Genomic DNA, 144,179 nt, shown 5'->3' with positions numbered 1-144,179 from the left:
GAATGCGTGGACTTAAGAGTCAACAGCAAGGCAAAAGAATTACAAAAAATGTGGCTTCAATTTAATTTTTGTTTTAAGGAAGGCTTTAAGATGTGTTTGAATATAAAAAGTTAAAGTTTATACTTAATGATAAGGGCCTCTTTTTTTAAGCAAAGTCCGAAAGGAGTTTTGAATAGCTACACCACTTGGTAGAGAAGTTTTAATATTGCAGGATACCTTACAAATATAGTCCGTAAGTAAGGGGATAACCACCGTTATTAACGCCGGGGTTTGAACCCAGGCGTTCGGTTATGAGCGGACATGCTCTCCCCTGAACCACGGTGGCTCATTCCAGAATAAACCCCCTGTGGGCATGGCGATCGATTCATGTATTCCATTGAATTGAATTCGGAAGTAAAATTCGTTTTTGAAGTAAATTAAAAAGCTAAAAAAGAAGTCTATCAGATTTTCATTTTGCATACCTTTTAGAACAAAAAGTGAAAATTGGATGATATATATAAAGGGTGATTTTTTTGAGGTTAGGATTTTCATGCATTAGTATTTGACAGATCACGTGGGATTTCAGACATGGTGTCAAAGAGAAAGATGCTCAGTATGCTTTGACATTTCATCATGAATAGACTTACTAACGAGCAACGCTTGCAAATCATTGAATTTTATTACCAAAATCAGTGTTCGGTTCGAAATGTGTTCAAATTTTGACAAATTTTGTTCAGCGATGAGGCTCATTTCTGGTTGAATGGCTACGTAAATAAGCAAAATTGCCACATTTGGAGTGAAGAGCAACCAGAAGCCGTTCAAGAACTGCCCATGCATCCCGAAAAATGCACTGTTTGGTGTGGTTTGTACGCTGGTGGAATCATTGGACCGTATTTTTTCAAAGATGCTGTTGGACGCAACGTTACGGTGAATGAACACATTTCGAACCGAACACTGATTTTGGTAATAAAATTCAATGATTTGCAAGCGTTGCTCGTTAGTAAGTCTATTCATGATGAAATGTCAAAGCATACTGAGCATCTTTCTTTTTGACACCATGTCTGAAATCCCACGTGATCTGTCAAATACTAATGCATGAAAATCCTAACCTCAAAAAAATCACCCTTTACAAGAGCTAAATCCAAATCTGTAATCTATCGACTGTCTCGATGTGTTCGCCTCCCACGGCCTTAACTCGGGCTGCGTTGACCCGAAAGGTTTCGGGTTAACCAAGTTTATTGATGGCAGTCCTATGGCCTTCACCGCCATATCTCCTTCATTTCCCCTTACTCCGTTATGGCCCGGCACCCAAATGATGTGGACTTTTTCATCCTCAGAGAAGGCGTTAATCTCCATCTTACTTTACTTTTACTGTCCGCAAAGATGTTCAGGCTCGACGTCTTCGCGTTAGCCCCACACCACTTCACGCATTTCGTAATCGCCCGGATCTCCGCCTGCACGACCGTATTATGGTCAGGCAGTCTAAAACAGATCTCAGTCCCTGGGTTTTCAATGTAAACCCCCAGGCCCACTCTGTCCTCTAGCTTTGATCCATCCGTGTAATATGATCTTCCAGGTGACAATACTAGGGTTCCGTCAATCCAGACGGCAGCAGTGCGTCGCACTCGATTTCAAGGTTCATCTCAGGTAACCGATCGAAAACCTTTAAACTTTTTTCCAGGTTTCCTAGCGTCGCCTCGATTATATCGCGATGGTATGAGCTGCTCCCATCCTCAATCCATTCTCCCATCGCCTTAAGTCTCATAACCGCAGTGACTGCCTCACACTTAATCTGTATGTCAATGGGTTGGATATTTAGAATAGTCTCCAGTACCCTAGTGGGCGTGGTCCTCATCGCTCCGCCTATGCCAAGACAACATTTTCTTTGAACTTGTTGTATGGTCCTTATGTTGAACTTTTTCTCCATAGCAGTCCACCAAACTACTGAGGCGTAAGTAAGTATTGGTCTAATCACACTCCTGTAGAGCCAGAAGACTATCCTAGGATTCTGGCCCCATTTCGAGCCTACGGCCCCTCTACATAATGCCCAACATCTGTGAGTCTTCTCAGTACGCACCTGATTGTGACACTTTTCAGTTTCCTGTCCTTTCAGCTAAGCTTCCCATGATAATGATGAACACCTTACCAGTCGGGGCTCAAAGTTCGAGCCTGTGTGATGCTCACAGTTACTCCCTGTCGTAGCAGAAGTCATCGTTCAAAATTTTAGAGAAATCGGTTTAGAATTGCATCCATTAGATGCTTATCAGCAAAACCGAGAGATCGGTTTATATGGGAGCTGTATCAGATTATGAACCTATTAGGATCATACTTGGTGTAGCTCTTAGAGGTCATAACAGCACTCTTTGTACACAATTTCAGCCAAATCCTATTAAAACTGCGCCCTCTAGAGGCTCAGGATATATAATCGCAAGATCGGGTTGTGTGAGAGCTATATCCGGTTATGGATCGTTGTAGACCAGACTTAATACAGCTAATGACAGTCAAAGAAAATGCCATCGAGATCAATTTGTGTGAAAGCTGCATCTAAAGTGGGACATTTCTGAACCATTTGCAATCCCAACTGTAGGTCAGTTGTCATCGAGATCAATTTATGTGAAAGCGGCATCTATAGTGGGACATTTCTAAACCATTTGCAATACCAACTGTAGGTCAGTTGGGATTGCATTTAAAAGAAGTACATGTGCAAAATTTCGATCGGCTAGCTATGCTCGTTTAGGGATAGACGGGCAGAGGGTCGGATATATCATGATATCAAGATAATATTGGGTTGCCCAAAAAGTAATTGTGGATTTTTTAAAAGAAAGTAAATGCATATTTAATAAAATTTAAAATGAACTATAATCAAATATACTTTTTTACGCTTTTTTTCTAAAGCAATCTAAAAGTAACAGCTGATAGCTGACAGAGAAAGATGCAATTACAGAGTCACAAGCTGTGAAAAAATTTGTCAACGCCGACTATATGAAAAATCCGCAATTACTTTTTGGGCCACCCAATATATATTTGATGTAAGACCCAATCAAATATATATTGTCTTGATATCACGATATGTCCAACCGTCTAACCGACGGGTCAATATTTCATGGCATTACAAAAAGGTTGTTCAATTTCCATTCAAAAGTTATTCCATTTGTGTTTGCAATACGTTTTAAATTTGTATTGAAAATGAATGCCAAGAAAATTATTCTCAAATTTTATGTTCATTTTAGAAAAGCCTATTGCACAAAGCACTTTTAAGTATCGAACAAACAAAAACTCTTGAAATAAGTGCCAAATTTTGTTTAATTAAAAATTTTCCTGAATTTCGCTTAATGTCATTGAGAGCTTTTGCAACGAACAAAGGCATTCCTTAAGCTCCTTAAATATTTTTTAAAATAGACATCTAAGCAAATAGGAATTTTTGAGGGTGGAAATTATCAAAAAAAAAACAAAAACAAGAAAAACCAAATGGCCAAATGGCCAAACGAATGACCATTATCATCACGAGCATACACCATATGTGTTTTATAAAAGAGATTCATCTAAAAATATTTACCAATGTACTCAATGGAATGTGTATTCTTTTTTTGCTTTTCATTCCTTCTTTAAACAGCAGCATTTTCTCATAGCCTGGAAAACCCCCAGCAACAGCAGCAACAATAACACCAAAATAAAACAAATGGAAATTCATTCATTCGAATGCCGTTTTTTTTTTGTTTCGATTCAAATAAGAGCCAAAACAAATAGCAAATATGTTACACCAAGTCGACGCCAATGATAAAGTAGCAGCCCTAATTTTCAATCTTTCCCTCCCTTCCCACTAGACATCCAAAACACTTTGGTCCCTGACTTTTTCATCATCGATTCAATTCAAAATAAAATTCATTTTGGTATCACACCAACAACAGCAACTAGAAGAAGTCGTAACAAAAACTCACATTTGAGTGAAGTGAATCGAAGTGAAGAGGCAGTGGGACAGGTGTGGCCTGAATTGCGTTGTGGAAGTGAGGGGACTGTTGGGACCGAGGGGAGGCCATATGCCCAAAAAGGGTTTTCAACGCAAGTGGAGAAATCAAACGTGAAATCGGAAACAAAATTGGAATCCAATACAAACAAATTTCAGCCTCACACAGTATTAAAAAAAAAACAGTTGTGAGCACCTTTTGATATTGAATTGGAATTGGTCTAAAAATACATCAAACTGACGTTTTTCTCCTTTTGATTTCTCTCTGTGTGTGAGTGTGTGTGTGCAAAGAAAAACACAAACAGAAAATATGATTGGATTTTTATTTCGGTTAGCAAAATAGTATTGTTCGAAAAATCAAAAAAAAAAACAGCAAAAAAAAATGGCAGATGAATGAATGAGAAATATAGTATGTCGGTCAAGATCGTTTAATATGATGTTCAGGTGCCATGTATGGGGGAATATTAAAATTGCAAGAATGAGGTTATCGTCAGATAATGTCTGGCTGCATTGAATGAAATCAAGCGAAAAGCGAATATAAAACTGCCCAGAAAGTAAGAAGAAGTGTTTTTAAATTTCTTCTAATGGTTATTTGTGTGCTTCAAAGGAATTTGTATGTAATTAAATTTCCTTAGTAGATCAAATGTTCGAGATGAAAATGTTTTATCATGTTTCTGTAGAAATTTGTACAATAGACAAGTAAAGTAAATCAAAAATCAGGCAGAGACGACTATAAAAACCCTACAGAACTGCGTCTAGCTAATAGCTTGAAGCAATTACGAGAGAATATAAAATGGACGGATATACAGTGGCACAGATATGTCTTAATAACTTTTTATAAATAGCGATTACGTAAACAGGCAGTAATGCAGTAAGCATAAGATTTTATCTTAAAAATTTTAGCTATTTATATAACTGGGAACCATGGTTAATACTTTAAGCACCAATAGACATTTGGAAGAAAAACATTTTCCCACAAAAAATTTCGTTTTGTAAAACATGTTTTTGAGTAGGGTATGAAGACTTTTCTGTGCCACTGTATATGGGAGCTGTATCTCACTCTGGCCCATTTTTGATAAAATTTTACACAAGTTTTGTGATGGCAAATAAACCAAATTTTTTACAGGTCACACAGTGGGATAACAAAAAAAAAATAATTGGAAATAAATCTTGCATTTTAGAACGGAAAAGTAAAGGGTGATTTTTTTGAGGTTAGGATTTTCATGCATTAGTATTTGACAGATCACGTGGGATTTCAGACATGGTGTCAAAGAGAAAGATGCTCAGTATGCTTTGACATTTCATCATGAATAGACTTACTAACGAGCAACGCTTGCAAATCATTGAATTTTATTACCAAAATCAGTGTTCGGTTCGAAATGTGTTCATTCACCGTAACGTTGCGTCCAACAGCATCTTTGAAAAAATACGGTCCAATGATTCCACCAGCGTACAAACCACACCAAACAGTGCATTTTTCGGGATGCATGGGCAGTTCTTGAACGGCTTCTGGTTGCTCTTCACTCCAAATGCGGCAATTTTGCTTATTTACGTAGCCATTCAACCAGAAATGAGCCTCATCGCTGAACAAAATTTGTCAAAATTTGAACACATTTCGAACCGAACACTGATTTTGCTAATAAAATTCAATGATTTGCAAGCGTTGCTCGTTAGTAAGTCTATTCATGATGAAATGTCAAAGCATACTGAGCATCTTTCTCTTTGACACCATGTCTGAAATCCCACGTGATCTGTCAAATACTAATGCATGAAAATCCTAACCTCAAAAAAATCACCCTTTATATCTTCATAAAAGAACTTGACAAATGCGATCCATGGTGAAGAGTATATAAGATTCGGTCCGGTCCCCTAGAGTGGCTTAAAAAGTAAAGGGTGATTTTTTTTCATGACATTTTAAGTCGATCTAGCCAAGTCCATCCGTCCGCCCGACTGTCTACAAAATTACAGCCATATCGGATTAGAATTGCTCCCTCTAAAAGCCGAAGAAGTCATGACCCAAGATCGGTGTATATGGCAGCTATATCAAGTTATGAACCGATTTGAACCATACTTAGCACAGTTGTTGAAAGTGTTACCAAAACATTACTTGCAAAATTTCAGTCAAATCGGACGAAAATTGCGCCCTCTAGCGGCTCAAGAAGTCAAGATCCAAGATCTTGGAATTCTCGCCCGATTTGACAGAAATTTTGTCCGTAATGTCTTTGGTATCCCTTCCAATAACTTTGCTAAGTGTGGTTCAAATCCGTTAATAACCACATACACCGATCTTGGATCTTGACTTCTTGAGCCGCTAGAGGGCGCAATTCTCCGTCCGATTAGGAAATTTTGCAAGTAATGTTTTGGTAACACTTTCAACAACTGTGCTAAGTATGGTTCAAATCGATTCATAACTTGATATAGCTGCCATATACACCGATCTTGGGTCTTGACTTCTTGAGCCTCTAGAGGGCGCAATTCTGGTCCGATTTGACTGAAATTTTGCCCGTAATGTTTCGGTATAACTTCCAATAATTGTGCTAAGTATGGTTCAAATCGGGCTATAGCCTGATATAGTTGCCATATAAACCGATCTTGGGTCTTGACTTCTTTAGCTTTTAGAGGAGGCACTTCTTATCCGATATGGCTGTAAATTTGCACGTGGTGTTGTGGTATCACTTCCAATAACTGTGCTTAGTATGGTTCAAATCCGTTAATAACCCGGTATATCTACCAGATACACCGATCTTGGATCTTGACTTCTTGAGCCGCTAGAGGAAGCAATTTTCGTCCGATTGGAATGACGTTTTGCACGTAATGTTGTGGTATCACCAATAACTGTGACAAGTATGGTTCAAATTGGTTCATAACTTGATATAGCTGCCATATGACCCGATCTTGGGTCTTGACTTCATGAGCCTCTAGAGGGCGCAATTCTCGTCCGATTTGACCGATTTAACTTCCAACAACTGTGATAAGTATGACGGAAATCGGTACATAACCTGATATAGCTGTCATATAAACCGATCGGGGATCTTGTTTTTTCTCTCATTGATTGCTCAAGGGGTACGTAAATAAGCACAATTGTCGATTTTGGAGTGAAGATCATCCAGAAGAATTGCAAGAGCTGCCAACGCACCCAGAACACGCAAGGACGGGATAAAGTCGGGCAAAGCCGACCTTTAAATACTTTATACGACATTGGATATGCTGGCTAAGTCATCGAATTCAAAATTTGCTTAAATTTAATTTTTGGGAAGATCGATTGATCAATAGCTTAGCAAAGGCCTTTAAAGTGAAAATCGAGAAATGCTTTTTATATGGGAGCTATATCTAAAAATGAACAAATTTCTATGAAATTCATCAGTCATCATAAAAGTTATAAGAGAAATTTTCGTGCCAAATTTTGTGAAGATCGGTTAACAAATTACTAAATTGTTGAATATTATTCAAATTCGGACGAAAATATATAAGGGAGCTATATTTAAATCAGAACCGATTTCTACAATAATAAGGGAATCCTTTGTGCCAATATTCGTGTGAATCGGTTACCAAATGACCAAATTATTGCAATACTAGTCCAAATCGGACGAACATTTGTATGGGAGCTATATCTGAATCTGAACCGATTTCTATCTTATTCACTAGTAATGACGAGACTTATCAGAGAATCCCTCATGCGGAATTTCGTGAGAATCGGGTCAGAAATAACGATATAATTCCAATTTTAGTCCAAATCGGACGAAGCTCTATGTGGGAGCTATATCCTAATCGGAACCGATTACTAGGAAATTCACTTGTAATGTCAAGACTTATAAGAGAATCACCCGCGCAAAAATACGTTAAAATTGGTTTACAAAACACGATATAATTGCAATTTAAGTCCAAATCGGACGAACAAATATATGGGAGCCATATCTAAATCTGGGCCGATTGCTATGAAATTCACCAATAATGCCGAGACTTATAAGAGAATCTCTCTTGCGGAATTTCGTGAGAATCGGTTTACAAGCAATCACATAATTCCAATTTTAGTCAAATCGGACGATCAAATATATGGAATCTGAATCTCGAGACTTTTAAGAGAATCACTCGAGCAAAAATACATGAGATTAGGTTAACAAATAACGATATAATTGCAATTTAAGTCCAAATCGGACGAACATATATATGGGAGCCATATCTAAATCTGGGCCGATTGCTATGAAATTCACCATTAATGCCGAGACTTATAAAAGAGCTATAAAAAGCTATATCCAAATCTGAACCGATTTTTTTCAAATTTCAATAGGCTTCGTTTGTAGACCTCAAAAAATGTTTGTACCACATGTGAAAACGATCAGACGAAAATTGCGGCCTGTACTTTGTAAACAAATTAACGTGGACAGAGGGACAGACAGATGCACATAGCTAAATCGAATCAGAAAGTGATTCTGAGTCGATCGGTATACTCATCAATGGATCTATCTCTCTTCCTTTTGGGCGTACATACCAATTCATAAAGTTATAATATCCTGTACCACGGATGTTGTGTAGGGTATAAAAAGTCACAGTTTGGTGCGGTTTATGGGCTGGTGGTATCATTGGTTCGTACTTCTTCAAAGATTATGCGTATCGTAATGTAACTGCGAAGTGATACCAAAACACCACGTGCAAAATTTCAGTCAAATCAGACGAGAATTGCGCCCTCTAGAGGCTCAAGAAGTCAATAACCAAGATCAGTTCATATGGCAGCTCTATCAAAACATGGACCGATTTGGCCCATTTTCATTCCCAACTTACACTAATAAAAAGTATTTGTGCAAAATTTCAAGCGCCTAGCTTTACTTTTTCGAAAGTTAACGTGCTTTTGACAGACAGACAGACGGACGGACAGTCGGACGGACATGACTAGATCGACTTAAAATGTCATGACTATCAGGAAAATATATACTTTATGGGGTCTTAGATGAATATTTCGAGGTGTGATGAAATTAGTATACGCCCATCCTATGGTGGAGAATGTAAAAATGGCCTGGAACTCAGAGTTTCATCGAAATCGGGCAATAAATCGGCTTTTTATGGGACTACATTAGACCCCACATTGGAGGATCGGTCTATCTGGCAACTATATATAAATATAGTCTGATCTGCACCATATGCTGGTTTGAGGACGGGAAGCTAAATACAAGTCAATGTCTCAAATTCCAGTGAAATCGCATAAAAATCGGCTTTTTATGGGACTACATTAGACCCCACATTGGAGGATCGGTCTATCTGGCAACTATATATAAATATAGTCTGATCTGCACCATATGCTGGTTTGAGGACGGGAAGCTAAATACAAGTCAATGTCTCAAATTCCAGTGAAATCGCATAATAAATGCGACTTTTGCAGGCTTTATACCCTATATCGACAGATTGTTCTATTGGTTGCCCAAAAAGTAATTGCGGATTTTTCATATAGTCGGCGTTGACAAATTTTTTCACAGCTTGTGACTCTGTAATTGCATTCTTACTTCTGTCAGTTATCAGCTGTTACTTTTAGCTTGCTTTAGAAAAAAAGTGTAAAAATAGTATATTTGATTAAAGTTCATTCTAAGTTTTATTAAAAATGCATTTACCTTCTTTTAAAAAATCCGCAATTACTTTTTGGGCAACCCAATATATGACAGCTCTATACAAATATAGTCCGATTGGCCTATTGAAGAACTTAACCCGCGTGCAGAAAAAAAAGAAGTATCAGTGCCATAATTCACCTCAATATCTCAATTTTTTAGGCTGTAGCGTAATAACAACAGACAGACGGACAGACGGACGGACGCACCTATATCGTTAAACGTCTAAGAATTTTACAACGATCAAGAATATATTCGTATGCAAGTTTTTGGGGTCGGAAATGAATATTTCGAGATGTTGCAAACGAAAAGACTAAATGAATATACCCCTTTCGTATGGTGGATGCCATAAAAAGTTATAAAATGTTCACATATCCCCGCCTCTGCAGATGTTTTAAACTGTTGTTACTTATTTTATAGCATGTCCTTGCTTTTAATATAATAACAAATAACAAAAAAAGGCCAAATCACTTCTCCATGATTATTAACAAACAAATGACGACAACAAAAATGGTTTCTCTAATCATCTTAGTTGTCACGTGGATTTATTACCCAACACCCCCCTTCACACCAGCTCTATACAGGCAGACAATAAAAGAGAGTGGCGTGTAGTGGATTCAAACAAGACTATCAACTAATTTATCGCTTTTGTGTTACTTCTTCACCATGTGTGTTTTGTATTGAATTTTACGACATTTGTGGGCAAATATTTAGTCCTCTTCGCCTCACGATCATCACCATCGTCATCAGAAAAACTATTTTGGTTCATATCAACAGCCAAGTAATTAATGTCAAAATGTTTGTCATGTAAAATTTATAATATGTCCATTTTAGAAATGGATTAATGTGGTACAACGACACTGTATAGGTAACTCGACTCCTCATTCATTGTTTGATGACAATTTTATGTCCGGACGGTAATAAATTTCCCGCCCCGAAAAACTATTTAAATTCTCATATGTAGAATTATATATTTGCTACATGTTTGACCCTTTTCTCGAGTGACTATGAAACCGAATATACTTAAATGTTATGGGGTGTTAGTTTTAAGAGTGATAGAACTTAATATGTAATTGACGGAGCGGTTCACAGGGTTGATAAATGGAAAAATATTAGAAATAATTCTGGAACTTTTAACCGGATTGAGATATGTATATGAAACTTTACAATCGGTTTATAAATAGTCTCAAATATTCATTGAAGTAAATATTTTTTTAATACCCTCCACCATAGGATGGGGGTATACTTATTACGTCATTCCGTTTGCAACATGTTGATGTATTGATCTGAAACCCAATAAAGTATATATGTTCTTGAGCGTCTTGAGGTTCTTAGTCGATTTAGCCATGTTCGCCCGTCCGTCTGTCTGCCTGTCGAAAGCACGGAAAATTTCGAAGAAGCAAATGTAGGCGCTTGAAATTTTGCATACCCACCTACATAGGATGAGGGTATACTAATCTAGTCATTGCGTTTGTAACACTTCGATATTGTCGTCTAAGTCCTCATAAAGTACATATATTCTTGATAGTCTCGACGTTCTGAGTAGATCTAGCCATGTCCGTCCGTCTGTCGAAATCACGGTATCGGTCGAACGCGTAGAGCTAGCCACTTGAAATTTTGCACAGATACTTAATGTTGATGTATATCGTTGGGGATTGCAAATGGGCCATATCGGTTCAGATTAAGATATAGCTCTCATACAATCCGATCTCCCGATTTGACATCTTGAGTCCCTGGAAGCCACAATTTTTGTCCGATTTGCCTGAAATAGTGTTCTGTTAAGAGTTTTCACACCTGTGCCAAGTACGATCTAAATCGATCTATAACCTGATATAGCTCCCATACAAACCGATCTCCCGACTTGACTTCTTGAGCCCTTACAAGCCGGAATTTTTGTACAATTTGGCTGAAATTTTGCATGTAGTAACCTGTTATGACATCCAACCACTGTTCCAAGTACAGTCCGAATCGGTGTATAACCTGATATATCTCCCATATAAACCGATCTCCCGATTTGACTTCGTGAGCCCTTAGAGGCCTCAATTTTTGTCCGATTTAGCTGAAATTTTTCAAATAGTCTTCTGTTAAGGGTTTTCACACCTGTACGATCCAAACTTGATAATGATTTCTTGATTAGATTTCTTAAGCCCTTACAATCCGCAATTTTTGCCCTATTTGGCTGAAATTTCGCATGCAGTGTTCTGTTACGGCCAAAAACTTGCTAAATACAGTCCAAATCAGTCTATAACCTGTAAATTGCGGAGGGCTGCAAAAATTGCGATTTCGACCTTTGACAGGGGTCACATCAGCTTGTAATCTTTTGGTGACATCACAAGCTGATGAGGCCCCTGGTATAGGCCGAAATCGCAATCCTTGCAGCCCACCCCCAATTCATTTAACACACCACAATTGCTGGGACTCAAGCAACAAAAACATATTGGTCTAAGCTGGTTAATCCAACAAACAAAATGAAAAATTTTTGTGACAAAACTAAAGAGCGCAAAAACGAATAAAAAATTAGCTATAAATAAAACATTTCTGGGCCAAAAATTAAAGTTCAAAAAATCAATTAAAATTTTAAAGATCTTTTAAAGTTGTGGACTGTCCAGACCACATCCGTTCAAAAAATGTTTGACCGTCTTAGGGTTAAGGAAACTATCAAGCCGATCGGCCCATAAATAAATGTCTGACAAGCAGTTCAAAATTTGACATGCACGAGGTGACCAATTTCCAAGCCCCAAGGATCAGACTTTGGACCAACTATAGTCCCCAAATTTTGCATACCTATTGATATTGTCCGACCGTCAGTCGTCATGACCCCAGTGTCCACCCTTTGTTCATTAACTATGTCCGTGAGAATGTTAATATGTCTGTCGTTTCATCTTGTATGTCCTTCAGTTAATATGTCCTTTCGGCAATAAGTGAGACCAGTAGTCAGTGTGTCCGTCAGTCTTGTACTCTTTTCGTCGTTATGTCTGGCAGTTTTTATATCCGTCCGTCGGTCAGTATGACCTGTCCAACTCTCAGTCAGATTGTTAGTGTTTTCATTAATCTGTTCATCATTTGTCTGTCTGTACCTCCGTCAGTGTTTCAGTCGGTCCTTTAATATGTCCATCCCTTATTATATCCGTCCTTTTATATTCCGTCCTTTTTAATGTCCGCCCTTTTATGCGTCCGACCGTCCTTCAGTATGACCGTCTTTAGTACGATTTTTTTGTCGTCAGTATTTCCATCTTTTCGTACGTACGTCCGTCCCTCAGAATATCCATCTGTCTATCGTCCATCGGTTTAAACGTCCATTAAGTATGTCCGTCCATCATTACCTCCATCAGTCCATCAGTATGTCCATCCGTTAGAATTTCCGCCCTTCAGTATGGACATCTATCAGCATTTTCGTCCGTCCGTCAATATATCCCCAATCCGTCAGTATATCCGCCCGTCCATCAGTATGTCCATCCTTTGGCCAGTACGTCTGTCCGTAAGAAAGTTCATGTGTCTGTCATTCCGTCTTGCATTTCCTACTGTTATTATGTCCGTTCGACAATAAATACGAGCTGTAGTCGGTTCATCCGTCCGTATTTTAGCTCATTTCATGATTATGTCCGCCAGTCGTAACATCCGTCCCTCAGTGTGTACCTCCATCAGTTTGTCCATCTTTTGTATGTCCATTCGTCGGTTTTCCCGTCCGTCTCTATGTCCGTTCATCTGTCAATTTGTCTTTTTTATTAATATTCCTCAATATGTCCGCCCGTCAGAGTTTCCACCTGACGGTCTTCCTGTCTGTTGTCAGATTTTCCGACGTCTTTTATCTCCTTTCATCATTACGTTCGCCAGTCTTTACATCCTTCCCTCAGTGTGTACGACCCGCAGTTTGTCCGTCTTTTTTACGTCCACCCGTCGGTTTGCCCGTCCGTCTCTATGTCTATTCATCTGTAAATTTCTTTTTTAATTCATCAATATATCCACCCCTCAGAGTTTCCACCTGTCTGTCCATCAGTATATCGTCCATCTTTAATGGCCGTCCATTTCAATTCAAATTTACGTCATTCTAAAAACAACCTCCCTTTACTTTTACTACGTGATGGGTGTAAGGAATTTGTATCATTAATCTATAAAACGTGTATGTGGTAAGTGAAGAATTTAGGAAATGGCTAAGATGAGATAGTAGTTCTGCCACATTGAAACAAAAAACAACAATGAATGACCTTGACAACAATGAACACAACCATAAAATATCTCATGTTTGAGACAAATGTTAATGATAAGAAAAACCACAGGGAAGGAAACATCTAGGATTAAGTGCTTTTAACATATTTCATCATCATCGTTTTGGTTAAGTGCAATATTCACGTATAAATCACGATTATCATGTTTCCATTTGTTAAACATTCCGGGGGGGATTTAAAACAAAATTTCCATTAAAACTAAAATAGCCAAAAGCTTTCAAATGCTATACCCATAAAAATTGCATTGTCTTGCAAATTAATGGAGGTAATAATTTCCAAACCATTTATAGCCATTCATCAATAAATCAGAAATATTTTATCAAGCAAACAACTTGTTAAGCTCTTACGGTGCTATAAACATTCATTTTAACATAAACAAATAAAAATGTCGGGTTGCATTTATTACATAACGCGGACTATTGGAATTTTTAAAAATTCAGTGAGAATAATGTGAAAGGTTGTAAACATTTCGTTAAATTTTGCATTATTTTATTAAAAATTAGTTTATAAAATTTTTGTTTTAGAAAATCATGGTTAATTTTAGCATCTACTCCAAAAGATGTTTTTTTAAGCAGAAAAATTGCTAAACTGATCTTAGCTTATATGTTTATATATAAAACTCATGTCAACTTATATGTTTATATATAAAAAATTAAAAAAATATATATGAGCATCACGATTGATAGAAACATCAGGGCCAAAGTCAGCAGTTATCTGAAATTTAAGACAGAGAGTTGTTTTAAGCCTCCCGTCGTAAAACCCAAATATGGCAGATAGGACAATATTTAGATATAGCTGTCATATATACTGATCTGCCGATTTAGTGACATCCGGCTCAAATATGGTTAATATACTATTGGGTTGCCCAAAAGTAATTGCGGATTTTTTAAAAGAAAGTAAATGCATTTTTAATAAAACTTAGAATGAACTTTAATCAAATATACTTTTTTACACTTTTTTTCTAAAGCAAGCTAAAAGTAACAGCTGATAACTGACAGAAGAAAGAATGAAATTACAGAGTCACAAGCTGTGAAAAAATTTGTCAACGCCGACTATATGAAAAATCCGCAATTACTTTTTGGGCAACACAATATATACTACTAAAACCGCACTTATTATCCGTTTTCGATAAAATTTTAAATAGTGAGTTGTTTTAAGCCTCCCGACATCCGACTTAAATTTGCTTCAAATCGGACTATATTTAGCTATAGCTGCCATGTAGACCCATCTGCCGATTTGGGTCTTAAGCCCATAAAAACAGCATTTATTGTCCGATTTTACTGGAATTTTACACCGTAACTTGTATTAAGCTTCCCGTCATCCGACCAGTATATGGCCAAGATCAGACTATATTTATTTGTTGCCCGATTTCGCTAAAACTGTGACATTTAAAAGAGATCTCGGGACATGAATCAAAAAAATTCTGACCACCCCTCATTTGCATATTACTATTGATATGGTAATGGAGTTGTTATAAAAGAGGATGGTTAACTTATCTATGGTGTTGGGTATCCAAAGTCCGGCACGGCCAAACTTAACACGTTTGTACTAGTTCTGCTTTTAAGGTTACTTTTTATTATTTAGAGCGCACAACAAGCCGATTACTGACTTAGGTATATTTCCATAGTGGCATGGGGCGAATTAATATCCGCACGCTCTATTTAACCTAACCTAGTCAAGTGAAACGTAGCTTCTAAAAATCACCTCAAGTAGCCATATTCCATACGGTCCTGTCTTCTGCACCATAGCAGGCAACATACTTACCGTTCTTGAAGGATTGAAACGAACCTATCGTCCATCGTCGACGACAATAACTCGGTCTCGTGTTGTATTAATAAGACATCGATGAGCCTAGAGTATATCGACCCACTGGCTATGTTTCAGGGAATTGCGCCCACGGAATTGCATCGCAAACAGTAGCACAAAAGTCGCAGATTTAGACTCCATTCAAGTTTCATCATCTCACAGCATGCTTCCAAGGACTTTCGGGTATTTAGAGAGCAACTTTCAGACCGCGGAGCACTCGTTCACCTCCATCAGTTTACAAAAACGGACGCATGACAGCGTATCGGTTCCATTTGGCTCCGACTAAGATTTTTTTGAAAAAAAAGGACACAGTATATCACAAACCAACCATAGTGCGCCAACGTTCGACCTTGACAAGGGCTCATGGGACCCTTAAACCCATCGATAACTCTTTTTTTCAATTTCTATAATTAACGCATAATTTTTATGCGCACCACCGAAGGATGGGGGTATATTCATTTTGTCATTCCGTTTGCAATACATCGAAATATCCATTTCCGACCCTATAAAGTATATATTCTTGATCAGTGTAAAAATCTAAGACGATCTAGCTATGTCCGTCCGTCTGTCTGTTGAAATCACGTTACAGTCTTTAAAAGTAGAGATATTGAGCTGAAACTTTCTGCAGATTCATTTTTTGTGAATGAACAGGTTAAGCTCGAAGATGAGCTATATTGGACTATATTTTGATATAGCCCCCATATAGACAGATCCGCCGATTTAGGGTCTTAGGCCCATACAAGCCACATTTTTTATTCGATTTTGTTGAAATTTGGGACAGTGAGTGCTGTAAGGCCAGTCGACACCCCACTTCAATTTGGCTCAGATCGGTCCAGATTTGGATATAGCTGCCATATAGACCGATCTCTCGATTTAAGGTTTTGGACCCATAAAAGGTGCATTTATTGCTCGATGTGGCCAAAATTTGGGACAGTGAGTTAAGTTAAGCCCCTCGACATCTTTCTGCCATATGACACAGATCGGTTCAGATTTGGATATAGCTGGCATATAGATCGATCTCTCGATTTAAGGTTTTAGACCCTTAAAAGGCGCATTTATTGTCCGATTACGTCGAAATTTGGGACAGGGAGTTGTGTTAGGCCCTTCGACAGCCCCCTTTAATTTGGCCCAGATCGATTCAGATTTGCATATAGCTGTCATATAGACCGATCGCTCGATTTAAAGTCTTGGCCCCACAAAAAACACATTTATAATCCGATTTTGCTGAAATTTGAAACAGTCACTTATGTTAGGCTTTTCGACATTCGTGTCGTATCTGGTTCAGATCGGTCCATATATCGATATATGGCTACCAAAAAGATAAATATTTTGATCCACAAAATTGAACAATGACTTGTACTTATTAGACCTCTCAATATTCGTCTCGAATTTGGTCCAAATCGGACCATATTTCGATAAAGCTACTATGGGGACATAAATGATGCCTTTTTCACCGAATTATGACGACAGGTGATTAACATATATACCCGAGATGGTGGGTATCCAAACTTAACGCCTTTTTACATGTTTTAATTGGATTAATTACAAAATTAATTGAAAATTTTAAATATTTTTTTTTAATTGGATCAATTAAACAATTAATTGGAAATTTCAAAAAATTTCAATCATTTTTTTTAATTGATTTAAAAAAAAAATTTTAGCTTTTTTTTCAAAAACTATGATTGATATTATCGTTTTTGATTGAAGCCGATTTTTATTTTTTTTTTTCTGTGTAATGAGGCCCCAAACCCTTAATACCGAATTTTTTATGAATTTATTCATTTACTAAATTGCAATAATAAATCAATAATTATTGGATTGATACTTTTGGTTCCCTTTAACCAATATTTTAGCAAAATTTTTTCAAGGAAAATTTTACCAAAAGCTAAAAACATTTATTTTAATTTTGAACATTTATTTCAATTTAAATTTTATAAAAAAATGTTGGGAAATTTTTGAAAGACAACTTTATTTACTGGGGACTTTTTATGACAATATTTTATTAATGTAGAAAGTTGTGAGAAAATTTTATTTATATAGAAAATGTTGTCTACATCTAGAACTTTTCTCTTTTATTTGCGGTAAATTGTGAAGCTATGATTATTTTTAGACCTTGTGTTGTTCGCCAAAACGATAACACCAAATAAGCGGAACTTAATGGCAGAAGACAAATTTGAGCTCTTTTTCCACGGTATATCATACCCCCACCAATGGCCTATGGCAGAAATGCCTTTAAACCATAGTGTAATAAATGTCGTCTAGTTCATTTCATAAAAAAACACACACAATACTGTGCAACGTCTGCAACTCTTCACTTCCACATCCGCTACCACTTAAACACAAACTTTTGTCAACGGCACTACTTCCCCATTTGCACACTCACACTCACACACACATGCACACACCCACTTATATACTTACTTACACATCCTAGCCCTGGGACAACAAAATGCAGACACTTTGCTCGATTAAGAGGAAACTGCTGCAAGTGGATGAATAGATACATGCATGCTTCCATGCATGGAGGCTGAATGATTGTTGGGTAAGGGTAAGTGCGGTTGTTAGTTTGGTGGAATGTTGAACGAGTGTTTCCCAATTTGTTTGTTTGTTGTTTATTTTCTTTGTGCGAGATACATGTGCCCCATACGTACATATGTGTGGTGGGGCATGGCATGATGCGGCACCACTAATGTCGTGCCCCACCAGTGCCAGCGGTGCTGTTAGTGAGTGGCATGTGGAACAACAACAATACTCAAGTTATTTTTAGAAAACTAAACTCGTGTTTTTCAATGTTGCAGTTTTCCGAGTGTTTTGTTTTTATTAATAAAAGGAAAGGCGGGATGTGGCAGGGGTAATAACATATCCCGCCATATACGATATGTATAATTGATGGCTGCTGATTGTTTGTCTGCTAGCCTCTTTGTCTATTCATTTGTACCAAATACGAGGTAAAGTCGGTTCGTTTGTCTGCAAATATCCGATGTGTTGTTAGATCGAAATAACAGTGGCAATGCCACAGTTACCCATACCATTCCCCTTGCTGTCAACATTTAGTGCATCATGACGCCTTCATAGCATCATCGTCATCATTCAGATGTTTTCAAGTTTATTGCTTTGTAGGAATTTTGATTTGTTTTTCTTTGAAAATTGTTTATAGTCCCTGAATGGCAGTCACGGTGTTTTTGTCAACAGTACTCCGATGGGTAGGAACCCACACCCAGACTTAACGCGCTGCATGTTCTTCCCATTGTTATTCAATGGATCGCAAAAAAAAAACCCAATGTTGTCTTGTTTTAGCTTTCCTTAGGGAATTTCCTTTATGGTTGCCATTGCTGTTGTCATTGTTGGCGCTTGAAGGATCTAAAATTACTCCTTGATGACAACCAATGTTGTCATTATGGTATTTTGTTATACAATTTTGTAGAGTATGATGCAAACTGCCACCATCTATCCTAACCCTAACCAAATTTTCCAAGAAAACAATATATCAGCCAAATATTCTAGGGGAATAAAATTCTACGAACTATGAAGTGAAAAATTATTCTTTGAATATAAAGTTTGGAAGACATAGAATTTTCTCAGAAATTTCTATGAAAACCTCAAAACGTATAACAAAAAAACTTCAATCTGACAAAAATAATTGGCAGCGAATGTTTGGGGGTTTCCACCCCCAAATAGAATGATCATAATAATATGAAATTCAAATAAAATTTATTTGGAAGTAGATACGAATCTGACATGTTTTAAAGTAACTGAGGAGGCCCACAAGCCCCTTGAAATGGATATTTCAGGTATACCGACCATGGCAATAAGAGTCTCAAATGAATAGTATTTCCGAATAGAAAGCTAACATCAACAAACATAGGCAATCACCGGGTTCAAAGATCGTTAAAGCCTCCATACCTGAAGTGCCCCATGAGCCCTTGCCAAGGTCGAACCTTGTGGCATTATGGTTGGTGTGTGCTATTCTGTGGCCTTTTTTTCAAAAAAATCTTAGTCGGAACTAAATAGAACCGCTACGCTGTGAAGTGAATAGACCATAAGATTGTCATGGTTCTGATTCTAAAAGCTCTTGGTAGGGGCTAATTCTGGTACTAGTTTGTGTCACCTATCTATAACCAGTCCAGCACAGTGGGCCATTATGTTAAATTCAAATATAACTTTTGGGGCGAAATTTCTCCGATCTGAAATACAATTTGAATATGGGGACTTCTGATTCTAAAAGCTCTTGGTAGGGGCTAATTCTGGCATTAGTTTGTATCACCTATCTATGACGAGTTCACTGCATTGCCGTTTTAAAAATGGGTCATATAGGTATTCAAAAAATATTTTTGGCATAGAGGTTTGAGGGTTTAGTTATTATTAAGCATTTCATAGTTATAGATAAATTCTTTAGCAATACATTTTAGAAAATATTAGGTGAGAAAATGCTAAAAATGATTTTTTTTTATTTAAAATACAAAAGATAATTAGTTAACAGTGCTCTGTTAATCACTTAACATACCTCTGTTAAAATGTCAGGTTTGTGTCTTGGCTAAGTTATATTCAAATTTATCTTCACGGACATTATGAACCGATTTGAATCATACTTAACAACATCTCTAGAGGCTCAAGAAGTCAATACCCAAGATCGGTTTATATGGCAGCTATACGAAACATGGACCGATTTGAACCATACTTAGCGCAGCTGTTGGAAGTGAATACCAAAACGCCACGTGCCAACTTTCAGTCAAATCGGACGAGAATTGCGCCCTCTAGATGCTGTAGATGCTCAAGAAGTAAAGACCCAAGATCGTTTTATATGGCAGTTATATCAAAACATAGACAAATTTGGCCCATTTACAATCCCAACCGATCTACACTAATAAAATGTATTTGTGCAAAATTTCAAGCGGCGAAATTTAGCGTGCTTTAGACAGTCAGACGGACGGACGGACAGACGGACGGACAGACAGATAGACGGACGGACGGACTAGATAAACTTAAAATGATATGACGATCAAGAATAAAATATACCTTATGGAGTCTCAGAGGCGAATTCCGCAGTGTTACAAACAGAATGACGAAATTAGTATACCCCCATCCTAGTGGAGGGTATAAAAAATAACCTCGAGAAAGAACAAATAAAAATGTGTTAAGTTCGGCCGTGCCGAACTCTGGATACACACTACCATCCTCTTTTATAACCACTGCACTACCATATCCATAGTAATATGCAAATGGGAGCTGTTCTAGATCATATTTCATTCAGGTCGCGTGAAATCTTATACAAGTCACAGTTTCAGCGAAATTGGGCAATACATCCACTTTTTATGAAATTAAGACCCTAAATTGCAAGATAGGTCTATACGGCAGCTATATTTAATTATAGTCTGATGTGGATCGTATGCTAGTCGAATGACGGGAGGCTTAATACAAGTCACCGTGTCATATTCCAGCGAAATCGGGTAATAAATTCAGATATTTTAGCCTTAAGGCCTTGAATCAGCAGATCGGCCTATATGGCAGCTATATTTGAATAAATACCGATCTGAACCATATTTGAGTAGGATATCGGGAGGCTTTAATCAACTCAATATTTCAAATTATAGCGAAATTGGATTATAAATGCGGCTTTTACGGACTTAAGACCCCAAATCAGCAGATCGGATTATATGACAGCTATATCTAAATATGGTCCGATCTGAACCATATTTGAGTCGGATGACGGAAGACTTACAATAACACACTGTTTCAAGTTTCCGTAAAATCTGGTAATAAATGCGGCTTTATGGGCTCAAGACAATAAATCGGCAGATCGCTCTGTACGACAGCTATATCGGAATATAGATCGATCTGAACCATATTTAAATAGGATATCGGGAGCCTTTAATCAAGTCAATATTTCAAATTAAAGCGAAATCGGATAATAAGTGCGGCTTTTACGGGCTTAAGACCACAAATCAGCAGATCGGTCTATAAGACAGCTATATCTAAATGAGGTCGAATCTGAAACATTTTTGTGTCGGATAACGGAAGTCTTAAGACAACTCACTGATTCAAATTTTGGGGCTTTTATGGGCTTAAGACCCTCAACTGTCAGATCGGTCTATATAGTAGCTCCGATCTAGACCATATTTAGGTGTTTCAGCGAAATTGGGTAATAAATGCAGCTATTGGCATATTTGAGTAGGATATCGGGAGGCTTTAATCAACTCAATATTTCAAATTACAGCGAAATCGGATAATAGTTGCGGTTTTTATGGGCTTAAGACCCTCAATCGGCAAATCGTCCTCTATAGAAGCTATATCCAAATATTGTCCGATCTAGACCATATTTAGGTGTGATGACGAAAGGCTTACACCAGCTCACTGTTTTAAGTTTCAGCGGGTTCTAAAGGCAGTTTTTATGAACTCAAGACCTTAAATCGGTAGATCGCTCTATATGGCAGCTATATTTGAATATAGATTTCGGATATCGGGAGTCTTATATCAAATCACTATATCACATTTCACCAAAATCTGGTAATAAATGAGCCCAAGATCTTAAATCGGGAGATCGGTGTATATGACAGCTATAAACCGACATCTGTTCCCTACATGGTTCAAATCGCTCTATATATGAACCGTATAGGGAACTGATGTCGAAAAAGGCTAACATAGGTCCGTGTGTACATATTTCAGCGAAATCGGGTTATAAATGCGCATTTTATGGGCACAAGCCCTTAAATCGGGAGAACAGTCTATGACACAGCTTTATCCAAATATAGCTCGATCTTAACCATACTCAGTACGAATGTCGAGGACATTGTACCCAATCTCGCGAAATCGGATAATAAATTCGGCTTTAATGGGCCTTAAAGCTAAAATCGGAAGATTGGTCTATATGAGAGCTATATTATGATATAGTCCGATATAACTCACATCCGATCTTAACCTACCAAATATTTAGCTAATTGTCTTCATTTTTAAAGCCATTAGCGTGATTTCAACATTCAGACTAAGTGCCGGTGTCTGTTAGCCACGAAAGCCGATCAATGACATAGGAAATGATCCAACATCTCATCATCTTCCCCACATGGCCTACAAATGCCTACAATAACCGAGGAAATTCCAGCACAACCTTACGGACAAATTAGTCAATCTTCCTTTGCTCTGCAGATCCTGGAGAGATTAATCGACGTTTATATTGGAACCTTTTCGGTCTTTTATTCGGAAGCAGCAACCAGCATACATATACCAGGTTAAGTTAGGTTATGTTGAAAAGAGGGTGCGGATATTAATCCGCTCCCATGCAACTAAGGGTATACAACTAAACCAGTAATCGGCTTGTCGTGCGTTCTAAATACTAAAAATTAACCTCGAACAAGTAAAAGCGAGATAAGTTAAGCCGGGCTGAATCTTGGGTATAATTTAGTAGTTGAAGGGCAAAATTTTATTCTACATACCAAACTTCTATCAAACCAGCAAAAATTAAAGCTTCTAGGAAGGACGATTGAGAGATCGGTTTATATGGAAGCTATATCACGTTATAGACCGATTTGGACCGTACTTAGTTTTTGGAAGTCATGACAGAATACTAGTTACAAAATTTCAGCCAAATCAGACAAAAATTGCGGCCTCCTCGGTTTATATGGAAGCTATATCTAAATCTTCACCGATATAGCCAATTTGCAATCCCCAACGACTTACATCAATAAAAATGATCTGTGCAAAATTTCAGGCGGCTAGCTTCACGGATTCCACCGCTATCGTGATTTCGGCAGAGGACGATCAAGAACATATACTTTATGTGATCTTAGACGTATATTTAGAGGTGTTACATACGGAACGACTAGATTAGTATACCCCTATCTATATGGTGGTGGGTACTAAAAGAACATCTTAGGCATTTCGTGCTACCGCTAAGTTGGCTCCTAAATGCTGGTGTCTGCTAGAAGCGAAAGCCGGGCAACGACATAGGAAATGCTCCAACGTCTCATCATGCCCTACAAAGTCCCCGCATGCCCTACACCTGCCGGTGTCTGGTAGCCGAGAAAGCCGGACAATGAAAAAGATGAACTACTTCAACGTCTCATCATCCTTCTCCACATTCCCTGCCGCAATGAGAAAGTCGAAGGTGTGCCAACGTGACGCACCACGTTTCCCCAAAAGCACCATTTCGATGTCTGACAAGGTCAAATACTTAGGAGTGATCATGGATAGGAAACTGAAGTGGAAGTGCCAAATTTAAGAGCGTGCTGAGAAAGCTCACAGATGTTGGGCACTATGTAGACGTGCTGTAGGCTCGAAGTGGGGCTTGAATCAGAGGATAGTTCACTAGCTCTATTGGAGTGTGATTTACCACTACTTGTTTACGCCTCAGTAATTTGGTGGACTGCGAGTAAGAAAAGGTGTAGCGTAAGGATAATAGAACGGGTTCAGAGAACATGTTGTCTTGTCATAGGTGGATGCGATGAGGACCACATCCACTAGGGCACTGAAGACTATTCTAGATATCCGACCCATAGACATATAGATTTAGTGCGATGCAGCTATTGCGGGTTGGGACTTAAGGCGATGGAAGAATGGATAGAGGATAGAAGCAGGTCATACCATCGCAGTATAACTGAAGCGACGATAGGAAACCTGGAAGGAAAGGAATAGGTCTCCGATTGGATACCTGAGACAACACTTGAAGTCGAGAGTGTGATGCATTGCGGCCAGCGGCCTACTGTTGGATTGACGGAACCCTACCATTGCCATCTGGGAGATCATGTTACATGGATGGATCAAAGCTAGAGGACAGAGCGGGCTTGGGGTTCTGCATTGAGAAACCAGGCACTGAGATATTTTTAAGACTGCCTGACCATAAGACGATCCAGCAGGCAGAGATCTGGGCGATCACGGAATTCGTAAGGTGGTGTGGTTTTCACGCGAGGACATTGAGTGTGAACATCTTTACGGATAGTAAATTTTCTATCGGGGCAATAAGAACTTGACGGTAAGGTCACAAACAGTCTTGGAGTGTAAGAAAAAAATTAACGCCTTCTCTGGGAATGGCACGATCAGCATCGTTTGGGGGCCGGGCCATAGCGGAGTAAGGCGAATGTAAAAGCAGACGATTATGCAGTGAAGGCCAGAGGACTGCCGTCAATAAACTTGATCAACCTGAAGCCTTTCGGGTCGACGCAATCCGAGTTAATGGGGTGGGCTACGAACGAGCATGTAATACTGCGGAATAGCGAAACGGTCGGTAACGGCGAAAATCCTGTGGGGAGACTCCCATCGTGAGAAGACGAGGCTATTACTGAAAGGAAGTACAAAGGAGGTCAGTGTAGCTTTCGGCATCATAACAGGACCCATAGGAATGCGAGCTCACTTTTGCAACATCGGTACGGCAAGTGATAGCATGTGTAGGGCATATGGGGAAGATGCTGAGATGTTAAAGCATTTCCCATGTCATTGCCCGGCTTTCGCAGCCAACAGACACCGGTACCAGACATGAATTTAGGGGCGTAGTATGGAAAACCATTGGAGATTTCGTAAGTAGCATGGAATTCCAGACATATATTTTCTTTTTCGCGTATTTGACCTTGTCAGATATCGAAATCGTTTTATTGAGGAAATGTGGTGCATCAAATTGGCACATATTTCAGTCTTCTCTGGGTTAACATTGAGACCCCTAGGTCTAGTCCAGTCAATTGCCGGTTGCTACACCCTTTCGGCCCTTCGGCATAACTTGTTTGGATCCTTACCCCTAAGAAGTATTATAACATCGCCTGCATAGCAGACGGGTTCAAATCCCTCCTCAGTCAGCATCCGTAATAGGTTATTTATGGTGGTCACTCATAGGAGTGGGATAAAATATAGTGGCCAGATGAGGCGCCACATAGTCGGCCTCCTTTTGTAGTAACGCCGGAAATATTCCACCAGTTCCGGGTGATTTCTCTTCATAAATTTATCGAGTTTTTGACTTATCGAAAATGTAAGACCCAAACTCAGATAATAATCACTAGATGTCACTTTTCACTTATAATATTTCTAATAAATATTTTGCTAGTGGCAACACTGCTGCCAACATACATACATATATTGTTAGTTGGTGGCATTGTGTTGTTGTAACACAACAATGGTAGTGGCAGACGGTTGTAGCAAATATTTTATGTCAACATATGTTTAAAGAAGAATTCATTTAATTAAATTGTCATAAATTATACAATTCGGATACCCTTATAGAGAGCCTTTTGGTGTTTGAGAGCCCCTTAGAGCAATAATATGTAAGTGTGTGTGTGTGTGAGTGAATGCGCCATTGGCCTGTCTTAAAATGGGTTAACCATGAAATGGTACGGATCGCCGCATTCATGTTAAATGAAAAGCAATAAAATGAAATTTATGTAAAAATTCTTTGTGGACGAAAACTTCTTTTCTCTCAACGCTCCATAAAATGTAATTGAGTTATATCGTAAAGGACCCTTCTTACAAAAAATACTAAACCCACAAAAAAAAAGATGAAACACTTAAACTTCCGATGTGGATATGTCATTCGTGCTAAGAAGGTCTAACATTTTATACAATTTTTATTAATTTAAACATTATAAAATATAAAAATAAGGGTGGGGGAATGGAAAAGGAAATGATTCTTCACCCACAACTGCGTATTCTAAAATTGGTGGATTTCTAATTATTATGACTTACTTATAATGACCCTCCTCAGCAGTAATAAAATGAAAAGTATAAGACGAAGATGATGCGAGAAATTATTTGAAAATCCATGGGGTAAACATCTACAAGTACGTAGTGTGTAATAGATCCGCCGCTTTTCACTTTTGATCTTTTCACAGTCTCTAACAATAACACTTTTTGCATAAAATTCGTTTATTTATTGACTTTGAAACAAATCTCTTTGTAATGATGGAAACTTAAACACCGCAGGAAAAGACAAATCGATATGGAGAACACAACGAATTCAATTCACACCTTTGGTAGCAAAATTTCTATTCCTCAGTCCGACAAGCATAGCAGACTAAAATTAAGCAATAATATAAATAAATATTGTTGTCAGGAGCTTTTCTTTCTATTTCGTGTTTTTTCTTCTTATTTTATTAATGTTTATATTGCCATAATTCATAAAATATGAAAAAGTTTGAAACAAATCCCCAATATTGTACAGCAGAATTCATATGGGAAAATTTTATTTAAATTTCAACAAGTCAATGACCGTTGAGCATATGTTGAACAGTGGCAAAATTAGCGATTGATAGAGATAATTCATATTTTATTTCACCAATGGTGGATCATGATAGCTACCACGTGCCCTTCGCCAGTTCAATCAATTCGAAGAAAGATCATTTGACTGACTTGATTGAAGTAAGCCATTAATCTACCGAAGGAAACCATTAGTCTACAGACGGAAACCATTAATCTACCATCGATCCGAGATGCCAAAGTCGATGGGAAATGTATATGGAAAGTGATTGTTGAGGTTTGTTGAAAGTTCGAAAATGTTACAACATTTTGAGTTAGCAGTCTGGGGAGCTTAGGTAAACGTATAAAAAAATAAAATTTCCCATGAACACTGCATTAAGGAACAGGGTATATATCAATCGTAAAAACGAAATCCAATGGCAAAATGAAGATAATGTGATGAGAATATGAAAGGGAGAAGTGTTTGAAAGAGAATTTGTTTAAATTTTAAAGTTTTTGTTTTTGTAAGGTGACAAATTTAGAAGAAATTTGGAAACTACAAGGAACAATAGAACTTTCGAGGATGTGTAAACGAGTTGGTATCGTACACGAATTCCCAGAGCGTGGGGTCGCGAAAGAGAAAATCGCAAAAAAAATTCGGCCGGGCCGAACTTTGGATACCCACCAACACGGATAAACACAGTCCGACATAACAAAGTGCGGTTGTGTACCCTTCTTCATTAATTCTCAATATTTTGTGACCAAAATAAAGAAGCGGAAAAGGATGAATAGAAGCACGATCAGGTCGTCGAGAAATATGGGCTTAATATGCACATATTGAAAAGTTATTCTATGGCAAGCGAAGTTTGTCTGGATAACAAGTCTTTAACTTTGTGTGTGTTGTTGATTTTAGATGGCTGTTAGAATTTAACTTTCTCTTACTGCGCTATAACAAGAGGTTGAATAACAAGACCCAACATTTCATTCGGTGGGCATGCTTCTACCATTGCACTGCTCACTAATTAGTGGGTAGGTGGAAGCGTGTAATCTTTTGGTGGCATAACAGTCTGATGAGGCCCTTGGCAAAGGCCGAAATCGCGATCATTGCAGCCCGCCTCTTCATACATTTAACACACCACAAATGTTGAGACTCTTTAAAGTGTTTTTGATGTTTGTTTGGAAATAGAAGCAAGAAATAAAAACACATTGGTCTAAGCTGGTTCAACCAACAACAAAATAAAATTTTGTGACCAAACTAAAGAAGCGCAAAAGAATGAATTCTCAATTTTTTTTATCTACGTGTATTATTTACTGGCTTTTTATTGTCCGGTTATCTGTTGAAGTGCCTCAATTATTTCCATAAACATTTTAAATTTTTAAACTCGATCGTTCAGGTTTCTAATGTAAAAGCAATGTAGTGTAAAAAAAGTCTTCGAGGCATAACAAAGTGGGTTTTTTATAAATCGTGAAATATATAATAAACTAGTTGAACCGGGCCCGCTCCGATACGCCTTCTTCTACTTTATATGGAACAAAATTATTCTTTAAATATTTATTTTCGACAATTAAAGAGCTTTTAGTGAAATACCACGCTTGGTTAAAAGTTAAACAATTTAAATGCCTTCATCTGAATCCCTTTATTGATTTATGAATTTGATCAACGGGTTTAGGGTTATTTGAGTTTGGATGTTAGACGTACTCCATTCTTAAGAGACTTTATTTGAGCCCGAAATTCTCATGGGGATTATGGGAGTAAGAAGCTTTAAGGGGGTGGTGTGAATCCCCAGAAACGTGGTCCCGTAAGTGGGTATGAATTTCATGATCTACTCCCAAATACCATTCATTTGAGTCTCATATTGCCTTGATCCGTAAATATGTATGTCCGATTTATGGGTGTTTTCGAGGTGAGTTGGTCCCCAGACTCTTGGCCCTGAAAAAAATATCCGCATCGTGCTATTCTCTCAAATATCAATACCATTTATTTTAACCCCATATTGCTATTGGTTAAAGGGAAGTTTATGGGATGAGGCGTACCCCAATCACTTGGCTCCAAAATTGGTTATCATATTTGTTGTCTAATCTGAAATACCTTTCATTTGGTGGGTAAAATTGTACTTTTGAGGAAGGGGTGGTGCCCAAATACATTGTCCTACATTTGGATATCAGACTCGTATTCTACTCCCAAATACTTTTACTTGAGCCCCATATTACGATGGTCAATAAATAATTGCTGTTTGTGGGGTGTTTTTGGGAAGGGGTAGACCCCCAGAAATTTTGTCCCGAAAATGGGTATCAATTTCGTGTTCTACTCCCCAATACTTTTCATTGGAGCCGCACATTGACCTGATCGGTAAATATGTCAGATTTAGGTGTGTTTTGGGGAGTGGGGTTGTCACCCAAACACTTAGCGCTGAAAATAAATCATGATCGTGCTCTACTCTCAATATCGTTGGGTATCAAATTCGTTTTCTAATCTCAAATTATTATTGCAAAAGTCATCAAATATATCTGCTTTGTGGACAACTCCACTCTCTTTAAGACCCAAATTGCCATGATGAGCAAATACGTCCTATTTAGGGGTTGTTATGGGGGTGGGACGTCCCCTAGACAAATGGTCACGAATGTTGATATCAGGTTCGTGGTCTACTCCAAAATACCTTTCATTTGCGCCCCATATATGCATAATCGGCAAACATGTCCGGTTAAGGGGGTGTTCTGGGGGATGGGGCGGCCATTCAGTGACTTTCGCTCAGCTTTGTATTCTACTCTAAAGTACCTCTTATTGGAGCCCCATATTGCAATAGTCAGCAAATATTTCCTATTTGGGTGGTGTTTTCCCGAAAATTTATATCAGATTCGTGGGGTCCTTCCAAAGACCTTTCATTTGAGCCCATCATTGCTTTGCTCGTAAATTTGTGCTCTTTGGGGGGCGTTTTTGGGGAGGGGCGGCCCCCTTGGTTCCACATTTGGATATCAGATTCGTATTCTACACTAAAATACCTTCTCTTTGAGCCCCATATTGCGATGGTCAGTGAATAAGTCCTGTCTGGGGTTGCTTTTAGGGAATAATTTACTCCGATATCCATCGGTATATATATCAGCTATATCCAATTCTGGATCGATTTGAGCCGTATTGAACAGGAATGTGGAAGAGCATTACACAACTTGCTATACCAAATTTCAATGAAATCGGACAATAAATATGTCAGCTATTGGCCCAAGACCCTAAATTGAGAGATCGGTATATATGGCATTTATACCGAAATATAGACGGACCTTAACCGCACTCGGTGCGAATGTCGAGGGGTCTAACGTAAATTGGGAGATCAGTTTATATGGCAGCTATATCACTAAGATACTAAGGACATCATGGAGGCCACCGTAGCGCAGAGGTTAGCATGTCCGCCTATGACCCAGAACACCTGGGATCGAATCCTGGCGAGACCATCAGAAAAAAATTGTCAGCTGTGGTTTTCCCCTCCTAATGCTGGCAACATTCGTGAGGTACTATACCATGTAAAATGTCTCTCCAAAGAGGTGTCGCATTGCGGCACGCCGTTCGGACTCGGCTATAAGGTTTATATGGCAGCTATAGCAGATTATGAACAGATTTGAATTATACTTGACACAGTTGTTGCAAGTCATTCCTCAACGATATGAGCACAATGTCAGCCAAATCGGATAAGAATTGCACCGTCCAGAGGCTCATGAAGTCAAATCGGGAGATCGGTTTATATGAGAGTTATATCACGTTCTTAACCGATTTGGACCGTACTTGGCACAGTTGTTGGGAGTCATAACAGAATACTACGTGCAAAATTTCAGCCAAATCGGATGAAAATTGAGGTTTCCATGGGCTAAGAAATCAAATCAGGAGATTGGTTTATATGGGAGCTATATCAGGTTCTTCACCGATTTAGACCGTACTTGGCACAGCTATTGGAAGTCATAACGGAACACTATGTGCATAATTTCAGCCAAATTGGGTGAAAATTGAGGTTTCCAGGGGCTCAAGAAGTCAAATCGGGATACCGGTTTATGTGGGAGCTATATCAGGTTCATGAACGATTTAGACCGTACTTGGCGCAGTTGTTGGAAGTCATAACAGAACACTATGTGCAAAATTTCAGCCAAATCGGATGAAAATTGAGGCTTCCAGGAGCTTAAGAAGTTAAATCAGGAGATCGGTTTGTGTGGGAGCTATATCAGGTTCTTGACCGATTTGGACCGTACTTAGCACAGTTGTTGGAAGACATAACAGAATACTATGCGCAAAATTTCAGCCAAATCGGATGAAAATTGAGGCTTCCAGGGGCTCAAGAAGTCAAATTGGCAGATCGGTTTATATGGGAGCCATATCAGGTTCTTGACCGATTTGGACCGTACTTGGCACAGTTGTTGGGAGTCATAACAGAATACTACGAGCAAATTTTCAGCCAAATCGGATGAAAATTGAGGTTTACAGGGGCTCAAGAAGTCAAATTGGGAGATCGGTTTATATCAGGTTCTTGACCGATTTGGACCGTACTTGGCATAGTTGTTGGAAGTCATAACAGAACACTATATGCAAAATTTCAGCCACATCGGATCGGTTTATATAGGAGCTATATCCAAATCTGAACCGATATGGCCCATTTGCAATCCTCAACGACCTTCATCAAAATTAAGTATCTGTTCAAAATTTCAAGCGGCTATTTCTACGCGTTCGACAGCTACCGTAATTTTGACAGACGGACATGGCTAGTTCGAATCAGATTTTCAAGAATATATATACTTTGTGGGGTCCTAGATCAACATTCCCAAAATCGGATTAAAATTAAGGCTTCCAGGGGCTCAAGAAGTCAAATCAGGAGATCGGTTATGTGGGAGCTATATCAGGTTCTTGACCGATTTGGACCGTACTTGGCACAGTTTTTGGAAGTCGTAACAGAACACTATGTGTAAAATTTCAGCCACATCGGATTGGTTTATATAGGAGCTATATACAAATCTGAACCGACATGGCCCATTTGCAATGCCCAACGACCTATGTCAATATTAAGTATCTGTGCAAAATTTCAAGCGGCTAGTTCTATGCGTTCGACAGCTATCGTGATTTTGACAGACGGACGGACGGACATGACTTGTTCGAATCATATTTTCGAGACGATCATGAATGTATATACTTTGTGGGATCCTTGATCAACATTTCGAGGTGTTACAAACGGAATAACTAGATTAGTATACATCCTTCCAATGGTGGTGGGTATAAAAAGGAGGGTATGCGTTTCAGAAAAAAAAACATTTTTTGTGTATTGGGCTAGATAGGCCCAAGGTAAAGAAATTCCTAGTAAATTTCATTAATAAAATGTAGTATTATATTAATATTTAAGTTTTTTTCATTCAACTTACCTTATTTAAATTTGTTGATGACTCTCGGCGCTGATGATTTGAAGAACATTTTGAGTGTGGTTATGATGAAATTGTGTTGAAAGTTTGTTGGTTTTTCTTCTTCTTAGTTTCTTAGTTTTCACTTTGTCTGTGTCACTATAAGTTTTCTACTTTTCGTCTTTTTTCGTTCTCGCACTTTTGTCTATTTTTGTTTATTTCCGTTTTTCCATGGCTTAATTTTATTAATGGTTATTACACTTTGAAATATGCGCATTAGTATGAAATTTATTATTTGCTCGGTATCAAAAAACAAAACAAAAAACAACGCGAATAAATATTTTGTTGGTGATGAGTTCGCTGTGGTAAGTAGCACACACTTCAAAACACTTGAATATGATCGGAATGTTTTGCTTTTTTGGCTATAAAGAGTTTTGATTGTATCTGTAGTGGTAGGTGATGTGGGTATACTATGTGTTTGTATGTATATATATATGTATGTGTGTGTGTGAGAGTTTTATGAATTGTTTATTCAATGTCTATTCATGTTGTTCACTTTGGTAAATGTGTTTTGATAACTGTTTTTGCTGAAGTTTAGTTGTATTAATTAACTGTGTTCGTTGTTGCGACGAATAAATACGCTTGAAAATTACTGTTGGCGATTTTTCATTGTTTTTTTACAACTCTCTGTATGGCTCTTTTGTTCTGCTTTCAAGAAGAAGAAAAAACAACTCAAGAGTGGCAATGTTGTTGGTTTTTTTTTTTTTTGTTTAAAAAAAAATCTTCTTTCTATCTTTCTTAAAAAAGGGCAGTATTGAATTTTTGTATTGTTGTTGTTGTTGTTGTTGTTGTATAAAGTGTATTTCTGATACTAAGAATTGAGAATTGTGGTAATATTGCTTGTTTTCTTCTTTCTTAGGGTTTTGATTTTTCAATATTTTCTTTGAATAAATATTTAAATGCAATTCTTTTATTTATATTTTTGTTGTTGTATTGGTTGTTGTTGTTGTTGTTGTTAAATTAATATAAATTGTAATTAGATTATGATATGTTTAAATTAATTGCATTTATTTGACGTTGTTGTTGTTGTTGAGTGGTTAGCAGCAATTTTTCAAGTTGCTGTTGCCGTTACTGAATATTTTGACTACAATATGGAATTGAATGTATGGCTTAAATTTCTTTTGTTTAGTTTGTCTATATATTACTATTAAAGTAATTGATGTTGTTGTTGTAATGGTTGTTGTTTTATTGTAATGCTGCGTTGATGATGCGTTTTACATTTAAAAATATTTGGACTCTAATTCAGTCTATTGTTGTAGTTGTTGTTATTCGTTTTTATTTCCATAATATATTTTTTTTTTTTGGTTATTTTCTATTTTATTTCTTCTTCTCTTTCGTTTTTGTTCTTTGTTTGTCTTCGTTTTATTCTCTGTCTTGCATTTGAACCATTCAAATGTTCTTTAGTTGGCTTTTGGTTTATTGTTTTTAGTTTTCTCTATTCCTTGCCTTTTATTGTTGTGGTTTCAAATCCCTCTTCTGGTGTGCATGAAGTCTTTGGTTTTTTTTTTTTATTGACGCTTCCAATTCCCTTCTCATGTTTTTGGTTTTTTGTTTTATTTATTTTGAAAAACTTTTTCTGGGTTATGTTTTTTATTTATATTCTCTTTTCATTCAATTCCAGTTTTAGTTCATGCTCCAAAAACCTGCCAGCATAGAGTTGGACAAAAAAAAAAGGGGGAAGAGAAGAAAAAAAAAGAAAACAACAATTCACAATAAGTAATTTGTTACATTTATTTAGAATGCATTCAAATAAAAAGAACTGAGAAATAAGAAGGAACACACAAATATTTTTTGTGGTTTCCTTTAACACTGTGCCATTGAAATGACATTAGGAGTTGCTGTGGCTAATGCACTTCAAGTTTGTGGATTTCTTTTTTTGTTTTTTGTTCTTAATATCATGAAAAACTGAAGTATACTTCAAATGTCGAGTACAATTGTTTCCGAGGGGGTTTCCAAGGACTTGGCAAATATATATATTTCTACTATTTACTTAGATTGAAATTTACTATTTAATCAAATGAAAATACAACTATTGAAACAACAGCATTGGACTGCGGCCTTATGATTTATTATTACTAACCCAACCCAGGCATGCTTCGTTCTGGCTCTTTAACAATACACAAAACAAAAATTTTCTTATATTAGTAAACTAAACTTCTAGGATTCATGGTTGCATCTTGGCTATAAAGTTTTGTGTACAATATTGTAAAAAACTAACACTCAGAGAAATTTTTTAGTAAAATTTTTTATGGCTAATCGTAAACCACTCCAGGAATTCGCACTCTACTGATACCTGATCTAAAATGTTTACGTCCTCACTTCTAAATGACTTAAAATAAATAAAATATGAAATAAAAATGTTGGGTGCTGAAATACTTGGCTTTGTATAGTCAATGTCATTTCGTACTCTACTCCTAAAATCCTTTTATATGATATCAAAATTGACGACCTTTGAGATACTTGGCCCAAAAAAGATGGCATCCCAATAAGGTTTACGACATGGAGATCTTTTGTTCAGAGTATAAAATTTACAGATGTGATCGGGGCAACAATACTAAGAAAACTGGCAGCGGTGTGCTCATTGCAGTATCCGCCAAATTACCTTCCGAGCAGATAACAATTCCATGAATGTATGGTATTGAAATTATGGTTGTTAGAATCCTTTTAAATAATGTATCATTATTTGTCTCTTGTTCTTACATTCCACCTTCATCCGACATTGAGATTTACTCGAAACACATTGAAGCAATTATATCTGCTTTTCAAAAATCCTCTACCGTCTATTTCTTAGTTACCCTTGTCATATTCTTATAGTTTAATACCAGTTGTTATTAGTGGTCGGCCGATACGGGATAATTACGAGCACCACACGGGCTGGAACTTTGAGCTCCGACTTGTGTGGGGTCCATCGTTATCACGGGAAGTTTAGCTGAAAGCGCGCTTAGCCGGGTTGCGGATGGTGGAAAGTTCCGTTTCTATGCGGAGTAGTTGCGAATGTGACCGCGGGCAGTCAGCGATTCTCGAGAGGAGAGTCTCAGTGAGGAGTCATCTGGCACTGGCTCTTAATAAAGTACTGAGTGCCAATGATACTCGAGATGACAAGGTGAGTTTTTGGCGCCTTCAAATAACCAATGGCCAACATCAGCGTCTGTTCCCAGTTTAGGGGCGGCTGGAAGGCGAGCGTCGGATCTTGATATTATGAGAAACAAAGGAATAGTAAAAATGGGACCCCCCAATTTTTACGACCCACGCAAACGAAAAAACGGATCTGCATCTGGAATGTCCCCACTCTTTATAGAGAAGGTGCATATAACCGTCCTACAGGAAGTGCGATGTACTGGGAATGACTTCACTACAACACCAAATGGTGACGAAACATACTACAGCTGCCATAACACGAGGCATAAATTTGGCTGTGGATTTGTGGTTAGTCGGAGACTGAAACACCTTGTATCCAGTTTTACTCCGGTGGATGAGAGGCTAGACACAATCCGCATAAAAGCCAAATTCTTCAACCTTATTCAGCCTTATTTGTGTCCATGCCCAGACGGAAGATAAAGACGAGCAGACAAAGGATATTTTCTACGAGCGCATAAAGAGAGAATATGACCGCTGCCCCGCTCATGATATTAAAATCGTTCTGGGAGATTTTAATGCGAAGATAGGGAAGGAAGACATTTTTGGTCCAACAGTCGGAAAGTTTAGCCTCCACGAGATAACGTCCAGTAATGGGTTGAAGCTGATAGATTTCGCCGCGGCAAAAAACATGGTAGTTAGTAGCACCAGATTTCAACATAAAAATATTCACACGGCTGTCTCCCGATCAAAACACGAGAAACCAAATAGATCACGTTGTGATAGATGGAAGGCATTCATCCAGCGTGTTAGATGTACAATCGATCCGTGGAGCGAATATAGATTCGGATCATTACCTCGTTGCAGCAAAGGTTCGCACGCGTTTGAACATGGCGAGGAAAGTACGATCTGACACTGCACGGAAGCTGGACATTGAAAAGCTGCAAATACAAAAAAATGGCAGCGGCATACTCCACTCGACTGACCCAACTGCTTCATGGAAGCACTTCTTGTTCCGATGATATAATGGCGCAGTGGCAAACTATTGCCCACTCCATGGAAAATGCGGCGAAATCCGTACTTGGGTACCGGAAGCCTCGCCCAAGAAACCCATGGTACGACCAAGAGTGTCGATATGCTACTGAAACCAAGAATGCGGCATATAGAGCAACTCTGCAATCAGTAGCAACGCCAAATGAAGGAGAGGTATCGGGAGAAGAGGAGAAACAGCTATTCCGCAGAGAGAAAATGATAAAACGTGAGTGTGAGCGAATTGAGATGTACAGGAGTTAGAATGAAGTCAAAAATTAAACCGATAGCTTTGGTGCAGGCACATCCTCCTGCAGAGACCCAAAAGGAAATCAGATAACTGGCACAGATAGCATGCTAAGGATATGGAAAGAACATTTTACCCAAATGCTAGTGTCCGACGATGGCGTCGAAGAGGATATCGCAGAACCAATCCCTGATGATAGTATAGAATGTTTACGTCCTATTCAGAATGAGATCCAAGTAGCAGTGACCCGACTAAAGAACAACAAGGCTGCAGGAGCCGACGGATTGCATCAGCTTGTCTGCGAAATCTGGCTAGAAGAACGCATAGCCGATGATTGGAACATCAGCATACTATGACCCGTACACAAGAAAGAAAACAAGACGAAATCTGTAAACTACAGAGGAATAAGTCTCCTCCCCATCGCATACAAAATACTATCGAGAGTACTGTGTGAAAGATTAACACCTTAATTCAATGAGATAATTGGGCCCTATCAATGCGGCTTTAGACCTGGTAAATCCACCCTAGACCAACTATTCACACTGCGCCAAATCGTGGAAAAGACCCGAGAAGGACAAATCAGCACCCACCATCTCTTTGTTGACTACAAAACCGCTTTTCATACCCCTTTTGTTCAAAACCATTTCAAGCCATGCCTGAGTTTGGTATCCCTGCAAGGTTACGAAGACTCTGCAGGATGAACCTTGCTGATACGAGTTCATCAGTAAGAATAGGAAAGAATATCTCCGAACCATTTAATACCATACAGGGTATAGACAAGGAGACCTCTTATCGTGTGATCTCTTTAATGTCCTGCTGGAGAAGATTATACGAGATGCAGATGTGAATAGACATGGCGCACTAATCACAAGAGAACACATGCTACTCGCCTATGCAGATGACATCGACATCATAAGAATCAAAAGAGGGTCATTGTAAATGGGGAGATAAGACGAAATGGATGGTTTCAACTTCCAAAACGCTTTGTAACATCAATCATATTATGAAAATGGAGAAAGTTGGGAACCACAACTTTGAGTTAGTCAGCAACTTTATGTACCCGGCACCGCGGTAACCGAAACGAATGATACCAGTTTTGAAATAAAGCGAAGAATACTCGTAATACTGCTACTTTGGATTAAATAAGCAGTTTAGAAACAAGGCTACTTCTCAACAGGCGAAGATTATACTATACAAGACACTGAGACTACCCGTGCTGTTATATGGTTCTGAGGCATGGGTACTTATGAAACTAGACAAGACAGTGCTTGGAGTGTTTAAGAGAAAGATCCTTCGTAAAATGTATGGGACAGTTTGTGTTAATGAAGATTATAGGCATGAACCACGTATGAACCACGAGCTGTATGACAACGATAGCATAGTTACACGTATCAAAATACAACGGCTGCGTTGACTAGAATGGACGAAGAAGCTCCAGCATAGAAGTCTTTTGACGGCAAACGCAAAAACAAACAAAAAAAACCGGGACGACCAAAAGCCCGATGGAAAGATCAAGTGGTGGACACTTCGAAACTTGGTGTCAGAGATTATAAAATGAGTGCAGAAGATCAAGGCGTTAGGAATTCTATTCTAGCCAATTCAATAATTGATAAAAATAAAAACTTAAACCACTCCTTGAATTTGCACTCTACTAATACTTGATCTAAAATGTTAATGTCCTCACTTCTAAATGACTTTAATTTAAACCAAAATGTTATGATTGGGTTTAAGGTTCGATTGTCAGTACTTTCAGAAGAGGTGGGTGCTACTCCTAAAACCCATTTATTTGATACCAAGATTGACAGCCTTTGAGATACTTGACCCAAAAAGTTCGATATCAAATTCGTACACTGCTCTAAAATATCTTGAATTTGAACCCCATATTGTCATAATTAGGTTACATGTCCGTTAAGCCCTTTTTGGGTTAAGGCCCTCTGAAAGATGAATTAATTTTTTAATGTTTGGTTGATAACATACTTCATAATGCCATATTTCTATGTCAGATCCACTATACTTTCCATTTGAGACACCATATTGCTGTGATTACGCCTTTTGTCGCATACTTCTATAACCCCAAAGCGGATATGTACCTTTTGGGCATGTTCGTTGAAAGGCGAACTGCCACACAACTGCCCGTTTTTTCATTATAGAATCATTATTCACTGCAAATATTTCAAGAAAAGAGATTACCTCGTTTATATGGACATACAAATAAAATAAATATTTTTTTTTTTTTACATAATAGAGATATGAGCCCATCACATATCACTGTCCACCAACTATTTATTTCGTTCATTGTGTGCATAGTGGAGCCACACAATTAGTTACTTTGACCTGTACCTTCATTTCATAAATGTTGTTCGAGATGATAAACATGTTCTCGATGTTCTCGAAGGGAATCAAATCTAGAAGATCATAGGGGCCATGGTAACCTCTGACTCACGATGCCCCCTGCCTTTTCTTTCAAACCACCAATAATTTCTTATTATTTTTCCTTCAGAAAAATTTTACTCCATATCTAATCAGTATATGAAATAAATAACCTTTCGCCAAAACAATTTGAACCTTTTTCATTTCGAAATTCATGAAGCACAACGGTGTATCGGCAAATAAATCACGCACTATTATAAAGTACTCGATCTACTTTTGCCGTCAGGTTTATACAAATATACGAAAAAACAAATTTTGAGTACGAAAAAAAAAATCGAACTAAAATAGGGCAGCGCAGTAGTGCTAGATTGCCAATGACTCCAGCCCGATTTGTTATGGACCCCCCTCGCATCATGCAGTTAACTGGTGTTGGCGGAGAAGGATGGACGGACATTTGGTTTGTATTTATTTCTGCAAAATGTTATTGCATTTTTCGTTGTGTTCATTGCTATTTTGCAACTGATGCCAAGCAAATAGGTTTACATACCAGTAAGCTAGCTCGTTGGCCGGCTAGTTGGCTGGATGACTGACTACCAGACAGACAGGCTGTTTGGTTAGCTACCTACCGGACTTTCTTTGCAGCTCCTCTGTTATACACAATTATTTAAATTTGTTATATGCATACTACATATGCAGGAACTTATGTACACACAGCGGTGGTCTTCACCATCACAATTCATGTGGAGAGCAGGAAGGGGAGCTTTATCAAGAGGATACTTTGGCCTAGTGTTCCACTGGTGTTAGTGGCAGAAGCTCTATATACATATGTATATGTATATAAATTCATATACATATAGTGGAATGTGATATATACTTGTATAGCCTGACATGTAGAACTGTGGCAATGTGTTGTATATGTAACAGGGGCGTAGCAATGAAATTGGGTGAGGGTTAGTAATTAAAACCTAACCTTTGAGCCCTATATTGTTATGGTCGATATAAAAGTTCTATTTTGGTATAGTTTTAAAATGGGGACATACCGTTCCGAATGTGGATATCGAATTTGTATCATTGAAGCGCAGAGGTAAGCAAGTCCGCCAATGTTGCTAAACGCGTGGGTTCAAATCCTGGCGAGAACATTGGAAAATTTTTAAGTAATGGTTATCCCCTCCAAATGTTAGCGACACTTGTGAGGGTCTTTGTCATGTATAAAAGTCTTGAAAAAAACTTCTCCCCATAGATGTATCGCAATGCGGGACGCCGTTTGGCCTCGGCTATAAAAAGGAGGTGCTTTATCATTGAACTTAAACTTGAATCGGACAGTACTTATTGATATGTGAGAAGTTTGTTCTTTAATGAATTTTCATGGGCAAATATTTTTGCTCTACTCACTTATACCTTTCTACTCCTTTATTGTAGTAGGTAAATAAGTCTGGTTTGGGGTGTATTTTGGGAGTGAGGTGGCCACCCTGACACTTGGCCCTTAAAGTAAATATAAGCTTCGTGCTATACTCTCAAATACTTTTATATGAGCCCCATAATACCATAGTCGATAAATAAGTCCTGTTTCATTTGAGCCCTATATTGTGGTGATTGGTCTATATATCCATTTGATGGGGAGTGCTCTTTGGGTGTGGGATTGTACCTCCGACATTTCGCATTTGTCAAAATCATGCTCTACTCCCAAATAACTTTCATTCAAGCCCAAAATTGCCATAGTCGATAAATATGTACGGGTTGGAGGGTGTTCTGGCTGTGATTTTTTGGAATTGGATTTTTTTTTGGCTGGGACTAGGACTGGCACTCTGTCACTTTGCCATAAAAATAGGTATCAAATTCATTCCTCACACCCTGAAAACCTATCATTTCAGCCCCAAATTTATATGTTCGGGAATTAAGTTCAGATTAAGGGATGTTTTAGGGCTTACCCACAAACACTTGGCCCCAAAATGGTATTACTTTTCTACTCTCAAATACTTTTCATTTGAGTCCCATATTGTTATGATGGATCAAATAACCTATTTGAGGTGTTTTAAAGAGGTTAAGCGATACCTTAATACCTTAACATAAGTTTTGAACTCATTTTCCTAATCTACACCCAAACTGCTTTCATTTGTGTCCCATATAGCCATGGTCGGCTAATATGCCTATGACCTCCCATTACATGGATTTTTTTCACCTTATTCGTAATCTTCTCCCGAATACCCCTTTGACTTGAGTCCCATATTGACATGGAGGCCACCATAGCGCAGAGGTTAGCATGTCCGCCAAAGACGCTGAACACCTTTGTTCGAATCCTGGCAAGACCATCATAAAATTTTCAGCGGTGGTTATCCCCTACAAATGATGGCGACATTTGTGAGGTACTATGCCATGTAAAAACCTCTCCTCAAAATAGGTGTCGCGCTGCGGGACGCCGTTCGGATTCGTCTATAAAAAGGAGGCCCCTGGAACCGCAGTGCATTCATTGATATGTGAGAAGTTTTTCCCAGTTCCTTAATGGAATGTTCATGGGCAAATTTGCATTGACACGATCATCCAATATGTCTGTATGGGGGAGGTTTGGGGTTGGGGAGGCCCGCTGGGTACTTAGACTCAATTTTGTAATACCATACTCGTGTTCTACTCTTCATACCTATCATCTGATGCCCATATTGTTCCGATCAGTCCAATTTTGATTTCGGGTGGTGTTTTTGGGGTAAGGGGAGAGTGCGCCCCTCTTCCGATATCGAAAAATTATATGGCCTATGTTTCCTTCCAGAGCAACCTACACAAACTGTGAAAATTCGAAGAAAAACGATTCCGCTGTTTTTGAGTCTATACGGAAAAAATAAACAAACCGAGTCCCATATAGTCGTGATTGGGTAATATGCCCATTTGGGGGCTTTTGGAAGGTAGGGTGATCCCCTATAGTTCACCCTGATTTTGTATGCCAGATACGTTATCTGCTCCCGAATACCTTTCACTTGAGCCCCATATTGATAATAACTTTCAATTTGTCTGCTTGGAGGAATTTCGGGGTTAGGGCGACTTCCTTGGTACTTGGAACTAATTTTAAGGGGAGGGAGGGAGGGTAAAACGTTTATTTTTATTTAAAAACTTGTACAAAATTTAATTTTTATACAAAATCTAATTTATATAGAAACTTTTGCCAAAATTATATTTTATAAAAATTTGGTCAAGAATTTATGTTATTTTGTCTGTTTGAGCTCATATATTGGGTTGCCCAAAAAGTAATTGCAGATTTTTGAAAAGAAAGTAAATGCATTTTTAATAAAACTTGGAATGAACTATAATCAAATATACTTTTTTTACATTTTTTTCCTAAAGCAAGCTAAAAGTAACAGCTGATAACTGACAGAAGAAAGAATGCAATTACAGAGTCACAAACTGTGAAAAAATTTGTCAACGCCGACTATATGAAAAATCCGCAATTACTTTTTGGGCAACCCAATATATTTTGATGTGTAAAATCTTTTCGAGTTTTTTTCGAATATATTCTAGCTCGAGATCATATTCAATGCATTCTATTCAAAAAACAGCCACGAACTTAAAAAGTTAGGCAAGCGTGTGTTGTCATCCGAAACACTTTGACTGGCATGGTGGAACGCGATTTATGATATGCCATTTATTTTACTCAAAATTTTATTTTTAAACATTTTTGAGTTTTTTTTTAATATTGCCAATATTATTTTAAAAAAAATTGTCAAAATTTAATTCGTATCGAAAATTTTGCTAAAAATGTTCTTTTATAAAACACTAGCGTCTCGTTGGACCGCTTCGCTACCCTCGTCTTTGGTACTCTCTTTTTAGTGTAGGACTTCCAACAACCTAAGTAGTCACTCGGTTTATAAGATTATGAATTTTGAGCGCTTTAGCTCAATTCATAAAGAGAGTACCATTATATATGTTTTAGTACCTAAATGTAAGATGATGAAAAAATCTTATGGTCGCCCAAAATTTAGCGAAGATAAGCTATTTCGTACTATTTTGCACTTTTGGTACTAAAATGTATGTATTTTGAAAAGATCATTTAGTCACCCATTATATATTTGTTAGTTGTACCTACATGCCAAATTTCAGACCTCTAGCTCCATCTATAAAGAAAGTACCAAATAAAACTAATTTTGGTACCAAAATGTACGAATTTTGAATAGATCATTTAGTCAGCCATCATTTATTTCTTATCTAACCAAATTTCGGCCCTTTAGCTCAATCTATAAAGAATGTACCAAATAGTACCAATTTTGGTACAAAAATGTTCGACTTGTGAAAAAACCATTCAATCGCAAACCATATATTTCTAAGTTTTACCTGCATGCCAAATTTCAGACCACTAGCTCCATCTGCACAGAAAGTACCAAATGGTACCAACATTGGTACCAAAATGTACGAATTGTAAAAGGATCATAGTCACTCGTGATACCTTTCCCGGTTGTACCTGCATGCCAAATTTCAGACCTTAAGCTCCATCTGTATAGATAGTACCAAATGGTACCAACTTTGGTGCCGAAATGTACGAATTTTGAAAAGATCATTGAATTACCCATCATATATTTCCTAGTTGCACTTGCATGGCAAATTTCAGACCTCTAGCTCCATCTGTAAAGAAAGTACCAAACGGCGCCAATTGCTGTCCTAAACGTACGTTTTCTCCCGTTACCAGTACTATTTTTGCATTTTTCCTTTTCACCCCCATCTTTTCGCACCAGTTGTCTTTTGAGTAAAACTTCAAAATTCTACCTGTATACATTCGCCCTGCACAAAGTTTACCCATTTCGTACCTTTTTTAGTACCTAAATTTCCAAAAGCTCTTATAGCCACCCAACCCAAAGGTTGCCATATAGTACCTAAGTTCCAAAATACAAAGCCTTGCTGCCAAGCCAAGTAAGGCAAGTTATACCGCACCAAAAGCCTACAGACCTATAATCCTTACGTCCTTTCCACTCAAAATCATGGAACGTATTGCGCAACTCCTGAAGCACAATAAGCGTGCCTTTGTCAGGAGAAGGTCGGTGGAGACTGTCCAGCACGAAATTGTGAACAAAGTAGAAGAATCTTCGATGTCAAAACGATCACATGGGCGGTGTACATTGGCATCGAAGGGGCTTGGTGAGGATCGACATACTGAACCAATGCTTAAACTAAACCAATGCTTAAACTAAAGGCCTGGATCTCCAGAGGCGGTATTACCCGTTCCTTAGCGTATCTAAGGAACAGGTCGATAATTTTGTGGGTCCCCTATCATAAAGATAGGGAAGAAAGTGGCACAGGGCACTCCATATGGGGAATTTGGAAATGAATTGCTAATAACTGATGCTGGCTGAAAAGGGATCTAAGGGTTTGGGCGCCGATTCGGCAGAAATGCCTAAAGGGTCGTTGAAATGGCATAGGACTAGGCTAGACCATAGAACGATTTCAATAACTGATAAGTTGAAATATTTAGGAGTGAACTTGGACAGGAAACTGAAATGGAAGTGCCAAATTCAGGAGCGTACCGCGAAGGCTTGGAGATGTTGGATACTATGTAGACGTACCATAGACTCGAAACGGGGCCTAATTCCGAGAATAGCCCACAGGCTTTGCAGGAGCCTGATAAGACCGATACTTTCATACGCCTCTGTTGTTTGGTGGAATGCGATGGAGACCCATAAAAATACGAATTAAGTATGAGGCAGCCAATGCGACTACGAGACTAACAACGTTGGGAGAATGGATAGAGGATAGGTGTAGGGCACACCATCGGGATATAGGCGAGGCGACGATAGGAAACCTGGAAGCAATGAAAGAGGTGTCTGATCGGATATTGGAGACGAAAATTAAGGTCAAACGCAAGGCACTGCTGCCAGCGCTCCACAGTCTTGAATTGACGGAACTTTGGTATTGCCATATGGAAGTTCATGCTACACGGATAGATCAAAGCTAGAGGACAGAGTGGACCTGGGGTCTACATTTAAAACCCATGGACTGAGATCTGTTTCCGACTCCCTGACCATAATACGGTCCTGCAGGTGGATATCCGGGCGATCGCGGAATAGGTGATGTAGTGTGATGTTAACGCGAGGACGTCGAGTGTGAGCAAGGAAATTAAGGCCTCCTCTGAGGACGGCACGATCCTCATCGGTATAAGTGGGAATGACATAGCTACGATTTGGCAGTGAAGGCTAGGGGTCTGCCGTCCATTGACTTGGTTAACTCAAAGCCTTTCGGATAGACGCAGTCAAGACTGTGCCAGCGCGCCACAGTCTTGAATTGACGTAAATCTGGTATTGACATATGGAAGTTCATGCTACACGGATAGATGAAAGCTAGAGGACAGAGTGGACCTGGGGGTCTACATTGAAAACCCATGGACTGAGATCTGTTTTAGACTCCCTGACCATAATACGGTGCTGCAGGGGGATATCCGGGCGATTACGGAATACGTGAGGTGGAGTGATGTTAACACGAGGACGTTGAGTGTGAGCAAGGAAATTAAGGCCTCCTCTGAGGACGGCACGATCCTCATTGTTTGGTTGTCGGGCCACAGCGATATAAGTGGGAATGAAAGAGTTACGATTTGGCACTGAAGGCCAGGGGTCTGCCGTCCATTGACTTGGTTAACCCAAAGCCTTTCGGGTAGACGCAGTCTGAGTTAAGGCCGTGAGCGACGAATGTGCATGTCACATTCGGGAACAGCGAAAAGGTAGGTAAGACGACGAAAATCCTATGAGGAGACCCGGGTACTACTAAAAGAGAATAAGGAGGAGTTCAGTATAGCTTTCGGTATCATAACGGGATACAAATGACTACGAGCTCACTTGGACGAAATAAGAGTGGGATATATGGGAAAGGTAATGAGGAGCAGTTGCATTCATATACCATTCCCTCTCTTTCGAGGTTAACAGATACGAGCATTTAGGTGGGGGACACAATTCCAGACATGAACTGACTTAGAGGCATGATATGGAAAACAATTACGGATTTCGTTGCTAGCACAGAATTGCAGACTTGGATTTTCCTTTCGAGGTTACTTTTAGGCCACCATAGCGAAGAGGTTAGCATGACACTAAACGCCTGGGTTCGAATCCTGGCGAGACCATCAGAAAAAATTTTCAGCGGTGGTTTTCTCCTCCCAATGCTGGCACATTTGTGAGGTACTATGCCATCTAAAAATTCCCTCCAAAGAGGTGTCGCACTGCCGCACACGGTTCGGACTCGGCTATAAAATGGAGGCCCCTTATCATTGAACTTAAACTTGAATCGGACTGCACTCATTGATATGTGAGAAGTTTGCCCCTGTTCCTTAGTGGAATGTTCATGGGCAAAATTAGCAATTTGGTTACTTTTAAGTATTTCGAGCTCACATCAAGCCGATTACAGACTTAAATGTATAGTGGCATGGGGAGGATTTTATACGCAGCTTATTTTCAACCTAAAATTTGCTACATTTTATAATTTTCGAAAATATTTGCCATTTTCCCAATTTTTCCCAGAAAATTTACTTTTCCTGCGCCCATGAGTCTGTATGTGTATATATAACAGTGGCAGTTATAATGTTATAATGACGTTACTCTACTGCACATAATACCAAAAGTAGCTGCGATAGCCAAACACACACTTGTATATCAGTCAATATGTTTGTACATAGTTAAGTGCTTGTTTATCTGTGTAGTGGGGAGCTCATGCATAGTAAGCAAGCAAGCGAGCGAGAGCGAAACTATGTGCATGTGCATAAGCTGACTGATGGATGTAAGCCTATGTATGTATGTTGGTGTGTATGTGGAAAGCTACTCAATAGTGTCTATAATACCAATGCAAAATATCTTCTTTGGGCGAGCGATATTGCCAAACCCCAATCAGCCAACGAACCAAACCAACCAACAGTCAACAATCCGACCGAACGACCACTCAGCCAACCAACCAACCAACCCAGCTATACCAGCCAACTGACTAAGCAGGGGCTACAGCAGTATCAGCAGCAGGCTGTAAGGCTGGCAAACGGGCAAACCGTCAGTCAGTCACATCGCCAAATAGTCACTTAAAGTAGGACATAAGTTCTTTTTTTTCGGTTTATACAAACACACGTAGTTTTTTTTTTTTATTAAAACAAAAAATGTATAGTGACGCTTTTGCTATTAAATAAAAAGAAGACGACGTAAACAAACAAACAACACCGCAGATAGTTTGATTACGATAGAGGTATGCAAAATATTGCGAAAAGTAAAAAAATGAAACGCCTTAATGACAAATGGCGTTGGTGTTGAAGTCAACGCTTTAGCGTAGGAATATGAAAATTTATTTGAAAAAATTGGGCTGGTGGGAATTTCATTACGAGAGTGATTTCAATTGAGTTTACAACACGATTTGTGACGTAGACAATATATAGATGCCAATATGCGGCAAAAACATTTTAAAATGTTTTATTTTACGATGTGTTTGGCTTCTGGATGCCTGCAAGCATTAAAATGTGGTCAAATTGTTTTTGCGAAAAAAAATGTCGAGCCGCTGTCTTCACTTGTTAGGAAAAAAACGTGATTTCGCCAGGCGGACGGTTATAGCTAGATAGACTTAAAATTTCCAAGACGAAAATTGTGGTATGTGTGTGTGCGCAAAGAGATAGTGAAACCGATTATGGCAATATAGCGGTTTTATGACAAAAAGGCGCTCAAATGAAAGAAATTGTGGAGAAGGATACGAATATGACATCCACATTTAGGTCTTAGTATCCAACCGGCAGAACAATCCGCCAAATACGCCCATGCGACCAATTAGGAAGGAAGTACATCCAATAAGAAATCAACAACTTCTGAAAGAGGAGCAGGTCAGGCCGAACTTTGGGTATCCACGGGTATCACGGATATATTTTAGCATATGAAAATCGAAACAGCATGGAATTTTTTCTCATATCAATGAGTGCACTCTGGTTTCAAGGTTAAGCTCTAGATTTGGTCCGCCCCATGCCTCTATGGTCATAAACATAAGCCAGTAATCAGTTTGTTGTGCGCTCCAAATACTTAAAATACTTAAAAAACCTGTCATGAATACCGTGCTTCTAACAAAATCCTTAATTATTCTTGAAATTTGGTATTGTGTCGCCACCTAAGTGCCCGTGTCTGCCCTACATTGCTATAGCAAATGCTCCAACGTCTCATCATCTTCCCCACAAGCCCTACACTTGAGATCAATCGGCACACCTATTTTGCATAAGTGAGCTCGCAGTCCTGTGCCCCGTTGTGATACCGTAAGATACACTCATCTCCTTCTTAATTCCTTTAAGCTAGGTCAATAAGCGATAGAAATTCAGACAAAGGATAGTTCTGGCAAGAATATCCAAATAAGATCCGATTAGAACCCCATTCTGCACGTGTGTGATCTGTCCAATGTAACTAACTGCTTGGAATTTCATTAAACTAGGGCCAAAAAGGCGGCTTTTATGAAAAAATCACTAGACGACCGATCTACGACATATGGCGACTTTATACAAAAATTTCACGATTTGCACACCATTTGACAAAGTTGTTGGATGAAACAAAAAAACACTGTCATCGTCCCTAAGCATAAGAAAACAGAGATGAGCAAACATATACACTCTTCACATCATTGTGAACACCATTAGGTTAGGTTTGGTTTATGCTGCAGTCTGCCATCAGACTCATTTTGACCTTCTTTTTCTCAAAGTTGAACCATGCAGATCGTTTTTACAAGCCCAACAACGAAATAAAACAAGTTCTCAAGGAAGTGAGAACCGAAAGCGGAACTCCTTTTAAATACCATTGCGGGACACACACACAGATGTTCTACAGTCTCTTCTTCCTCGACACCTCACACATTTTCTGGAAAAATCGTTACTTTTCAACCATCAGCTTGTCTGGGTGTTTTCCTGTTAGACTGTGACCTGCCATGACGAATGCAATGACTGAGACGTCAATTCTAGCCAATGACAGCAAAGCGGTAGACTTCTTCAAGTCTAGATTGCAAATGATTGCAATGTGGCAATCTTCTTACAAATCAATGAGTGCCGTCCGATTGAATTTTAAGCTCAATGTTATATTAAGCCACATAATTTTGGAAAGCTCACAACCCCCCTATGTGACCACCTACCATTCGTTGCCCTTCTGGCCTGCTCCTGAGAACCTAGCGTAAATTTTATTTTTATAGCCAATTACGAACGGCGTACCGCAGAGCGAAGTACCTCACAAATATCGCCAACATTAGGAAAGGATAACCACCGCTGAAAAATTTTCTGATGTTCCTGCCAGGATTTGAACCCAGGGGTTCAGCATCATAAGCGAACTTGCAAAACTCTGCGCTACGGTGGCCTCAAGCCTATATTAAGCCACATAGTTTTGGAAAGCTCATATGTGACCACCTACTATTTGTTGCCCTTCTGGCCTGCTCCTGAGAACCTAGCTTAAATGTCGCTAGAGGCAAACCCAAAGATTCCAGTTCTCTAGAATGTGTCAGGTGGTTCCTAGTCTCGCAAGCTCGTCTGCTCTAAAATTCCCTGAAAAAGCTCTGTGGCCCGGCACCCAAAACCGGTGAATTTTGAACTTTTCAGCCATCTCTTTAAGAGAACTGCTACAGTCAAGAGCGGTTATTGAAATCAGAAATATGTTAATCAAAGGCCACCGTGGCGCAGAGGTTAACACTTCCATTTTTGATGCGGAACGCCTGGGCTCAAATCCCGGCGTGAACATCAGAAAAATTTTCAGCGATGATTATCACCTTACTAATGCTGGCTACATTTGTGAAGTATCCTGCCATGTTAAAACTTCTCTATCAATTGGTGTCGCCATGCGACACGCCATTCAGACACCTTAATGGAATGTTCATGGGAAATTAAGTAGTATTAGTTCCCCATAGATTTAATAGCTACATGGCTGTCTGAGAAGATATTTATGCCAGTCGTCACTATGAAATTATATATCTTATACATTCCACCACTTCTTTTACTGCAAGGATCTGCGTTTGATACACGCTAAAGTGGCCGGGTAACCTTTGCAACGATTTGACCAGTTCAAGTTTTTCAGCGTACACCCCAAAGCTCATCTGCTAGACTATTTTCGAACCATCCATTTTTTATCTATTATCTTTTTGTCAACACTGGTTTAAACAGCTCAGGCACGTTTCGTGTTTATTTTCTCTGTCAAACATCTTGAGTTTGGTTTATAACCATGAATCGTCTTACAAATGAACAATGCTTGCAAATTACTGAATTTTATTATCAAAATGCGTGCTCTGCTAAGAAAGTTATTCCATTCAGCGACGAAGCTCACTTTTGGCTCAATGGGTACGTAAATAAGCAGGATTGTCGATTTTGAAGTGAAGATCAGCCAGAAGCATTGCAAGAGCTACCAATGCATCCAGCAAACATCACAGTGTGGTGCGGTTTATGGGCTGGTGGCATCATAAGACCATGCTTCTTCAAAGATGATGCGAATCGTAACGTAACTGTGAATGGTGGGCGCTACCGTGAGATGATATCCAACTTTATTTTGTCCAAAAGCTCTTGCATTTTGACTTGCATGATATGTGAAGTCACATGTCAGTCACAAGACGACTACACACCACGTGTAGCAATGGACTTATGGAGGCGAGTTCAATGAACATTTTATTTCACGTTCGGGACCGATCGATTGGCCCCCTAGATCGTGCGATTTAACGCCTTTAGACTATTTTTTGTGGGGCTATGTTAAGACTCATGTCTATACAGACATGCCCGCTTCAATCTACGCATTGGAAGACAATATTGAAGCATTTATTCGTGAGATACCGGCCGAAATGTTGGAAAGAATATGCCAAAATTGGACTAAGCGGATGGACCATTTGACGCACAGTCATGGCAAACATTTAAATGAAATGATGTTCAAACATTAAATAATATGGATCGTACTATCCATTCATATAAATATTTCATGAATTTTTCTGAATTTTATGTATTCTGTTTAACTTTTCTATAGCTCTTAAAAATCACCCTTTAGAAGTCAGTGCAACTTCTCATGCCAGGGATATGGTAGTTCCAATGGTTTCTATCAGGAATAGTGGTACAGAACTTTTTATCAAAATGCAACTCAGGCATGGTGTAATTCACGCTGCCTGGAACATCGGACATTGTATCAAGGATAACACAGTGTCCATAGCCGCCACGTGCCCAAAGAGAAATCTACCTTAGCCTCACGGCAGTGGTCGAAGCATTTGTCTCGCCACAATGTCCACAGGCATTAGATGTAGCATTACATTCAGTGCATCAGATAGTGTCGTCTTCAGAGCGGTGGTGATGCACAAACAAGCCATTCTTTTGGATCCGTTTGAGTTTTGAACAGAAGTTGGAGTTTTGAAGCGCCATCCACCACACCACAAAGCCATGTAGCATTGCAGGTCTGACAACTGCAGCATATACTCAGTGAATAACACCCACTTTAAACCCCCCAACTTTTAGCATTGGCTCTCTTGCAGGTGCATAGGGCAAGAGTGGTCTTTCATGCCCATTCCAAAATGTTAGATTTGAAGTTCAGTTTCCTGTCCAGCAAAACACCCAGGTATTTTGCGCTTTCTGTAAATGGAACATTCTCTCCTACCACGAAGACAGATGCCACTGTAGGAAACTTGTATTTCCTGCTGAATAGAACTACTTCTGTCTTGCACGGATTTACGCCTAAACCACTGTCGGTAGCCCACTTCGCTATTCCAAGCAGAGCTTCCTGAAGTATATCTCTTAGAGTGCCGAGAAACTTTCCTCTAACCGCAATTGCCACGTCATCAGCATACGACCACTTTCACACCTTTTTCTTCCAGAGACAATAATATATTGTTAATGGCTATATTCCAAAGTAGAGGAGATAGTAAACTTCCTTAAGGGTGTTCCTCTGCTGATCTATCTTTTTTGATCCACAGATCCCAATACCGCTGTAATGCATCTTTTAGTAGGTAAGTTATTAATAAACTTTGTTATGGTAGAGAAACTCCTTCATGATTGACGTCGGTGTTACATTAGTTAAAGCACCATCAATGTCAAGAAATGCTACCATTGTATATTCCATGACAGCGAGAGAACCCTCTATGTAACCGACTAAGTTGTGAAGGGCTGTTTCAGAGGACTTGCTTTTGTTATATGCATGCCGCTGCCGAGATAGGTGATCTCCAGGGATCTTTGCCCTAAGATATGTTTCTGCCAACCTCTCAAGAGTCTTCAGCATAAAGGATGGCAGAGTAATTGGACGGAAATCTTTCGCCTGCGTGTGGTAAGTTTTTCCTGCTTTCGGAATGTAGCTTGCTTTATATTTTCTTAGCTCATAAGACTGATGTCGCTCTGTTGAAGAGTTTTCTGCAGACCTTCCTTAGACCAACCAGCTCTGGGGACCACCATGGCGGTCGCTGTTTGCCCCTTGCGAAATAAAAATTGCGAAATGTAGTTTGTCCACAAATTAACATGGACAGACGGACAGACTGACAAACGGATATAGCTAATTCGAATCAAAAACTGATTCTGATCGGTATACTTATCAATGGGTCTATCTCTCTTCCTTCTGGGTGTTACAAACAAAAGCAATAAGTTATAATACCCTGTACCACAGTGGTGTTGCAGGGTATAAACATGTTTCGAAAATTTTATTTCAACTATTTCTCTTACAATTGAAAGGCGATTGTGTTCTATGGAAAGCATTTTATATGAAAATCAAAGTTTAGCAACATTTCTATGGTGAAGAAAAACCTTCATCTTTAGCAAGCAAAATGTCAAAATGTCAACATTACGATATATCTCAACTAACAAAACCTAAAGGCAAGCTGACCCCTTCATTATCACACTGCACCACCCTAAATGATATGCTTGTTATTCCGCGAATGTGATATGGTGTCGTGTTTTATTTTGTACTTTATTGTATTGGTTATTTTACTTTCTTCTATGGCATAATGGTCTATTCTCCTCTATCTGTTTTTTTTTTTCTTGCCTTTGTTCTTCTGGTGTTGGCCCCACGTGTTTGCATGTGTAAATGTGAGTGAGTGCAGTTTTCCTTTTACGCTTGTGTGTTTTTTGTGCACATGCTTTGCAAACGGTTTTGTTTTCTTGGCCGTCGCCGTTGTCGACAACAATGATTTTCTTTTTATGTCGTTTTATTCAATTTCTTTTTTTCTGGGCATATTTTTTTTTTTTTTATTTGATTCTATGGCATTATATAAAAAAGTAACAATGAGCCAATTTGATGGCAACAACAGCAATAACAACATGCATAAATTTATGCATGCTGTTAAAATATTTTATATTTACATACCAACACATGCATACACACACACACACACCGAGATACTAACATGTATATACATGTGAGGGAATGTATATTTTTTTTTTTATATGTTATTCACTTATTCCGCAAGGAGCCGCTCACGCGTTCTTATGACTATGTGTTGCAGAGCTTGTATGCATGTATAGGTCCACAGCATTATTTTCCCTTCAAACCTCCTAAATTTCTTTTTTTGTTCAGATGTTTTTTTGCCCACAGCAAGCGAAACACGAAGATGGCTATAGTGTGGATTTTTTTATACTCGTAAGTAGTTTGTACTATTTAGGTTATTATAGTCATTATTATATACTTGAAAGTGATTTCTTTTGGTCGATGTCGCGCTGCCAATGACGATGACGCTGACGTTGACGCCAACGTCGACGGTGTTATCAAAAACGCCATTGTTTATGTGTGTTTGTAATGGTGTAAGCCAAGCCATGCCATACTAGGCTATGACATTCCTTCGTCTCCCTCGACGAGCCCACTTTTCCACTTGTCATACCATTTTGCTACGGAAGTGTTAGTTTTATTATCATTATTATTGTACAATGTGTTAGTGTAGCGTAAAATAAAATTATTTAATTTTATTTCGCACACACACACACACACACACACCCATACACTTCACTATGTTTGTCTATTATTAAGAGAAAATTCTGCCATTCATAGCTACAATTAGTAAGCAAAAATGCAAGAAGCCTGGACCCATAAAAATTTCATTGAATCCTAAAATTAGGCAATTATGCCCATTCTCAGATGATGTTCCATATTTAGAATGAAAATTTTGCCCATTAGGCCATAGACTAAGGAATTTAATTAAAGCTGGCGAATTAAATTTTAATAAATTTAGATGAAATTCTCTACAAAGTCCTGGTGTGTATGGAAAGAATAAAATTGGCAAGGTAGGGTAAAGTAAGTAAGTAAGTAAGTAAGTAAGTAAGGCAGTAAGAATAGGCAAAAGTCGGGCGCAGTCGACTATATAATACCCTACACAGCCACCTACTACTGCTAATACATAGAAGCTATGTCTACATCTAGTCAGACTTTAATTGTGTATACCTATTGAAATAACGAGTAGAACTTTGTAAGATTTGCTTACGATAGGTAGTAAATTTTGGCTACTACAGTCTAAAAGAGAATATTGACTAAAATATATACATACTAGCTGAACCTGGAACGCTCCACTGCGCCTTCATTAACACCACGCGAAAAATATGTTTTTTTATACACTCCATCATAGGATGGGGGGTATACTAATTTCGTCATTCTGTTTGTAACTACTCGAAATATTCGTCTGAGACCCCGTAAAGTATATATATTCTTGATCGTCGCGATATTTTATGTCGATCTAGCCATGTCCGGCCGTCTGTCTGTCGAAAGCACGCTAACTTCCGAAGGAGTAAAGCTAGCCGCTTGAAATTTTGAAATTTAAAATTCTTTCTTATTAGTTTAGGTCGGTTGGTATTGTAAATGGCCTATATCGGTCCATGTTTTGATATAGCTGCCATATAAACCGATCTTGGGTTTTGACTTCTTGAGCCTCTAGAGTGCGCAATTCTTATCCGATTGAAATGAAATTTTGCACGACGTGTTTTGTTATGATATCCAATAATTGTGCGAAGTATGATTCAAATCGGTCAATAACCTAATATAGCCGCCATATAAACCGATCTTGGGTCTTGACTTCTTGAGCCTCTAGAGGGCGCAATTATTATCCGATTTGAATGAATTTTTGCACAAAGTTTTGTTATGATATCAAACAACTGTGCCAAGTATGGTTCAAATCGGTTCATAACCTGATATAGCTGTCATATAAACAGATCTGGGCACTTGACTTCTTGAGCTTCAAGAGGGCGCAATTCCTATCCGATTTGGCTGAAATATTGCATTTTATTCTTACTTTCAACAACTGTGTCAAATAAGGTTCAAATCGGTTCATAAGCCGATATAGCTGCCAGAGGTCGCAATTAGTAACCGATTTGCCTGAACTTTTGTACGACGGATCCTCTCATGTCGATCAACATACGTATTTATTATGGTCTTAATCGGTCTACAGCCCGATACAATTCCCATATAAATCGATCTCTCTATTTTACTTCTTAAGCCCCCAAAGGGCGAAATTCTTATTCGAATTGGCTGACATTTTAGACAGGTCTCCAACATATAATTTAATTGTGGTCCAAACCGGACCATATCTTGATATCGCTCTAATAGCAGAGCAAATCTTTTCTTATATCTTTTTTTGCCTAAGAAGAGAAGCCGGGACAAGAACTCGACAAATGCGATCCATGGTGGAGGGTATATAAGATTCGGCCCGGCCGAACTTAATACGCTTTTACTTGTTTTTCTCTACCATACTAGCCGAACCGGCCCGCTCTTCTGCGCCTTCTTTTACTCCCTAATGTCTTTTTAGAGTGGGGCCACTTTGCCCGGAATGTGGATATCGAATTCGTGACACAGTAGCGCATTTCCGCCTATGACGCTAAACACCTGCGTTCGAATCCTGGCGAGAACATCGAAAAAAATTTTAAGCGGCGGTTATCCCCTCTTAATGCCGCCGAAATTTGCGAGGTACCAAGTCATGCATAATCATGACCATGTTAGTCATCTACTTGTCCCGATCGGTGCACTGTTTGGGTGGTGCTTTTGGTGTATGGGGGGGGGGGGGGCCCCATTCGATATCAACAAATTTTATTGCCTATTGCTCCTTCCAGATCATATTCGTTATCTACTCCCAAAAACCTTTCATTTGAGTCCGATATTGTCCCGATCGATTCAAATCATATTAAATCGAGGGCCTAACACAACTCACTGTCCCAAATTTCAGCGAAATCGGTTAATAAATGCGCCTTTTATGGGCCCAAAACCTTAAATCTAGAGATCGGTCTATATGGCAGCTATATACAAATCTGGACCGATCTAGGCCAAATTGAAGAAGGATGTTGAAGGACCTAACCCAACTCACTGTTTCAAATTTTGTCAAAATCGGACAATAAAAGCGCCTTTTACGGGCCTAAGATCTTAAATCGAGAGATCGGTCTATATGGCAGCTATATCCAAACCTAGACCGATCGGAGCCAAATTGAAGAAGCATATCGAGTGGCCTAACAAAACTCACTGTCCCCCATTTCAGAAAAATCCTATAATAAATGTGGCTTTTTTTTGGGACTATGACCCTAAATCAGCTGATCAGTCTATATAAGGCCTATATCAAAATATAGTCCGATATAGCCCATCTTCGAACTTTACCTGCCTATGGACAAAAAAAGAATCTGTGCAAAGTTTCAGCACAGTATCTCTATTTTTAAAGACTGTAACGTGATTTCAACAGACAGACGGACAGACGGACGGAAATGGCTAGTTCGTCTTAGATTTTTACAACGGTCAAGAATTTATATAATTTATAGGGTCGGAAATGGATATTTCAAAATGTTGCAAACGGAATGACATAATGAATATACCCCCATTCTTCGCTGGTGGGTATAAAAATAAAAACCGACCAACAAATTGCAAAATACAAAGCACATCTCGGTCAAGATTGCACAAAAAAAATTAAAGGCGAATATCTCTGAAACTAGTAGGGATATTGTAGACTTCAAGCGGACTCTATTGTTGGGATTTTCGAGCACAATCCAGTAAAAAAAGTTTAAATCAGACCATAAATGAAGATTTGGCAGCCGGAACAATTTTTCGAGCACTATCCAGTAAAAAAAAATCAAAATCAGACCATAAATGAAGATTTGGCAGCCCGAACAATTCTTCGAAATACCGAGGTGACCAACTTTAGGGGCCTACCAAAAGGCGCCCGGACAACCTAGAGTCTTGAAATTTTGCACACGATCTCGTTAACTTAGCTCTAACTATTCCATATTTCAAAGAGATATCTCTACCCGTTTTCACAACATACTTTTTTACAATTTTTTTTTCGATTTTCTACCACTGTGCGACAACTCTCCGTTGGAGAGTTTCCCGGCAAATGTGTAGCAACGAGTAGTTCTAAAGTTTCCTGACTAGGCGTTGTCCTACCATTCTTTGACTTCTTAATAAATGCCACCGTAATATGTTTCGAGGATGGGATCTTTCTTCGCCTAGAGGCCTCAGATGTTTTCTCCACAAATCTGCAGAATTCCACCCAGGATATGCTTTGATACAGCTCATATAAACCGATTATACTTCTTGGGTCTCTGGAGAGCTCAACTATTTGAATGAAATTTGCGCAATGACTTCTAGTGTGATTTTAAACATCCTAGTGAACCCAATTCCTATCCGATTTGGCTGAAATTTTGCACAATGACTTCAACTATGACTTTCAACATCCAAACTAAGTATGGCTCCAGTCGGTTGGTACAGCTTGGTATAGCTCCAATTGCAAAGCAATTCTTATCAATTATCCTATGTAATAAGGCTAATCAAAGGATTATCATAGCGGAATTTATGGTCAAAGGAGCCATGAGGAGCTTTAAACCATTTAAGTCACCCGGACCTGATGGAATATTTCCGGCGTTACTACAAAAAGAAGCCGACTACCTGGCGCTTCACCTGGCCACTATTTTCACAGCGTGCCTAGGACTTGCATGCACTCCGAAAGCCTGGCAGGAGGCTAGGGTGGTGTTTATTCCCACGACCGGCAAGGCAAGTTATGCGACACCAAGGTCCTACCGCCTTACGTGCTTTTTACTCAAAACCATGGAACGAATTGCGAACACCATGATAAAGAGTAGGACATCCAGCGAACTGCTTAAATATAAACAGCATGCCTATGTCAAGGGAGGTCGGTGGAGACTGCCCTGTACGAGGTTGTGCATAAAAAGAAGAGTCGTTCGATGCCAAAACATACACCCTGGAGGTATGCATTGACATCGATGGGGCTTTTAAAAATGTGCGGAGCGATACACTAATCCAATCCTTAGACCAGTACCGGGTGGACCCGGTCCTTAGAGACTGAATAAAAAATATGGTAAGGAACAGGTGGATAAACTGTATGTCCCATGACATAAATATAAGGGAGAAAATGGCACAAGGCACGCCACAGGGGGGCGTTTTATCGACCACCATAAATGACCAATTATAGATGCTGACTGAGAAGAGATTTGAACCCGTCTGCTATGCAGACGATGTTATAATACTTCTTAGGGGTAAAGATCCGAACCAGCTATGCAGCAGGACCGCAAGGGGCTTGCATGAGGCATATGACTGAGCTACACCCAGGGGGCTCAATCTTAACCCAGAAAAGACTCAAATATGCCAGTTCACGAGGAAGAAGAAGGTGGGCCAATTTGACGCTCCACGTTTCCTCAATAAGACGATTTCGATATCTGACAAGGTCAAATGCTTAGGAGTGATCTTGGATAGGAAACTGAATAAGAAGTGTCACATTCAGGAGCGTACTGAGAAGGCTCACAGATGTTAGAAACTATGTAGACGGGCCAAGGGCTCGAAACGGGGCCTGAATCCTAGGATACTCCACTGGCTGTACATAAGCGTGATTAGACCACGCCTCAGTAATTCGCTGGACTGCAATGGAGAAAAAGCGCCATACAACAAGTTCAGAGAGTCTTGGCAAAGGCGGAGCAATGAAGACCTTGCCCACTAGGGCACTGGAGACTGTTCTAGATATCCGACCCATAGATATACAGATGAAGTGTGAGGCGGCAATGAGACTTAAGGCAGCTCAGCTCATAGCATCGCGGTATAATCGAGACGACGATAGGAATCCTGGAAGGAAGGAAAAGGTTTCCGATCGGATACCCAAGACTACACTTGAGGTCGAATGTGAGGCACTGCTGCTGGTGGCATAGTCTTGAACTAACGGAACCCTAGTATTGCCGTTTGGAAGATCATCTTACACGGATGGCTGAAAGCGAGGAGACAGAGTGGGCCTGGGGTTTGACATTGAAAACCCAGGGACTGAGATCTGTTTTAGACTGCCTGACCATAATACGACCCTGCAGGCGGATATATGGGCGATCACGTGATGCGTGTGGTGGTGTGGTACTAACGCGAGGACGTCGAGTGTGAACATTTTTACGGGCAGTAAAATTGCCATAAGGTCACGAAAAGTCTTGCAGTGTAAAAAGATTACCGCCTTCTCTGATAATGACACAATCCGCATGATTTGGGTGCCGGGCCATAACGTAGTAAGGGGGAATGAAAGGGCATACGATTTGGCAGTGGAGGCCAGAAAAATGCCGTCGATAAACTTGGTTAACCCGAAGCGTTTCGGGTCGATACAGTCCGATTTAAGGGAGTGGGCGGCGAACCCGCTGAAACAGCGAAACAGTTGGTATGACGGCGAAAATCCTATACGGATCGAGAGTGGACGAGGCTATTACTGAAAGGAAGTTAGAAGGAGGTCAGTATAGCTTTTGGTGTTACAATGGGACACATAGGACTACGAGCTCACTTATGCAAAATCGATGCGGCAAGTTATACCATGTGTAGGGCATGTGGGGAAGATGATGAGGCGTTGAAGCATTTCCCTAGGTCTTTGCATGGATGTCGCGGCTAACAGACACCCACCGGTACTTAGGTGGGGACACAATACCAGACATGAACCAACTTAGGGTAGTGGTATGGAAAAAATTGTGGATTTTGTAAGTAGCACAGAATTCCTAACTTAAAATTTTTTAGTGCGCACAATAAGCCGACTACTGGTTAAGGTGTATGTCTATAGTGACATGGGGCGGATTAATATCAGCACCCTCTTTTCAATCTAACCTAACCTGTCCTTTAAACTTTATTTGCCTTTAAAGAAAAATCAGGTAAAAAACTAAATTACGGCCAGGCTCCCATATACTAACATCACCTAACTTTTGCTTATAGAGAGCCGAAAAATTAAAAGTTTTTTTCTCATCTGAAAACCCCTATGCCGGAGTCTATCCAAAACCTCTCAGATCATAAGCGCGCATCATAGGCGAACATACTTACTTCTGCACCGAAATACTTTTTTTAATTGTTCTATTTTATGAACTACACTTTGCTGCGTGCTAGACAGCCATTTCAATCTATGCACCACAGGGGTCACTTAGCCTTAAGCTTATCAAGAGATAACTCCAAAAATCGCAATGACACGCAAGGAAATATACGATGGCAATTACTTCAGCAAAAATTCAACTTCATTAGAAATTCTTGAGGAAAAAAATGTCATTCATTTATTGTTCATTTGAGATAACAAATTTAAATCCATATCACACAATCATAATATACATTTGAGAAATCTGTAGTGCATATTAGGCTAAAGCTTCATAAGTCTCTTAGCATATATTCCCATGTGGCATATAAGGATGAAATTAAACTGTCTTCCCATACGTGAAAGACAGTTTAATTCACAGTAATATGGCAATAGCGCGAATTGTAGCAATTAAATTTTGTGTGTGTTGTGTTGCGACAACGATGACGATGACGACGTAATATTCCCATAGTTACTAAGTTTAACAGCTACAACAACAACTTCAACAGCTAGAGAAAAAAAAAGAGTCCTATTTAAATATGCAAACACACTGAAACACATGCACGTACATAGATGCCTATATAACTAGATAGCGACATATTTTCCAATCCCTCCTGGCCCACTTGTCCCATATATTGTATATATATAGAGGTATGCATGCACAAGGCACAAGACTAACTAACTGACTGGCACACGGGTGGAGAGACGGACGGACGGACGGACTGACGAACTAATTCAAGTAGGTAACAAACAGCAAACTAGCAAAAGATTATGGTAAAGAGAACGTCGTTTTGCATGTTAAAAATAGAAAATATGTCAGAATGGTAGACATGCCGAAGCCTCAAAGTGTCTGTGTTTCATGAAGATAAGTGCGACTTAACAATCTGGATGATGAGTGAAAAGGGCCTGCCATACGACACACTGGGGATTTTGTTTTCTATTTCCCCCAAGTTGGTTGATTAATTAAAGCAAAAGCTATGTATGAAATTAAAAATGGGAGAAATAGAATTTTTTTTGTCCCACTGTGACCATTTTCATGGCTTGAAACAAAGGATTTATGCTGTACTAAGTTTTTTTTTTATTAGCTAACATTATAAACTTCTGGCTAATGGATTTTAATACTGGACCACTGTGCATCGTTGATGCTTCTCATTCCACAAAAAGCGTATCATTGAGCTACGTTTCAATCGAGCCATATATTGCGCTCTCACATGAGAGAAATTCCTCTCAGTTCCATAAGAGACATTCGTAGATAAGACAACATGGCATCAGAACACCGCAAATGCAAATTTTGCCCATGAACATTCCTCTAAGGAACCGATGCAAACTTCTCACATATCAATGAGTGCAGTCCGATTCAAATTTAAGCTCAATGATATGGGGCATCCTTTTTATAGCGGAGTCCCAACGGCATGCCGCAGAGCGCCACCTCTTTGCAGAGAAGTTTTTACATGGCATAGTACCTCACAAATGTTGCCAGCACTAGGAGGGGAAAACCACCGATGACAATTTTTGTATACCCTACACCACTACTGTGGTACAGGGTATTATAACTTAGTGAATTTGTTTGTAACATCCGGAGAGAAAGACCCGTTGATAAGTATACGATCGACTAAGAATCACTTTCTGATTCGATTAAGCTATGTCCGTCTGTCCGTCCGTCTGTCTGTCCGTCTGTCCGTCCGTCTGTCCGTCCGTCTGTCTGTCCGTCTGTCTGTCCGTCCGTCCGTCTGTCCGTCCGTCTGTCCGTCCGTCTGTCCGTCCGTCTGTCCGTCCGTCTGTCTGTCCATTTTAATTGTATACAAAGTACAGGTCTTAGTTTTCATCCGATCGTCTTCAAATTTGGTACAGGCATGTGTAACGGCCTAGAGGCAAAACCTTTTGAAATTAAAAAAAATCGGTTCAGATTTGGATATAGCTCCCACACACATGTTCGTCCGATTTTCAGTAATAAAGCAATAAAATGGTCATTTGCCAACCGATATTCTCGAAATTTGGCAGAAAGGATTTTTTTATGACTCTCGACATTATTATTGAATTTCATGGGAATCGGTTCAGATTTAGATATAGCTCTCATATATATATCGCCAGATTTTTACTCAAAAATCCACGTAAGCGCATTTATTGACTCACCGTGCCAAAATTTTGCAAAACGCTTTCCTCAACGAATGCCACATTATCTGAGGAGTTTGCTCGAAATCGGTTCAGATTTAGATATAGCTCTCATATATATGGGTTGCCCAAAAAGTAATTGCGGATTTTTTAAAAGAAAGTAAATGCATTTTTAATAAAACTTGGAATGAACTTCAATTGAATATACTTTTTTTACAATTTTTTTCTAAAGCAAGCTAAAAGTAGCAGCTGATAACTGACAGAAGAAAGAATGCCATTACAGAGTCACAAGCTGTGAAAAAATTTGTCAACGCCCACTATATGAAAAATCCGCAATTACTTTTTGGGCAACCCAATATATATCGCCGATTTTCACTCCTAGACCCACTGCAAGCGCATTTATTGACCAATCTTCCCAAAACTTCGAAATCGGCTCAGATTAAGATATAGCTCCCACCTATATATGTTCGTCCGATTTGCAGTAACATTGCAATAAAATGGTCTTTTGTTAACGGATTCTCCCGATATTTGGCTGGAAGCGTTTTGTTTTGATTCTCGACATTACTAGTAAATTTCGTGGAAATCGGTTCAGATTTATGTATAGCTCCAATATATATGTTCGTCTGATTTTGAGAAATTTTGCAGGAAGGATTTTCTTATGACTTTCGATGTTACTGGTGAATTTCATAGAAATGATTCAGATTTAGATATAGCTGTCATATATGTATATCGCCCGATTTTCACCCCTAGAGCCACTACAAACGCATTTATTGACCCACCGTGCCAAAATTTTGCAAAACGCTTTTCTCGACGATTGCCACAGTATCTGAGAAGTTTGCTCGAAATCGGTTCAGATTTATGTATAGCTCCCATATATATGTTCTTCCAATTTTGAGAAATTTTGCAAGAAAGCGCTCATTTTTTAACCGATTCTCTCGAAATCTTGCAGGAAGGGTTTTCTTATGACTCTCGATGTTACTGGTGAATTTCATAGAAATCGGTTCAGATTTAGATATAGCTGTTATGTATGTATATCGCCAGATTTTCACCCCTAGAGCCACTGCAAGCGCATTGTTTGACCAATCTTGCCAAAATTTTGCAAAATGCTTTCCTCAACGACTGCCATAGAATCTGAGGAGTTTGCTCGAAATTTATTTATTTGTCAACCGTAATTATTACAGTTTGAATATATTTGCTCGCCGAGGTCCATCAAAATTGGTTCAGAATTGGATATAGCTCTCACATTGTACTTATAGGGTAGGAGTAGGGTATTGTACAGTCGGCACCGCCCGACTTTTGCCCTTCCTTAATGGTTTCTAATGGTTCTGCCAGTATTCGAACACTTGCATTCAGCGTCATAGGCGAACATACCAACCTCTGTGATATGGTGGCCTTAGAACACTACTTTGGCGTGCATTTTACTTTTAGACTTAATCTCAACTTTTTTGCATAAAATTCCCCATTGTGCTTCATTCGCAGTTCTGCATATAAGAGTCTTAGCAAGTGTGTGTGTATGTGTGCGTGCGGTGAGTCCCCTTAGTATCGCCCCTAAGTATGCAGAAATCATATCTCAACTTTTTCTTGCAGCAGAGAAGTTTTCGTTTCCAGAATGTTGTGTCAATGTGTCGTCCAGCAACAACAATGTTTAATAATACAAAACCCCATGCCCAAAGACGGCTACATACCGTCATAGGAAAATGAAGACAAATTTCTATCAGCACCATGACAAAGAAAAAAAAATTAGAGGCGTTTTATTGATTTGTTGAGTTTTTTTTGTTTTTTTTTTTTTTTTTGGTATCTTCACTCATTTTGACCAATTTTCCATGGAGGATCCCATGAGTTATATCCCCAAAACTTCAAACCTAAAAAAGCCAAGCGAAAATGGCAAAAGCTTGATAAATTGTTGTAGTCAAGAACAGCAAAACAAAAACAAAAGTAAACACTAAAGAAACGTGTTTTGTAAACACATTCCTCTTTAGTGGATGAATCGGTTGACGAAAAACAAAAAAAAAATCCTTCATAGCAGACCAAACTTTCATTTGCTTATCTTTGGTTAACCATTTTGTTTGCTCATATTGGGTGAGGGAAATGGAGATGGCTCCCTAGAAGATCGCAGTCATCTTACAAATGTGAAAGAGGAATTTTTTTGTTTGGGGGAAATTTCTTTTTATTATACCCAAGGAATGAGGTTAGAAAAAACCGGTAAACCAATCAGCTATCCAACACATTACACCGAACAACAAATTAACATAAGAAAGCATACTTTCGTGCCTATGTATATGAGCGATTTAAATAAAAAAGATTTCTTCAGAAAAATAGAAAAAAGATTGATTTAAAAACCATATCTCTTTCGGATTTCTATTTCGAAACTACGATTTTCATTCGATGTAAGATTTGGAGGGGTGAGAAAATGTACAATGACTGCCGCAAAAAGATTTTTTCAAAAGTTTTTTTTTATTTCATCCCACTGTGCGACGATTGAGGTTGAGTATGAAACACTATAACGAAGAACCATTCCTGTTGACGTAAAGAATGTCCAGTCAAAATAAGTCTGACATAACAGCAAGGCAGCAGAAGTCGATGGGTAACCAACTGAACTATTTAAACCCGGTGGCAAGACGATGAGGAGGTCTTGGCAACACATAGCCTGGGGACTCTGGCTAAAACGAACGTGTACTCGATGATAATAAACTCTGTATGTTCTTTCCGGTATACAGACTGCATAAAACAGTACGTGCCAATTTCAGAGGAATAAGTCGCCTTGTTTACATACAAAGTACTTAGACATACTAAGTTTGAGATAACAAGAAAAAGCGTGCTAGGTACGGCAGCGGCGAATCTTATATACCCTGCATCGTGGAGAGCATTTTTTATGTTCTTGGTCCAGTATCTCCTAATTGGTTCGAGACCATATTTGTCACACACGTTGAAGGTTATAGGAGAAGTCGTTGCACAAAATTTCAGTTAAATCTGATAAGCAATGCGCCCTCTATAGGCTCAAGATGTATAATTTTGAGATCATTTTACATGGAAGCTATATCACGTTATGAACCGATTTCGACCATACATGGCGTAATTGTTGGAAGTCAAAACAAAAGACTTCATGCCAAATTTTAAACCAAACTGATATTAATTGCGCTCTCTAGTGGCAACAGCCGAGATCGGTTTATATGGCAGCTATATAAAGTAATGAACCGATGTTTACCATACTTAGGACAGTTGTCGTGAGTCAAAACGAAGCACTTTGTTAAAAATGTCAGCCCAACCTGATAAGAATTACGCTACCTAGAGGCTCGAGACGTCATGATCCAAGATCGGTTTATATGGCAGTTATATCAAAACATGGACCGATATGACTATTTACAATCTCCACCGACCTACACTGGAAAAATCTGTGCAAAATTTCAGACACCTAGCTTTCCTCCTTCGAAAGTTAGCGTGCTTTCCACAATCAGACTGACGGACATGGCTATATCGACTTAAAATGTCATGGCGATTAAAAATATATATATTTAATGGGGTCTTAAACCAATATTTCGATGTGTTACAAACGAAATGGGGTAGTTAGTATACCAGTTATAGAATGGTCCGACACAAAAGAGACGCCACTATGGTATGGTATAGTATGGTGTAGTGCGTACCGCCCCGTTAAGCATACTATGACCATCCCATAACTTATGCCTCCATCCTATGGTGAAAGGTATAAAAATCTTATCACCGTGGCTCTTGATCTTATAAATGTTCTTTAAAACTGTTCACACTACATCAAATAATGATGTAGAGGCATAAGTCCGGCCGGGCCGAATTTTGGATACCCACCACCTCAGATGTATTGGAGTTTATAAACCACCCATCGTCATAATACGGTGAAAAATTACTAATTTAAAACCCCATAGCAGCTATATCGAAATATGATCTTATGGTTGCCCAAAAAGTAATTGCGGATTTTTCATATAGTCGGCGTTGACAAATTTTTTCTTGTGACTCTGTAATTGCATTCTTTCTTCTGTCAGTTATCCGCTCTAACTTTTAGCTTGCTTTAGAAAAAAAAATTTAAAAAAAGTATATTTGATTAAAGTTCATTCTAAGTTTTATTAAAAATGCATTTACTTTCTTTTAAAAAATCCGCAATTACTTTTTGGGCAACCCAATATTTGGGCCAAACTCGGCTCGGGCGTCGAAGGGTTTAAATCAATTCAATGTTTAAGACAGTAAAACTAAATTTTAATCTATATGGCAGATATATCTATGAATAGTATAGGCAAAATCTCTAACATATGCGCCTTTTATGGATCCAAGACCTTGAATGAATATATATGGTAGCTTTATGCAAATAAAGAGGCCACCGCAGTGCAGAGGTTAACATGTCCGCCTATGATGCTGAACGCCTAGGTTCGAATCCTGCCGAGATCATCGGAAAAAATTTCATCGGCGATTTTCCGCTCCTAATGCTGGCAACATTTTGGAGGTACTATGCCATGTAAAAAGTTCTCTCCAAAGAGGTGTCGCACTACGGTACGCTGTTCGGACTCGGAGGCTCCTTATCATTGAGCTAAAATTTAAAACGGACTGCACTCATTGATATTCGAGATGTTTACCCCTGTTCCTCTGCGAAATGTTCATGGGCAAAATTCGCATCTATATCCAAGTATAGGTCTTGGCTGTACTCGATACGAACTTCAAGGGGTATAACACAACTCATTGTGCTTAACATCAGCGAGATCGAGATCACCTTTAATTGGCCCAAAACCTAAAATCGAGAAATGGACTGACACAACTCATTGTACATTGTATTGAAATCGGATAATAAATGCGCCTATTATGGGCCCAAGAACCTAAATCGAGAGAACGGAATATATATCCAAATCTGAACCTGGTATTGAACAGGAATGTCAAGGGGGCCTAAAACAAATTTCAGCGGAATCGTATAATAAATGTGGCTTTCATGGGTCTGAGGCTATATCGGACTATATCAAGCCCGATATAGCCCTTCGAACTTAACCTGCCTATGGACAAACAAATCTTTGCCTCTTTTAAAAGAGTCCGCCTATGAGTCTGTACTCACAGGCGGACTCTTTGAAAAGAGGCAAAGATTTTTTTTCCTGAAAACTAAGCTAACATGTCGCTAGAGGCATATCCAAAGATTCCAGTTTCCCTGCAATATGTATTGTAGTTCCTAATCTCGCAAGCTCGTCCGCTTTACAATTCCCTGGGATATCTCTGTGCCCCAGCACCCAGAACAGGTGATTTTTGAACTGATCAGCGTTGAGAGATCTGCGATAGTCGAGGACGGTTTTTGTGTTCACAAACACGTTCTCCAGGGATTTAATGGCTACCTGGCTATCTAAGAAGATATTTATGCCAATCGTTGTTAAGCCATTATATCATCGCCATTCCACCGCTTCCTTATTTGCTAGGATCTCCGCTTGATACACACTGCAGTGGTTGGATAACCTTTTCGATATAACCAGTTCTAAATCTTTAGAATAAAGCCCACCTGGTCGTATAGTCTGAAACCATCCGTATAGAAGTCAATGTAACTTCTATTAGCAGGGACATTGTGGTTCCAATCGGTTCTATCATGAATAGTGATACTGTACCTATTGTCAAAATGCGGCTCAAGTGGATGTAATCCACACTGCCTGGAACATCGGACATTGTATCAAGGATAACACAGTATCCGTATTCGCCACATGACCAAAAAGAAAGCTCCCTTAGCCTCACAGCAGTAGTCGTAGCATTATGTCTAGCCAAAATGTCCAGAGGCATAAGATGAAGCATTAAATTCAGCCATCCTTTGGATCCGGTTGATTATTGAACAGTAGGTGGACTTTTAACACACGGTCCTCCATACCACAACACCATATAGCATTATAGGTCTGACAACTGCAGTATATACCCAATGCATGACGCGCGGTCTAAACCCCAAACTTTTCCCAATGGCTCTCTTGCAGGTGCATAGGGCAAGAGCTGCCTTTCTTACCCTTTCCAAAATGTGGATCCATTATTTTGGATCCACACATCACAAGCCTGCCTTAATGCATCTTTTAGTAAGTAAGTTATTAATAAATTTTCTTACGGTAGAGATGATGCCTTAAAGGTAAGGTTAGGTTAGGTAAGAGTGGCAGTCCTTTACAGACTCACGTGGACAATTCTTAGTCCATTGTGATACCACAGTAGCGACAGACCAAGGCTTATGGCGTGAATCGAGCCCACGACCCCTGCATTGGTAATCCAAGTACCGCGGCGCCCCCTTGATACCTACAAACTTCAACTCCTTCATTATTGGCATCGGTTTCACATTATTGAAAGCACCTTTAATGTCAAGAAATGTTACCATTGTATAGTCCTCTATGTAGCCGGCTAGGTTGTGAAGGGCTGTTTCAGTGGACTTTCCTTTACTACTTACTATCAACTTCTCTAGAGAAATCAACCTCTCTAGAGAAATCAACCTCTCTAGAGAAATCAACCTCTCTAGAGAAATCAACCTCTCTAGAGAAATCAGAGGATGACAGGCTAATAGGACGAAAATCTTTCGCCTCCTTATGGTAAGTTTCCAGCTTTCGGAATCCTTTCCATCCCACAGGTATATATGACATGATGATGCAGCAGAGTATATCTCCCTGAACTAAGGAACCAATATAACAGACACAGCTTGTAATTCAACCGGTGACACATCATCAGGACCTGACGACTTAAAGGGATCGAACTATCGCCCAAAGGATTTTTGATTCAGACACAATTTCCCCAATAACCTCCGACGAATTCATACCAGTGACAACCTCTTCGGTGTTGATACACATATCCGGGAAAATTTCCAACGAACAATGTGGCAATCCGTTGGAGAATTTCCCGGGAAATGTGTATCAACGAGTAGTTCTAGTGTTTCCTCACTAGACATTGACCATACAATCTCTGACTTCTGAATATATCCCCCAGTAATAGACTGGAGGACAGAATCTTCCTTAGCCTAGAGGCCTCAGATGTATCCTCCACGGAGCTAAAGAATTCCACCCAGGATTTGTTCTGAGCCTTACTCAGCTCGGCCTTATACTTTCTTAGCTCAGCCGTATAGATGTCCCACACACCCGTGATTCCTTATCTAGGACGAGAGCACGTCAAATCCAAATCCAGCCATCAAAAAGACCTTCACTGCCGCGGAAGCTGGCTTACAATTGTGGAGATTTATTTGCAGAAGTCGGATTATAGTCAGGAAATTCTCCAAGGAATAATGTGGCAATCCGTTTCCGGGGAAATTCTCCAACGGACAACGTGGCAATCCGTTTCCGGGGAAATTCTCCAACAGACTGCCACGTTGTCCGTCTCGGGAAATGTGTATCAAGGTGTAGTTCTAGTGTTTTCTCGCTAGACATTGCCTATACATTCTTTGACTTCCGAATATATCCCCACAGTAATAGATGTCGAGAACAGAATCTTCCTTAGCCTAGAGGCCTTAGATGTATCCTCCACAGAGTTGCAGAATTCAACTCAGGATTTGTTCTGAGCCTTTCTCAGCTCGGCCTTATATTTTCTTAGCTCAACCTTATAGATGTCCCACACACTTATGGTTCCTTATCCAAGACGGAAGCACGTAAAATCCTCCTGCCATCAGAAGGACCTTTAGCGCCGCCGAAGCGGCCTTACATGGTTGGATATTTATTTGCAGAAGCCGGACCATAGTTAGGATTCAGAACTTCCAGAACTGTTGCATTAGCCTAGTCTTCTGATTCCGCCAGTAGTTCATCCTCACAAGATTCGTTGGATCTTGCCATGATTAGCTTCATGCGGCAGGTGAGAAAGCAGTGGAACCACTCTTCCTCAGGACACTGGACACTTGCGGTGAGGTAGACTCCCTCTTAATCAAAGTTACTTGAGAGTTAAATACGAAGGGATCCGCAAACACGTATGGGTGTAGCGAAGCACAGCGGGCCACCTAGTTTTTTTTTTTATTATAACTATCCTTCTCACGATCGAGTGAATGACTACCGAATCCTTTTAAGAGAAACTAAACAAAAAACCAAAACAAAATCAATATCTCGCAATAACACTAAAAGTAATAAAGTATCTCTAAGCTTAAGATGTAGTAACTGGCACAGTGTCCTCCACACAAGGGATACTTGAAAAATCTGAAACACTTTTACTGCAGAAAATTTCCAAACTGTCTACTAAGTAAGCAAGTAATGTGTTATTGACATATTTGGCCGGAAATTATTCATATCCCCATTGAGAATAGATATAAGTAAAAAAACCAAAAAAAAAAAGAAAAGAAAAGCCTGGCAATTTCATTTTTGCGCGGCCGGAAAATCTCCTAGTATTTGTCTTTGCCTCCATAGGCTCTTTTAAGCTTCGTAGGAAATTTTGTCAGTAGGTCAGTTGGAAAATAATTTGCTTCTTTATATTAAATGTAGTACGTTAATTTAAGATAATATTATATGAAATGGTCAAATTGGGAGCAAAGCTGCCGCCACCAAGGGAAAAAACACAGCACCACACATCCTTAACGAACACGTAATGTTTGCTTATTTCGGATATATTTATTCATTCCCCAGTCCCATGGTTCGTTGGATGGTTCGTTTGTTTCTTCGTTGGTTAGTAGGCATATCAACACCAGCTAGTTGACTTCGCATGCCTCAGCTCTTAAAGTAGGTCTAGCAACTAATAAAGGGGGGAGTGGAGGGGTGAGACACAGTGCTGAAGCAAAACAAACGACTACTGTCTATTTAAACAAACAAAGCACTTATCACTTGCTTAAACGGGCATTCCGGCAAAGGAGCCCCATAGAGAGACAACCCAGCTCGCCCATCCGGCCGCCCTGTCCCTACACCGACAGTTATGCTCCCCATTCAAATAAAAATTGAATAAAAAAGGCGCCGGAGGATAGCCATAAATTATGAAAAATCTCAAATTGGCTTTAATAAATAACAGTTGTTAAAAAATATTATGTTGTGATTGCCCCTACTTAATGCAGAGTTCATATATAAATTATAACTGCGAGGGAAAATACAGTCACACAAAAATTGCCCTGGAGTCTCAAGTCAAAAACACCCGAACACAGACACACTCGCCGAGAGATACGAACATCCATATTAATATTGTGCGAAAGTAAGACTCTTATGGCCTTAGTTTGAGCAGTATGGCAATCCTTTAGATAAAGTGCTTGTTAGTTTAGAAGCTCTTTGGGGGAATGTGGCAAGTTAATGTATTTTATTGCCGCGAAGTATGCCTTAAGAATATGTTCACACGGCTCCTAAATGTAGGCAACAAAACAAAAATATATATTTATTGGCTGTTTCAAGTAAATCTGTCTTCAGAGAGGGGGGAATGCAGATTGTTTTTGACTTCAACACGAATTATTGGTACAACATATTTCGGGTGATACTGGAGAAGGCATCTATGTGTTACAATATGAGTTAAGTTGAAATTTTGAAGAAAAAAAAAACAAGTAAAGCATAAAGTTCGCCAGGGTAAGAACTTTGTATTGCCACCACTTCGGATGTTTATTAATCACTATTGGCAAATATCCAGTGTAAAAAGCACCATTTATGAACACAAAGCAGCTACATAGAAATATGATTCGCTTGGATCAAACCCGGCACGGATCTTGAGAGGTCTAACACGAATCACTGTGCCATATCAAACCAGTAAGAAAGAACAAAAGTCGGGCGGTGTCTACTGTATAATACCCTACACCTACACTATAATTACAATGTGGGAGCTATATCCAATTTTGAACCAACTTTGATGAACCTCGGCGAGCAAATATGTTCAAACTGTTACAACTACGGTTGTCAAATGACAACATTATGGCAAATTATCCAAAATCTGACGAACATATATTGTATATAGGAGCTATATCTAATTCTGAACCGATTTCGAGCAAACTTCTCAGATAATGTAGTAGTTGTCGAGGAAAGCGTTGTGCAAAATTTTGGCAAGATTGGTCAAACAACGCGCTTACAGTAGCTCTTGGGGTGAATCTCTGTCGATATACATATATGACAGCTATATCTAAATCTGGGCCGATTTCTATGAAATTCACCAATAATACCGAGAGTCATAAGAAAATCCTTCGTACAAAATTTCGAAAAAATCCATTTAAAACTGAGCACTTTCTTGCAAATATTTCACAAAATCGGACGAACATATGTATGGGAGCTATACCTAAATCTGAACCGATTTCGAGCAAACTCCTCAGATACTGTGGCAGTCGTCGAGGAAAGCGTTTTGCAAAATTTTTACAAGATGGGTCAATAAATGCGCTTGCTGTAACTCCAGAAGTTAAAATCGGGCGATATATATATATGAGAGAAATATATAAATCTGAACCGATTTTCACGAAATTCACCAGTAATTTCGAGAGTCAAAAGAAATTTGAGAGAATCGGTTAACAAATGACCATTTTATTGCAATATTACTGCAAATCGGACGAACATATATATGGAGGCTATATTTAAATCTGAACTGATTTCGAGCAAACTTCTCACATACTGTGACAGTCATCGAGGAAAGCGTTGTACGAAGTTTTGGGAAGATTGGTCAATAAATTCGCTTGCAGTGGCTCTAGGAGTTAAAATTGAGCGATATATATATATGAGAGCTATATCTAAATCTGAACCGATTTCCATGAATTTCAACAGTAATGCCGAGAGTTAAAAGAAAATCCTTCCTGCCAAATTGTGAGAGAATCGGTTTACAAAAGACCATTTTATTGCAATATTACTGCAAATCGGACGAGCATATATATGAGAGCTATAACTAAATCTGCACCGATCTCCATGAAATTCACCAGTAATGTCGAGAGATATAAAAAAATCCTTCCTGCCAAATTTTGAGAGAATCGGTTAACAAATAACCATTTTATTGCGTTGTTACTGCAAATCGGACGAACATATATATGGGAGCTATATCCAAATCTGAACCGATTTTTTCCAATTTCAGTAGGCTCCGTCTCTAGGCCGAAAAACATGCCTATACCAAATTTTAGGACGGTCGGATGAAAACTGCGACCTGTACTTTGTACACAAATTAACATGGACAGACCGACACAGCTAAATCGAATCAAAAAGTGATTCTGAGTCGATCGGTATACTTATAAATGGGTCTATCTCTCTTCCTTTTGGGTGTTACAAACAAATTCACTAAGTTATAATACCCTGTAGTGGTGTAGGGCATAAAAAGGATCGCATACGTAGTGGAAGCAGGGGATTGGCCTTCGTGATACACCATTCCATGCAGTATAGACCAATCTCGCTGCGTTTGGTGGTGATCGCAACATGGACTGTATGGGGACAGCACTCACCCCCGGTACTGCCGATATAGATTTACAAAACGTATATATACCGCCAGTTATAATTGTTTCCCAGTACATGGCCAAGCTTGCAGACCCGCCATTAGTGTCCTACTGTCTGGTCATAATCGTTTGATTGTAGGAGACTTTAATGCGCATCTCGTTTCATAGCGCTGCACCCCATGTAACAACCAGCGGGGCATAGCTTTGAAAAAGCATATTGGAGTTTACACGTTATGAGGAGGTGAATGAGGATGACACCTCTAAGATAACGAGGAGGTGCAGCAGCTTGCCAGACATTTCCATTGTATCTCCTGATCCCCTGAACAACGTATTCTGGTAATCCGTCATTTCTTTCGGATCAGACCACCTCCCCGATACGACTCACCATCGATCGACCACCCGGCTTCATAACCTCTGAGCGTCAGAAGTTTATCAAGCAGCAGGTCGATTGTGTAGTCTTCAAAGAGTACACGAATCGCCGCTTCAGTGAACTGTTTGTTTAGCCAGAAGATTTTTATGCGCACGTTTCGTGTTTTGTAGCAATGCCAAACATCTTCAGTTTGGTCTATAATTTAACCATGAGTCATCTTAAAAACGAACAACGCTTGCAAATTAATGAATTTTGTTCTGAAAATGAGTGCTCTGTTAAGAAAGTTCATCGCGCATTTCTTCCATTGAGCGACGAAGCTCGTCTTTGACTCAAAGGGTACATAAATAAGCAGAATTGTCGATTTTAGAGTGGAGATCAGCCAGTAGCTTTGCAAGAGCTACCAATGCATCCAAAAAAAGGCACAGGTTAGACCGGTTTATGGGCTGGTGGCACCATTGAACCGTACTTCTTCAAAGAAGATGCGAATTGTAACGTAATTTTGAATGGATGGTGCTACCGTGAGATGATATCCAACTTTTTGCCCAAAATGCAAGAGCTTGACTTGCATGGCATGTGGTTTCAACAAGACGGAGCCACACAGCACACGTAATAATGGACTTATAGACAAGCGAGTTCAGTGAACATTTTATTTCATCGGGAACGGTCGATTTGCCGCCTAAATCGTGCGAATTAAAACCTTTAGACTATTTTTTGTGGGGCTATGTTAAACCTCATACAGACAATACCGCTTCAATTGACGCATTGGAAGACAACATTGAAGCGTTGATTCGTGAGATACTGGCCGAAATGTCGTCTCGAAAGAGAAACAAACGAAAAAGTGTAATATCAAATGATCTTCGCCTTAACATCAAAAAAAAAAAAAAAACTTGAAAAAAGTTCAATTCATCCTAATTCTGATAGGTAGTACCATGGTATACTTAAATTTATTCCTACATTTCCTAATTTTCTTTCAATTTTTTTTTCAGGCTTGAACAAATGTTGTGGTATGTTTAAGCCACGTTTTACTATTTTCCAACACCAAAAAGCAATATCCCATACATCTTTCTAGTTGGAAAATAATGCAACATTTTATCAATTTTATTGCAAAAATTCATTATTAATAGTCTGCCACCAGGATTCAGGCATAGGGTGAAAAGGATCTTTGCTATCACAAACTTTTCATTTTGAATTTATTTATTTTGTAGGGCACAACTGAATCTTGTGTTTCATTTAATGATTTGGTTGGAAATCTCTCGTTGGCCACTCAAACTCAAAAGCACAACGAACCCAAACTACGATGAACAACTGCCACAACACATCGAAAACAATGGGGGGGGGGCGGGGGAGGAGATGCTATTCTTGGTCAAGTTCTTACATTTGAATGGCTTCCATTCAACCCAAATCAATAAATTACATTTTACTGTAAAGTGCCGGCTATAAAGTATTCTTTTTTATGGAGGAAAATTTCAACCACTGTTTTTGTTGGTTGTCGTATTGGTGGTGGGTCATCGTCGCAGTTGTTGTCGTAGTCGCAGCCCTAGCCGTTTCTCTTGAAAGTTAACAAATTTACACTTTTTCCCATAAACAACAACAAAACGTCGAAGGCGACAAGATGTGGGTCATTAAACTTTTAAGAGAAGGAAATGTTTTTCACTTCCAGCTACATTTGAAGTCGATTTTGTTTTCTTTTGCATAAATAGTTTGATTTCGGCAAAATCTATCCTTTGTGTTGTTCCAGCATAAACTTTTGTAAAATGACTCATTTTTATTTCACAACTTTAAATTAGACTCATAAAATTGAGACTTTCTTTTATTGTTAGGCATATAAAAAAATAGTGAAAAATAAGGAACATAGTGTAAAACATGAAAAATAGAAGATTTGATTAGACAACATAAAGAACGAATCAAGATGCCTTGTTATCAAAAAGAATCTAAGTTTGAAGAAAACTGATTTTGGAATTATTGAACCTCACCAAATTGCGATAAGCGATTGCAGGAGTGAAGAATTCGTTTTATAAAAAAAAATCAGTCATATCTAAAATTTGCTTCTCTTACATTGATGAGTGCTGCGCGATTTAAATTTTAAACTCAGTGATTGCAGGAGTGAAGAATTCGTTTTATAAAAAAACAAATCAGCCATATCTAAAACTTAATATTCTCAGATCGATGAGAGCTGCGCGATTTAATTTCTAAACTCAGTGATAGAGGTTCTACAATACTTTTCTTAGCCGATTCGAAGAGCGACACCACCTTGCTGAGAAGATTTACACGGCTGAATACCTCACAAATGTAGCTAGCCATAAGCGAGAATATAAACACCACTGAAAAATTGTTTTCGGTGGTCTCACCTGGATACCAAGTAAGTGAAGTAAATTCATCCATTCATTCATGTAAAATTTGCCCATGAAAGAACCGGGTCAAAATTTTCACATATCAAAGAGTGCTGTTCGATTCAAATTTTATGATCAAGGATGGGGGACCTCTTTTTTGTAGTCCAGTCCGATCTGCTTGGCCCAGTGCGACCCCTATTTGGGGAGAAGTTTTTACATGGCACAGTACATCACAAATTTCGCCAACTTTAGGAGGTAATAACCACTTCTGAACCTTTTCGGATAGACATGCTAAGAACATCAGCATCAAGCTGGTCTTTTATAAAATTTGAGGAAATGGTTTGACTCAAGACAATAATTCAAGATATGAATCTGTATAGAACTGAATCGTGTTATTGTCCGATTTTGACCGTATTCCCCTTTCTTGGAGATTATCATAGCGCGAAGGTTAACATGTCTGCCTATGACGCTGAATGCCTGGGATCGAATCCTGGCGAATGGCTCTCCTACTGCTGGCCACATTTATGAGGTACTATGTCATATTAAAACTTCTTGACGGTATGGGGCATGGGATAACTATGACCATCGCATAGGCTGAAACTTTGAGCTCCAATCTGTGTGTTGTTCGCAAGTCCACAGGTTGCGGATAGTGGAATGCTTCATACAGAGTAGCAGCAACTGCAGTACCGAAAAATCAGTGGTATCGAGTGGAGGGGCTCAGTGAGAGGCAGGGTGGCACCGGCTCTTGCTTAAATACTGAGAGCCTATGATGCTCGATACAACAAGGCGAGGCATTGGCGCCTTTTAATAACTAATGGTCATCATGTTCCCAAGGTGTTTGGTTCTATAGACCGAAACGACCTATTAGAGGATAGCCACCTCCACATGCAAATGTGGTTACAACAACAACAAAACTTCTTTCGAAATAGGTATCACACTACTGCACATCGTTCAGCACCGGCTATCCTTGTCATTTGTGGAACATCCAAAAATATTTGAAATTAAGATTGAAATTTTTCTTTAAAGAAAATCTCATTAAATTTTGTGGTTAAGAAAAAAATCGTAAAAAGATTTTTTTTATGACCTCCACCATAGAATGGGGGTATACTAATTTCGTCATTCTGTTTTTGTAACTCCTCGAAATATTAGTTTTAGACCCCACAATGTAGATATATTCTTGATCGTCATGACATTTTAAGTCGATCTAGCCATGTCCGTCTGCCTGTCGAAGGAGTAAAGCTATCCGCTGGAAATTTAACAAATACTTCTTATTAGTGTAGGTCGGTTGGGATTGTAAATGAACCTTATCGGTCCATGTTTTGATACAGCTGCCATTGAGCCACCAGAGGACGCAATTATTAACCGATTTGGCTGAATTTTGTATGAGGTGTTTTGTTATGATTTGCAACAACTGTGCCAATTGTGGTTTAAATCGGTCCATAACCTGATATAGCTGTCATATAAACCGATGTGGGCTCTTGACTTCTTCTAGAGGGCGCAAATTCTATCCGATTTGGCTTAAAATTCGAATGACGAATTTCGTTACGACTCCCAAGTATGGTTTAAATCGGTCCATAACCTGATATAGCTGCCATATAAACCGATCTTGAATCTTGACTTCTTGACCGACTAGAGGGCGCAATTCCTATCCAATTTGGCTGAAATTTAGCATGAGCCTCTAGAGGGCGCAATTTCTATCCGATTTGGCTGAAATTTTGCATGACGTATTTCGTTATGGCTTTCAATAACTGTGCCAAGTATGATTTAAATCGGTCCAAGCTTTGATATATCTGCCATATAAATCGATCTTGAATCTTGACTTTTTGACGGACAAGAGGGCGGAATTCCTATCCAATTTGGCTGAAATTTTGCATGAGGTGTTTTTTTATGATTTCTAACAAATGTGCCAAATATGGTTCAAATCGGTCCATAACCAGATATATCTGCCATATAAACCGATCTGGGATCTCAAATTCTTGAGCCTCAAGATGGCGTAATTATTGTGCGATTTGGCTGAAATTTTGTACAACGGCTCCTCCCACGGCTCACCTCCAACATACGTTTCAAATATGGTCTGAATCGGTCTTTAGCCTGATACAGCTCCCATTTAAACCGATCTTTCTATTTTACTTCTTGAGCCCCTACTAAAAGTCAAAATTCTTATTCGATTTGGCTGAAATTTTACACAATATTCAATTCAATTAGCACAATTCTTTTCTTTTATCCTTTGTTTGTCTAAAAAGAGATACCGGGAAAGAACTCGACAAATGCGATCTATGGTGGAGGGTATATAAGATTCAGTCCGGTCGAACTTAGCACGCTTTTACTTTTTTTTTGGAATAAAAATTTTACTAAATTGAGGATATATGTTTTTATCAAAAATTGCTTTAAAAATTAGTCTTAACAATCATTTAACTTAAAACTTCACCAAAATTTAGAATTTAAGAAATATTTCAAAGAAATTTTTTCAATCAGGTCCCGAGAACTCTTATACTTGCTACAGTTTAAGTGAAATCAGACAATAAATCCGCTTTTTATGGGACTAAGTTCCTACATCGAAAAATTGGTCTTTATGGCAGCTACATATTAATAACGTTTGATCTGCGTCATATATTGTCCGGATAATAGGAGGCTTTATGCAAATCACTGTTTCAGTAAATTTGAACCCCCTATGATGGTTGGTATGAAAATTGGCAACAATTTTTCCGAAAATTTCTCTGTAAAAAAAATTTAACTAAAATTTAAACTTAAGCTAAAATTTCACTAAAACCTTGTTCTTGGAGGTAATTTGACCAAAAATTATACTTTCGAAAAAAATTAATTTAAATTCACAAAATTTTTCAAGTAAGACACAATTTTACTGAAAATTTGGCTTTCAAGAACTTTGCATTAAATTTTGCCTTTAAAGAAATTTCAATGAAATTCGGGTTTTCAAATTAAAAATCTTGGCTTTTAAAAATATCATTGCAAGTACATATTAAAAAAAATGTGTTAAGAAAAAATTTCAGTCAATTTAACTACCAGGACAATTGCATTGGCTTTTCGAGAACATTTTACTAAAAATTAAGATATATTTACAATAAAAGAGAGAAATTCAGAGAAATTATTTTACTAAATTTTCGTGTTTGAGAAACGTAAATTTCAAATTTGTTTTTAGAGAACATTTCATAGAAATCTTGTCTTTGAAAAATATTTCATTTTTTTGACTTATAGAAAATTTCTGAGAAAATGTCATTGCAATTTTGTCATTAGAAAAAATTTATTTTGTATTTTAAGATAATTTTACCGAAATTTTCTTCGGAGAAAATTTCATTGAAATTTTGTCTTGAGGCTTTTTTTTTTTTAAATATTGTCTTTAGAGAAAATTTCATTAAAATTTTATATTTAGAGAAAATTTCATTGGAATTTTGTCTTTAGAGAAAATTTCATTGAAGTTTTGCCTTTAGAGAAAATGTCATTGAAGTTTTGCCTTTAGAGAAAATTTTATGGAAATTTTGTCTTTAGAGAAAATTTTATAGAAATTTAGTCTTTAGAGAAAATTTTATGGAAATTTTGTCTTTAGAGAAAATTTCATAGAAATTTAGTCTTTAGAGAAAATTTCATGGAAATTTTGTCTTTAGAGAAAATCTCATGGAAATTTGTCTTTAGAGAAAATTTCATGGAAATTTTGTCTTTAGAGAAAATCTCATGGAAATTTTGTCTTTAGAGAAAATTTCATGGAAATTTTGTCTTTAGAGAACATTTCATAGAAATTTTGTCTTTAGAGAAAATTTCATGGAAATTTTGTCTTTAGAGAAAATTTCATGGAAATTTTGTCTTTAGAGAAAATTTCATAGAAATTTAGTCTTTAGAGAAAATTTCATGGAAATTTAGTCTTTAGAGAAAATTTCATGGAAATTTAGTCTTTAGAGAAAATTTCATGGAAATTTAGTCTTTAGAGAAAATTTCATGGAAATTTTGTCTTTAGAGAAAATTTCATGGAAATTTTGTCTTTAGAGAAAATTTCATGGAAATTTTGTCTTTAGAGAAAATTTCATGGAAATTTTGTCTTTAGAGAAAATTTCATGGAAATTTTGTCTTTAGAGAAAATTTCATGGAAATTTTGTCTTTAGAGAAAATTTCATGGAAATTTTGTCTTTAGAGAAAATTTCAAGGAAATTTTGTCTTTAGAGAAAATTTCATGGAAATTTTGTCTTTAGAGAAAATTTCATGGAAATTTTGTCTTTAGAGAAAATTTCATGGAAATTTTGTCTCTAGAGAAAAATTCATGGAAATTTGGTCTTTAGAGAAAATTTCATGGAAATTTTGTCTTTAGAAAAAAATTTCATTGATATTTTGTCTTTAGAGAAACTTTCATTGAAATTTTGAATTAAGAAAGAATTTCATTGAAATTTTGTCTTTAGGGAAAATTTCATTGAAATTTTTCTTTAGAGAAAATTTCATTGAAATTTTTCTTTAGAGAAAATTTCATTGAAATTTTTCTTTAGAGAAAATTTCATTGAAATTTTTCTTTAGAGAAAATTTCATTGAAATTTTTCTTTAGAGAAAATTTCATTGAAATTTTTCTTTAGAGAAAATTTCATTGAAATTTTTCTTTAGAGTAAATTTCATTGAAATTTTGTCTTTAGAGAAAATTTCATTGAAATTTTGTCTTAAGAGAAAATTTCATTGAAATTTTGTCTTTAGAGAAAATTTCATTGAAATTTTGTCTTAAGAGAAAATTTCATTGAAATTTTGTCTTTAGAGAAAATGTCATTAAAATTTTGCATTTAGAGAAAATGTCATTGAAATTTTGTCTTCAGAGCAAATTTCATTTAAATTTTGTCTTTAGAGAAAATTGCATTGAAAATTTGTCGCTAGAGAAAATTTTATTAAAATTTTGTCTTTAGAGAAAATTTCATTGAAATTTTGTCGCTAGAGAAAATTTCATTAAAATTTTGTCTTTAGAGAAAATTTCATTGAAATTTTGTCTTTAGAGAAAATTTCATTGAAATTTTGTCGCTAGAGAAAATTTCATTGAAATTTTGTCGCTAGAGAAAATTTCGTTGACATTGGCACTAAAAGAGAAAATCGGCTGATACATATATGTATACTAGTTGGCCCGATGTGCTTCCCTACACCCCTAAGCATTTGCGGCCCCCTTTTCACATGGTCCAATTTGGAAATAATTAATATTTATATTCAACTCTCACATAACTTTCATTAGAATCCCATATTGTCCCGCTTTACATAAGTGTCCATTTGGGGCACAATTTTGGTGAGCGGCTACCCCACGGGGAATTGACCCAAATTTTTATACAAGTTTCGTATTATGCCCTCAACTGCCTATCATTTGAGTTCCATATTGTCCCGTTCGGTGTACATGTATGTTTTGGGATGGTGTTTCGAGCGTGATGGCCCCCCTTAGACTTGTCACCAAATTTTTATATAAATTTCGCATTAGACTTCCAATAACCTTTCATTTGATACCCATGTAATTTTTATCGTTTTTTGGTGGTAGGGCCGGCCCACGAAACTTGAAGTCAAATTGTTACATCAAGTTCTTACCTACTGGTGTAGGGCGTCCTACACCGTAATTTGACCACAATATTGTATACCCATTTTCCGTTTTTCGTTACCATAAGGTAAACAAAATCTGTTACGACTTCCAACAACTGTGCCAAGTGCGGTTCAAATCAGTCTCTAACCTGATATAGCTCCCATATATACCGATGTCCCGATTTGGCTTCTTGAGCCCCTGGAAGCCGCAATTATTGTCCGATTTGGCTGAAATTTAGCACATAGTGTTCTGTTATGACTTCTAATAACTGTGCCTAGTACGGTCTATAACCTGATATAGCTCCCATATAAACCGATCTGTTGATTAGACTATTTGAGCCCCTGGAAGCCGCAATTTTTGTCCGATTTGGCTGAAATTTTACGCATAGTGTTCCGTTATAACTTTCAACAACTATGTCAAAAACGGTTTCAACCCATCTCTAACTTCATATAGCTCCCATATAAACCGATCTCCCGATTTGATTTCTTGAGTCCCTGGAAGCCGTAATTTTCGTCCGATTTTTTTATTTTATTTTATTTTATTTTATATTATTTTATTTTATTTTATTTTATTTTATTTTATTTTATTTTATTTTATTTTATTTTATTTTATTTTATTTTATTTTATTTTATTTTATTTTATTTTATTTTATTTTATTTTATTTTATTTTATTTTATTTTGTTTTGTTTTATTTTATTTTATTTTATTTATTTAATTTATTATTTTCATACCCTACACCCCTACTGTGGTATTATAATTTAGTTCATTTGTTTGTAGCACCCAAAAGGAAGTGAGATTGGCCCATTAATAAGTATACCGATCGACACAGAATCACTTTCTGATTCGATTTAGCTATGTCCGTCTGTCTGTCTGTCCATGGTAAATTGTGTACAAAGTACAGGTCGCAATTTCCATCCGGTCGACAGCAAATTTGGTACAGGCATGTTTTTCGGACTAGAGACGAAGCCTATTGAAATTAAAAATATCGGTTCAGTTTTGGATATAGCTCCCATATATATGTTCGTCGTTGTTTGCAGTAATAATGCAATAAAATAGTAATTTTTTAACCGATTCTCTTGAAATTTGGTAGGAAGAATTCCATAGAAATCGGTTCAGATTAAGATATAGCTGCCAAATATATATATATATATATCGCCCGATTTTCACTCCTAGAGCCAATACAAGCGCATTTATTGACTAAATCTCTTAAAATTTTGTACAACGGTTTCCTCAATGACTTCCACAGTATCTATAAAGTTTGGTCGAAATCGGTTCAGATTAAGATATAGCTCCCATATATATGTTCGTCCGATGTTCATAAATACTTGGAATAAAGTGCTCATTTGTTATCCAATTCTCTCGTAATTTGGCAGTAGGGACTTTCTTATGGCTCCCGGCATTACAGGTGAATTTCATAGAAATCGGTTCAGATTTAGATATAGCTTCATATATATATATATATATATATATATATATCGCCCGATTTTCACTCCTGGAGCCACTGCAAGCGCATTTATTAAACAATTTTCCCAAAATTTTGTATAAAGCTTTCTCGTCCACGACTTCCACAATATCTAAAAAGTTTAGCCGAAATCGGTTCAGATTTTAATATAGCCCCCATGTATATGTTCGTCCGATTTTGAGAAATTTTGCAAAAGAGTGCTCATTTGTTTTCCAATTCTATCGTAATTTGGCAGAAGAGACTTTCTTATGGCTCTCGGCATTACAGGTGAATTTCATGGAAATCGGATCAGATTTAGATATGGCTGCCATATATATATCGTCCGATTTTCACTCCTGGAGCCACTGCAAGCGCATTTATTGACCAATTACCCTCAAATGTTGTGCAACGGTTTCCTCAACGTCTTCCACAATATCTATAAAGTTTAGCCGAAATCGGTTCAGATTTAAATATAGCTGCTATATATCGCCCGATTTTCACTCCCAGAGCTACTGCAAGGGCTTTTATTGACCAATCTTCCCAAAACTTTGTACAACACTTTCCTCGACGACTTCCACAATATCTAAGAAGTTTTGTCGAAATCGGTTCAGATTTAAATATAGCTCCCATGTATATGTTCTTCCAAATAGGAGAAATATTGCAATAAAGTGCTCATTTGTTAACTGATTCTCTCGAAATTCGGAAGGAAGGATTGTCTTATGACTCTTAATATCACTGGTGAATTTCATAGAAATTGGCTGTCATACATGTATATCGCCCGATTTTCACTTTTGACCTATCTAGCCAAAATTGTGGACAACGCTTTCCTCGATTCAGATTTAGATGTAGCTCCCATATATAACTACGTCAGATTTTGAGTTATTTATAATAATTTTGTCATTTGTCAACCGTATTTGTTAAAGTTTGAATATATTTGCTCGAAATTTGATACGGTTTGTTTAATAACCGATCGGAAAACATCCGCCGAGTTCCATCAAAATTGTTTCAGAATTATTGGGTAGCCCAAAAAGTAATTGCGGATTTTTTAAAAGAAAGTAAATGCATTTTTAATAGAACTTAAAATAAACTTTAATCAAATATACTTTTTTACACTTTTTTTCTAAAGCAAGTTAAAATTAACAGCTGATAACTGACAGAAGAAAGAATGCAATTACAGAGTCACAAGATGTGAAAAAATTTCTCAACGCCGACTATATGAAAAATCCGCAATTACTTTTTGGGCAACCCATTAGATATAGCTCCCACATTGTACCTATAGGGTAGGTGTAGGGTATTATAAAGTCAGTACCCCCCGACTTTTGTCATTCCTTACTGGTTTGTATTTCTTCCGTTTTGTTTATTAAATATCTTTAAATTTTTTATAATTTTCTTATTTACTTTATTTTTTTATTTCTTTCTAACGTATTCTGTTACTTTAATTATGAAAAAAGTGGTTTTTGAACCAATTAACAGAAGAATATTTTCAAAAGGAAGAGATTACTTTTATGAATTTGTTACTTTTGAGCAATGGAAAGTTCAGCAGAACTTCATAGTGATTTATAGACTTCTTTTTGCTAATTTTGTATATTCATCTTCTTTTACTTACATTTTCACAGTCCATTTGATTGATTTGTTATATTTTATAACAAATATCAATTCAGTTCAATACTTTTTGAATAATAATTCAAAATAAATTCTTCTTTAGAAGATATGTTCTAAGAAGTTTGATAACTTTAAAAATAATCTCCTCCATCAACTATCAATTCAAACCTTGAGTAGTTACTGCTGTTGTCGCTTGTGTATTTCCTAGCTTAGCAAGTTACAAAATTATGCATCTCTTAAATCGGCAATTTGAGTATACTCTCCGGAAAACTCTATTATATATTGTGTGGCATACTTTTAGGGATATAATGAGGGTTCTTATATAATATCTTTGAAACATACTTTTTTTTGTGTTCAAACTCTCGCAAGGGGAATACACACCAGTTTTTTAGTTGCATTGCATTTTCATGATGGCTTTGATGATGGTTTTAATGGTTTCGGTTGTCTGTTGAATTAGTTTTGCAAACTCATTAAAATTTTGGATTTTTTGTCATGCACACTCACACAAAATCACAAACACAAATTTTCTGTTTAGAGTTAAAGAGAAAGGCGATGAAAATCAAAAACAAAAAATGAAAATCAAAACTTAAATGACAAACTAAGGCAGGAAATAAAAACCAAGCAACAATAAAAGAAGGAGAAAAAATCACAATCACTTCTATAACTTGTTCATTTCGCGTCTTTTCAATTTTCTCCACCCCTGGCAAATTTCCATTTCGTGAATAAGGTTAAGAGTGAATTTGCGCAAAAACACAAAAAGAAAACAAACTAAACTAAACAGCACACAAAACAACAGCAGACAATTTCCGTTTATTGCTCTTCTCGTTTTTTTTTGTTTTTGGTGTCTTCACAAACTTTGTTTTACTTTTGCAATTTTTTTCTGTGTGTGGTACTTAATGGTAGTGGTAGCAGTAGAGCTGTTGTTTTGCATTTTCCGTTCATTATCCGCCATTCAGTTGTAAAAGTATTAAACTTTATTATTGGCCTTTTTCGCATAGAAATGAGAAATAGAGAATGGCGACTAAAAGACCAAATTAAATACTTCTCAATTGTGAAGGAATTTCCTTCTCTCGTTTCCCCATTATCTTTTTTTGTGGTTTACACTGTTTTTTATTCGATTTTATTTCTTTTGTTTTTTTTTCTCGCTGTTTAAATTAGCCGCATGCACTCAATTGCATTGGTGGTCGATGCACGCAGCCTTACACAGACACAAGAAACGCAGCACATGTATCGCTTGAACGCACATAACGCCTAAACGAAATTTTCAACTCAATTCGTTGACACTTTGACCAAAGTAATGGTCAGTCGAGAATTTTGTCATTGTTATATAGTCCGATTGGTGGTTTAATGCATCATTGAAAAAGGCAAACTTTTTTTAAAATTTTTGCAAACACTCACTCACAATTTTTTGTCGCGAACCCTTTTGCCATTCTATGGTGTTAGGGTAATAGGCTTAAATGATGATGATGGTAGAATCGAAGGAGACCCAACCTGGATGATGTTCGGGAATGACACACATTTTGTGGCCACTACTTTAGGACTTCCGGTTAGCGAAACTTAGAAAACAAAATTTTATTTTCCAATCCCGAAACATGAATTTGAAACTCGAATTTCTATTGTTTTAAACTGTTGGATGGAAAATCAACAAAAATGTTGTTTGTTTTGAGAATTGTATTGTATGTAAGCAAGAGTATTGTTGTATTGCATATGTATATGTTTTTTGTTTTTTTTTTTATATATATTTAGTTGATAGTGGTTATTTCCGTATTCCGTTTATAAACGCGTGTGCGAGCACGCGGAAAAACAAAAGTAAACTGTTCCAATGCTGCACATCGAACTATTTCTTACTGGTGTTCTTCGTTGTTGTCGTTGCTGCTGCTGCTGCTGCCACTGGTGCTGTCGATGATGTTGCTGCGTTTGCCATTCTCATCGTGGTAGTCGTCGTCATTGCCGTCATTCTCATCGTCATCATGGTTGCATTCGTCATAATCAACATCTTCAAATTCAACATCATCATCGCCATCGCCATCACCTAAAGGCAGCACAAACGAAACTTCGTTGTGATAGTCGCAAGCGTCTTCGTTTTTACCATCATCATCATCATCACCGCCATCATGATCATAATAGTCTTAGAGCTCTGTTTGTATTTTAGACATTTCTGGCAACTGTTATTTCAGTTCAAATGCCTTTGCCTTTGCCACACCAACCAAAGCCGCCACCATAATGGTCGTCACACTAACAGCCCTAATGACGTTTTCATAATCACCTTTCTTCTCATCATTACCATCTTTTTACACTGCAACGGGCTCACATACACATGCTGATAACCACACTTATACACGCTCTCGCATATATCAGCGTGTGATACCGCCGCAATACACAGCACTATTTTGTTTTCTCTAAGATGTGTGAGTGCAAATGTGTTTTTGAATATTCCGTTGCTTTCGAATCATTTTTTCGGACTTTGTTCAAATCCACGCACAAGGCTTACTTACACACACACACACGCACTCTTAAAGGCCTCACTCGCGCTCAATACAAGCTCTCGCCATCTGCACTACACATTCACAAGAAAAAAACAATTTTTTTTTTTGGGCAGCAATGAAAGAAAAACACACACTTTACTATTTCATGCTTTGCCTTTCTTCTGGTGTTCTTCTTGTGAAAAATTATTACCACGGAGCTGTATTCTATACGACGACAAGTAGCAGTGAAACGCCGCACACGAATGCTGTACGTTATACCGACAATGCTGACACCAAGTGCTGTGCTGGTGGCTTTTTTTCGTCTACCGGAATTGCACACATTCGCACTCTCACACTCATGCAGGAGCAGTGACAGTGACAGCAATGCCGGAGCAGGAGACAGAGTTATACTCACAGCACAGAGCTCACACACACAAATTACGCTGCATTGAGCGAGGCAACGAGCTCTGGACTACGAAACTTTTCCCACACACACACACCAGAGAGTGTTTTGCTGTCTCAAAGCCAGACACACGGCGTACCAAATCAAATCATTGTTCGGCTTCGTTCTCACCATTATTCGTCAGACACATCGTGTTGTCCACCAATAACAATAACAACAAAGCTTGTGTGTATTTAGAACATTAGGAGAGGAAAAATTCGTAACTCGTCTGCGATGTGGTGTGGTGTGTTGTGTGTCGGCATGTGCCGCATTTGGCAGACAAAAACGTGCTACCACAATTTGCCGAGCTATTGAGGCAGGCAGGGATGACTGAGAAAATGCGAAAAAAGCTTTTTTCCGTTTGTTTGTGTATTTGCTTGAGGCTTCTACGGGGCCAATGGGTATGAAATGGGAAATGAAACATCAAAGCAATTGCACCATGTTATTAAAGCACCATGCCCCAAGACCAATGTGTTAATGTTATTGACAGACAATGTTATTAGTTAACATTCGTAAGTAATGCGAATTGTAAGGTAAACTTAATGCAGCTAAGAATGTTAACCGAAGGTGAATATCAGCATCAATAGCAAATAATGATGCTTATACATATTTCCACAAACGATAAAAGTATAGCATCATTGCAATGACTACACAGTCAATAGATTTCTTATGGACATTGATGCGGATTTTAATGTAAATTTTTCATACGCCCCAAGGCACTAACTGTAAATGGGCCTATCATGGCTCTTACGAATTATACAGGGTAGCTGCTAAGTAACAACAACCAAACAACTGCACACTTCTCCAAAAAAAAACACAAATCATAGCTTATGATATTAAAAGAATGAATAAAATGAATAGAAGCACGATCAGCTCGTCGAGAAATATGTGGTTAATATGCACATATTGAAAAGATATTCTATGGCAAGCGAAGTTTGTCTGGATAACAAGTCTTTAGCTTTGTGTGTGTTGTTGATGTTAGATGTCTCTTTGAAGAGATGTTGGCTGTTAGGATTTAACTTTCTCTTACTGCGCTATTACAAGAGGTTGAATAACAAGACCCAACATTTCATTCGGAGGGTATGCTTCTACCATTGCACTGCTCACTAATTAGTGGGTAGGTGGAAGCATGTAATCTTTTGGTGGCATAGCAGTCTGATGAGGCCCTTGGCAAAGGCCGAAATCGCGATCATTGCAGCCTGCCTCTTGATACATTTAACACACCACAAATGTTGAGAAGAAGAAGCAAGAAATAAAAACACATTGATCTAAGCTGGTTAAACCAACAACAAAATGAAACTTTGTGACCAAACTAGAGAAGCGCAAAGGAAAATTTTTTATAAAAATTCGGTTCGTATACGAATTGTAGCGGGAGAAAATTGCATGAAAAACTTTTCATGCGCGAAAATTTGTGCTTGGGAACTATGTCATTTATAGTTGTTCTTTACGGAAATTGCATGAATATTTTGACTCTGAAGAAAACTTTATTGAAAATCATAATAGAATCTAGAAAAACCAAAGAAAGGGAGAAATCTAAAAAAAAAATATTGAAAATCATAATAGAACCCAGCTGGTCCGATTTACTTCGCTATACCCACCTTTTGACATGGTCATAATTTGAAAATTATTTATATTCCTATTTAACTCTCAAATCGCTTTCATTAAAATCCCATACTGTCCCGTTTGGAATACATGTCCATTTGGGGCATAATTTTGAGGTGGGGCGGCTCACCGGGAACTGACCCAAATTTTGATGTAATTATCATATTCTATTCTCAAATACCTTTATGTTTGGTCTCTTTCGGTTAATATGTCCATTGGGTGCATGTCCATTTTGGGGTGGTGCTGCTCCCTGGGAATAGATCCAAAAGTTGTATGTTAGTTTCGTATTCTACTCTTCAGTACCTTTCGTTTGAATCCCATATTGTCTCAATCAGCCTACATGTCGATATGGAGTAATTTTTGGGTGGGGCAGCCCTTCTGGGACTTGACCCCAAACTTTTTATAGAAATTCACTTTTCTACTTCCATTTACCTTCCATTTGATATCCAAATTGCCTCAATCGGTAAACATGTTATTTTTGTTTGGCCTTTGGCTATTTTGAAATATCTTATATTTGATACCACTATTGTCCCAATCCGTAAACATGTCCATTTGGATGGGTTCTGGGGCAGGTCCCCCACGGTTATTTGATCCCAAAGATTTATACCAATTTTGTGTTTTTGGGTTACCGTTAGTTCGCATACAAAATTTCGCATAAATCGATGCACCCATTTCCAAGATTTGGCGTTTTTGAAAATTGCGGTTAGGGGGAGGATCTGCCCCCCTCGCGGATATCACAAAATTAAGTACTCGTTTTTTCACCGGGGAGCATAACTCTCCTAAATCACTATCTGCGAAAACTTCACGACAAACGGTTTAGCCGTTTTTGAGTCCTTTCGGAACAAACAAACATACAAAGGCCAACACTTTTATTTTTATATAATAGAGTAGCTGTACCTGGCTGCTATGATGCGCATTCATAAGCATATGTATTTCCCCAGTGCTATTTGTTTATCCACTACCGAATACCTTTCGTAGAACCCCATATAGCCCTAATTGGCAAATATTCACATTTTGGAAGGTGTTTTGAGGGGTAGGCAACCTCCTATCACTTGAACCTCATTTTTATACCATATTCGAAATCTACTTCCGAATACCTTTTATTTGAGTCCCATATTATCATGATCTTCTAATATTACAACTTGAGACGGTTTTGGGGCGGCCCCCTTGGTAAGTACACCTAATTTTTATACCCACCACCATAGGGGGTATATTAATGTAGTCATTCCGGTTGAAACACATCGAAATACCCATCTGCTTTGTAGGTACTATGTACATATATTTCTATTCGTCATAAAATTCTAAGAGGATTGAATGATGTACGTGTATCTGCCCGTCCGTGTATCCGTCAGTTGTAATCACGGATGGTATGGCAGCCATGTAAAAATTTCTCCACAAAGAGTTATCACACTACGGCATGCCGGTCGGACTCGGCTATAAAAAGGAGGCCCGTTATCATTGAGCTTAAACTTGAATCGGACAGCACTCATTGATATGTGAAAAGTTTGCCCCTGTTCCTTAATGGAATGTTAATGGAAAAATTTGCATTTTTTTGGCAATAAAGACCGATACACTGACATAGGGTCTTAAGACCCCGTATCCGATTTCGATAAAATTAGAAGCAGTGAGTTCTTTTAAGCCTAACTATACCCGACTCAAATATAGTTTCAATCGGACTATATTCCAATATAGCTGCCATATAGTGTAATCTGCCGATTTAGGGTCTTAGGGCCCATAAAAGCCGTAACTATTGGGTTGCCCAAAAAGTAATTGCGGATTTTCGAAAAGAAAGTAAATGCATTTTTAATAAAACTAAGAATGAACTTTAACACCTGATAACTGACAGAAGAAAGAATGCAATTACAGAGTCACAAGCCGTTGAAAAAATTTGTCAACGCCGACTATATGAAAAATCCGCAATTACTTTTTGGGCAACCCAATATTATACAATTTCGCTGAAATTTGAAATAGTGACTCGCATTAAGCCTCCCGTCATCCTACACGCATATTGTCCAGATCAGACTATATTCAGATATACATAGCTGCTATATGGATCGGCCTTCCAATTTAGAGTCTAAATGCCATAGAAAGCTAATTTGTTGCCCGATTTCCCCAGGTTTTGGGCCTGGGGCGACCTCCTAAGTACTTCGACGCATTTTTAATACCAAGGACTAAATTTTTATGTCAGACTTGTACTCTACTTTGAAATGCCATTTATTTGAAACCCAAAGTGGTAAATGTCCTGTAGGATGGTGTATTTGGGGCTGTGGGGGGTTCCCCCATCTTGGTTGAAATTTTTATGCCAAGTTCTTACTCTAGTCTTAAATACCATTCATTTGATAGCCATATTGAACCAATTGGTAAACATGACCGTTCGGTTGGGTTTTGGGATGGGGCGTCCCGCCAGGTTATTTCACCCCAAAATTTTATAACAATTTCGTATTTTTATGGTACCTTAAATCGGTGCACCCTTCGAGATCTGGCGTTTTTGAAAATGGTGGTAAGGGGGGGAGTCCGTTTAAAATTTGTCTTTTGGAAAATGTATAGAAATTTTGCCTTTTAAAAAACGTTATGAAAAGTTAGTCTTTAAAGAACATTTAATGAAAAAGTCGTCGAGAGGAATAAAACAAGCTCTGTCTTCATAGAAATCTTTAGCAAAATTTTGTGTACCACCTAGTCAGAACGAGGTACACGTAGCAGTTACCCGATTGAAAAAACAATAAGGCAGCAGGAGCCAATGGATTGCCGGCTGAAATGTTACAGACCGTAGGCAATACATTGACAAGCCGTAAGCATGAGCTCGTCTGCGTGATCCGGCTAGAAGAACGCGTAACTGATTATTGGGGGACAGGGGACAAGAAAAAATGTGTCAACTGCAGAAGAATGAATAGGTCTCCTCCCCACCGCATACAAGATACTATCGATCGAACTGTGTTGAAAGTTTAAGATTAAAGTCAACGAGATATTTGCGACCTATCAATTTGGCTATACAACTGGTAAATTCACTATAGACCACATATTCACACTGCACCAAACCCTGGAAAAATCTCTTCTCATCATCTCTTAGTTGACTAGAAAGCCTTTTTTGACAGCCTTGTCGTTCCACGGTATTTCTAGCCATGTCTGAGTTTCTGTCTGAGCTGAAAATCCTTTAAGCGATAAGAAGTTTCGGCTTCTTTAAATCGTCAGGCCCTGATGATGTATCACCGGTTGAATTACCGGTTGAATTACACGAAGGTAATTTTCATTCCGAAAGCAGGAATACCCTACCACACGAAGGGGAAATATTTTCGTCTTATTAGTCTGTCACCCTTTATGTTGAAGACTCTTGTGATGTTGATAGAAACACATCTAAGGGCAAAGATCCCTAGTGATCGCCTGTCGCGGCAGCAGCAATGGCAGCATTTCTTGACATTAAAGATGCATTCAATAACGTAAAAAAGACGTCAATCATGAAGAAGCTGGAGTTTCCAGACATCAACTCTACCGTAAGAAAGTTTATTAATAACTTACTCACTAAAAGTTACATTACGGCAGGCTTGGAATCTGGGGATCTATAGTGTACTGGTGTACTGTCTCCTCTACTTTGGAATATAGCCACTAACAATATATTATTGTATCTAGAAGAAAAAAAAAAAGGTGCAAAGTGGTCGCGTATGCTGATGACATGGCAATTGCGGTTAGCGGAAAGTTTCCCAGCACTCTAAAGGAGGTAAACTTCAGGAAACACTACGTGCAACAGCGAAGTGGGCTACTGAAAGTGGTCTAGGTGTAAATCCGAGCAAGACAGAAGTAGTTCTTTTCAGCAGGAGATACAAGTTGCCTACAGTGGCACATATCTACTTGGGAGAAGAGAATGTTTCATTTACAGAAAGCGCAAAATAACTGGGTGTTTTGCCGGACTGGAGATTGAACTTCAAATCCAAAATTTTGGAAAGTGCAAGAAATGCCACTCTTCAAGCTACACCTTCAAGAGAGCCATTGGCATAAGTTGGGGGGCTTAGACGGCGCATCATGCACTGGCTATATACTGCAGTTGTCGGACCTACAGTGCTATATGGTGTTGCGATCAGGTGGACGGCAATGCAAAAGCCCACGTACAGTTCAATACTCCACCGGATCCAAAGGATGGATTGTTTGTGCATCACAGCCGCACTGAGGACAAAACCATCTTAGGCACTGACGTTAATGCTAAATTTAATGCCTCTGGACATTTTGGCTACCCAATTTGCTGCGACCATTGCCGTAAGGCTAAGGAAGCTTTCTCTTTCTCAGCGAGACTAGGAACTACCTTACACATTCCAGGGAAACTGGAATCTGTGGGCATGCCACATGTAAGCTAAGTTTTCAGGACCAGACCCGAAGGACAACCAATGATAAATGGTCACCAAGTCTGGGCTGTGAGTATTCCAAAACTATGTGGCCTTAATCTAGACTTGAAGAGGTCTGCCGCTTTGCTGTCATTGGCTAGAGCAGACGTCTCAGTCATTATGTCCGTCATGAAAGGTCACAGTCTACATGGAAAACATGCTAACAGACTGAAGGTTGCTAGCAACAACTTTGGCAGAAGTTGTGAGGACATCGAAGAAGAAGAGACTATAGAACACCTTCTGTGTGTGTGTGTCCCGCACTGTCAGTCAGAAGGAGTTCCACTTTAGGTTCTCATTTATTTGAGAACCTGTCTGATGTAGCGGATGTGAACATTCGCAAGTTGTTAAGCTTTTTAAAGAGATCTGGTTGGTTTAATGGTTGGAACTAGAAGGCATTTTCCTACTTGTGTTCCTGTGGTATCGCAATGGACAAAAACGTCCAAGTGAGTCTGATGGCAGACTGCCACTTAAACCTAACCTAACCATCCTCTTCTAATGCTGCCTTCATTTATGAGATACTATGCCACGTAAAATTTTTTCCCAAGGAGGTGTCGCACCTGGGCACGCCGTTCGGACTCAGCTGTAAAAAAGAGGCCCCTTATCACTGAGTTTAAACTTAAGTCGGACAGCACTCATTGATATGAGAGAAGTTTGCCCCTTTGCCTCTTTTTTTGAGAAGTTTGTCCCCATTCCTTATTGGAACGTTCATGGGCAAATTTGCATTTGTAACAGGTATGCTCCATATCATAGACTTTGGGACTTTATAAGTAAGGTTTTATTGGAAATATCGATCGCCTCAAAATTACTTTCTGATTCGATTTAGCCATGTCCATCTTTCCGCCTGTGAGTCCATGTATTCTTGTTATCGAGGTACAGGTCGTATTTGTTGTTCAATCGTCACAAAATTTTGCACGAATCCCTTTTTCGTCTCAATTAAACGCTATTGATTTTGGTAAAAATCGGTTCAGATTTAGATATAGCTCCCATATATATGTAACGCCCGATTTGCACTTTAATGGCTGTAGTAACAACAATTTTCAACCGATCTGCACAAAATTTGGCATGGATTGTTTTGTTACTTCTCTTAACATATCTGCGAGATTTCATCAAAATCGGTTCAGATTTAGATATAGCTCCCATATATATGTATCGCCCGATTTGCACTCTAATGGTTGTAGTAACAACAATTTTCAACCGATCTGCACAAAATTTGGCATGGATTGTTTTGTTACTTCTCTTAACATATCTGCGAGATTTCATCAAAATCGGTTCAGATTTAGATATAGCTCCCATATATATGTATCGCCCGATTTGCACTCTAATGGTTGTAGTAACAACAATTTTCAACCGATCTGCACAAAATTTGGCATGGATTGTTTTGTCACTGCTCTTAACATATTTGCAGGATTTCATCAAAATCGGTTCAGATTTAGATATAGCTTTCATATATATGTATTGCCTGATTTGTACTTAAAGGACCGTAGAACCCACAATTTTTAACCGATCTGCACAAAATTTGGCATGGATTGTTTTGTCACTGCTCTTAACATATCTGCAAGATTTCATCAAAATCGGTTGAGATTTAGATATAGCTTTCATATATATGTATCGCCCGATTTGCACTTTAATGGCTGTAGTAACAATAATTTTCAACCGATCTGCACAAAATATGGCAAGGATCATTTCGTTACTGGTCTTGACATATCTGGAAGATTTCATCAAAATCGGTTTAGATTTAGATATAGCTCGTAAATATGTATCGCCCGATTTGCACTTATGTGGCTGTAGTAACAACAATTTTCAACCGTTCTGTTCGAAAAAAGTTGGTTCAAATTTTGATAAAGCTCTCATATACATGTATCTATTGCCTGAATTTATAATTGTAGGGTAAGTGTGGGGTAATATATAGTCGGCTCCGCCCTACTTTTACCTTTCCTTACTGTTACGAAAAAGTTTTATTGAATTTTTGTCTTTAGAGAAATTTTCGTTAATATATATCCAGCCGAAAATATTAAAATTTTATTCATCTCAAAGATTTTCGCCATTTCAGCTTAATACTAAATGGTTGTTATTGAAATATTTTAAAGGTTAATAACCTTGCAATGCAATATCCTCATCGAAACTCATGGCTCAACATTGGTATTTCAAATTCACTAGTTCAATGTCATAAATGACCATTCATTCGATGTTATCAACATACAACTTCATTGGATAACAGTGGAAAAATATGTTAGGCGACATTCCATCATGACATAGCAATGAAGTTAAACATGTTACAGTGCTAATGGGATAAGAACGAGCATAATGTGCTAAATAAATACAACATAGAATTTTCTAGTACTCTTTCTCTGGCTCAGAGTTTTGCCAAGTCAATAAACTAACTTGCTCTCTTCAACACTTTCTTACTCTCTCTCGCTCTCGCTCTCACTCTCTGTTTTTAACTCTCTAAAGATGGTGTTAGTTCTCTGTGGTGATATAATTGTTTCCTATTGCGGCGCTGTTCATACAAAGCTCTTCTTGCATAATATATTTTCCGGTAACTATTATTTCTGCTACATGCTGCTGCTGCACATTAAGTTCATACAACCAACACACTCACACACAACATTCACACGTATAATACACCCAACACAAAATTGGCAATAGTGCAACGTGTTTTCTGTTTTCTGCCCTCAAACGATGGCTACAACAACAATGGATGGATGGCAGAGACAACGTTTTGCAGAAGGCATTCACATCATAAACTATGACGATGAAATGAAAAACCTGTACAAATTCTAGATGTGTTTACACACACACACACACCCACACACCCATACACACTATAGCAATTTGATAAAGAGAAATGTGTTGTATGTGTGCGTGTTTGAGCAGGAGGCAATGCATTTAAACACAACTACACAACATTGGGTTCTTTTCAATGGTTTAAAAAATGTTTAAAATAAAAAATAAATAGAAGACACCCAACCTACAACTTAGGTGTTTTAAGGCCTTTCATTGCATTTCGCCAAATGTTAGGGAGGTCAATACGCTTTCAATTTGCGTCAAGAGAAATGTGTTTGTTTTTGTTATAGGCTGCACACGCTAATGTGTCGAGCAAATAGTTTAACCCGGTTGTAACCCAAAAAAAAAACTTTTAAAAACAGACAAGAAAACACCAAGGAAAAGCGCAGGCAGGCAAGCGGAAGGCATTTTTCGCTGAGCAGCATAGAGAGCAGTTTGACCGGGAGCACAAGTTTACGTTACGTTAAGTTACGTTAGAAAATACGTTTTCTCTGCAGACTTTGTCATAATGAAGTCTCTAAACGATGCTCGCTTTGGCCGGCTGGTGCTTCAAGCTAATCATGAAGATGGTGTATGGCAAGCAGAAAGGTGAGTGGGGGGGCTTTGATGTTTCTTTTTTATCATTGCCATTATTATGGATGTTGATAATTTCTGGTACTCTGACGTGTTATCCGCATCTAGTATTTCAACAAATTTGAGGTTACTCTGTGATGCAATCGTGATGACGTTAAATGATGATTGCACATGGCAAACTGAATCCAGCAGAACACTTTCGTCATATTATTATTATTTTTGCTATAGTTCTAAAAAAAAAATTTAATTTATTTTGAACTTAAATTTCAAGTGGTACACATTTTTTCCCTTAAAAAAAAACTTCAAAAACTTTAAAATTTTCCCTTTACACACACTCCAACACACATAGGTATATTCCTTATTTTCAGCCTCCTGGTTTTATTTGCCTGTATTGGTATGCCAACTGCATGTGTATTTGTGAAGTTGCTGTAGTAGTGCTGCTGCTGCTGCTTCGCGTGGTGCCTGCGTTTGTTTGTGTTAATTGACACAATTTTGAAAGATGCGCCTGGAAGTTTTTCGGGGTTTTTTGAGTATGCTATCCTGTCCTGTGTTATTCTGCTCAATTTTCAGCTTGGCATAATTTTAGGCCGGTAAATTGTTGTTGCTGTCGTCATTGCCGCAGCTGCTGTTTTCTCAAAGTGGAAAATGTTGATGTAGGTCTGGATTTTCAGGGCATGCAATGCAGTCATAGAGTAAATGAGAGTGGCTTTGGTTGTGAGAGCAAAACAAAGAGAGCATGGGAGAGCAAGGTAACTGAGAGTTTGAATAAAAGCATATAACATATAAAGGGGCAAGGGAAAATACTATAGCTTTATATTGAAAAAAAAGATGAAAAGACAAATTTAGCTAATTATAAATAAACAAGTCACAATAAAACTTGTTTTCTCTCTCACCACTCTTCTCTTTTCATAACAACTCCTAAGCTCTCCTCTCTTTCTTGGAAGTACGTTTCCTAAACTTGTTATTCTCGGTCAAAAGCTTTGTCACACTTTCAAAAACTTAAACAGAATTCCTTCACATTCCCAAGCCATACTTGTCTCTCTACATCACACCAGAGTATGGGAACTGTTTACTCTCCAGGAACAAAAATCCATGCTTTGTCATTAGGCTTGCCAAAGGTAAAAATGTACAACAGTCGTTATGAGCTGGGGTAAAGATTATGCATTGTTGGAGGAATGTATAAAACCCCAATCTCTATTTCAGAGATATCGCAGGAAAAAAAAACTTCAGAACGCTAAATAATGAAACTAAGATGGTCGTTCATTGGTTAGTAGAGGGATTGCATTGAATTGTAAATCGTTCAGCAATTTGATTAATACAAAACAATAAACAAGTCTGGCTGGCCCGAAACTCTATGTGTGTTACAGAACACAGAGAGAATTTTCCTTCATAAATGTAATGATCGGGTTTCATAACCTTTTGTTCATAGATATTATGAAAAGTTTTTTTGTATTAATGAAAAAATCATAAATATTATGAAAATTCTTAATGAATAAAAATGTATGAATATGATCGTTTATGAAAAAAAGTTCTTTTATTTATGAAACTTTGTTTCATACATGTAAAGAAAATTTTCATAATATTAACAATTTTTTCATAAATACAAAAATTATGTTATTACGTAGATATACAATGAAAATTGCCTCATTTATTAAAATTTGATGGGGAAATTTTCCAAGTCAAGTCCAAGTAAACTACTCAATGTATACTTGGAAGAGATTCGACACTTTGCATTTTGTGGTTATTTCTCCTTTGTTCTCTATTTTTGCTCACATGCTTTCATGTATGTGAAAATATATTTTATAATATAAAAATTCACGAAAGAGCGCCACCTATATGTGAAATTTAAAATTATATTACAGAAAACCTAATACAAAAAATTCTAATACAGAAAACCCTAATGCAAAAGTAATAACAACCAAATACAAATACGGAAAAATTATAATATAAAAAAAAGAAATTCAAACACAAATATGACCAAAAATGCAATTATTATGAAAATCAAAATAAAATACAAGTCGTAAAAGAAATATGAATGTTCATCACTCAATAGAAGATATAGGCACACTGTGGTCAACTGAGAAAAAGTGGGATACACACTCTTTTCGAATCTATTCAATTTGGAGCCCTTAGTAGTAAAGAAACCAAAATATTGGCCATTTTTGGAAAAAATTAGTAATTTTTTCATATGATGCTCCATTTTTCGAAATAAATGGTCCACTATGGCCAACTGGGAAAAAATGGATTGAAACCGTTTGCAGGAAATATAATATGGACCACACTCTTTCCAAATCTATTAAAGAAACCATGATATTGGCCATTTTTGGCTAAATTTGATAATTTTTTCATATGATGCCCAATTTTTTAAAGATAATGTGGGAAACTGGGAAATAGTGGGCTAAAACCGTTTACAGGAAATATAATATGGACCACGCTCTTTTCGAATCTATCCAACTTGGAGCCCTAAGTATTAAGGAAACGAAGATATAGGTGATTTTTGGCTAAATTTGGCAATTTTTCATATAATGCCTTATTTTTCACAGTAAATGGCCCACTGTGGCCAACTGGGAAATATTGGGCTAAAACAGTTTACAGAAAATATAATATGGAATACGCTTTTTCCGAATCTATTCAATTTGGACCCCTAAATATTAAAGAAACCAATATATTACCCATTTTTGGCTAAATTTGGTAATTTTTTTATATGATACCCGAGTTTTCGAAATAAATGGCCCACTTTGGCCAACTGGAAAATAGTGGTCTGATACCGTTTACAGAAAATATAATATGGACCACGCTCTTTCCGAATCTATTAAATTTGGAGCCCTAAATATTAAAGAAACCATGATATTAGCCATTTTTGGCTAAATTTAGTAATTTTTCATATGATGCCCCATTTTTCAGAGTAAATGGCCCACTGTGGCCAACTGTGAAATAGTGGGCTGTAACCGTTTGCAGGAAATATAATATGGACTACCCTCTTTCCGAATCTATTCAACTTGGAGCCCTAAGTATTAAAGAAACCAAGATATTGGCCATTTTTGACAAAATTTGGTAATTTTTCATATGATTTCATAAGTTCTGATTTATGAAACGTTTTCATAAATGTTATGAAAAGTTTCATTGGGACGTATTTAAACATTATTTTCATAAATGGCATGACAAAATCATTAATATCATGAACATTTATGTCACGTTTCATTTATGGTACCAATCGGTACCATATTTGGTGGTTTTGAAGGTGAACATGACACTTGGCCTTTATTTTTTATATCACTACTCCCGAATAGCCGTCATTTCCTCCGAACCTGTTGTATGGTCCTTATGTTGCACTTTTTCTCCATAGCAGTCCATCAAACTACTGAGGCGGATATAAATATTGGTCTAAACACGCTCCTGTAGAGGCAGATGACTATCCTCAGATTCACGCCTCATTTGGAGGCCTTAGTCCGTCTGTATAGTGTCCAACAACTGTGAGCCTCCTCATTACGCTCCTGAATGTGACACTTCCAATTAAGTTTTCTATCCAATATCACTCCTAAGTATTTGACTTTGTCAGATATGGAAACATTTTTGTTGAGGAAACGTGGTGCGTGAAACTGGCCCATCTTAGTCTTTCTCGTGAACGGGCATATTTCAGTCTTCTCTGAGTTTACACTGAGACCTCTGGGTCTAGCCCAGGCATATGCCATATGCAAGACCCTTTCGGCCCTTCTGCATAGCTCGTTCGGATCCTTACCTATTAGAAGTATTACAGCATCGTTGTAGCGTATCAGACGGTCTTGAATCCCTCCTCACCACCCATAGGAGTGACGATAAAATTCCCCCTGTGGCTTGCCTTGTGCTACTTTCTCCCTTATATTTATGTCATGGGACACACAATTTTTCCACCTGTTCCTTAGCATATGGATTATCCAGTCTCTAAGCACTGGGTCCACTTTTTACAATACATGCCGATTACAGACTTAGGATTATTATCCGCACCCTCTTTTCAACCTAACCTAGCCTTAGCTAGTCCTTAGAACAAAAGTTCATTACAATTTAGCTTTAAAAAGGGCATTTTATAGAAATTTTATCTTTGGAAAAAAATGTTGTTCTTAGAAAACCTTTAATAAGAATTCTTTATTTTAGAAATTTTTTATGAAATTTTGTCTTTTAAAACATAATTTTGAGGGGGATTCGGCCCTGGCTAAAGTTTTGTCGCTTAAGAATATTTTGTCTTTGGAAAAAATTTCATAAAATGGTTGTTTTTAGTAAGAACTAGCAGGACAGGGCCCGCTCCTCTGCGCCTTCTTCCCCTCTCTTATTTTATCTGAGCTTTATACTGCCACGGTCATGAAAAAAGTACTGTTTGGGGATGATGCTAAGGCCCCAATGTGAATATTATATTGATGCTCTACTCCCAAAATTCTTTTATTTAAGACTTATATTGTCATGGTCGGAAAATATGTCCCGTATGGGGGTGTTTCTGGTGATTAAGTAGACCTCAAAATACTTTTCATTTGAGCATAATATTGCCATTATTAGTTCAAATTTCCATTTGGCGGACTTTGGAGGGGCGGGCATTTGAAATAAGCATTCCAAATTTCTATATATCAGTTATTATAAACAAAATAAATTTCGCTTATACGCCTCACCCAACTCCGAGATCTGGCGATTTTGAAAATAGGGTAGGGGAAGAGTCCACCCATTAAAGTTTGGATTTTAAATCTTCTTCATTCTCTTGGATTTGGTTTTGGATGCGAGTACCCAAATCCTTTTCCCCGAAGGTGGATAGCAGATGCATACTCTAGTCTCAAATATTTTTAATTTGAACCCCATATTGTCATTATTTGTTAATATTTCCATATAGGGGGCTTTGGAGGTGGCGCGGTTCCCCTAGGTATCCCACCCTAAATATGGATACCAATTTTCTGTTTTTGAGTTATTATAAACAAACTTAATTTTAAATTGCCCCACACATCTCCAAGATCTGGAGTTTTTGAAAAAAAGATATGGGGGGAGTCCGCTCATTATAGTTTGGATGTTAGGTTTTCTGCATTCTGTTGGTTTTGGTGGTGGATTGGAGTAGCCAAACCCGTTGGATGTCAGATTCATACTCTACTCCCAAAAATCACTTTTGACCTACATATAGATAAAGTCGGTATATATGTGTGGTTTGGGGGGAGTTTAGGTGGGGAGTTTAGGTGATGCGTTTCTGAAACACTTGGCCATAAAACAGATATCAGTTTTGTGCCTCCTTATTGTCATAATCCACAAAAAAGTTCACTTGGGGCGCCAAACCACGCCCTGAAAAAATAACAGCATCGTGCTCTACTCTCAAATTTCTTTTATTTGAGCCCCAATAACCATTGGTTTAGGGGAAATTTATGGGGGAGACGACCCCAAACACTTGGCCTCAAAATTGGATATCAAATACGATTTTTACTATCAAATACCTATTATTTGAGCTCCTTATTGCCATAGTAGGCAAATATGGCTGGCGTTTAGAATAGATTTAATTTCATTGTTTTTTTTTGTGACAAAATAATTTTGGTCGTGGGGCTCGGGCCTGGTTGCCCCCCTGGCTCCAATATAAACTTTTTCTCAGCTTAATTTCTTGAACACCTACTGAAGCCAATTTCTATCTTTTTATTGTATTTCTGCCTATAAAGATAAACCTTGAAAACAAATGCCATCCATGGTGGAGAGTATATAAGTTGCAAACTTAGCACGCTCTTACTTCTTTCAAATACTTCGTACCAAATACACATAGTCAGATCTGGACTATAGCCGGTATATTTCTTCTATCGGCTCAAGAAACTTAATCGGGAGATCGATGTTTAAAAAAACTGGGCATCCTAAAAGAATATGGATCTGTCCCAAAATACTTTCCTATATCTCAGTAAATATTTGAAGGCTGAGGCTTGATAACAACTCATATGGTGGCGAATTTACTAAAATTTAAAACTAAGACTTTATATATCCATCCGAATAATGGTTCAATCGATGTGTTGTACTTAGATTGACAAAGCTTACAGTGCCATTTTGTGGTGGTAGGTATAAAACACAGAACTGTCTTACTTCAATAAACTAATTTCAAGCTGATTTTTATGATTATATACAAAATGAATCCAATCAATATAGTGTCTTACCTTATGGCTGCATTTATTTCATTTATACACATCTGTGGGCATTCCTGGAAAAAAAGAAAAGGATGTTTATATTTAAATATGTAAATAAATACAGAAATAAAAAAACCAAAAAAAAATTTGTTTCTCTTTCGAGACGAGCTGAATGATAGGCGATTTTTTCTTTGCAAATGGAAAAGGAAAATCCACAGATCGCAACACACACCAACCACTATTGGACGAATTTCGTAATTTGGTTCAGAATTACTCATCGGCCATATTAGGTGCGAAGGCCTCAAGAACTTTAATATGTTGTACTTATACCGAATTTATTGTGAAAAACGCCTTTATGATATAAGGTTAGTGCAGAGGTTATCGTGTCCGCCTATGACGCTGAAAGCCTGGGTTCGAATCCTGGCGAGACCAACAGAAAAAATTTTCCCTTCCTAATGCTGGCAACGTTTCTGAGGTACTATGCCATGTAAAACTTCTCTCCAAAGAGGTTTCGCGCTGCGGCACGCCGTTTGAACCTCGTTATAAAAAGGAGACCCCTTATCATTGAGCTTAAACTTGAATCGGACTGCACTCATTGATATGTGAGAAGTTTGCCCTGTTTCTTAGTGGAATGTTCATTGGCAAAGTTTGCAAAAATTTGCATTTTCGATATAAATGCCACATTAACCACGCTCGCCAACCCTGCCTTTTAGCTGTACTTTTCCCAATGCATGTGTTATCGTGTAATAACTGATTTTTTGTCCACACAATTTACACTACTCCCATGGTATGCACATGTGCACCTGTCGGAAGTTGTATTGATGGCTTCGAACGCTAAGCAACGGTTGCTCCGTGTGTACAGGTTTGAATCCCGGCCGGACTCTGCCGCATTTTTAATTTAAAATTTTTTTGCCTGTAAGGGCGAAGATCTTTAAATTTTTAAATTTTTGTTTGTTTCTCTTTCGAGGCTATCTGAATGATCGGAGATTTTTTCTTTGCAAGTGGACAAGGAAAGCCAGAGATCGCAACACACACCAACCACTATGGAACGCGTTTCTCATCACCCATATTAGGTGTTAAGGCTTCATTTTCTAGATTCGAAGTTTTAGACTAGATTTTCTGGCAAAAGTTTTCGTTTAAGACAAAATGTCAATAATATCCATTAATGACACCATAGTTGGAGATTACTATTTTATTATTCTTTCCGATAATCGATGACAAATGATAGCAGGCATGGTTCCAAAGATGATCTCTATACTTTGATTCGAATTCACGCTAAGCAAAAAGATGGATTGCGAATTGTACATATTAATGCGTATGAGTATTAGATATAAAATCGAGGAATTGAAGTATTTATTTTCAGGATCTGGTGTTGACATAGTTTGCATATCTGAGACGTGTCTATGGACTGATTTTGGAGATTCCTTGTTTGATATACTCGACTACCAACTTTTTAGATCTAACAGGGAAACTTTAGGTGGCGATTTTACAATGTACATTAAGAGGGGTATAACTTGTAAGACAGTTGCAAGGTCGAATTAAGGCGACCCAATAGAGCAACTCTTTGTTGAGATTTCTGCAGGCAGCAGTAAGGTATCGCTTGGTGTTATTTACCGTCCGAATGGCAGGAAAGTGTATGACTTACTGCTTGAACATATTGTAAACTTGATAATAGGGTATGCAAATGTAACCTGACTTACGTTTGGCTGATGAGATGAGCTGTTTTGGTCTGGATTTAGTTAATTACACGATACCGACACATAGAAATGACTAGAAAATGGTCTCATCAACACACCAAGGTGTATGCTTTTTTATACCCTCCACCATAAGATGGGGGGTATACTAATTTCGTCATTCTGTTTGTAACCGCTCGAAATATTCATCTGAGACCCCATAAAGTACATATATTCTTGATCGTCGCGACATTTTATGTCGATCTAGCCATGTTCTTCCGTCTGTCCGTCCGTCCGTCTGTCTGTCGAAAGCACGCTAACTTCCGAAGGAGTAAAGCTAGCCGCTTGAAATTTTGCACAAATACTTCTTATTAGTGTAGCTCGGTTGGTATTATAAATGAGCCATATCGGTCCATGTTTTGATATAGCTGCCATATAAGCCGATCTTGGGTCTTGACTTCTTGAGCCTCTAGAGTGCGCAATTCTTATCCAATTGGAATGAAATTTTGCACGACGTGTTTTGTTATGATATCCAACAACTGTGCCAAGTATGGTTCACATCGGTCTATAACCTGATATAGCTGCCACATAAACCGATCTTGGGTCTTGACTTCTTAAGCGTTTAGAGTGAGCAATTCTTATCCGATTGGAATGAAATTTTGCACGACGTGTTTTGTTATGATATCCAACAACTGTGTCAAGTATGGTTTAAATCGGTCCATAACCTGATATAGCTGCCATATAAACCGATCTTGGGTCTTGACTTCTTGAGCCTCTAGAGTGTGAAATTCTTGTCCGATTGGAATGAAATTTTGCACGACGTGTTTTGTTATGATATCCAACAACTGTGCCAAGAATGGTTCCAATCGGTCTATAACCCGATATAGCTGTCATATAAACCGATCTTGGGTCTTGACTTCTTGAGCCTCCAGAGGGTGCAATTCTTATCCGATTTGAATGAATTTTGGCACGACGTGTTTTGTTATGATATCCAACAACTGTGCCAAGTATGGTTAAAATCCGACAATAACCTGATATAGCTGTCATATAAACCGATCTTGGGTCTTGACTTCTTGAGCCTCTAGGGTGTGCAATTCTTGTCCGATTGGAATGAAATTATGTACGACGTGTTTATTATGGTCTGAATCGGTCTATAGCCCGATACAGCTCCCATATAAATCGATCTCTCTATTTTACTTCTAGAGCCCCCAAAGGGCGCAATTCTTATTCGAATTGGCTGACATTTTACACAGGTCTTCAACATGTAATAACATAATAATAGCAGAGCAAATCTTTTCTTATATCCTTTTTTGCCTAAGAAGAGATGCCGGGAGAAGAACTCGGCAAATGCGATCCATGGTGGAGGGTATGTAAGATTCGGCCCATCCGCACTTAGCACGCTTTCCTAAGAGGAGATGCCGGGAAAAGAACTCGACAAATGCGATCCATGGTGGAGGGTTTATAAGATTCGGCCGGCCGAACTTAGCCCGCTTTTACTTGTTTCATATGGTATCTGTTGATGATCAGACCGCGTTCCTTCAAAGCAACAATAGTGAACTATAAGAAAGGGTGGTGCCATTGAAAGGTAGAGTCGCTCTTAATCCAAGAAATCCATGGTTCGAAGAGGAGGTCAGACAAACTATTATTTTGAAATATTCATCGTGCTCCCGATGGAAAAGGTTTAGTATTCTACAGTTCATTAAGGATTATAGAATGCTTCAAAACAAGGTTGCCTATTTAATCAATTGTGAGAAATCCGAATACTTTGGTAGAAAGGCTCGAGAAAAGATTGGAAGAATTTGAGGTCCCCAAGAATTGGCCAGACTTGGACAAGAGTCGTTTACTGTGGTGATTCGGATGAGTTAAATGGGAATTTTATTAATAAACCTAGGGAACTTCCCCTTCTAAAGCTGGCAACATTTGTGAGTTACTATGTCATGTAAAGCTTTCAAAGAGGTGTCGCACTGCGGCACGCTGTTCGGATTCGGCTATAAAAAGGAGGCCCCTTGATTCAAGGAACTGAATCGGACTGCACTCATTGATATGAGATAAGTTTGCCCCTGTCCCTTAGTAAAATGTTCATGGGCAAAATTTGCATTTTTACCTAGGGAATTTGGACATTAGTGTCATAAACCCAACTATATTTGGCTTCCGTCATTTTTTGGATGGGGAAGTTTTTCATTGCCCAAAGGAGATAAAGTCAAATGCGGTTGGTTCAGAGGGAATCGATCCAAAGTTTTTAAGTATAATTTTTTCGTATGTCTTACACATTTTAAACTCGATTGTCACTAAGTCGACTTTTCCGGAATCTTTGAGACATGCGAAGGTAGTTCCGATTCCTAAGAATAAGGACGAATATCAGCCTATATCTATACTACCGGTTCTTTCAAAATTGTTTGAGAAACTGTTGAGCCGGCAAATGAAGGAAAATATTGCCGATAATCGGCTGTTAAGTGAGTTTCAGTCTAGATTCAGATCACAGTTGACTAAAGGCCTTGCAGAAGGCCTTCATTTTGTGGGATTTCAAGCAAGATATTTGCCTAGCTGTTTGTGTATCCAGCTCAGATGTGTGTTTCAAACCGTACTCACTTGTTGTGGGTATGTTAAGCACCATAATCAGTGTCATGTATTTTTTTGAAAAAAAAAATCTTTACTAGAAATTGCGATCCTAGCAGCCAGAAAATGCTTTAACAACATCACACTTTTGCCTAACTTTAACAAATAACTTTAAGCTATTCTTCGTTGACTGATTTTTGAAAAGTTATTCGCTATGCTACTTATATTTGCATGTTGTCAGAATTAGTGCAGAAGCTACAGCGAAGAAGACTTTTGAAGACTATCACTGTAGTACACCCAAACCGGTACGTCCAAAAGTTCGATGGAAAGATCAAGTGGTGAAACAAACCGCGAAACTTGGTGTCAGAGATTTTAGAAGGAGCGCAAAAGATCGAGGCGCTTGAAAAGTTATTCTACATTCGCCTGGAACAAATGTTCTGTCATAGCCAATTAAAGTATTCTTCGAATAGAAGCATTTAAGGTAATAGTGGTAACCCTGTCAAGAGAACAGTAAATTGGAGAGCATTCATGGAAAATCTGAAACACGAGTAAGTCACGCGACTTTTAATGCCTAGTATAGAAAAAACGGCAGACATTATACGCTCACACCGACCATTAACCTGGCAGCCTAACAGAAGAGGCACACATGGCACTCAGCTAAAGTGTTGTGTTGCAATTTGAAGTTACCGGTCACTATGTTTCCAAAACAACAAAAACAAGGAAAGCTAAAGCTGTGTTATGGTCTACATTTTCGCCGAAAGCATAGGAATCCAAAAAAATCGCACACACACACACACACACAATAAAATTGTGAAGCGCTTGCGCTGCACCGGTCGCTTCGTACAAGGAAGATTTTTGTTTATTAAAAATTTCCGCATCATTTGTACACATGAGATGGCAGAGCAGCAAAGGCATGATAATGAGCAACGATACTTATGATAATCATCATTGTCATCACGCAGCAAATATTGTTGCCCATGCAGCCAGCCGATAATGATGGCGATGATGAGAAAAACAACAAAGACAGATTGCAGACGAAAATTGTTGTTCTTCTTCGTCGTTCATTTTGGAAATTCGAATCCTTTAACCTTTCTTTTCCAGGCCGAGCTCTGCTCCGCTCTGCCTGCTAGAACTTCCCCTTGGCCACCTTGGCAAGGCAACATCGTCGAGTCAAAGTCAGAACGACCTCCTGTATGGCCGTAAAAACTAACGTGTGATAATCTCTGCGCCATCACCACGATAAAGTTGCGAGGCAAGTGAGAAAAAAAGAAATCTTCTCACCAGGGTTAATAAACCTTACACGGTAATTTTTAATTTAAACTCTGTAATGTTCAAAGAAAACAAAGTAGAAAAAAGAAAGAAATAAGCATCACCACTTTCAGAAGTGGCAGAAGCAGCAGCCAAAATGGGGTAAAAAAAAACGTCGCACATTTTTTGGCCAACAAAAATGAGGTTTTTGTAAAAGTCATAAATTTTTGCTGTTTTACGCACGTTTAACTTCAACTCCTGCCGCTGCTGCTGCTTCTTTTCCATGCCCTTCCTAATTTCTTAACTTAGTTTCGCCTTGGCCCAGAGCAGAGGCTAAGGCGAGAAGAAAGGACATACAGTTGTGGGGTTTTTTGTGTTCGAATTTGAGAGTATGCGTGTGTTTACATTTAAGGCATTTTTAACGGCTATGGTTATTCTAGCTTAGTGTTTTTTCTTTCGTTGCTACAACTGATTTTAGTTGGCCTTTGGGAGGACTAATGCGGTGTTTTGTGCATTATGCAATGCAATGATGCAGCAATGCCATTGAGACAATCAACAATGCAAGTTAATTGTTTGTGTGGTATTCTTTTTTATACCTTTCACCAAAAGATGAGGGAATACTAAATTTGTCATTCTGTTTGCAAAACATCGAAATATAGATTTGAGACCCAACAAAATACATATATTATTGATCGTCTTACTTTACACAGTGGGGTGGAAAAAATTAATGGAAATAAGTCTGGCATTTTGAATGGATAAAGATATCACCATGATGGTTATGTTTATAGCTAAGGTGTTAATTTCGTCATTCTGTTTGTAACACCTCGAAATACCGTCTGAGAACCCATAAAGTATATATATTCTTGATCGTCATGTCATTTTAAGTCGATCTAGCCATTTCTGTCCGTCTGTCGGTCCCTCGTTCCATCCGTCTGTCTGTCGAAAGCACGCTAACTTTCGAAGGAGTAATGCTAGCCACTTGAAATTTTCCACAAATACTTTTTATTAGTGTAGGTCGGTTGGGATTGTAAATGGGCCAATTCGGTCCATGTTTTGATATAGCTGCCATATAAATCGATCTTGGGTCTTGACTTCTTGAGCCTCTGGAGGGCGCAATTCTCAACCGATTTGGCTAAAATTTTTCATAAGGTGTTTTGTTATCACTTTCAATAACTGTGCTAAGTTAGCGCAAATCGGTTCATAACCTAATATAGCTGCCATATAAACCGATCTGGGATTTTGACTTCTTGAGCCTCTAGAGGGCGCAATTCTCATCCGATTTGAAAGAAATTTTGTACAACGGGTTCCCTCATGACCTTCAACATACGTGTCAAATATGGCCTGAATCGGTCAATAGCTGATACAGCTCCCATATAAACATATCTCCTGATTTTGCTTCTTGAGACCCTACAAGGCGCAATTCTTATCTGAATGAACTGAACAATGACTTGATGACTTAATGACTGGTATATAAGTTTCGGCCCGGCCGAACATACTTGGAAAAAAGGACTGGCCTGGCCAGATCATCTCAGATTTTCGTCCAGAATTTATAAGCTTTATAGTGTGGAAAATTGATATGTGAATCTTATATATATAAATCAATTTGTGTTTGTGTGTTCCTTATAGACTCAGAAACGGCTGGACCGTTTTTCTTGAAATTTTCACAGATGGTGCATGACCCGGTGGTGAAAATAAGGTACTAAATTTTTTGAAATTTGAAGGGGGGGCGGACCCTTCCCCTTACCCTAATTTTCAGAAACGCCAGATCTCGGAGATGGGTGGGGCGATATAAGTGAAATTTTGTGTGCTCTCATATTGTACCCTAAAAATATAAATTTGGTATCCAAATTTCGGATGGGGTACCTAGGGGGGCTGCCCCACCCCAAAACCTACCAAACATATATTTAGACCAATAACGACAATATGGGACTCAAATGAAAGGTATTTAGGATAAGAAAACGTATATGATATCGAATTGCCGGATCAAGTGCTAGAGGGACCACCCCAAGCCCCAAAACGCCCCTAAATCGGACATATTTACCGACCATGGCAATATGGGACTCAAATGAAAGGTATTTGCGAGTAGAATACGAACTTGATATCCAAATGTGGGACCACCCCTTCCCCAAAACACTCCTCAAACAGGACTTATTTACTGACCATGGGAATATGGGGTTTAAATAAAAGGTATTTGAATGCAAAATACGAATCTGATATCCAAATATGGGACCAAGTGTTTTGGGCCGCCTCTCTCCAAAAACATCCACACACAAATTTATGACCATACCAATATGGGGCTCAAATGAAAGGCCTTTGGGAGTAAAGCGCCAATTTGATATCAATATTCGGGAAAAGTGGCTATGGGACCACCCCACCCCCACAACACCACCCAAATAGAAAGTATTTTCTGACTATTGCAATATGAGGCTCAAATAAGAGGGTTTTTAAAGTGGAACACGAATCCGATATATACTTTCAAGGCCAACTCACTGAGTGGCCGCCCATCCCCCAAAACACCCCCAAGCCGGTCATGTTTGCCGACTATGGAAATATGGGGCTCAAATTAAAGGTATGTGGGAGTAGACCACGTATCTTATATCAACATTAGGAGCCAACTGTCTAGCGGACGTCCCACCACCATAACAACCCCCAAATAGGACATATTTGCTCACCAAGGCAATTTTGATCTTAAAGAGAGTGGAACTAAATATTTAAGTTTTTAGGGCCAATGCCCCAAACCGGACATATTTGCTAACTTTTGCAATAAGGAGTTTAAATGAGATTAGAAAACGAATTTGAAATCCAATTTTGAAGGCAATGGCAATATGGGGGTCAAAAGTAATTGCGGATTTTTCATATAGTCGGCGTTGACAAATTTTTTCACAGCTTGTGACTCTGTAATTGCATTCTTTCTTCTGTCAGTTATTAGCTGTTACTTTTAGCTTGCTTTAGAAAAAAGGTGTAAAAAAAGTATATTTGATTAAAGTTCATTCTAAGTTTTATTAAAAATGCATTTTTTTTATTTTCTTTTAAAAAATCCGCAATTACTTTTTGGGCAACCCAATAGATATATGAGAATAGAGCACGTTGTTGATATATTTTCCGACCTTAGAATTTGGGGGACCACCCCACTCCCAAAAACACCCCTAAATCGGGCATATTTACCGACCATGACAATGTGGGGCTTAAATGAAAGGTATTGATACCCATCTTTGGGACCAATTTTCTGGGGGCCTACCCCTTTCCCAAAATACCCCACAAACAGCAATTCTTTAGTGACCATCGAAATATGGGGCTCAAATAAAGGTATTTGGGAGTAGAATACGAATTTGATATCCAAATGTTGGACCATGTTTTAAGACATCATCCCTTTCCCAAAACACCCCCAAAGGGAAACAATTTTTCGACCATGCCAATATGTGGCTCAAATGAAAGGTATTTGAGATTATAAAACGAATTCGATAACCTATTTTGGGGCCATATGTTTGGGGGACGCCTCATCCTGTAAACTCCTCTTAAGCCAATGGCAATATGGGGTTTAAATAAATGGTATTTGAGAGAAGAGCACGATGCTGATATTTTTTCAAGGCCAATTATCTGGGGGACAACCTCTCCCCCGAAAACACCACTAAATCAGACATCATGAGAATATCGGGCTGAAATTAAGGATTTCAAAAATGGAGTACACCTTACATCCAAACTTAAATTCGTAGACCAATTAAGATCATATGGGATTCAAATAAAGGCATTTATATTGTTAAACTGTTAGTCAAGTTAGCATGGTATTTCACTAAAAGATCTTTAACTGTCGAAAATAAATATTGAAAGGAAACTTTTGTTCCATATAAAATAAAAGAAGGCGCAGCGGAGCGGGCCCGGGTCAGCTAGTATGGATATATGGATGTGTTACAAACGGAATGACAAAACGATTACAGACCCCAACGTATGGCGATGCTTACACAAATTTCCCTAATGTGTACAAGGTTTGCCATTACTGTCATGAAATCCGATGCGTTCGCAATGTTTTTACCTGAATGTATGCAAGAAACAGTATGTTCGTCTAAATATGTTTAAAAGTTAACAACACCTCTAATGGCAGTGCAAATTCATTAACTTTTCTGTTTTGTTTCTTACTTTGTTTTCTCGCTTTATGAGTATATGCGCTGGTTTATTGCTATTGTTGTAGTAGTTCCATTGTTCTTGGTGCTCCCCAGTATATATGCCGGTTGAAAAAAATACAATATGTAACGAAATTTTTATGTAACCTAGTGGTGGTGGCAGCGAGCAACACACACAAACATCGGCAACCAAGGAAGCGCTCACACTTACATACGCAACAAAAACAATTTCTGCGTGCTAAAATTTATTTTACTATTGGTGTATATATTTTAATATATTAATGTGTGTACGTGGGTCTTTCGTTTGTTCGTTTAATGCTGTTGTATTAACCGCAAAAATGAACATTAAAAAATTTTGTTTTATTCTGCAAACACGAATTTTAATTATATCAAATACCTTAAAGTTGGAGATGAAGCAAATAAAATTTATACGATTCTCCTGGCCATGGCGGTGGTCACATGGGATCTTAGCAATGTTAACAAATTGCTTGGATTGTGGGGAGCAATTTGTACGAAGGGAATAATAAAAAAATACAAATTTTCAATATGGATATAAAAGTTGAAACTAATTTTGCGGGAGATAACAAACAGATTGGAAGGAAGCTGTTATTTGAAATCTGCATTTAAAATATTTTAGGGAAAACAAAACTTCATAATCAGTTTGCTTAAAATAATATTCTTATATCATCTAAATTGAACTTTAATAGGAAATCTTATGAAATCGTATAAGACAAAAAATAACAAAAAAAAAAAGTCATAAAGCTCGAAGATAACCAAATCACGTTAAAATCCAGTAAAAATTGCACCATTCATGAAACCAAAATTTAAATCGGGTCCAAAAACTTAAATCGTTAGTTGGGTTAATAGGGCAACTATGTTGAAACATTTTCCGTTACAGTCCAACTTCGAGATGTATACAGACCGAGATATTGGATTATAAACTAAGCGCCTTTTTCAAAACCCAGTTTTCGAACAATTTGCATTTTTAAACAAGTAAAAGCGTGCTAAGTTCGGCCGGGCCGAATCTTGTGTACCATCCACCATGGATCGCATTTGTCAAATTCTTTGCCCGGCATCTCATTATAGGCAAACAGAGACTAATGGACAAAATTGCATTTTACATGGGCTCAAGAAGTCAAATCAGGAGATTGATTTATATGGTAGCTATATCAGCAAATGGACTGATTTGATATGCATGTTAAAAGTCATAGAGAAGTCGTTGTACAAATTTTGCCCATGAACATTCCACTCAGGGACAGGGGCAAACTTATCACATATCAATGAGTGCAGTCCGATTTAAGTTTAAGCTCAATGATAAGGGATCTTCTTTTTATAGCCGAGTCCGAATGGCGTGCCGCAGTGGGACACCTCTTTGGACAGAAGTTTTAACATGGCATAGAACCTCGTCAATGTCGCCAGCACTAGGAGGGGAAAACAATCACTGAACATTTTTTTCTGATGATCTCGCCAGGATTCGAACCCAGGCGTTCAGCGTCATAGGCGGACATACTAACCTTTGCGCTACGGTGGCCTCTTAAATTGGATAAGAATTTTAACTATAAGAAGTATAATCGGGAGACACGCTTTTATGGCAGCTATATCAGGTCATGAACCGATTTGGACCATACTGAGCGCTTTTGTTGGAAGTCATAACAAGACACCTCAATACGGAAACGAATTGCGCCGTCTAGAGGTTCAAGATGTCAAAATCCCAGATGGATTTATATGGTAGTTATATCAGGATACGAACCGATTTTGACCATACTAAGTACCAACACCTCATACTAAATTTTAGCCAAATCGAATAAGAATTACGCCCTCTAGAGGCTCAAGAAGTCAAGATCCGAGATCGGTTCATTTGGCACCTATAAATAAAAACATGGAGCGATATAGCCCATTTACAATCCCAGCCGACAGACATGGCTAGATCGATGTCGATGCTGGCGATCAAGAAAATATAAACTTTGTAGGGTCTAAGACCAATATTTCGATATGTAACAAACGGAATGGCGATGTAAGTATACCCCATTCAATGGGGGAGGGTGTAAAAATAGGTTTAAGTTTTTTTTTTAGATTTGTAAAAACGGTTTTTTTTATAAAAGCTAACCCTTTTATAAATAAATATTTGAAGGAAGTTAAATCGATCAGCATTTTCTCAAAAGGCAAAAATTTTTTTAAAATCTACTCAATACAAAAAATTCGATAGCATTGTTTTAGAACAGAATTTTTATAAAAAATTTTCAAAGAAAAACATTTGAATTAAATTTTCTCTAAAGACAAAAATTTGATAAAATTTTCTTTATAGACAAAATGATGATAGAATTTTTTTAAGACTGAATTTTGTGATATTTTTTTCAGACAACACAACCTCAAAAGACCAACCCCATGAACAAAATGAAGGGAAGTAAACTTTCACAAAACGAACCATTAGTAAAACAAGTAAAAAGGCATTAAGGTCGGCCGAGCGGAACTCTGGATAGCCACTACCTCTGATATATATATTAACCACGTTTCGTCATAATACGGTAAAAGTGTATCATTTATGAACCCATAACAGCTATATCGAACTAAAGTCCGATCTCCATCGGAATATATAGCAGCTACATTCAAACAGGGATATCAAGGAGCGTAACACAACTCGCTAAACAAAATTCCAAAGAATCGGACGATAAATACGCCCGTTATTGGCACAAGACCCTTAAATAAGAGATTCGTACCGAGTATGGTTAACAAACATGTAAACGGTTTCAGCCCACTATTTCCCAGTTGACCATAATGGGTCACTAACTCTGAAAAATAGGGCATAGTATGAAAAAATTACCAAATTTTGCAAAAACGGCCATTATCTTAGTTTCTTTAATACTTATGGCTCCAAATTGAATAGATTCGGAAAGAGCGTAGTCCATATTATATTTCCTGTAAACAGTTTCAGCCCACTATTTCTCAATTGGCTACGTTGGGACATAATCTCTGAAAAGTAGGGCATCTTTTATAAATATTACCAAATTTTGTCAAAATGGCCATTTTTAGCAAAATTGGTTTCTTTAATACTTAGGGCTCCAAATTGAATAGATTCGGAAATAGCGTGGTCCTTGTTATATTTCCTGTGCAAAGGTTTCAGCCCACTATTTCCCAGTTGGCCACAGTGGGACATTTATTTCGAAAAATAGGGCATCTTATGAAAAAATTACCAAATTTTGCCAAAAAATGGCCAATATCTTGGATTTTTTAATACTTACGGCTCCAAATTGAATAGGTTCGAAAAGAGCGTGGTCCCCATCATATTTCCTGTAAACGGGTTCAGCCCACTATTTCCCAGTTGGCCATAGTGGGCCATTTATATCGAAAAATGGGGCATCATATGAAAAACTTACCAAATTTGGCCATCATAGATCCGTACTTCTTCAAAGATGATGCGAATCGTAACGTAGTTGTGAATGGGGAGCGCTACCTTGAAATGATAAACAACCTTTTGCCCAAAATTCAATATCATGACTTGCATGACAAGTGGTTTCAACAAGACGGTGCCACATGACACACAGCACGCGTAACAATGGACAAATTGAAAGGCGAGTGCGGCGAACATTTTATTTCACGTTCGGGATCGGTCAATTGGCCGCCTAGATCGTGCGTTTTAACGTCATTAGACTGTTTTTTGGGGGCTATTTTAAAGATCATGACTCCACAAACAAGCCCGCTTTTTATTACCCATATTGGTGAGTAAGGCCTAGCTGATCTTTGCATGTTTTTACTGGTTTTCCCCTTCATTTTCAGGAAATATTTCATTGCCTTAAATTCAACTCTCATTGGCCATAAACTGTGTGGTCTTCTTTAAATGTTGCTGGTTGTATGGTATGTGGTATGAGAAAATTTCTCAAACTTTTCCTATCACAAAACAAATTTTGACACAATTTTAGCAAATCTCAAGGAAAAGTAATTAATCAAAAACACCATAGCCCTAAACTTGCCCTAGTCTTGTTGTGCCGCCACTACATTCAACGAATGCGTCCTTTTCCTTTGTATGTGTGTGAGCAGCAATCAGGAATTGTATCTAAACATGAACATTTCGCATTGTAATAGCCTGAGTCCATATATTGTTGTTGGCTGCTTAATGCGCTGTATACGATGCTCGCTCTGACAAAGTGTTAATGGCTGAAATTATTAGACATTAGGACGGACAGACAGACAATGACTTCTTGGAATGAGAAAATTATCAAAATTATGATTGGGTTTCAATGGCCCCGAGGGCGTTAGCAATTTAAAAGCCACTTGAGATCGTTTGAGCATATGGCTATTTAAAAACGGCACTTAATTAATTTTGTAAAATGATTAATAAATTTGTGGCCTCTTGCATTTTACTCGCACCAATTACTCTTTTATGGTAGTGCGAAAGAATTATGGACTCACAAAGAATTGAAATTGAATGGGAAATTTGGCCTATTAAAGGCATTCAATAAAATTAATGATTATGAATGGACAAGAAAAATGGGAAGCAACAAAAGCCCATATTTGAGATATTTGCATTGTTTAGGATGAATGATTGGCAAAAGTGAAAAGCATGACCTTGAGGGACATATCAAAAGAAACAAGGGTATGTAATATGAAAGTTGAAATCTTAGAAATATGTAACACTATCCTGTTAATCTTCTTATATATTATAACTATTAAGGAAGGGCAAAAGTCGGGCGGTGCCGACTGTATAATAGCCTACACCTACCCTAAGCGTACAATGTGGGAGCTATATCCAATTCTGAACCAATTTTGCGACCTCGGCCAGCAAATATTTTCAAACTGTAATAACTACGGTTGACAAATGACAACATTACTGCAAATTTCCCAAAATCTGACAAACATATATATGGAAGCTTTTTCCAAATCTGAACCGATTTCAACCAAACTTCTCAGATATTGTGGAAGTCGTTGAGCAAGGTGTTGTACAAAATTTTTTGAAGATTGGTCAATATATATATATATATGAGAGCTATATCTAAATCTGAACCGATTTCTATGACACTCACCAGTAATGTCAAGAGTCATAAGAAAATCCGTCCCGCCAAATTTCGAGGGTATGGGTTTAACAAGTGACCATTTTACTGCATTTTTACTGCAAATCGGACGAACAAATATATGGGAGCTATATTTAAATCTGAACTGATTTCAAGCAAACTTCTCATATATTGTGGTAGTCGTTGAGGAAGGCGTTGTGCAAAATTTTGGAAAGATTGGTCAATAAATGCGCTTGCAATGGCTCTAGGAGTGAAAATCGGGCTATATATATAAGAGCTATATATAAATCTCAACCGATTTCTATGAAATTCACCGGTTATGTTGAGAGTCATAAAAAAGTCCTTCCTGCCATATTTCGAGAGAATCGGTTAACGAATGACCATTTTATTGAATTATTTCTGCAAATCGGACGAACATATATATGGGAGCTATATCCATATCTGATCCAATTTTTTTCCAGTTTCAATAGGCTTCGTCTCTAAGCCGAAAAACATGCCTGTACCAAATTTGAAGACGATCGGATGAAAATTGCGACCTGTAGTTTGTACACAAATTAACATGGACAAACGGACAGACAAACAGACAGACGGACATAGCTAAATCGAATCAGAAAGTGATTCTGGATCGATTGGTATGCTTATCAATGGGTCTATCTCTCCTCCTTTTGGGTGTTACAAACTATTGGGTTGCCCAAAAAGTAATTGCTGATTTTTGCGGATTTTTCAAAAGTGTAAAAAAAGTATATTTGATTAAAGTTCATTCTAAGTTTTATTAAAAATGCACTTACTTTCTTTTAAAAAATCCGCAATTACTTTTTGGGCAACCCAATAATTCACTAAATTAAAATACCCTGTACCACAGTAGTGGTGTAGTGTATAAAAATCAACTTGTGTTTGTTTGTACAAACGGCTGAACCGATTTTCTTGAAATTTCCACAGATGGTGCATATAGGGTACTAAATTTTTTTAAATCTGAAGGGGGAGCGGACCCTCCCCTTACCCTAATTTTCTGAAATTGCAGATCTCGAAGATTGGTGGTGCGATATAAGCGAAATTTTGTGTGATCTTGTGTAGTACCCTGAAAATTAAAATTTCCTATCCAAATTTCGGATGGGATACCTAGGTGGGGCCGTCCCACCCTAAAACCTACCAAACATATATTAAGACCAATCACGACAATATGGGACTTAAATGAAACGTATTTAGGATAAGAAAACGTATCTGATATGCAATTGTCGGACCAAGTGTTAGGGAGACCACCCCAATCCCAAAAACACCCCTTAATCGGACATATTTGCCGACCATGGCAATATGGGACTCGAATGAGAGGTATTTGCGGGGAGAATACGAATCTAATATCCAAATGTGGGACCACGTTTCTGGGGGTCCACCCCTTCCCCAAAACACCCCCCACACAGGACTTATTTACTGACCATGGGAATATGGGGCTTAAATGAAAGCTATTTGAGTGTAGACTACGAATAAGATATCCAAATATGGGACCAAGTGTTGGGGGACCGCCTCTCCCCCAAAACATCGCCCAAGGGTGACATAGCAATATGGGGCTTAAATTAAAAGTATTTGGGAGTAAAGCACGTATCTGATATGAAAATTCGGGAAAAAGTGTTTATTTGCCACCCCATCCCCATAACAACACCCAAATAGGAAGTATTTGCTGACCATTGGAATATGAGACCCAAATAAGAGGTATTTTAAAGTAGAACACGAATCTGATATATATTTTCAAAGCCAAGTCACTGAGTGGCCGGCCCATCTCCCAAAACCTCCCCCAAACCGGCCATGTTTGCCAACTATGGAAAAATGGAGCTCAAAAGAAGGGTATTTGGGAGTAGACCATGAATTTGACATAAACATTCGGGACCAACTGTCTAGGGGACCCCCAAGTAGGGCGTATTTGTTCACCAAGACAACTTGGGTCTTCAAGACAGTGCAGCTCGATATTCATAGTTTTTAGGGCCCATACTCCAAACCGGACATATTTGCTGGCTTTTTCAATAAGGTGTTTGATTGAATGGTATTTGAGATTAGAAAGCGAATTTTATATCCAATTTTGAGGCCAATGGCAATATGGGGTTCAAATATATGAGAATAAATCACGTTGCTGATATATTTTCAGGGCTTAGTGTTTGGGGGACCACCCCTCTCCCCAAAACACCTCTAAATCGGGCATATTTACTGATCATGTCAATGTGGGGCTTAAGTGAAAGGAATTGGGGGTAGAGCAAGAATTGATCCCCACTTTCGGACCATTTTCTGGGGTCTACCCCTTTCCCAAAATAACCCACAAACAGCAATTTTTTACTGACCATCCCAATATGGGGCTCAAATAAAGATAGTTGGGAGTAGTAAACGAATTTGATATCCAAATGTAGGACCATGTTTTTTAGGCATCACCCCTCCCCCAAAACATCCCCAAAGGGTAAAAATTGTTCAACCATGCTAATATGTGCCTCAAATATTTGATAACCAATTTTGGGGCCATATGGGGGACGCCTAATCCTATAAACTGCACTCAAAACCAATGGCAATATGGGGTTTAAATAAATGGTATTTGAGGGAAGAGCACGATACTGATATTTTTTCAGGGCCAAGTTTTTTTAAATCAGACATCATGAGAATATCGGGCTGAAATAAATTATTTTAAGAATGGAGTACACATTACATCCAAACTTAAATTCACAGACCAATAAAGGTCATATGGGGTTCAGATAAAGAAACTTATATTGTTAAACTGTTTGTCAAGCGATAAACTATTTTCGTAGCATGGTATTTCAATAAAAGCTCTTTAATTGTCGAAAATAAATATTCCTAGAAAAATTTTGTTCCATATAAAGTAAAAAAAGGCAGATCGTTCTATATGGAGGCTATATCAAGATATAGTCTGATATAGCCTTTCGTCGAACTTAACCTGCCCATGGACAAAAAAAGAATCTGTGCAAAGTTTCAGAGCAATATGTCTACTTTAAAAAACTGCAGCGTGATTCCAGCAGACAGACGAAGAGACGGACTTTTTTGATTAAATTGAGCATTTCATCGAACATATATATAGATAGGGTGAGTGTACCAGTAGATATTCAATTGAGAGATCCATCTATAGAAAGTATATATTAATATGTTTCGATCTAGATCATATTCGATTCGAATCTAGAGAGTACCCTCCCTCGCAAACTCTCTCTACAACGCATTGATTAAAATTTCAGCGAAATCGGGTAAAAATTAACCATTTACAAGCTCATAACCTTAAATCGGGGGATAGGAATATATGGCCCCCTTCATCACAATATAATCCGATCGACCATGGTCGATCTGGACCATTTTCCAATAAAGGAAGATCTAATATAACGCAATTAGGTGCAAATAGTCGTTTTAAGATCTGAAAACGGCAAATGGGGTGATCGGTTAAATAGAGGCTATATATAGATGTAGTTCGAAAGTCAGCTTTTTTTATCGAACTAAACCTCACCATGGATAGGAAAAAATCTGTATCATCTTCCGGCTATATTTCATAATTTTAAAAGGCTCAATTTCTTAATTAGAATCCTTTCGTTAAAACCATAAAAGGACAAATCAACTTCTGCGCCAAGAATGCCTCCAATGTTAGGTTAGGTTGAAAAGAGGCTGCAGATATTAATCCGCCCCATGCCACTATGGATATACACCTAAGCCAGTAATCGACTTGTTGTGCTCTCTAAAAACTATAAAGTAACCTCTAAAAAGAAAATTTTAAGTTAGGAATTCCGTGCTACTTACAAAATCCTTAATTGTTTTCAATACCACTCCCCTAAGTTGGTTCATGTCTGGTATTGTGTCTCCACCTAAGTGCCGGTATCTGTTAGAAGCGAAAACTGGGCAATGACAAAGGAAATGTTCCAACGTCTCATCATCTTCCCCGCATGACCTACACATGCTATCACTTGCCGCACGGATCTTACATAAGTGAGCTCGTAGTCCTATGTGTCCCGTTATGATAGCTATACTGACCTCCTTCTTGTTTCCTTTCAGTAATAGCCTCGTCTTCTCACAGTCTGGATCCCCCCATAGGTTTTTCGCCGTCCTACCGACCGTTTCACTGTTCCACAATGTTAACTCGGACTGCGTCGACCCGAAAGGCTTTAGGTTAACCAAGTTTATTGACGGCAGTCTTCTAGCCTTCACCGCCAAATCGTCTGCCCTTTCATTTCCCATTACTCCGTTATGGCCCGGCACCCAAACGATGCGGATTTTGCCATCCTCAGAGAAGGCGTTAATCTCCTCCTTACACTGCAAGACTGTTCGTGACCTTACCGTAATGCCTCCAATGTAGCACAGCCTTTTTTTTTGTCCATAGGCAGGTAAATTTCGACAATAGGATGAACCGAACAATATTTCCCTTATAAACCGATCTGAGAATTAAATTTCTAAAGTGCGCAGAAGAAACATTTTTCACCCGGCACTCTAATGCCGACTATTAGAAAATTAAATTTTTTATGGTCTTTAAGGGCGGCATCAAAAAAAATATATAAAAAAATTTTTTTGTTTAATAATTTTTATGACTAAAACGTTCTTTTGATTGTCCTTTACTATAAAAAATTACTATTGATTCAAAACTATAAATTTTTCTACGCTTTCATGGCTTTAAAAGTCGATACCTCCACTAATTTTTTTCTTAAGAACTTGTTGAGGGACACCCTTTCACTAAAAGCGAAATTCGGACTAATCTGTAAATTTAGTTCATCAAAAGCGAAATTCGGACGTAATCTGTAAACTCAGATCCAATATTTTTTCTTACAACGAGAGCCGAGAATATTATTGAAGTTAATTGGCCATTTTTTTAACATAAAGTTTCAAATATTCCTAGTAATTTGAATTTTAAGAATCATGAATCATTACTGGTACATGACATACTTAGGAGCACTTACCCTACATGACAAAAAAAGGAGAATACATATGAGAATACATGCAACAAGTCTTTTCTATACAGAAAATGACAGCATCATCTTCATCTTTGTCTAATGGCAGCTTTACTTAACTCACAACTTTTACACTGCCACTCTAAACGAATTTTAGCAGAATGCCAAATTTTCTTAACAAAACACACATTCTTCCCCGCGTTTACGTTCAATAATAAATATTCTCTACTTTAGAAATACGCTCAAGTCAGTGAATGCCTACCCCACCTCCCACTATGGACCAACAACAGTAGAAAAACAATGTTCTGCTTATTCACTACTTATGTTCTTTTGCAAACAAAACACATTCAAACAGGAGAGAAACAAAAACACATATATCTTTTTTCAGAAGAGAAACAAAAACTTCTATCTTCACCTCTCCCATTTAACATCAGTATGAATATACTCTTCATAGGTTATACTCTCTTACAAATGAATGGTTACCCCACCTCCCACTAGCAATTGTCCAGCTAAAAGCAACCAACACAACACGTTCACCTTCTTCTTCTCTTTCTTTTCTACCACAATGAGTATTCGCCCAAATTTGAGTTTGTTTCATCTTCTCTTATTTTCTAACAGAATTTCAACAGAAAAGGTACAAAAGCAAACACATACTTTGAAGGTGCAGTATATTTGCATGGATCCCGTTATCATTTGGCTGTTTCTTTTGTTGGTGTTTCTGACTTCAGATTAAGATTTCCAAAAACACTTCTTTAAAGATTACATACCTGGAGATTTCGTATGGGGTTAAGAGCAAAGACAACTTGGCGGAAATACACTTGACATTTGCAAAAACTTCTACGCATGTTACGCTGCCATAAATGAAAGTTTTTAAAGGTTTTTGTTATTGTTGTAGCTGAGTGTTGTAACAACAACGACAACAAAGATTTTTTATTTCCGTATTGCAAAAGTTTATAGAATAATATTCCAAAACACCAGACTTTGCAAGCACACGCGCAGCGACGAAAGCAACCGGACGATCGAATTGAGGACGAATAACTAATTTTGGGTTTTCTGCAGAGTTTGAGCAAGGTGGCGTTTTGATACTCAGTTATTGGGGCATGTTTGAAATGGTGGAAATTCAACTGCATTAGTGTTGTTGCGTTTATTTTTTTTCTTGGGTGGTGAATTTAGCCCGGAGGTGGGTGGTATTTAAATGTTTAGCTAACAAATAGGGTCTTGATTGAATGAAGGGAAATTCGAGAATGCTCAATTGATTCGATAATATTCAACCAAATAAATGTAAGCAATTATATTTGACTATTAAATATTTTTAAGTCATATTAGCCCAACGTTCGATTTTTCTAACACGAATTTTGCAGGTTTTTAATTAATTTTTTCTTTATTTTAATTTTTATCTTATTTTAAAAGCATTCTCTGGCTAATGTAATATAGAATTTTCCATAGAAATTTTGGTAGAATATTAATCCAAAATTTCAAAGCAATTTTTTCTAAAGAAAAAATTTCAATGAAATATTCTTTAAGACAAACTTTCAATGAAATTTTCTCTAAAGTCAAAATTTCTATGAAATTTTCCCTAAAGACGAAATTTCTATGAAATTTTCTCTAAAGACAAAATTTAAATGAAATTTTCTCTAAAGACAAAATTTCTATGAAATTTTCTCTAAAGACAAAATTTCTATGAAATTTTCTCTAAATTTTCTCTAAAGACAAAATTTCTATGAAATTTTCTCTAAATTTTCTCTAAAGACAAAATTTCTATGAAATTTTCTCTAAAGACAAAATTTCTATGAAATTTTCTCTAAAGACAAAATTTCTATGAAATTTTCTCTAAAGACAAAATTTCTATGAAATTTTCTCTAAAGACAAAATTTCTATGAAATTTTCTCTAAAGACAAAATTTCTATGAAATTTTCTCTAAAGACAAAATTTCTATGAAATTTTCTCTGAAGACAAAATTTCTATGAAATTTTCTCTAAAGACAAAATTTCTATGAAATTTTCTCTAAAGACAAAATTTCTATGAAATTTTCTCTAAAGACAAAATTTCTATGAAATTTTCTCTAAAGACAAAATTTCTATGAAATTTTCTCTAAAGACAAAATTTCTATGAAATTTTCTCTAAAGACAAAATTTCTATGAAATTTTCTCTAAAGACAAAATTTCTATGAAATTTTCTCTAAAGACAAAATTTCTATGAAATTTTCTCTAAAGACAAAATTTCTATGAAATTTTCTCTAAAGACAAAATTTCTATGAAATTTTCTCTAAAGACAAAATTTCTATGAAATTTTCTCTAAAGACAAAATTTCTATGAAATTTTCTCTAAAGACAAAATTTCTATGAAATTTTCTCTAAAGATAAAATTTCTATTGAAATTTTCTCTAAAGACAAAATTTCTATGAAATTTTCTCTAAAGACATAATTTCTATGAAATTTTCTCTAAAGACAAAATTTCAATGAAATTTTCTCTAAAGACAAAATTTCTATGAAATTTTCTCTAAAGACAAAATTTCTATTAAATTTTCTCTAAAGACAAAATTTCTATGAAATTTTCTCTAAAGACAAAATTTCTATGAAATTTTCTCTAAAGACAAAATTTCTATGAAATTTTCTCTAAAGACAAAATTTCTATGAAATTTTCTCTAAAGACAAAATTTCTATGAAATTTTCTCTAAAGACAAAATTTCTATGTAATTTTCTCTAAAGACAAAATTTCTATGTAATTTTCTCTAAAGACAAAATTTCTATGAAATTTTCTCTAGAGACAAAATTTCTATGAAATTTTCTCTTAAGACAAAATTTCTATAAAATTTTCTCTAAAGACAAAATTTCTATGAAATTTTCTTTAAAGACAAAATTTCTATGAAATTTTCTCTAAAGACAAAATTTCTATGAAAATTTCTATGAAATTTTCTATGAAATTTTCTCTAAAGACAAAATTTCTATGAAATTTTCTCTAAAGACAAAATTTCTATAATATTTTCTCTAAAGACAAAATTTTTTATGAAATTTTCTCTAAAGACAAAATTTCTATGAAATTTTCTCTAAAGACAAAATTTCTATGAAATTTTCTCTAAAGACAAAATTTCTATGAAATTTTCTCTAAAGACAAAATTTCTATGAAATTTTCTCTAAAGACAAAATTTCTATGAAATTTTCTCTAAAGACAAAATTTCTATGAAATTTTCTCTAAAGACAAAATTTCTATGAAATTTTCCCTAAAGATAAAATTTCTATGAAATTTTCTCTAAAGACAAAATTTCTATGAAATTTTCTCTAACGACAAAATTTACCAATAGCTGTACGGAGCTCCTTCTTGCCTTCTTTCAGTAATAGCCTCGCCTTCTCACGGTCTGGATCCCCCAATAGATTTTTCGACATCCTACCAACCATTTCGCTGTTCCACAATGTTGCATGCGCATTCGTCGCCCACGCTCTTAACTCGGACTGCGTCGACCCGAAAGGCTTCAGTTTAATGCGAAATTGCACATTTTGCACATGAACATTCCACTAAGGAACAGGGGCAAACTTCTCACATATCAACGAGTGCAGGAGGGGAAAACCACCTCTGAAAATTTTTTTTGGTGGTCTCGCCAGAATTCGAACCCAGGCGTTCAGCGTCACGCTAACCTCTGCGATACGGTGCCCTCCGGGCATCGGGTTAACCAATTTATTGACGGCAGTCCTCTAGCCTTCACCGCCAAATCGTCTGCCTTTCATTTGCCCTTACTCCGATATGGCCCGGCACCCAAACGAAGCGGATTTTGCCATCCACAGATAAGGCGTTAATCTCCTTCTTACACTGCAGGACTGTTCGTGACCTTACCGTCCTGCCTCCAATGTAGTAAAGACTTTTTTTTTTGTCCATAGGCAGGTAAATTTCGACAATAGGATATACCGAAGAATATTTTGATATATTTCCCTTATAAACCGATCTGGCAATTCGATATCTGAAGTGGGCAGAAAAACATTTTTCACCCGGCACTCAATTACCGACTACTAGAAAATTAAAATTTGTATGGTGTTTAAGGGCGGCATCAAAAAAAATATATATAAAAAGTTTAGATTAATAACTTTTATGACTAAAGCGTTCTTTTGATTGTCCTTTGCTATAAAAAATTACTTTTGATTCAAAACTTTCAATTTTTCTAGCTTTCATAACTTCAAATGTCGATACCTCCACAAATTTTGTTCCTAAGAACTTGTTGGGTGACACCCTTTCACTAAAAGCGAAATTCGGGCGTAATCTGTAAACTCAGATCCAATATTTTTTCTTACAATGAGAGCCGAGAATATTATTGAAGTTAATTGGCCATTTTTTTAACATAAAGTTTCAAATATTCCTAGTAATTTGAATTTTAAGAATCATGAATCATTACTGGTACATGACATACTTAGGAGCACTTACCCTACATGACAAAAAAAGGAGAATACATATGAGAATACATGCAACAAGTCTTTTCTATACAGAAAATGACAGCATCATCTTCATCTTTGTCTAATGGCAGCTTTACTTAACTCACAACTTTTACACTGCCACTCTAAACGAATTTTAGCAGAATGCCAAATTTTCTTAACAAAACACACATTCTTCCCCGCGTTTACGTTCAATAATAAATATTCTCTACTTTAGAAATACGCTCAAGTCAGTGAATGCCTACCCCACCTCCCACTATGGACCAACAACAGTAGAAAAACAATGTTCTGCTTATTCACTACTTATGTTCTTTTGCAAACAAAACACATTCAAACAGGAGAGAAACAAAAACACATATATCTTTTTTCAGAAGAGAAACAAAAACTTCTATCTTCACCTCTCCCATTTAACATCAGTATGAATATACTCTTCATAGGTTATACTCTCTTACAAATGAATGGTTACCCCACCTCCCACTAGCAATTGTCCAGCTAAAAGCAACCAACACAACACGTTCACCTTCTTCTTCTCTTTCTTTTCTACCACAATGAGTATTCGCCCAAATTTGAGTTTGTTTCATCTTCTCTTATTTTCTAACAGAATTTCAACAGAAAAGGTACAAAAGCAAACACATACTTTGAAGGTGCAGTATATTTGCATGGATCCCGTTATCATTTGGCTGTTTCTTTTGTTGGTGTTTCTGACTTCAGATTAAGATTTCCAAAAACACTTCTTTAAAGTTTACATACCTGGAGATTTCGTATGGGGTTAAGAGCAAAGACAACTTGGCGGAAATACACTTAACATTTGCAAAAACTTCTACGCATGTTACGCTGCCATAAATGAAAGTTTTTAAAGGTTTTTGTTATTGTTGTAGCAGAGTGCCGTAACAACAACGACAACAAAGATTTTTTATTTCCGTTTTTCAAAGCACACGCGCAGCGACGAAAGCACCCGTACGATCGAATTGACGACGAATAACTAATTTTGGGTTTTTTGCAGTTGAAGCAAGGTGGCGTTTTGATACTCATTGGGGCATGTTTAAAATGGTGGAAATTCAACTGCATTGGTGTTGTTGCGTTTTTTTCCTGTGTGGTGAATTTAGGCCGGAGGTGGGCGGTATTTTAATGTTAAGCTAACAAATAGAGTTCGAGAATGCTCAATTGATTCGATAATACTCAACCAAATATTTTTAAGCCATATTAGCCCAACGTTCGATTTTTCGAACACGAATTTTGCAGGTTTTCAACTAATTTTTTCTTTATTTTAATTTTTATCTTATTTTTAAACCATTTTCTGGCTAATGTAACACTTCGACTAATGGAAAACATTTTTATCTGGAGATAGTCTACAATATAGATAGTATATACCGTATATATAGAATTTTCCATACAAAATTCGTAGAATATTAATCCAAAATTTCAATGCAATTTTTTCTAAAGAAAAAATTTCAATGAAATATTCTCTAAAGACAAAATTACAACCAAATTTTCTCTAAAGATAAACTTTCAATGAAATTTTCTCTAAAGACAAAATTTTTATGAAATTTTCTCTAGAGACAAAATTTCTATGAAATTTTCTCTAAAGACAAAATTTCTATGTAATTTTCTCTAAAGACAAAATTTCTATGAAATTTTCTCTAAAGACAAAATTTCTATGAAATTTTCTCCAAAGACAAAATTTCTATGAAATTTTCTCTAAAGACAAAATTTCTATGAAATTTTCTCTAAAGACAAAATTTCTATGAAATTTTCTCTAAAGACAAAATTTCTATGAAATTTTCTCTAAAGAAAAAATTTTTATGAAATTTTCTCTTAAGAAAAATTTTCTATGAAATTTTCTCTATAGACAAAATTTCTATGAAATTTTCTCTATAGACAAAATTTCTATGAAATTTTCTCTAAAGACAAAATTTCTATACAATTTTCTCTAAAGACGAAATTTCTATGCAATTTTCTCTAAAGACAAAATTTCTGTGCAATTTTCTCTATAGAAAAAATTTCTATGAAATTTTCTCTAAAGACAAAATTTCTATGAAATAATAAAGGCAAAAATTTCCATAAAATTTTTTCTAGATGCAAAAATTTTAGAAAGATTTTGTTTTTAGCAAAGTTTCTCTAAAATTTTCTCTAAAATTCCTTGAAATTATGTAATTGGAAAACTTTCATTGAAACGTTGGCGAATATTTCATAGAAATTTTTTCGTAAGAAAAAATTTTGTGTTTAGAGGAAATTTCATAGTAATGTTGTCCCTAGTGAACTATTCTTTGAAATTATGTTATTGGGAAAATTTTATTGAAACTTTAACTTTGGAGAAAATTTTATTGAAATTTTGTCTTTAGAGAAAATTTCATAGAATTTTGTCCTTAAAGAAAATTTCATAGAGTTTGGTCCTTAAAGAAAATTTCATAGAATTTTGTCCTTAAAGAAAATTTCAAAGAAAATTTGTCGTTACAGAAAATTTCAAAGAAATGTTGTATTTAGAGATAATTTTAATGAAATTTCGTTTTTAAAGAATAGTTCATTGAAATGTAGTCTTTGGAGAAAATTCTGTTGATTATTTGTTTTTAGAGAAAATTTCATTGTAATTATGTCTGTGGAGAAAATTTGATGGAAATATTGTCTTGAAACAAAACTACAATGCAATGTTGTCTTAGTTTCTCAAAAAGTAGTTTTTGATTGCCGTTAAAATGCAGTCAACCTTTTTTTTCATATACAATTTCATCGACTTAGGCTTCAATTGAAACTTATATTTAATCAAACTTAGTTTTTTACAAGTTTCGTTGAGATTTCATTGTTACAGAAAGTTTAGTCCAAATTTTCATTTCGTATAATGGATCTCTGGTTTAATCTCACAAAAGTGTCCCCAAACTTCAACATTAAACTTCTGTTTCACACACACACTACACAAAATAATTTATTGACTTTAAAGAGAATAATTGAGGGAATAAACTTACCTCACAGTCTAAAGGAGTAATTGAGAAAGGAACAGTTGCATTTATTTGTTAGGCGGCTGTCATACCCTCTCCCCTTCCATTTCATTTTCGTATTTCTGAAAACCAAACAAAAATCTCAAATCAGTACTCTACGAAGTATTGTATTGTTGTTGTGTTTGTAAGTATGTTGACAGCACCAAAGGAAAGAGAGAAAAAAAAACCCCATAAATTCACTCAAAGTATATTTAAAACTCTTGATATTGTTCTCATTTTCGTTTCTCTTAAAACCAAACACAAAGCACAAATCAGTTCACTGCGTTGTATTGATCCCGTTGTGGTTGGGGTTGTGTTTGTTAATATATGGACAACACCAAAGGAAAGGGTGAAAACCCCCATTACTTCCCGCAAAGTTTATTTAAAACACTTTTATAACATATATAATTAAGTTGTTTGCAAAACAACACTTTTCCTTTTAAAGTTTGCAATATTTAAGTAAGAATCAATGCAACAACTTAATTGTACTCACTAATGCAAAGCGAAGTTTATAGAAAAATGCACACGATACAATACGAACACCCGATTCATTGAATAGCCGCACAAACACTAAACTGGTGTCTGAGTTTGAGATGGAAACAGGTGGTTGGTAGATGTAAGGGTTGCCAAGACTTAACTAATTATACAGAATGTCAATTATACTGCAGTGGTATTAACGACATTCTGGGAATTGAAATAGCTTTAAATTAACTAGTTTTCGAGTCTATGCGAAAACAGACAGTTGTTGTTGTTTTTTATGTTAAAGATTTTGCGAGGTTTTGTTTTCATGGACAATTTTACCAAAATTTGATTTTACACATTTTGCGCAAAATTTATTCGCTCTTGAAATAAATCATCAGATATTGTCCGGCTGCAGACCGTTGGGTTTTTTTTAATCACAAACAGAAAATGTGTTTTTGCTTTTAATATCATATGACTGGTTTCCTAGATCGTGATTTCGTTTGGTACCACTAAACTCGTCAGTATTATTTGTCAAAAAAGACATGTCTTCTAGGTTGAAACTATGCTCAAACGCAGGGTTGCTAGTATTTTTCCGTCCCTTGTCCCCAAAAATCCCCAATTTGGGAAGTGAATATCCCCAATAAAAATCCCCCAAACAATTTTGAAAGCCTTTTTTTTAAAAAAAGTAGACAAAAATATATTTTAGTGACGATCAAACCTCCTTAGAATGGATGTCACGTGACGACAAGGTTATACAAAGGTCGGCTTTATTTAGCATTATACATTGAATGCAAGTCAGGTGTATTGGAAAGATAACCATGTTGGATTGGCTAAATAGTTATCGGTATCATGCAATAAAGGTCGATAACACGTGCTTTGCACTGTACTGAATAAAAAACTGGGTAATCTTTAATTGATACAGTTGGTGTGCTTCATGGTGTATTTGGAATGCTCATTATAAAATATGTATGTAAGTAAGCCTTTAAAAGCGTATCTTTTAGTAGATTTCGCTTCATTTTAGTACAGTGTCAAATTAAAATTCTTGACCTCCATAAAAAATAGGGTCAAACACGGACTATATTTCGGTATAGTTGCCATAAAGACCGATCTCGTAATGATCAAATTACAAATAGATTCATACATTAACTCACACCGATTACATTTCGATTCGAAAGTTATTAGGTTATAGCTGTCAAATTTAACATGAAGCCTAGTCTAGTCCACCAATATTTAGGCCAAATTAAACAATCACACCAAATGCGGTCCGACAACATATCGCCCCCTAACCGCCAAAAAGGTGTAAGTGACCAGAGCAAAACTTAACAGAGGAAGTTTTTTATTGAAAAAATCTTAGAATATCTTAAATCGAAATATGATTTTTACATATGTATGTATCACTTCTTTGGCTGAAACACATGGTGGTAAAAAAAATTGTGTATTTAAATAAAGATAAAGGTATTTTTGACACTCACATCTTTTTCGCTGTCACATAAATGACCTCGTTTTAACTAATTTAGAGGTAAGTGCAATTAATATCATTGTTTGAATGTGAGCAGTAAGTCTCAATTTTAATCCGATATCAATGCAATTTGGAGCAGAAAGTCGTATTAGATACCTACATGTTTTTATTTGGATATAGCTGTCGTATAGACCGATCTCCCGAATTAGCGTCTTAAGTTCATAAAAGCCGCATTTATTATCCGATTCCTCTGAATTTTGGTCTAGATCAGACCATGTTTGAATATAGCTGCCACATAGACCGACCTCCCAATGTTTGGTCTTGGGCCCATAATAGGCGCACTTGTTATCCGATTTCACTGAAATTTAGAACAGGGATTTGTATTAGGGTCATCAATACACTTTCCTAATATGGTCCAGATCAGATATTTTATATAGCTGCCGTATAGACCGATATGCGATTAAAAATAGGAAGAATGGGCCCAAATTGTACTTAATATCCGATATCAAAGAAAACTGAAACTGTGAGTTGTTTATGACAACTCAAAACACTCGCCCAATATAGTCTAGATCAGACCGTAATATGTATAAATGTATAAAGATTTCTCTTGTGTTATAAATATTGCTTTTTTGATGAAATGTAAGCCTAGTCGTAGATTTGGAGCGGACTGAAGTAGCCGAAACTGGGCCGCTACGCTTCCTTCGTCCTAAATATATCAAATCCGTAATATTCTCCCAAAGTCGTTTAATTTAAATCCTATATTTTCAAATAGACCCATAATTCCGTCTTCGGATATGACCTTCGTACTTTACGCCCTTTATTTGCGTCCCATATTGTCCCGGAGGACCAATATGGGTTTATTGGTGACCACTGTACATTCAAAGACTTTAAATTTGAGCCCAGTATTGTCCCGGTCGGCCAATATTTCCCTTTGGCGGTTTGCTCAAGCGTGGGGCACCCCTCAGATACTCAGCCCTTATTTTAAACAATCGATTCGTACTCTACTTCCAAATATAAAACGTTTCAGTATGATATAATTTGTTGAGCTAAACACAAGTTAGCGAAAATAACGTAAGTGTCCTTCGCTGTCACAAAATAAAAATGTCACTTACATTAAAATTGTTTTTGTTGTAAAATCATAACTGACGACAGTTATCGATTCCTATTAAAAACTGAAAATCCAAAAATTTAGCACTGACATCTTTTTGGTGGTAAGGGACGATATATATATATATATATATATATATATATATATATTTTTTTTTTTTTTTTTTTTTTATATATATATTTTTATATATTTTTTAAATTTTTTTTATATATTTTTATATATATATTTTTCAAGTTTTATATTAATGCTATGGATTATATTTTTTAAACAAATACTTTGATTTTTTTAAATTAGAGTGCCGAAGATGCCGCCTTCCAAGTTTCAAAGTGATGATTTTTCGTTTGCATGGCAGCTCTGACTGGAAGTCCTTCACATACTTATTTTGTCAGCGGGGAGAGTGAACGACAAATGTTTTTTAGTTTTTTCTAAGCAGTAATTTGCTTCTGTTTAGTTTTGAATTGACCAAATAAAGACAGAGAGCAAAGGCTATTCTTACACTCCAGCGAATGTTTACTCAAAAAGTACATAACACACCTCTTCTGTCTTTTGTCACTCTTCACTGAAAAGCTAAGGAGATGATCGGGAAAGAGAATTTTTAACAGATGAATTTTGCATTTTGGTCCAGTGTCAATGGGGTGGCTTACTACATCAAGTAAAAATTGCTTTTCTCTTTCTCTCTTTCATTTTAACTAAACTGAGAAAACTCTGTTTTTATTTATGTTGTGTTTTGGAGAGGTAAATCAAAGTAGGAAGTTGTTAGCATTGCTAACAGGGATGATAATTTTGATACTTTGGTACTTTATTATTAATAAAAGTACCACGATCATTTGGTACTTTTTCGAGATTAGGCAATTTTCATTATATGTATTTGAAGGCTCAAGAAAGAAAAAGAGTTGAAATTTTATTATTGGCATAGCATTACCTATCGGCATTAACAAAATAGCATTTATTATTCCTAAAGTTGTTCCTGAATATTATTAGCGATATAAACCTGCATTTGCCAGTCAGTTGAATAAGTAAAAATACGTTTTCAAATCGGGATCCTTGGGAACCATGGTTGAAAGAAATATAGAATGGGCGAATGCAACTAATTTATCTATCTATCTTTCGAAGGAGTAAAACTAGGCGCTTGAAATTTTTGCACAATTACTTCTTATTTATGTAGGTCAGTTGGGATTGTAAATGGGCCAAATCGGTTCATGTTTTGGATATTCCTGCCATATAAACCGATTTTGGGCCTTGACTTTTTGAGTTTCTAGAGGACGCAATTTTCTGCCGATTTGGCTGAAATTTTGCACGTGATGTTTTGGTATCGCTTCCGACAACTGTGCCAGGTATAGTCCTTATCTTCTTCTTATCCGATTTGGCTGAAAATTTGCATGAAATATTCTGGTATGACTCCCAAATACCGTGCCAAGTGTAGTCTAAATCAGTCCATAACCTGATATAGCCGCCATCTAAACCTATCTCCCGATTATACTACTTGAGCCTCTAAAGGACGCAATTTCTATCCGGTTTGACTGAAATTTTGCATGACGTGTTTCGTTATGACTTCTAACACTGTGCTAGATAGGGTTTAAATCGGTCCATAACCTGATATAGCTGCCATATAAACCAATCTTGGGTCTTGACTTCTTGAGCTTCTAGAGGGAGCAATTCTTATCCGATTTAACCGAAATTTAGCGTGATGTGTTTCGTTTTGACTTTCAACAACTGTGTCAATTATGGTCTAAATCAGTCCATATCCTGATATAGCCGCCATATAAACACATCTCCCGATTCGACTCCGTGGGCTTCTAGAAGGCGCAATTCTTACTGTTCCAAGTGTGGTCTAAATTGTCAAATAACCTGATATAGCTGCCATAAAAAACCCAGTTCGACTTTTTGAGCCTCTGGAGGGCGCAATTATTACTCTATTTGCCTGATATTTTGAAGGTGGTGTTTTTCTATGACTGATATTTTTCTATTTGAAAATGTCATTCAAAGAACTTGACAAATTCGATCCATGGTGAAGGGTATATAAGGTTCGGCCCCGGCGTATTTATCAGGTGGCCGCATCAACCCAGCTGAGAGAATTTTAAATGACAACTAATTTTTGAAGTCGCCGTACAAAAAGATAACCTTCAAAATAAATAATTTATAAATTGTGTTTGCTGCTGTTATGGTTTTGAAACTTAGGGTACATAATGGCACACGTCTATCAACCTCATTCGTATATGTTTCTCTCAGGGAATTTTGGTCTATTGTGTCGCCTACGATAGATTAAAAAAGGCAAAAGAACACTGATAAAATGTACTTCAATACAATGCCAGACATTAAAATGAAGACTAGGAGCCAACATGCATGACAAAACAGCCAGAAGGTCTGAAGAAGCTCCCTCCAATATGTAATTGAAAGCTATAGTAGTCAGGAATGGCGAAAGGAATTTTGCATGAAGATAATTTAGACATGAAAATAAAATTTGTGCAGACATAATCCTGCACCTACTGTCGCAATTTCAAAGCAGTCACACAATTTCAAAGCAGTCAACCGTCAATGACTCCTCCTCATCACCACAAATCAAGCTGAAGACCGCCATGTGAGCAGCGCAAGGTCAAAGTCCTGACATTGCAATGGCTTTTCAGGATATTTAGTAGTGAGAGCGGCAGCTCCATTACATCTAGGAGAGGTCCCCTGAACATACAAGTTACCCAGTATTTTGGCAGCATACTATATGCACTCTGAACGGCCACACACCATGATGACAACGTCATCCTCCAAACTTTAGCTGTCTTTTTCAAATGACCTGAAAATACGGCAGATATGCAATAGCCAAAAAGGGGCACACAACCCTTCCTTGAGGTAATTGAGCTCTATTCACAATCTTCCTATTTGAACCACTTGGTAGCTATCTTCGGCTGCAATGATCAAATGAAAACTATTTAAACCTGCCATCTTGGTGGTTTTGTAGGTTGTTGTAGCCACATTTTCATGTGAAGGTGGCGATCCTCGTCAGGCTCCCGTAGGTGAGCAAGCTCGTTCTGGATCAAAGTACCGATCGCCGCAGGAAAAGGTTGGCCATTGGTTATTTGAAGAAGCCAATAACCTGCCTTGTCATATCGAGCATCATAGGCACTTAGTTTTTGCCCTGTTTACAAATGTTGACATATCAAACTCCCAAAAAAGTTGCTTTGTTGGGACAATTCGCCGATAAGCCCACCTAATTAAATACGCCTTTGTTTTGATGATTTCTTTTTTATATAAATGGACAATAAATGGTTAAAGATAAACCATGGACTCTTTTTTAAGAGGTTACTTAAGGTGACTCTTAAGAACGAAGCAAAAGAAAACGTCAGATTTCCAATCGCTGCATTATCATGTGCAGCAGCCACAAGATCAAAAGATTTATGATTAAAAACGTGTAAATTTTTAATTAAAACAATTAAAATGTGAAAAATGGAACAAAATATGAAAAGTTTTTAAATCCAAACAAAGCATTTGACGTTCTAATGGTTGGTAGTGTTGTAGGATTGCCGGGGGGTCACGAGTCTTAACTGACAGCTGGGGCGATTCTGCGTTAATTATAGATGACAACGATATACGGTGGTTAGGTAAAGCCAGTGGGTAGTCTACATTTGTAAAGATAAGCGGTATGGTCAGACGTTCTTGGCTAGCATCTATTATAGGTTAAGCGCCGACTTGGAGCCCTATCTTGGATATAATGATACGGTGCTACTACTAGCGATTAGCAATCCGCTCATCCTAAGTCTAAACGCCAACGCAACCTTTCCGATGTGGTTCTCGAAAAAGACCCAACACTCCCATGGTCATGAGAATCGCCATTGTGGGAAGTTGATCAGCATATGGTTGAATTTGAATGTCGTCAGTATGTTGAACATGCCGAGCGAGAAGTATATCTTTGATGGGCCTTCAGGCGTTAATAACATTGACGTAACGGCTTACCAGTTTAGGGGGACAGTTGTGACGAATTGGGTTCAAGTGATCATAATTCGATTGAGATTATGGTCACTTCCAGAGATCGACGGACTCGGATTCTATTAAGACAAAATTTTCAATAAAATTTTCTCTAAAGACAAAATTTCAAGGTATCTTGAAAGAATTCAACGCAAATATTTAATTAAATATTCTATTAAGACAAAATTTTAAGGCAATTTCCTTTTAAGACAAAATTTCAATAAAAGGTTAACTTCACACAAAATTAAAAATTAAATTTTTTAATAAAATTAAAGTTTTAACAAAATTTTTACTAAAAACAAAATTTCAATAAAACATTCTTAAGGAAAAAATTTCAAGGAAATTTTCCTAAATCCAAAATTTCAATGAATTTTAATAAAATTGTTCCTTAAGACAAATTTTTAATAAAACTTTCTAATTCTTTATTCTTTATTTTTTTTTTTTAATTTAAATAATATATTTTTGATAAATAATAATTGTTACTATTTTGTTAAAGAATACATTAATAACATTTTCTGTAAAAATAATATTTCGATAAGATTCCCTCTAAGAAAGAATTTTCCTGAAATTTGGATTGTTCTCGCTCTATATTTGAAATATTGATAAATAATGTTAATAAAAAACAGAAAGATTTTGACCTTGAATTAAAAAACTGCATCAATATTTTCTTCTAAAACACTTTTTGAGTTTTTGTTTTTTTTTTATCATTTTTTTTATTTTGTTCGGAATTGGAGTTGAGGTAATTTTCTCGACTCCGAAGCCCTTGTTACAAACGGATTGACTAGATTTGAAGTTCCCCAACTATGGTGATAAATATTTCAGTTTAACAATTTGTAAAAACTTGAATAGTTTTAAACATTTTAAACAAAATAAAGGATGACTCATGAGCCATCCCACGAAATTTCCTTTAAACATAACATTTAAAAATTCAACATAAAAAAACTAACTTTAAAGAAAAAAATCGTAATTAGATCTCGTAAAACTACTAAACAGCGAAACGGTCGGTAGGATGACAAAAATCCTATGGAGAGATCCATATCGTGAGAATGCACAAAAAGCCGATTTTTGGCTTAGATTTATGTCTATACTGGCATTCGCCTTCAAATTCCTCTCATTTTCACCTAAAGAATTAGAATTTTTATATATTTTAAGTGCCTGTTGCGACGAAATTACTTGCAAATAAAAATAAGCAACCATTTTCTTTAAAAATTATATTTGAAAAAAATTTTCAATGAAAATAAAATGTTGATCAAATTTTGTATTAAAAAAATTTGAAACAAAAACAATTACACCAACATTTTTTAAGTTTTTAATTCTTAGTTAATTTTAAAGAATTTTTCTTGATTTCTGTTTTTAATAAACTTTTTGAAAAAAATACAATAACTTCAATAACTAAAGTTTAGTTCTTAACTCACAACTTGTACATTAGACTGAAATCGAATTTTAACAGAATGCCAATGCTCGTTCACGTTCAATAATAAATATTCTCTTCTTTAGAAAATCGCTCAAGCCAGTGAATGCCTACCCCACCTCCCACTATGGACCAACAGCAGTAAAAAAATAAAGTTCTGCTTATTCGGTTCGGATTTGCAAAAGCAAACTGGAGAGAAACAAAAACAAATGTGTCTTATTTCAGAAGTTAAACAAAAATGTCTCTCTTCACCTCTCGCCTTTAACATCTGTATGAGTATACTCTTCTTAGGCTATACTCTCTTAGCAATGAAAGGTTACCCCACCTCCCACTTTGGATCATAGCTACAAGAAACCCACACAACACATTCTTCTTCTCTTTTTTTTAGAACAATGTGTGTTCGCCCAATTTCATGTTTGTCTCATCTTCTCTTATTCTTTACCAGAATATGCAAAAGAAATGAGACAAAACCAATAATGTACTCTGGCACTTTACGTGCATGGATCCCGTTATCTTTTGTTTTTTCTTTTGATGGAGTGTCTGACTTTAGACAAAGATTTTTAAAGCATTTCATAAACGTTTACATTACATGGAGATTTCGTATGGGGTAAAGAGCTAGGACGACGATTTGTGGAAACACACTTGTTAAACTGGCAGTATTTGCAAAAATTTCTACGCATTTTATAAGAACATTTTTAATAGAAATATGAAACCATACTTACAGTGTATAAATGTTTTTTGTTGTAGCAACAACAGCAACGGTATTTGTATTTCCGTATTGAAAAAGTTTAAAGAGAAATATTCTCAAGCAGGGTTTGGTAACACACGCGCAGCGACGAAAGCACCCGAACGATCGAATTGCCGGCGAACAACTAAATTTGGGTTTCTTTGCAGAGTTGGAGCAAGTGGCGTTTTGATACTCAGTTAGTGGGGCATGTTAGAAATGGTGGAAATTCAACTATGTTAGTGTTGTTATGTTATTTTTAAAACATACAAGTCCTGTGTGGTGAATTTATGGCTGTTATGGACGGTATTTCAATGTTAAGCTAACAAAGAGGGTCTTGATTGAATGAAGGAAGATTCGAAACTTCTCAATTATTTCGATAATATTCCCGAGAGTTAAAAACAAATAAATTTAAGTAAATATATTTAACTCATATGTTTACTAACAACTAAAAAAGTGCTGCCAAAACCTTTTATAGAAGCAAAAAAGAAATAGATAAATGTGGCAAAATTTTGTGTAAGTAATTTTTTTTTTAAAGTTATCTAGGCGTTAGGGCCTTTGCGGAATGAGTTTCATGTCGCTTTTGCTTTTGGTTTCGAGTTTTCCTCTGCTTTTCGCCGCTTGCTAAATTTTGGTAAAGCTGAGATACATACCTCCAACGAATTTTTCGGTTGAAGCCAAGACATTTATGCCGCCACTGAAAAATAGTTGTCATAGAATACAAGATGGCGACAAACATCGAGTTATAATTTTGGCTGAATTTTAATTACTTTTGGCTAATAAAGCACATATATGCTATAATTAATCGTTTCTATTTGCAAATAACTTTATTTCATGTTGCATGAAGCTATTTCATTCGTAGTTGAAAGAAAACATTCACCAATGCCTATTATGTCACCCTGTTATGCAAAAAAAATCATTTGAGCTGCGTACCTGCAAGGCGTTTAGGATATGTCAATGCATTTCTTGTGGTAACGAGAATTTCGCTAGAGCTGCATACAGCGATTAACCTACATAACCTGCATTCCTATAATCGTATGTTTACATAGAATAAATAAAATTTGTGATATATAAGTATATTAAAATAGTAAATTTTCCAAAAAAAAGAGTAAACAAAATCGCATAAACTCTATAATCATGAAAATATTCAACTTTTAAATCCAAGCAAACAAATGTCAAACGAACAACGCGGCGAAGTTAAACATTTTATGACGACTGCAAATGGGTGTTGTTCTGTGTTACCATATACTTATGAAATAGTGTTTTTTAACATTTTCGGCGTCAGCGCAACGCAGAAAATCAAGCACAACGCACTTGTTCTGTTTCGGCATTTAAGGTCAAAACAGAATGAGCGCGTTGAGTTTCTCTTTTGAGCGTCTCATTCCAACGAGGAAAAGTTTAAAAATCTTAAACTTTGACGCTAGAAACCGAGTGTCATTCGGTGTTGCCACAATTGAAGTAGTGTTTTTGGTCGTCAAAGTTAATATACATATATAACTTTTGTCAATTGCTTTTTAACATTTGTTTGCGGAGATGCATTTTTCAACGCGACGATCCTCACCGCGCTCATTATGCACAAAATACCACGCAACGCATGTTAATTTGTGCGTTTAGGAGCGTCACATAGAAAAATGCAACTCTGCAAACAAATGTTAAAAAGCGTTGACGTCGGAAAAGTTAAAATAGCCATTTACATGAACATACTTCCTCATTCCAGCTTGCCTCGAATTCTAAGTAGTGTACCATCCTCTTGAATGATTTTAGATAAAGCACAGTATGCTCCTCTAGCGAAATTTTCCTTGCCATAAGAATTGAATTAATATACCCTAAACGAAATTTTCGCTACCGATACCGTTGCTGAAATTTTCGTTTGCAGGTACGCAGCTCAAATGAAATTTTTCTTTGCGTAAGAGGGTGACTTAATGGGCTTTGGTGAATATGAATTAAAATGTATGTTTTAACTGCTTCATGCAACATGAAAAAATTATGATAAAATTATTTTGCAAATAAAAACGGTTAATTACTGCATATCGCAAATGTACTTTATTAGCCAAAAATGATTAGCATTCAGCCAAAATTATAAGTCGATGTTTGCCACCATAATGTATTCTACACAACCATTTTTCAGTGGCGACATAAATGTCTTGGCTGGGTATGCACTTCGTTAGAGCTGGAGAGCTTAGAGAGCACCTCTAACGACGTGCATACCCAGCTTAAAGCGCAGTATGCACTTTCGGCGAAATTTTCGTTACCTTAAGAAATGCATTGACATAGCTTAAACAAAATCGTTACCAATGCCGTTAGCGAAATTTTCGTTTGCAGTTACGCATCTCAAATGAAATTTAATTTGTGTAACAGGGTGACATAATAGGCATTGGAGAATTTTTCTTACAACTACGGATTAGGAGGATTTGCATCAGAATCGACAGGAATGGCGACTGGTTTGCAGATTGCCAACACGAATGGGTAATCGAGTCGACAGACACTTGGCAAGAAGTAGAGGACTGGGATCTGGAGTTCAACAATGTTCCACGCTAATATAGAGCACCCATTTGCGCTGGGGTGCTAGAGGGAAGATATGAAGACACTCACACATGAACTAAGAATATCCCACGAAGACGCACTCTGTGTGTGTGTGTTTTAAGGCCGTTCGCACGGTTAAAATCTTACAAGAACGCTCCCTAACATAGAGCACGCATTTTCGTTGGGCTGACCAGGCTAGAAGTTAACGTGGAAGCAGTGCACTACACCAGCATAGGCACAGCAACGCTGATGGAAGGCTGAGTCGCAGCACGGAGTGGGCGGACGAATGCATCGACACACACTCAAAGAGCTGAGAACAAAAAATCGTCACGCCGTTACCTCCGCTGATGGCTCTGGTGGCGTTGCCATTGAGGGGCCTTCGACTCTGAAGAGGGCTGAAAGGGAGAGTAGGACGCGTTGGAGGGTGTTTGCACCCTTAGGAAAGGAGGGGGTGACGGTCGAGGTGATGAAGGAGGTGACCGATGGTTTGGTTGGGTTAGTATATGATGCGGGCGTTGGTGCGGCTGTGGTCAAAAGGTTTTTTGAGCGGGATAGGATGTATGAGTGTCTCCTCAGGCGCCTCATGCTGGAGAACGAGAGACCGAAGTGTACATTGGAGGCGATGACTACTCGCGGCGTGTCAGTAGGTGTTGGCAGTGTGGGTGGGCGACCGGCTGTTTCTCAGACGGTGTCTGGTGCGCTGTCCATGCACTGGCACATTTGTTGCTCTCATTGCTGTCGCTGCCACCCCGTGTGCTCCCGTAGCGAAGGTGATTGCGAGGGGAGTACATGCTGGCATAACTCCTGATGAGTTTATGTCAGGGCTGTACTCCCTGAACTTCAAGGAGGAAATGGGTGAGGAGACTTACCGTCGGTCCGTCCTTTGGGCTAGTATGCCTTGGAAGCCTGAGGACGACGCAGTCATCGTCACCCTGGAATGTACTCCGAGGGTGGCGGATGGGATGGTGAGGACGGGCCGTATGTGAAGTGAATCCGCTTCACCGCCCGGATGCTTTCTTTGCATGCCACCGTTGCATGGGATTTGACCACAGGGTGAGGGATTGTCGCATCAAGGGGGATGTGTGCCGTCGTTGCGTATTGAGCGGACACGTGGCTTCGGCCTCTTCGAACCCCGTTCATTGTATGGAACATTTTAGGGAGACTGCATCAGCATTGTTTTTAGATGACTCTAGGGCACTGACTATTGATAACCAAATTGTTAAGATAGACGAATGAATGAGCGAGGTGAATGATCTGCTCCTCGGCAGACGTCGAAAAGCGAAACCATGTAAGGTCAAGTGGTGAACCATTGAGATTGAAACGATGCGACAGAACGTCAGGCGGCTGAGGAAGCGATCTCAAAGAGCCAGAAGTTCCAATGCTGAGGATCCTGTCTTACGCGAAACGACTACCTTAGCCGTTTGAGGACGTACAAGCGGCTGTTGATTAGGTGTAAAGAAGATCATTTTAGAACATTTGTACAAGATAACAGAGATAATCCATGCCGGCGCGGAGGGCAACAGGGTTCTTGTCGGGTGACCTGGGCGGTTTTCGTGTGGAAACAATGTGTTGACTTCTTGGAATGAATGTGCTAGCGTGTTAATCGGAACATTCTTTACTAATGCGGATGAGCACGGAAAGGCTCCTTGTGTGGAGATGATCGTGCCTCCTCCAAGTCTGGAAAGGGTCGAGGTAGTGGACAATGTTTGTCGGCTTCGAAGCGGGAGGTCATCTAGCATGAATGGTATGACCGGACATGTCGAGTCGATCCTCACACGATGTGTCGAAGAAGGTTATTTCCCCCGTATGTGTAAATGTGCCCGAGTCGTAGTCTTTCTGGAATCGCCATATCGATTGAGGAGCCAACGCCAAAAATGTCCTTGGCATATTTGTCGAATTCAAAGGCGCGTTTGATTACCTTTTATGGGGTACTGTACCGACGACATTAGGCGAAATAGGTTGTCGGGAACTCTCGCTCTCTCTCTCTGGCGTAGTAACTTCTGTGATAAAAGCACATGCTTGGTTGATGCTAGCGATACAGTCTGGAAGGATATCCAACGTGGCTGCCCTCAGGGGTCCACCTGTGCTCCATATATATGGAACCTTATGATGGATGCCTGTTGGGACGTCTAGCTGAATCCTTTAAGATCAATGCATATGCGGATGATCTGCTCATCCAGCTTGAAGGAGATTCCAGACTTGCGCTGGAAACTCGGGGTGAGCTGGCCATGAGCATTGACATCGCGGAGGACAAAATCATGACCACGTTACTCAAGGGCATCTTGTCACGGAATCGTCCACCCACTATTCTATCTGGCGGAGCTAGCATTAGGAACGTAGTGCTCGTGAAATATCTGGGAGTGACTGTTTCAGAGAGAATGGGTTTCTTGGTTCATTTGGATCGGGTGAAGGAAAGGATGACTGGAGTAGCCGGAATGGTTAGGAGTGTTCAGAGAAGTGATTGGGATTTTAGTCGTTGTTCGATCCATATATGGTGGTCTGTTTTTTGTTTGCGCAACATGGAATTGCTGCGACAGTCTTAGAA

General features: G+C 37.7%; 1 long non-coding RNA gene across 1 annotated transcript; it reads right to left on the bottom strand.

Annotated features, from left to right (window-relative positions):
- Positions 1 to 32,923: 32,923 nt before the first annotated feature.
- On the bottom strand, positions 32,924 to 130,555 carry LOC131996836 (uncharacterized). Its single transcript, XR_009398027.1, has 4 exons — positions 130,487 to 130,555; positions 129,982 to 130,076; positions 103,127 to 103,170; positions 32,924 to 33,784 (listed from the first exon to the last, which is right to left on the bottom strand). It is a non-coding gene; the product is annotated as an uncharacterized LOC131996836 (long non-coding RNA).
- Positions 130,556 to 144,179: the final 13,624 nt, after the last annotated feature.

The sequence above is a fragment of the Stomoxys calcitrans genome, chromosome 4, assembly GCF_963082655.1.
Source record: "Stomoxys calcitrans chromosome 4, idStoCalc2.1, whole genome shotgun sequence".
Lineage (NCBI taxonomy): Eukaryota > Metazoa > Arthropoda > Insecta > Diptera > Muscidae > Stomoxys > Stomoxys calcitrans.
Note: the sequence above shows the minus strand (reverse complement) of the source record. Positions and strands in the feature narration are given on the sequence as shown.